General features: G+C 40.0%; 2 protein-coding genes across 2 annotated transcripts; both read left to right on the forward strand.

Moving 5' to 3' along the window:
* The first annotated feature begins 7,968 nt into the window (after positions 1-7,968).
* On the forward strand, positions 7,969-35,331 carry LOC131974828 (protein mono-ADP-ribosyltransferase PARP14-like). The gene is made up of 24 exons (XM_059337310.1): positions 7,969-8,149; positions 9,251-9,504; positions 11,173-11,255; positions 14,026-14,053; positions 14,266-14,340; positions 14,436-14,603; positions 15,241-15,366; positions 15,454-15,555; positions 16,073-18,263; positions 19,017-19,205; positions 19,954-20,029; positions 20,908-21,144; positions 21,726-21,947; positions 22,098-22,224; positions 23,299-23,448; positions 23,791-23,853; positions 25,073-25,258; positions 26,282-26,485; positions 26,587-26,705; positions 27,985-28,220; positions 30,974-31,248; positions 32,060-32,199; positions 32,387-32,561; positions 34,760-35,331. Exons 2-24 carry the CDS (start codon positions 9,312-9,314, stop codon positions 35,038-35,040), a joined length of 5,646 nt encoding a protein of 1,881 aa, XP_059193293.1. The 5' UTR covers positions 7,969-8,149; positions 9,251-9,311; the 3' UTR covers positions 35,041-35,331.
* An 11,483-nt stretch (positions 35,332-46,814) lies between these two features.
* Positions 46,815-121,359, forward strand: LOC131974831 (protein mono-ADP-ribosyltransferase PARP14-like). Its single transcript, XM_059337314.1, has 22 exons — positions 46,815-47,205; positions 53,099-53,181; positions 81,123-81,150; positions 81,385-81,462; positions 81,558-81,725; positions 82,331-82,456; positions 82,544-82,645; positions 83,152-83,876; positions 93,571-94,511; positions 107,723-107,887; positions 108,478-108,553; positions 109,501-109,615; positions 110,986-111,135; positions 111,406-111,468; positions 112,379-112,564; positions 113,575-113,778; positions 113,880-113,998; positions 114,980-115,215; positions 116,746-117,020; positions 117,823-117,962; positions 118,150-118,324; positions 120,762-121,359. Exons 1-22 carry the CDS (start codon positions 47,013-47,015, stop codon positions 121,040-121,042), a joined length of 4,629 nt encoding a protein of 1,542 aa, XP_059193297.1. The 5' UTR covers positions 46,815-47,012; the 3' UTR covers positions 121,043-121,359.
* Positions 121,360-122,562: the final 1,203 nt, after the last annotated feature.

Raw genomic sequence — 122,562 nt, forward strand, 5'->3', positions numbered from 1 at the left:
GGTCTCAAAAGCGTGAATTGCAGTTCTAATCCTGTGGTTCGTCCTGAAATCTTTTAAAGTCGACGAAGAAGCTGTGGCCATTGGCAGATATTAGCATTTTTCCTAAAGATCAAAGAAATATGTTGATATAAGTTATTTCTGCCATTCAGCGTACAACATTTGCAGCTTCAAGCTTCTAGTCCACATTATTTTTCCACTAAAGTTTAAGGAAGATTCATATTTTAATCCTGCCTACAAAACTCTGATGGCGTGGTTGTTTTACATCTAGTTTCATGCTATTGGTCCGATGAACCCCTCTCCAACCATACCAAGTGTTTCTGTGCCTAAACTAAACCATTCCTTAAGCACAGCATTGTCACAGAACTATTTTTTAAGAAGCTCATCAACAGTCAGTGGACTTTTGCTGCAGGAATAAGCAATCCTCTTTAGCATACAGGCCTCAGTCACCGCATCACAGGATCTTTTTACATTTCTGAAAAATGTAAAGATGTTGGAATCACTAAAACCAGGCCTCTGTGGGAGCTTCAGATCGTTAAAAGTCAGCCAGGATTTTAGGAATAGTTGAGTGTTTTGCACGGTAGAAATATCCATGAGTTGTTTTTTTTAAGCTGTCACAAAGATTAAAGATCCCGGTACACACCTTGTACGTGTCCTGCAGTATAAACACAGCTGTAGGGTCTTCAAAACATGCACATTTAGTAAATTTGAGCCTGTTAGCTGGCACAGTTTCCACCCCTGAATAACAGATCCAGATGTGTTTCTTTTAAGCTTTGAGCTTCCTAATGAGAAACACGGAGGAGAATGAGGTGCAGCTGGGATGTAAAGTGTTAAAGGTCCTGAAACCTGTGGATTTTATGGATCTCTCTCCTGCAGCTCCGCAGGGTTTTACATGTTCATCACATCTGGGTCAGGAGGCCCTGCATGCCTGCAGCGCCGGGACAGGCGTCTGCATGTCTGCTGTCAGGACGCACGCATAAATACCTGGACGTCCTTTCACCATCAGACTGTCTGCAGGTGGAGGACAGAGAGGAGGCTGACAGACGCCAACATGGTCCCACTGAGGCTGGTCGCCTTCGGCTGTGAGTCTCTCTGCTTTAGTCAAACATGCTGCGATGCATGATCCTGTTTCTGTTTGATTCTAGTCATGGCATTTATAATGTATACTTTGTCGTGGAAATGTTTTTCTTCAGTGCAAAGTTTAAGGTGTTTTATCTGTGTTTTCTGCTGGCAAAATAGTTTATTTATAGTAAAATACAAGTTCTCTGGGCACATTTGTCCCACGATGCAACGCATGAACGGTAATTTTATGGGAAAATATAATACATTTGGACAAATTTCAAGTCACAGCAAATCTAGAGAAAGTACAGAAAATAAATATTTCTTCTAAGCAATCACTTATTACCTCATAGACTTATTAAATGATTCAAGTGTCTCAGAAGAGTCTAAATTTTCAACTACATTTTTGTTTCTTTTGCTGACTTTATTTCTATGTTCAGCATTTTTCCTGCCATTGTTTTGCAGTTTCTACATGCATGTTGCAGGGGTGCAACAATTTCACTTCTACATCTAAACATTCAGCAAAATTAGCTTTTTAGTTTCAGCAATGACAATCAAAGCAGAACTGGTGAAGGAGAACATTTGAATGTGAGCCAGCAGCTATCTGACACTTTTTAAAAGAAGAATTTTTTTAAAATGTGAATAATAACTGTTTCTGCTGATCTTTACCAATCAGGACTTGATAATGTAGGAATGCCACAGCTGTCAGTGCTGAGAAACAAATGTTAAATAAAACAATTTTATTGAAGTTTCACCGTTAGGTCAAAGTCTAATCATATAATAAATACAAATATTATAAATATATATAATAAATATTGAGGAGATGAAGGTGATTTTTACTTGTGGAGGTCACATTCAGATCTTCACAACAACTTTAAATCCTCCTGATTAAATACTCTGTTGTTTAATGCTCCCTAATTGGAAAGCAGAAATCCTCATATCATTATGTTTCTTAAATAAATATGTCTTTATTTCAGAAATGTTGTTCAGAAATGTTTTGCAAAAATGTTGTTGCTTTTTTTCAGAACTTATTCAGCCATAAAAATGTCACAAACACCAGAATGTTTATCCATGATAAACTGATTCTTAGTGATTCCTGTTTGTGAACGTTAAGTGTTGAACCAATTAAAAAGTTTTTTATTTTTATTTATTTATTTTTTGCAGTGCTGGCTGCTGCTTGGTACTTCACTCGCGCTGCTGGTAAGTTTATAGTTTATCCTCCCGTTATTATTCCTGTTATTATTCCTTAAAAAATGTTCTTCAAGTTTGTTGTAGGTTATGTCTAAACTTTTTATATACTTATTCATAAATTAATGTTTTTGTACAGTTAAAAGCACTAATAATAATAAATAATAATAAATAACTAATATACAAAATGCCTCTTAATAATATTCATAACTCATTTAAGGCCACTTAAATGCTTTTTTTTTCAAATATCAGTGTAATGTTGTATTATAATCTTTTTATGATGCATTATAATGTGATTTTATCATTAGGTAGATATCCTTTAATGCATTGTAAGTATGTTATTAGTACATTATAGACAGTGGGTGATCAGCAGTTATTAAATATTCTCTTCTGATATTTGCCTTATGAATCATTTCAAAAAAAATTTTAATGTTACCATCATTGTTTGAAAGCATTATCAACATTTGTGCAATCTTATAGATATAATTTCACATCACTATACGCTGATTATAATGCATCATAGGTATATTAAGAATGTATTGAAGGTGTAAATGTTTTTCTACACAGATTCATAACTCAAAAATCCAAATAATAGAATGTTTCTGATCTTTTTCACTGGAGATTTTTGGAGAGAAGCAGTGAGGATGAGTGTGTGATGAAGTAAATAATGTAACAGATAAAAATGTTGTTTTATTATAAAATTAAAAACTGCACTTAAACAGTAAAATGCAGTTAACAGTAAAACAGATAGAAAAAAATAATAATAATAACATTAATGCATTTTTTATTATTATTATTATTATTATTATTATTAATAATAATAATAATAATAATAATAATAATAATAATAAACCAAAAACAACTACAAATGGAAAAAAATAATAATTATATGTTTTATTCAAATTATTGTTATTATACCAAATTAATAAATACACTAAAAGATTAAAATACTGCAAATAAAAAGTTAAAACTCTGTTAAAAGCAAGACTCAAACAGATATTATAATAACTGTCAGAGTGATTCATAAACTCATCTGAGCTCCTCACGTGGTTTAACTCTCTGCCCTGTGTGTGTGTGTGTGTGTGTGTGTGTGTGTGTGTGTGTGTTCACAGAGGGAGAGGTGATCTACGCCTGCCATAATGAAACAGCAGAGCTGTCCTGTGGTGAGAACACAACAAACACTGTCTGTCTCTGCCTCTTTGTTAATCAGTGAGGGTTTGGAGGAGTTGATCAGTTGATTTTGAAGACGATGTTTTCCTTCTTTCAGAATAAACCGTGGTCTTAATATTGTGACTCCTCCTCTTCCTCTTGCAGATGTGGGTGCGAAGATAAAGCTGGATCACATCCTGTACAAGGTTGGCGTGGGGACGAGGTGTGGCGAGGGGAAACCCTTCCCTGACGACGGACCAGACAACTACTGCTCCTTCCCCTGGGCGGAGATGGTGGTGGAGGATCTGTAAGGAAATCTCTCCTCATCTCTGCATGAAACACAACCTGTTATGTAGAGTCCACTCTGTCCACTAGAGGGCAGCAGAGCTCCACAGCAGAAAGAAAAAGTCTACCACCTCTGTTCTCACAATCTGAGAGAACGATTCATTAACATGATACAAATACAACATGCATCCTGAACGTCTGTGCTCTCACTCAGGTGAAAAACAGCTCCAGGAAATGCAAAGACTAGATAATATTTAGAAAAAGTATCTGATTGAAACATATAAATTAGTGACAACATGAATTAAACTAGAAAATGTCTAAAGAAATTTTGAGTGTGCTTGACTCTGGCCCGTGACTCCCATACATACACCATATTAGATAATGATTTGAACTGTTTTTAAAATGGAAAAGAGGAGGAAGTCATGTAAGAAAATAAAGCAAGTGTTGGTGTGTTGGTTGTGTGCGTGTGTGTGTGTGTGTGTGTGTGTGTGTGCGTGTGTGTGTGTGTGTGTGTGTGTGTGTGTGTCTGTCTGTCTGTCTGTCTGTCTGTCTGAAAGTCGTGTGAAACTCGTCAGGTAGTGTGTAAAACTGATCAGTTAGTGTAAACTGAGCAAAGCATCCTGAGTTCTTCCTGAACGTCTACATATACGTTTTGTGAAGAAAGATGAAGAAATTGTTTTTTTAGAGCGATCAGAAGAAACTGGTTCCTCTGCTTTCCTCCAGAAATGTTCCCTCCTTTTTACCATGGCGGTCTATGAGGCTGTGGGTGCGTGTTGGTGGATCATCTGTGCATCCTACCTCCAAACTATACTCTATATACTATACTCTGACAGCTTTAGCAGACCAATGTGAGGGAGAAGATAAAACTTTCCTACATTTCTATGTATAAATTATTTCAGTAGAGTGGCATCTGCGGCCTCGAGCGCAGTTTCCAAATTTATTTTTTGACAAATTTTTCTCTCCCTCTGCACTCTAGGGATGATGTCATCCACTCTAGCCTCTCTATAGGGTAACATTGGGGTGATTTTTTGGCGTGTTTTTGCTGAATAATTTACCAAAACCCTTTAAAAAGTCATAGCACACTTGTCATGACCGAGCTGGTCAATTTGATAACTTTTTAGTGTATGTGCGACCAAAACTCTGGGAGGAGTAGTCGGCCGAAAAAAAACACGTAAGAAACCGAAGAATAAAATCTAGGAATAAGCCTGGTGAATAGTATAAAACGTGTGCAATGTAAACAAATAAATAACTATGTCTCTCTCTCTCTCTGCCTGTCTGCCTGCCTGTCTGCCTGTCTGTCTGTCTGTCTGTCTGTCTGTCTGTCTGTCTGTCTGCAGCTGTACTAACAAGCGGTCCTGTAAGGTCCCGGTCACTGAGCTGGTGTTTGGTGAATATGTGTGTAAGGAGCAGACCAGGTACCTGGAGGTGTCCTACACCTGTGCCACGCCTCCTCCTCCTCCTCCTCCCCCTCCTCCTCCTCCAGCTCCAACCAAACCTGACTGTACGTACTCACCAGAAGACTGAGCTTTATGACAACAAAAGTCCTATCTGATCTGCTGTGTGATTGAATCCATCATCACTGTTCTCACTTTGTTGTTTCTGTGTGTGGTCTTTGATCGTCTGATCTTTACAGAAGCAGAGTTCACTTCTTTGGTTCTTTAGAGCAAAAACCAAACGGACTATCAGACAAAGTCTCTTTCTGACAGGAACTTCACAGCCACCAGACTCCATTCACAAAAACATCATTTTACCTCACAGAACACAGGAGTTACAGCTCTTCAGCTGACTCAGTCTGTTCATTAAGTCGTGTTATTGTGTGACTTTGGTGTTTTAAAAAGTATGTTCAGATTCACCAGAATCACAAAATAACTTAAACAAACTAACAGGAGGAGGTAGCAGCTCCTGTGTTCTGCAAGGAAAAATTACTGTTTTTGTCAATGGAGTCTGGTGGTTTTAAAGAGAGCATGGAAATGGCTGTTTGACAGCAAAATAAAGAGGTTGAAACATTACAAAGAACCAAGCACACTTGACTGATATTGATTATTTGGGTGTCTTTAATACATTCATCGATCAGTTGCAGTGTGATAAAGTTGAATTTCACCTCTCAGAGACTGACTGTTCCCTTTAGTTTAAACTAAACCTGGAGAAGCAGCATTCAGTGTTTATGCTCCACATATCTACAACAAACTCAGAGGAAACTTTTTTTTAAAAGTGAGCTGCTGTGACGACTAAATTTCCCCACTGCAGATAAATAAACTCTGATCTCTACTCTACTGAAGTACAATTTTGAGGTACTTGTACTTTACTTGGGTATTTCCATGTTATATAACTTTATATTTCTACTCTGCTACATTTTAAGGGCAAATATTGGATTTTTTCCTAACATGATTCATTTATATAAAGTAGTTAAAATTAGGAATCTGAATACTTATTTTCACTTCTTTTCTTTAATTAAATTAAATCCTCTTTACTGTCAAGTGGTGGAAGAAGTACTCAGATGACTGTAGTAAAAGTACTAACACCATACTGTGAAAGTACTCCACTACAAGGTAAAGTCCTGCATTCAAAACTTACTGAAGTAAAAGTACGAAAGTGAACTTTTATATAAGCAGCGTTTTACTGTTATCATTTTAATTCCTGAATAGTCTGTTAATGTGCTTTAATTCATAATAATCACTTTAAATGAATCATGTTTTATGTTAAATCTGACCTGAAAAGTAACTTTAAGTGAATGAAAAGTAGAAATAAATAACTAAGTAAATATATAAAAAGTGAATAAATGTATAAATCTGTAAAAAGTGAATAAATGTATAAATATATAAAAAGTGAATAAATGTATAAATATATAAATAAGTAAATACATAAAAAGTGAATAAATGTAGAAATATAAAAATAAGTAAAGACATAAAAAGTGAATAAATGTAGAAATATATTAATAAGTAAAGACATAAAAAGTGAATAAATGTAGAATTAAATAAATGCATTTTAAAATTAATACATGTGGAAATGTAAGAAACTAAAATGAAAATATAGAAATAAATGAATACATAAATAATGTATAACAAATAAAAATATAGAATGTATTTTTAACTTTTGCATTTATTTATTTATTTATTTATTTATACATTTATTTATTTATACATTTATTTATTTATTTATCTGAACCAAACAAATATTTTTTCCAGCACCCCTCACTTTTAAAAAAAACAACAGAATTTTTGCATTTTATTCTGCCTTTCCTTCCTCTTTCCAGCCCAGGAGGGTAAGAAGAGGAGAAGACACAGCCCTAGGACTTCTCCTCTTCTCACCCTCCTTGTCTCCAATACATTTCTAAGACTCAGCGCCTCCTGGTGGCAGAGTTCACACACAACACAGATCACTTACATGTGACTCTCCTCTCTGGTTCTGTTTTCTGTGCAGGTGTAGACAAATCAGCGGATGAAGCGTGATTCCTTTAAAACAAAGCGTCTGAAGACTCGTCATCTACAAACCAGAAACAATCAGACATTTTCCATCTTCAAGCGCGAGTCTGTTACCGTTTCTGAGCGGAGGAGCAAGTTTTTTTTATACTTTCATCTAAATGTGTAAAACCATAATCTGAGTTTATTGACTCGAGAAGGATTTAATGTCAATAAAATCAAAGTTTTCCTCCGACATAAAGTTTTCTTCTGTTTATTATTATCTCACAAAAAAAGGTTAGAAACTGTTGTTGTGTTTATATCACCACACGTCACATTTCTGGAATAAATGTAGCTAGTAAGTAAAATATAAATACTCACACAAAGTACGTACATTTTGAGGTACTTTGTGTGTCTTTATTTACTTTTTATTCCATGCATACATTATCTGACAGCTTTTACAGTTTTGCATATTAATAAAACTAAATATAATCAACAAATTGTGATTTTATTTATTTAAGCTAAAACTAAATTAAAATGAGCTCCACTTTCACCAGCTGCAACATTAAAAGTGATGCACAAATTAATTATTATTATTATTATTATTATTATTATTATTATTATTATTATTATTAATAATAATAATAATACAATTAATAAATCAGATTTATATGGATTTTAAAGGTACTCAAACTTGCCTTATTGTGCAAAAATAAAACATAACAGTTAATCATAACATACAGTGACATAATAAATATATTGTGGCCGCAGGATTTGGAGAAATATCTAATTGACAGTTTGTTAAGTCCCGCCCCCTGGACGCAGACCGGCCAATCATCGTGCAGCTCTGCAGACTCAGACAGGTTGGTTCAGATAGTCTTCATTTTCTAGAATGTTTTTTTGGTTTCGTCGTGGTTAAACCTTTGTGCCTGGAGCGTGAAACTCATCAGCTGCAGAGACTGAAGGAGATTTACTCTAGAGGGGAAACTTTGACTGTCAGTTCGTCCTCTAAACGTGCTGGTTTTGGCCTCTTATAGTCTCAGATTGTCATTATAAGAGTCTGACAACATCAGGTAAAGGATCCTACCGAGAAAGATCGTTTTATTAAAGAGTAAAATCATGTTTGTTTCATGAAAAACAACAGCAATGTTGCTCTCAATAATCACACCAGACTCCATTAACAAAAACAGTCATCTACCCTTTTATAAAACACTGTATTCAAAGTCGACAGAAACGAGCAAAACTCACAAAACTGTAAATAAAACAAATAACCACCGACTGTGGTTTGATCAGAATAAACCCTGAACCCTCCTCCTTGATTTTTAGTTATGTCCACTTTGATTGAGGATTTTTTTATGACTCGGTAAAATTACTGTTTTTGTCATTGGAGTCTGGCATGACAAAGCTGCTGTTTCCAAAAAGAGGAGCATGTTCCTGATCTGTATTAGCTAATGATTCACGGTATTTTAGAGAATGATCGTTTTTGCATAATAATTCATTTTTTTATGGCATCATGGTGTGTTTCTTGTACATAAAAAGTGAATAAAGGTAGAAATAAATAAAGTAAATACATAAAACGTGAATAAATGTAGAATTAAATAAATACATTTATAAATAAATACATACATGTGGAAATGTAAAAATAAATAAGTAAATACATGAAGGGAATAAACGTAGAAATAAATAAACAAGTAAATACATAAAAAAGTGAATAAATGTCGAAATAAATGAAGTAAATACATAAAAAGGTGAATAAATGTAGAAATTAATAAATACATTTATAAATAAATTAATGTGGAAATAAATGAAAATGTAGAAATAAATACAGAAATTACTAATTAATAAATGATAATGTAGAAATAAAGACATACAGAAATAACTTAATAAATAAATGAAAATGTAGATATAAAGAAATAGCTAAATGAATAATGTATTACATGTAAAAATGTAGGCTACGTGTATATTTTGCATTTGTTTCTACATTTTTTCACTTTTTAATGTATTTATGTCTTTTCTACTTCTGTGAGAAGTAGTAGTTCGTCCCTCCTAACTCTGCTCTACTTTACCTGTATTAAAAGCTCTCAGCTTAATGTAAATAAATAGTAATAAAACTATAAGTCCAGTATCAGCTGAGTTATGTCTCCCTAGTTTCTTTTCTCCGTCTCTTGGAGCAGAATCGAAAGTGAAAGCGTCTCCGGGGCTCAGTGTGTCGGTGAGCTCAGACCGGACGGCAGCATGGAGGGACCCGACGGGACCGAGTGTCCGCCCGTGACCGTGGAGGGGGCCTGGAGTCCGGATCAGACCAAGACCGTGAGGAACAAACTGCTGCTGTACTTCCAGAGCAAGAAGAAGTCCAGCGGGGGGGACTGCCGGGTGGAGGCCGAGGACGGAGCTCCGACGGCCGCCGTGTTCTTCCGATCCGAGCAGGGTCAGTCTGCTACACACACACACACACACACACACACACACAGGCACCGTCAGAAACAGCTTTTAATCAGCTAAAAATTCGGACCAAAGTCGGTTTAATCACTTTCTGAGACTCATCCTGATGAGATCAATCAGACGCGAAAGAGACAAGAGACAAACTTCCGCTCCGGATCCGGATCGATCCAATAACTCTGAATTATTTAACAAAAACACTCTAATATTTACTTTATTGATTTCACCCTGAATTAACGTGTGTGGTTCCAAACTTTCAGCCGGTGACGTCATGTAAAGCCTCAGATCTTCTTAATAAACACATTTCCCAGCATGCACCGCTGCTGTTGAATCCTATTTATATACAGTCTATGGTTGAATCACATGTCAATGAGGCGTTTTACCTTTTTATTAATAACACACAACACATAACAACACACAACAATACACAACAACACACAAAATAAAAAGGTGAATGTGTGAATGTGAGATGGATGAAGTTTTTCTCGTCTTCTTGTTCAAACAATATATTTATTTACAATCGTCAACACAGATTCACCTGTCAGTCAATTTCACATTATATAATTTTTCCTCCAAGTATGTCTGATACAGTTTATTAAACTGATTATGTATGTTGTTGTATGGGATTAAAACACTGACATAAATCACGAACTCATAATGAGACCCGTGTGCACGCATTTTGTTTTTTTGAGCGCTTTCAAATCACTCGCGATCTATTTTGCATCCTGCATCTTTGCTCCCAAGAGCAATATTGTAGCCTGCGAGGAGGAAAACACGATTTGCGTGCGCAGAGTCGTTCACAAAACTTTCTTGTTTGTGTGTTTTTTTATTGGCCATTTTTTTTTTTCAATGAGGGGGCGGGCCTGGGGGCATGCCAATCACCATTGAACATTTCACATCACACCGAATCACAATACACATGTTATTAAGGCATTCAGGGCTGATTTGCGTGCTCATTACGAGTGAACGATTTATGTCAGTGTTCTGATCCCACAGTGTTCTCTGTTTGTCCAAAATGTTCCATAAATTCATTCCACAAACTGAAATAAATTGGAAACCAGCGGTGGAATGTAAATAAGTACATTTACTGTACTTTTAAATAAGTATTTCCAATTTATGTAAGTTTCTTCTTTAAGCTTCTCTACATTTATCTGACATTTTTAGTTTAGTTTCAGGTTAGATTTAACACAAAAAAAATTGAATTAAAGCACATAACAGGATATAAATATAGAGTTAAAATGAGTCAAACTTGTGAAATATTAAAACGCTGTTTACATAAATGCATCAATAATAATAATCTAATAATATATTTAGACTATATAAAACAATCGTCATAACGAGAACTTTTACTTTTTATACTTTAAGATCATTTTGATGCTTTTATACTTCAGTGAGTTTTGAATGCAGGACTTTTACTGTAATTTCATAGTTGGTATCAGTACTTTTACTGCAGTAAAGTAATCTGATTACTTCTTCCACCTCTGTTAGAAACATTTGATGTATTTGTCTGTTTACCTGTAATGATGAGACTGAAGTTAAGAGAAACTTCTGCTGTTTGTGTCACTTTGATCTTGTGACTGTTGACTGTCTGAATGTTTGATGTTACTGATGTTTGGGGATAAATTAAGTCATTTTGATTTTGTTTGCTGTGTTCCAGTGAGGCAGCGAGTCCTCGCCCGGCAGAACCATCAGATCGTCGTGGGGAACCAAACCATCCAGCTACGACTCACTTCTGCTGCAGTAAGTAAACACCAAGTCACTTTAACCTTTATTATATATATAAATATAGATTAATATATCAGGATAATGGATGGTAACAATGGAGCGCTTCACAATTCTATCAAGGCCTGATTACATCTTCTATTTTAAGGTCACAATAATAAAATAATTAAGTTCTAAATATTTTATTTATTTTTGTTTAGGAAAAAGAAACTACAATAAACAAATAGTAGTAAAATAGTATTCCTCATTTTTATGATTTTATTTTATCTCAATCTCTTTTTTTCTGTGATTTATCTATTTCTATCTTTATTTTTTTATATATTTCTATCATTTTTATTAGTATTTGGAGTTGTTTATTAGCAGTTATGTATTTTCTATTCTTTTTATTTATAATTTAGCATTTATTTATCTTAATGTTTATTTATTTGTATCTTTCTATTATTTGTTCATTTTTGTTTTGGTTTTTATTATTTATATATCAAAGGTTATTCAATAGAATTGTTTTTATTTATTTTTATATTATTTATTTTTATATTATATATTTATTTCTGTTTTTGTATTTATTTCTTTTTATCTAAATTGTTTATTTCTATTTTCTATTTTGTATTTATTTATTTTTACATTATTTATTTATTTCTATTTTGTATTTTTTTATTATTTATTTATTTATATTTTTGTTTTTATATATGTATTTATTATTAATTTCTGTTTTTGTATTTGTTTTTCTTTTAATTTTCTTTTTCTTCTATTAAATCTATCTTTCTATTAAAATCTCTCATAATCTCATAAAATCTCTCTTTTAGTGCACAGTAAGTGTGGCATTGAGAATGTTTTTTTTTTCATATTCTTTTCGTTTTACAGACTAAAAGATTGATTGAAAAAAAAGCTGATAGATGAATATAAACAAAAGATGATCCAGAGAGAGTTCTGTTCGTGTCGTCGGCTGTAAAAGTGATTCAGCAGATTTTCTTTAAGCTCTCCAGTGTTTCTCATCGTTGTGTGTCGTCTGAAAATAAAGCTCTGAGTCATGTATTGAGTGTAAAATGACACTCGGAGCAGCTCAGACTGAAACATCATCAGGGAGGCAGAGAACACTTTATATACATTACATTATATTTATGATATTATATTATATTTATGAGATATATGTTGGGAAATTCTCTGAATCAGGTGGTTCACTTCCTCTAAACATTTTTAATCAATCCATCAATCAGACATCATTTAAATAAAATATAACACAACACAACACAACAACAACAACAACAACAACACCTACACACACACACACAACACACACACACCCCCACACACACACACACAACATACACCCACACACACACAAACACACACACACACACACACACACAACATACACCCACACACACACACACACACAACATACACCCACACACACACACACACACACACACACACACACACACACAAACCAAGCGTTCAATAATCATTTAAAACAAGAACTGAGGAACCAGCAGCAGCCTGGACCAACAGATTCAATCTATGTAACAGATAAAAATGTTGTTTTATTATAAAATTAAAAACTGCGCTTAAACAGTACAATGAAGTTAACAGTAAAACAGATAGAAAAAAAATAATAATAATAATAATTAATACATTTATTATTGTTATTATTATTATTTTTATTAATTATTTTATTAATTATTATTATTAATGATAATAATAATGAACAAAAACAGCTACAAATGAAAAAAATAATAATAATTATATGTTTTATTCGAATTAATAAATACACAAAAAGATTAAAATACTGTAAATAAAAAGTTAAAACTCTGTTAAAAGCGAGACTCAAACAGATATTATAATAACTGTCAGAGTGATTCATAAACTCATCTGAGCTCCTCACATGGTTTAACTCTCTGCCGTGTGTGTGTGTGTGTGTGTGTTGCTGCTGTTTGGACTCTGGCTGGGCGTGTTCACAGCTTTTCATTGTTTTATTATTAGCAGCTTGAAAAAACAATAAAAAACGTGTAAGAAACATCATGAAGAGGCAGCTCTGATTTAAATTTTATTCTGTGTTTATACGTTTTAGCTTCTTCTGTAATTAATAGTTTAATTAACTTTTCTCATATAAAATGTATTGATTTTAAAAATGTATATATAAAATTTATATTATTTATATAGTTTTATTTTTTTTAATCTAGAAGTGTTTATAATGTTATTAATTATACATTATACATTTTTATATATATAATTTATTTATCTTATTTTTATATTTTTATACTTTTTATTATATAAGTGGTAATTCTTTAGCTGCACCGACTGAACAACATGTTTCTGTAGTTGTACGTTGACGATGAAGGTCAAAGGTCAAACATGATTTGAGTTTTATAGAAGAGAAGTTAAACATTTACAGGCTGAGCAGCTGTACAACTTTTATATTTCACACAGTCACTAAAAAACATCCTGGAACATCTGACGTTCTGAATGAATTATTTGGGGAGTAAAATCATTCAATCATAAAATTGGATTATTTCATGTTTGTTTTATGCCCTTTTATGTTTTTCAAAACAAGGAAATGTTCTTTTTACTTCTACTTTTGCTGGAATTTTTGGATTGTTTCTTGAAAATGAGAAAAACTTCAATAAATGTGGAAAAAAACATAATGCAGTTTAGCTTCTAATCAGCAGAGAAATAAACAGAAAGAACATTAATATCTAGAATAAATATATCAAGTAGAAACTATAAAGAACGTGTTAAATGTCAGTTTAAAGTCTGAATGTAAACTAAAGAAATGTTTTTTACTTCTCAGAGTCCAACTAACAGCGACGACGTTTCAGGTAAATCTGCCTCCAACTTTTCTTCTTCTCTGGTTTTAATGCTCAAAGTGTCAAAGACATTGAAATATAATTAATAGGCTCTGTCTTTGGTCACTCTGATCTTTATTATTTAATGTTTGGCTTCTTCAAACTGTCTGGACTATGTCTGCTGTATTTCATTGAGTTTGTGTGTTCAGATCATTTTATTCTGAATCAACTGTTTTGATTTTCAGATTCAGCGAAAGATTCAAAGACTCAGAAGTCGGAAGCCGAACCTGAAAATGGAGCTTCTGCAGAGAACAAAGAGGGTAAAAACTAAGAATTCCTGATATTTTTCTGGGCAGTAAACTTGACTCTACAAACCTTCAAGCTCAGTTTTTTCTATTTCCTCGTCTGTCCTCAGAGTCTGTTCAGAGCGCCGCGGTGGTGTTGGACAACGTTGGAGACAACATGTCCACAGACCTGCTGTCCATGCTGGTGGAGAACGTGTCGGGTTTGGACGAGAGCCGCTACAGTCTGGAGATCATCTGGGAGGCCAACAGAGCCGTGGTGACCTTCAGCAAACCGGCAGGTAGGAAACGACACGAGACGCCACTAAGAGAACACGTTTAAACCCAGCTGTCGATCTCTGCAAAGAGTTCTTTCTTTGGTCATTTTACATATTTTTGTTGTAATTTTGTGTCTATTTTGTTCATTTTGTGTCTTTTTTTGGTCACGTATGCCTCCTCTTTTGGTCATTTTATGTCTTTTGGTCATTTTATTACTTTTTTTGGTCATTTTGTGTCATGTTTTGGTCATGTATGCCAGTTTTTGATAATTTCATGTTTTGTTTTGTTTCTTGTCTTTTGGGTGTTTTCTGGACATTTTACATATTTTTTGTGATTTTGCACCTTTTTGGTGATATTTACGTCTTTTTTTTTTTTGTCCGTCTCCTGGTGGAAGTCCTGGTTTGTTTGACCTTTCCACGTCCCCTCCCTCCCACCCTACCTGACTCTTTATACTGTCATTCACAAGTCCTACTGCCACTAGAGGGCGCCACTAACTCCAAACGGAGACATGGGGAAGGACTGGTGGTCACATTTATAGGTTTGATTTTGGCGCCTGCATTGCACGTAACTTGAAAGTCCTGCTATTTGGACGCAGATTAGTGAGAACGGGTGGGATTAACCGGTTTCACTATTAAAGTAATAATCTGGAGTGTTTTGCAGATGCAGAGAGGTTCCTCACTGTGAGTCAGTCCAGTCAGAAGCTGCAGAAACGCGGACTGACCGCCCAGCCACTGGAGGCAGCAGAGAGCGTGCGAGTGGAGAGTCTGCCTCCACAGGTGGTCAAAGGTACAAAAACTGTAAAATCGCTGTTTTTCTGTCTACAGCGTTTATTTTACTGTGGTGACGAGCTCTTTGTTTCTGATTCCTTGCCAGACATGTTGGAGATGTATTTTGAGAAGAGCTGGGCGCTGCCAGACGATATCACCATGATCCCCAATGAACAGGCTGCCATCGCAAAGTTCAACAACCCCAAAGGTTAATTATACTTTTTATTTAGCTTTACTTCTCATCTTTAACTCACTGTGATTCAGTGAGAATCACCAGATGTACACTATTTGGTCAAAACTATGTGGACACAAAAAATTGAGGGTTTAACATGTGATTTTATTATTCTGTTGCTTTAAAAGTCTCCAGATTTACTCCCTTCTAATACGATAAACCAAGAAGTCTGACTTTGATTGAGCTTGTCCTTCATACATCTGGTCAACTGTTTTTCCGTTCCACTTCACTCTAGGCGAGTGTAACGCTTCAGACACAAGGAAATGCTTTTCTGAATTTGGTGCAGTTTGACCAGATGGTGGTGCTATGTAAACGAACCTTAGGTTTTTGTTTGTAAAGACTTGCTGATGTCCACATATCTTTGGCCGTATTGTGTATGTTATGACCAGAAAAAAGTTCAAAAAAAGTTCAGTGTTATTGAAATGCCTTGTCGGTACAAAGACAACGCCCATTCACCTAAGCTTTCTTGTTTTTATTTCCTGGATCACCGCAGTTGTGGAAAGCATTTGTATGAACCGAGATCATCTGATGCGGTCCATCCCTGTCGGGGTGTATCCGTACTACGAGTCCCTGGGGACGGCTTTGTACGGTGAAGAACGCCCAACATGGAAGATGCCCGAGCCCTTCACAGAGAGCGTTCACCACGTTGTCTGGAAGTTCCTGCAGATGAAGAAACTGTCTGATAGCATCAACGATCAGATGCGTCCGTATTTCTGCAGTGTGGACTTGGAGACCCCTGAGGTGAAACTCAGCCCTCTCCCGAGCTTCTTGAGGCAGAAAGGCCTGACGGCCGAACGCGTCGCTGATTGGCAGAAAGCCGCCCAAGTGGCCTTTCGTGAGCAAATGTCTGAGTACACGGCCTTCGACTGTCAAGTGAACGCACATGCATGGAAAGCTGCAGAGAAAGAAGTCCGCTTGGTTGTCCAGGAAGACGCCTGCCTGGTGTTGGATGCGTCCAGGGGGATTGTGGCCGCGGCTGGTCGAGCCGACGATATCAAACGAATCAGGGCTCCTGTGGAGAACATCGTCCTCAAAGCCATGAGGCAGGTGAAGCGGCAGACAGACAGTGTCTCTGAGCTCATGGACATGTCCCCTTCAATGTTCTACATCCTGCAGCAGGAGGGCCTCCAGAAAGCTTCCCAGGACATTTCCCCTGACATGAACCTAGACTTTGACCAAGGTGCCCAGAAGTTAACCATCAAAGGACTCCCTGCAGAGGTTTTCCAGACCAAGTCGTGGATCTTGGAGAAGAATGTGGGGATGAGTAAAAAGCAGCTGAATGTCCCGCCACATCTTCTGGACTTTCTCAAGACTGTGGATCCGATGGAAATGTCCCAGGATCTGTTCACATCCCATGGCATCAGTGCCATCTACAGCATTGAGAATAAAGGGGTTTTCCTAATGGGGAGTTCTGAGATCGTCCTCACCGCCGCAGAGAATAAGATGAAGACGGTTTTGGCCGTTCAGACTCTCGATGTCGAAGATCCAGAAGTCCTGAAGCTTGTCAACTGGGCGGGCCTTAACCAACAGCTGTTGGACACCTTCAACTCCTCAAAGAAGAAAACGGTGGCCATTCAGATCCACCCAGAGAGAAGAGACAAGATAACGGTGGCTGGCTTCCAGAGTCCAGTGAAAGAGGTCAGCCACAGTCTGACAGAATTCATTGCAAACTACTCACGAGTTCAGGAAGCCATTCGGGTCGAGTCCTGTGCTGTTGTTCAGTTCATTGACAAGAAGAAAACAGAAGACTGGACAAGTATAGCCAAAGCTAACGATGTGGTAGTCCGTTTTGATCCACAGAGGCCAAAAATCACCTTTGCTGGTGCTCGCCTTCACGTCCAGAAAGCCAAAGTCTGCTTTCAGGAACTGGCTAACGCTCTCTCCACTGACAACTTCTCCGTGGACAAGCCTGGAGCCAAGAAGTACTTCCAGACTCAAGGAAGCTTGTTCCTGTCCACAATCATGTCAGAGTTCAGCTGTGTGGTCCTGCTTCGTCCAGAGAACCAAGAGGAAGAGGAGGAGGAGGAGGAGGAGGACTATGAGAAGGTAAATGGCCTTTGTTATTGCAAAGTGAAGACCGCGAGTGGCGTTCTGGTTTCAGTCAGCAGGGCAGACATCTGTAGCTTCGCCGTGGACGCGGTGGTCAATGCAGCTAACGAGGACTTACAGCACATTGGCGGTCTGGCTTTAGCGCTGCTCAAGGCTGCAGGACCACAGCTGCAGAAAATCAGCAACGACCACGTGGCCAAAAATGGAAAACTGCGCCCGGGTGACGCCATCGTAACGGGTGCATGCAACCTGCCATGCAAGTGCGTCGTACACGCAGTCGGTCCGCGATTCTCTGAATCTGACAGGAAGACGTCGGTGTCTCGTCTGAGGTTCGCTGTTAAAAACAGTCTGACACAAGCGGAGAGAGCCAAGTGCTCCAGCATCGCGCTGCCAGCGATCAGCTCCGGTGTGTTTGGGTTTCCTGTCGAACTCTGTGCAGAGACCATCACTCAGGCGGTGCGGGAGTACTGCGACAGTCCGGGAGGTCCAGGATCGCTGATGGAGATTCACCTGGTGGACAACAGTGACAACACCGTGAGACTCCTGGCCTCGGCCGTCAACAGAGAGTTCAACGACCTCGGGCCTACGATGACCGTCCCACAGCCGGCAGGAAGAGGCAGCACCGGAGCTTCAGGGTAAATCAAAGAAACATTTTTTAGGTGACCATGAACATGAACAGGATGGACAATCCAGCCTGAACGCTCCATTACCTGTCCTTGTTGCTATACATTTTTTTTAGTAGAGATCAAAATATAAACATTTAAAAAACACTCAAACTGAAATTGCGAAATAATAAATCCCATATTTTAGAGGTGGATTCAAAATGGTTCAGATACATGGTTCAAGTTTTACCCTCTGCAGGACAATATATATATATATATATATACATATATATATATATATATATATATATTATATATATATACATATATATATATATATGTATGTATGTATATATATATATATATATATATATATATATATATATATATATATATAAACGCTTTGTGTCACATGTAGAATAAAGAGATTCTGACACAAATATCAACATTTTAACACTAGTTTTGGTCACTTTTTCTAACTTCGTCACTCATGATCCGTTCATGGACCGTCAGAAACAGTTTTTACAATTTCTTTCTACAATAAACGCTGGATTTTTCTCAAACTTTTCAAACCTGCTGGCAGGTTCGGGGGTCAGAGGGTTAAATTTCAATATAAAGTATTCAGCGGCTGTTAAAATTCAAATACTGATCTCTTATTCGCCTCCATAAAACACCAACTGCTGCAACATTTTCACTTCTACACCTGTTGAAAAAACAATGAGCATCGTGTGAATCAGACTTGTTGGAAGGTGGATATTTATGTCTTATTGCTCGCTCACTTCCCAGCGGTCATCAGTGGGGTCGAAGTCAAAGCGAGTCGCCCAGCGGCCGGCGGTTTGGTGGAGGACAAGGAGCTGGAGCTGGAGCTGGAGCTGGAGCTGGAGCTGGAGCTGGAGCTGGAGCTGGAGCTGGAGCTGGATTCCGGGAGAGTCGTAAGGGAGGTCAGAGCCCTAAAGGACACGCCTGGCATGGAGGGTAATCTTTCTGCTCTCCTTCCTGTTTTATTCCTCTTCTGTCATCTTTGTTTTTTGCTTTTGCTCTACAAAAACATATTTACGACCACATTGAAAAAGCCAAAATTGGACTCATTCCAAGTCAACGTGCGAAACAAACCAGATCTTTGACCCACATCTCAATTTTAAGGCTCATGTTTGTCACCATCTGCTTTTTTTCACCAATTGCTCCTCAAGTGCAAACATGCTTTTATATGGATCATACTGGACTACCAGAAAAAAAAGTAACAGCTCATAACGAGCTCATTCAGAAATATTATCATTGATTTATATGATTTTGTCTTTTTAGCTTTGATCTTCTCGTCCTGAGTCTAGTATATATTTTATTTATTTATAAGGATAATTATTAATGATTCCTTTTTTTATTGATGTGTTTATGTAGCTTTTGAATCTATTTTTTTCTATTTATCAAATTAACTTTTTTTTTTTTTTTAATCTGTTTTCTCTTTATTCTGATTTCTAATTTTATTATCAGCTTGTCTGTTATCAACTTAACCACAAATAAAGTTTGATTAATTGATTGATTGATTATATGAGATATTTTTTAATACTTCAACACTTTAACAATGCAAGACTGATGCATATTTTATGAAAGGAAAGTGTGAAAGTGCAAAATGTGAAAATAAGAAACAGAGAGAGCCCAGGGAGTCTGTACGATGACATTTAATGGTGACCATACCACATATATCTTGTCCTCTGATTGGTTGTAGGTCGGGCAGGGTGGAGCAGACCACAGCTGAGGGTCTGAAGATTATTCTGCAGATTGGGAACATTGAGGACCAGACTGTGAGTACTTAAAAAGCAGAGTTTTCAATAAACTGCACTAACTCATGATGATGTGTGTCTCATGGAGATGTGATGGTTTGTATAAAAATATCCACCAGATGGCTGAAGTGGTTTCTGTTGATGCAACAAACTCTTCAGTGATAATTTCGGTTGTTAAACTTTAATCCAAACAGACAGTTTCTCCATATTTTCTAAGGCAACACAACTCTTTTACATTTTTTATTTTACATTTTTATTAGAAGTATTTCAGTATAAAGGCTCCATGTCAATCAAATTTGAAGAAAATTCCTTCAAGATGTTCTTGAGTTATTGTGTTCACCATCTTGCAGTGATCTTGACCTTTGACCTCCAACATGTACTCTCTACTTCATCCTTGAGTCCAAGTGAACATTTGTGGCAAGTTTGAAGTAATACCCTCAAGGTGTTTTTGAGAATTTGTGATCACAAAGTCACAGTGACCTTGATCTTTGATCTTCAAAACCACCAAAATCTAATCAGTTCATCCTTGAGTCCAAGTGCATGTTTTCGACAAATTTGAAGAAATTCCCTCCAGGTGTTTCTAAATTATCACCTTCACTAGGGTCACAGTGCACATAACTATTGATCTTCAACCACCAAAGTCTAATCAGTTCATCCTTGAGTCCAAGTGGACATTTGTTACCCCACATATTCCAAACTTGTTTGTCTGACTGAAACTTCGGGTTTTCCATCCAGGTAGAATCTCAGAGACGTAAATATCAATTACATACAACATAAGTGTGCATCCAAGTGCCAGACATGTTCAGAAGGCATGTTGTTCACTTTAGTCTCTTTTTACTTGAGGAATGATTCTAAAGAATAATCAGCTAGTAACTGATCCTTTTGGTTTTGTTCCGCAGACTGACGTCATCGTCAACACCATCTCTGAGGACATGAACCTGAGCCAGGGAGCTGTTTCCAAAGCCATCCTGCAGGCAGCCGGGCCTCGCCTGCAGTCAGCTGTTCGGTCTACAGCCAGATCAGTCACGCTGCCGTACGGAGACGTCGTCATGACCGACGGCTGCAACCTCAAGTGCCAGAAAGTCTTTCATGCTGTGTGCCCGTTCTGGAACAACGGAAACGGCCAGGCAGAGGAGGTGAGGGACGTTTAAACACTACCCATACCACCACAGGCTTTAGTACATCCCAATATGTAGTATTTCAAATGCAGTATGCCAAAAAAATACCAGGATGTACTACTGAAGCCAGTTCCAGTTTGCAGCCTGTGAGTAGCAAGCTTTTCTGGATACACAATCCTCTGCATATATGAGTCAAAGGGTCAAAGTTTAAGTTGTAATATCAAGAAGTAGTGCATGCAAGAGTACATACTAAGAGTCCAGGTAAGTACACAACTACGATAAACCTCAGGGAACAATCCACTTAAAAATTCAGTTTGTAGCATCAAATCCAGTTTTTTACACAACACGAGCAAAAACACAAAATGTAGCCACATGACATCAATGCCAATAGCACACACAAAAAAATGTTTTAGTCCTCCAGGTTGTTGGTAAGTTTTACATGATGTGTCTTCTATTTTGGAAAGTTTTCTTGATAATATAATGGACATGTATGTATTTAAAATCCTTGGGATCAACGAGGTATCAGTTCTGCAGAATATGTTTTTATTGGTCTTTGTGGTCCAGTCTCAGTTGGTCTGTGTGTCGTCTTTTTGTCTCAGGAGTTGATATCCATCATCAGATATTGTCTGGAGGAGGCAGAGAAAGGTCGGATGAGTTCGCTGTCCTTCCCGGCCATCGGCACGGGAAACCTGAGCTTCCCCAGTGACGTGGTGTCCAGAATCCTGCTGCAGGAGATCCAGGCGTTCAGCCGCAGACGGACTCCTCGCCATCTGAGGGAGGTGGCCGTCGTCGTTCACCCGGGTAACAGCCAAACTGTGGATGTGAGTTTTTCCTTCATTCGTCGTTTTCTGACTGTGACAACTATTACTTTAAAGAAAAGACGACAAGTTTGAAAATGGAAAAGTTCGTATTGTGTGTAAAGTTGGCAAAACCAGCTGCTTAACGTCACGTGCCAACGTCTCGTTTGTCAGTGTTTCACCAGGCAGTTCAAAGGTCAGACAATCCAGAGAAGTGTCCGACATGGAGCTCAGGAAATTAGATCGTCGCCAGTCAGCCAATCAGTCAGCCAATCAGTCAGCCAATCACAGCAGTCCACAGGTAAGAAGCCTCCTCCTTAAAACTTTCAGCTTCATGTTGAATTTCATGAACAACAAAACTGCTGAGAGAATACAAAACGAATCGAACAGACATTATCTGTAAAAACAGATCATCCTTGAGTCCAAGGTGATGTTTGTTTCAAATTTGAAGACATTTCTTTAAGGTTTTCTTGAGTTGTGCATTGGGTTACGGAACACCAAAATCTAGACATTTGTGCCAAATTTGATGACCTTCCCTCCAGATGTTCCTGAAACATGACATCTTGATATATTGTATTCACAAGAAAGGGATGGACGTGAGGTCGCAGGGACCATAATTATTGACCTTCAACCACCAAAGTCTAATCACTTCATCAATCATCCTTGAGTCCAAGGGAATGTTCGTTTCAAATTTTGAAGACATTTCTTTAAGGTTTTCTTGAGTTGCTGCGTTCATTGTTACAGAAACCTTGACTTTTGATCTTTGACCACCAAAATCTGATCAGTTCATCTTTGAGTCCAAGTGGATGTTTTTGCGAAATTTGAAGGAATGCTCTAAATGTGTTCTTGATATATTGCATTCACAAGAAAGGGATGGATGTAAGGTCACAGTGGTCGTACGTATTGACCTTCAAACACTGAAATCCAATATTTTCATCCTTGAGTCCAAGTTGACATTTGTGACAAATTTTAAGAAATTCTCTCCAGGCATTCCTGAAATATCACCTTAATCAGGGTTACAGTGACCAAAGCTATTGACCCTCAACCACCAAAGTCTAATCAATTCATCCTTGAGTCCAAGTTGACATTTGTGACAAATTTGAAGAAGTTCCCTCCAGGCATTCCTGAAAAATCACCTTCATTAGGATCACAGTGACCTTGACTTTGACCACCAAAATGTGATCAGTTCATCTATGAGTCCAAGTGGATGTTTTTGCCAAATTAGAAGGAATAGGAAAGGTGTTCTTGAGATAATTCACAAGAAAGGGGCAGACGTGAGGTCACTATCGGTATCAGTATAGATAATAAAGCTAAAATGAACTGTGTGTGTGTGTGTGTGTGTGTGTGTGTGTGTGTGTGTGTGTGTGTGTGACAGCCTCCTTCGGCCCGGTGTCGTCCCCCTCCCTCGGTGTGTATCAGATGCAGATGGGTCAGCTCACCCTCGAGGTGTCATCGGGAGACATCACCAAGGAGGCCTGTGACGTCATCATCAACTCCTCCAATCAGGACTTTACCCTCAAATTAGGTGACTATCTCCTCTTTGGTCTCCTCGTTTGTGCTGACTGAACAATCTTTTTATATAATATATTTCTGTCTGTGACTTCTAGTTTCACTTAATTTCAAAGGAAATTTAAGTGAAAGAGTCTCACTTTAAATTATCACACAGCAATAACAGATAAAACACCAATTTGTTGATTTGCAGAGTTATCAACGAGAATGAAAAGTGCGCAGGCTTTGGATTTAATGGGATAAATTACATCTTACATTTGTAATTTGATATAATACACTTGTGTTTCCTTCATATGTCCTTAATGACTCACAGCAGCAGCATTTATTGGTTCCTGTTTCTCTCTTTATTATTCCCCAGGAGTGTCCAAGGCGATCTTAGACAGCGCTGGATTAACCGTTCAGCTGGAGTGCTCAAAGATTGGTACGTAGCTGGAATTAAAACCTTTTTTCTTTATCTACACACAGTTTGCCCTATTCCCAAGCTTTTGTTAGCATCTTTTCCTCTCCTTAACAATCCAATGGAATATATGAAACTAGAAGAACTAATCCATTGGTACCATGTTGTCATTTCTGGGCTGGAAGGACTTTAAATATTAGTTAGGCTAAAGTTTTGCAAAGGAAAACTGACATGCCCACTTCATGATAATCTCATGCATTCTTGGGCAGAAATCATGCAGTAAAATGTGTTATTGTGTCCTCTTTTGTGTGAATCTTCGTGCCTCCTGGGGTCCCTAAACAGTCTGTGAGCTGCATAAATCGGGTCTGACTGGAAAGCTCTTGTGAATTAAATGAGTCCAAATGTCCATTTTCAATGGGGTCCCTTGACCTCTGACCTCCAGATATCCAAATAAATTGGGTTCTATGTGTCCCCATGAGTCTCCTCTTTACAGACATGCCCACTTCATGCTGATTACATGCAGTTTAAGGCAGAAACCTGCAGTTTTCTAATGCAAAGGTGATATTTTTGCACTATTTTGCCTACTGCATGTGAATCTTTGTGCATCCTGGGGTCCCTAAGCAGTCTGTGAGCAGCAAAAATTGGGTCTGACTGGAGAGCTGAGACTCTTGTGGATTCAATGAGCCCAATGTTCTTCATGTGTGATGATGTTAGTCAGTGAAACTTGACCTCAGTGTATAAAATGAGCTGCTGTGACCTCTAGGATAATCACAGCCTCATGAAACTTTACAGCCACAAACTAGAGACCTAGAGCATTCAGAGGATGGATGGCTTAGACACTAGATTCACAATAAGCAGCAACACAACACAAGAGCTGACACACAATCACACAAAATACACAAATCCAGTAAATGTTTGAAACCAGATCACAGCATGGATTTCTTTCTGCTGGTATAAAGGTCTTGGTGTCTGAATGAGGGATTCTGGAGGAAATTCAAACATTTTTATCCATTCTCAAGTGGACAAAAATGAAGAAAATTTAGCACCAAATGTGTTAAAATTGCTGCAACAACTTTTTCTATGACTAAGAGACATTATTGAGCATGAGAACGGACTTCAAATATCGTAATAAAAGTATTTTATTACTCTCACCGAGCTAACTATATCCTTCCATCTCTGCTATGAAGGAACGCTCCCGTTTCCTGTCAGGTCTGTGTTCTGAGTGCTGTGTTCCTCTCTGCAGTGAGCTCTCCAGGTTACCAGCCTCGCCCGTTCATCTTGACCTCGGCCGGCCTGCTGCCCAGCAGGTTCATCATCCACGTGGTCGGCGTCAACAACCCTGCAGATATTAAGGACCTGGTCTACGGGGTGCTGAAGTACTGCGAGGAGAACAAGTTAAGCTCGGTCTCCTTCCCGGCGCTGGGAACAGGTCGGTGCAAACAAAGCCCTGCTTCAATATTTACTCCTCTCTTGAAGCGACTGAAATTAAATTCTAATACCTGTAAATCATCTTTTTCTCCCTGTGTTTCATGTTTATTTCTTCATTTCTATAATTTTATTGATTCCCTGTGCAGTTGTGTTGTTTAGATATTTCTTTACTTCTTCAGTAATAGTTTATTATAACTTCTATTTTGTATACGGTGACTTCTTAATTTTATTGTTGGGACACCATATATACTGAATTTTAATGAGGTCTTTATGACTTAGGATAGTAAGAATACATTTTTTACTTTTTATAACATAATGTACTGAGTTTTTTTACTTTTTGACTATACAATGACTTTTTTTTAGGAAATTTTTCATTTAATTTCAAAAGTCATAGAATACCATGACATCAAATAAGTTGAAAAAAGTTATGGTATAGTATGGCATCAAAAAAGTTATTAAAAAAACCAAGGGACATATTACACCATGACGTCAAACCAATAAGAAAAATCAACATAGACTTTTTTTGAGGGGGTCATTTTTGGATATCCCATAATATGGTGTTTTTCTGTCATTTCTGGCCATATTATACTACCATGTGTATAAACAGAGTATAATTGACACATTTTCAGCATTTTTAGGCATTTTAAAATTTGACCATTTTTGACTAAAATCGACATGCTATACTATGACTTTTTTTGAAAGGGGTCATTTTTGGTCATCCCATAATATGGGGTTAATTATTATTCATTTAGATTACTTTTTTTTTTACAACAATCAATATGCTATAGCGTGACTTTTTGTCCTCTGTTTTTGGACATCTCAAAATCTGGTGATTTTCTGTCATTTTTTAACAGATTATACTAATTTATGTATCAAAAGACACATATTTTTTAAAAGAGTTGGGTCGCTGTGAAAAACAAACAGAACGAAGTAAAAAACATTTTTAGGTCTTCAGTTAAATACAGCAGAAAGAAAATATATTTTTTGCTGAAAGACTTCCATCACATCACCTGTCTTCCATCAGGTCAGGGCGGAGCCAACCCGGCGGCGGTGGCGGACGCCATGGTGGACGCCATGGTGGACTTTGTCAGGAAGAAGAACCGGAGGTTCGTCCGCAGCGTGAAGATCCTGATCTTCCAGACCGCCATGATGGCCGAGTTTCACAAGAGCATGAAGAGGAGAGAGGGAGAGGAGGTGGAGGAGAAGAGCGTCTTCACCAAGATCAAAAGTATTTCAGAAACTCTGCTTATCATAAATACGTCTAAATATCTGTGAGCCTGTTGATGGTGAGAACAGAATCCTGATAAATGACTTGTTTCTGTGTCTCAGACTCGGTCACTTCGTTCTTCATGGGCCTGGGGGAGGAGCGACCCAACCCAGAAGTCCTGGTTCTGGAGCGAGAGGAGTTTGAGCCCACAGTGTTCCAGCTGTGTGCTGACAACAGCACGGTGAAGATAATTAATCACTGTTCAGTTCTGCTGCAGCTCTCACACTGAAGCCACATTCAGTCTTCAACATTTTTGACGTCATACTGTATGCCTTCTTTTTCTCAAAATCTGTTGTTTTTAAGCATTTTTAGGCATTTTCAAATTTGACCTTTTTTGACAAAAATCGACATGCTATAGTATGACTTTTATATGAAATTTGGACGACACACAATACTGATTTTATTTAATGACATTTTGGACGTCTTTTATACTTTTCTGACATCATGTTTTTTTTCAACATTTTTTGGACAATTTTGATTAAATACAATATGAACTTTTTAAAATATTTTTACACTATGGGATTTTTTATTTAATTTTTTTTACCTTTTTGACTTTTTTTATACATTTTTAATGACATAATGTGACTTTTTTTCTTTCACTTCTTAGACGTTATACTATATCTTAACTTTTTTTTAAATTATGTCATACTATACTTTGACTCTTTTTTTACTTTTTGGGACATTTATGATGTCATACTATATAATTACTTTATATTTTATCTTTTCAATGTTTTGGGGAGATATTTGATGGCATACTATGACACTTTGTTTTTAGTTTTTCTACACTTTTTTTAAAACTTTTTTTTCACGACACACTGTGCTGTGACATTTCATGACTGTTTTGATGACACTCGTTGGTTTGTGGACATGTTTTTTAAGCCTCAAGTGTAACCTCTGGGCTGTTACCATCTGCTTCTTGTTTTTTAACACCAGTGCATGTGTAGAACAGTTTCAGATCCATTTTTTAGCTAACTCTAGCTAACTCTTGGTTTAATTAAACAGACTTAAAGTGTTTTTTTCATTCAAAACAGAACACTAAATTTATTTTAGGTGACCAAAAAATATAGTTCAGTTAAGGACGTTCATACTGGTTTGATATAAAGCCGGACCAGACCAGTATATCTAATTTTACCACTGGGCATATATTTGACTCATCATTTACTAAATGAACATCATGCTGTATTGACAAAGACTTGAAACTACGATTGAGACCATAAACTCATTAAGAGAATGTTTACTGAGGTCACAAATCAAATAAGAAGTTGGATCATTATCTTATTGACTGTTAAACGTCTTGGTTAATGTTCAGTCGTACTAGAAGACACTCCAGAGGACTTCTGGTTTCAAAAGATGGCAACAGCCAAAAGGCCAAACTCAGGACTTTAACATGGTCGTCCACAAACTATTGTTGAGGAATCAATATGAAAATGTTAATGTGTGAACACGCCTCTCCCCTGCAGGCTGTGAGGCAGGCTAAGAGAAGGATCGAGGAGCTGATCGTGGCCGAGCAGGCGGAGAGAACCATCACAGACAAGTACATCAGCAACCTGACGCAGGCCGACCTGGACCAGCTGAAGGCCCTGCAGAGGAAGCTGACAGTCAGCATCCGTCTGGACCAGGGGCAGGAGGACCAGGAGCCCAAAATCCTGCTGGAGGGTCTGACCAGAGACGTCTACACTGCCGAGTCTGAAGTCAGGTACACAAACCCTGAGGAGCAGGAGGATTATTATTCAGGACTGTGGTCATGTATCACTACTTTATCAACCCTGAATGGACGTTTTTTGCTCTTTCTACATTCTCCTCTCTGTGTCCTTGTGTTTCTATATGAATCTATAAGTCCTGCAGCTCTGTGGACATCCCATAATATGGTGCTTTTTTCACTATTTGTGGACAAACTAAACTACTATATTTTTGGAGGGGGTCATTTTAATACATATAGTTATACATATATACAGTTGAAACCAGAAGTTTACATACACTATATAAAAAGACACATATGCTTTTTTTCTCACTGTCTGACATGAAATCAGAGAATAACTTTTCCTGTTTTAGGTCCGTTAGGATTACCAAAATTATTTCTATTTACTAAATGCCAGAATAATGAGAGATGGATTTTTTAAGACAATTTTTTATTACTTTCTTCAAAGTCAGAAGTTTACATACACTAACATTATTATGCCTTGAAACAATTTGGGAAAGCCCAGATGATGCTGTCATGTCTTTGGAAGCTTCTGATAGGTTCATTGACAACATTTGAGTTAATTAAAGACACACCTGTGGATGTATTTTAAGGCACACCTGAAACACACTGCTTCTTTGTGTAACATCATGGGAAAGTCAAAAGAAATCAACCAAAATATCAGGAAGAGAATTGTGGACTTGCACAAGTCTGGTTCATCCTTGGGTGCAATTTCCAGATGCCTGAAGGTGCCACATTCATCTGTTCAAATAATTATAGCCAAGTATAAACACCATGGGAATGTCCAGCCATCATACCGCTCAGGAAGGAGACGGGCTCTGTGCCCCAGAGATGAACAGAGAGATGCTTTGGTCCAAAAATGTGCATATCAACCCAAGAACAAAAGCGAAAGACCTTGTGAAGATGCTGGCTGAAGCTGGTAAGAGTGTGTCATTATCCACAGTGAAACGAGTGCTGTACCAACATGGGCTGAATGGCCACTCTGCCAGGAAGAAGCCATTACTCCAAAAGAAACGTAGAACAGCCAGATTACAGTTTGCAAATGCACAAAGGGACAAAGACCTTAATTTTTGGTCTGACAAAACTGTAATTCTCCACAATTCTCTTCCTGATATCTTGGCTGATTTCTTTTGACTTTCCCATGATGTTACACAAAGAAGCAGTGTGTTTCAGGTGTGCCTTAAAATACATCCACAGGTGTGTCTTTAATCAACTCAAATGTTGTCAATAAACCAACAATCAGAAGCGTCCAAAGACATGACAGCATCATCTGGGCTTTCCCAAATTGTTTCAAGGCATAATAATGTTAGTGTATGTAAACTTCTGACTTTGAAGAAAGTAATAAAAAATTGTCTAAAAAAATCCTTCTCTCATTATTTTGGCATTTAGCAAATAGAAATAATTTTGGTAATCCTAACGGACCTAAAACAGGAAAAGTGATTGTCTGATTTCATGTCAGACAGTGAGAAAAAAAGCATATGTGTCTTTTTATATAGTGTATGTAAACTTCTGGTTTCAACTGTACATTTTTTTCAGTTTTTTGGGCAAACCATAATATGGGTTTTTCTGTCATTTTTTAACAGATTATACTATAATATCTACCAACAGACTATAATTGGTCCATTTTAAGCATTTTGGGCAGTTTAAAATTTGATCATTTTTGACAAGAAATCGACATGCTATAGTATGACTTTTTTTGGGAGAGCGTCATTTTTGGACATCCCATAATATGGTGTTTTTCTGTCATTTGTTGGGAGATTATGCTCTGATATGTATCAACGGACCATATTTTGACGCATTCTAAGCATTTATAAAATCTTTATAAATCTATAAGTCCTGCAGCTCTATGGGATCAGCACATTCATGGACCAACTCAAACATGTCTTTGTGCAGAATAACACAGTTTGAATGACAGAAATAAAAAAACAGGAAAACACAAGTTGAGAAGTTTCTCAGACATTTTGACAGAAATATCCAAATTTGAACCACTTGATGACCATTGTTGCCAACTAAGCGACTTTTCAGACCCCTCTAGCGACTCTTTGCCAGAAAAGCGACTAGCGACAAATCTAGCGACTTTTGTAGACTCGTTCTTACTCTTCTTAACGATCAGGTCCTGCTGTGGGCCCTCCCTTGTCCCAAAGCACTCACATGCGGCCCAGTCCTCCTGCAGGAGTCTTTCCCAGCTGCAGTCAGAGCAGGAGATGTTAACCCCTTAGTGTCCAGTCTGCAATTAAATCGCACATGCACAAAGTTGCCACCAACTGTCTCACAGTCAGAGTGTCTCTTTTGGGTCACTTCAGCTGGTCCCGAGGCCAAATAAAGGAGGAGGGTTGGAAATGTGACAGAAGACGGTGCATTTGCAGTTCTAAACATATTTAGGGTGTTTTTTTACTCACTTTTTTGTCTTTCCCACAACGTTATTCCTCTCTCCTACACCGTCCATTACAAGTATATGCACATGGTCAATTATGCAAATTAGGCGATGATGTCATTTAGCGACTTCTGCTTTGACTTTAGGACAGCCAATAGCTACTTTCCTTACTAAGGAGTTGGCAAAATTGCTGATGACTCATTCAAAGACTGTAAAAAAAGTGAACAGTCCAACAATAATGCCCGTTTCTTTCTATGATTAACAGTGTATTTCTGGCGTTTTTGAAAGCAAGAAAACATACATTTCAGAGGGTTAAATTAAAGCATATAGCATATATCAAATGTTAACAGATTCCTTTAAATATTATCACCATCAGGGACATCATCCGGAAGGTGGAGAGGTCGGAGAACCTGAAGACCAAGGCCTTGATGCTGAGGGGCCTGGTGGAGTGGCAGTTTGAGGACCGCAGCGGAGTGATGGTGCCCTTTGACATTTACACCAACCTGAGCCTGGAGGAGGCGCTGGAGAAGAGACAGCAGAGCGTTCCCATCAAGATCAACAACGACAAGTACAACGCTCAAGTACTGATGAAGAAAGCGGTGTCAGCCAACAAGCGTAGAGAGGTGGAGCTCCTCAGGAAAGAGCTGAAAGGTCAGTGACTGTTTCTGTTGTCCTCATTCAACATGTTCCTACCACAGACCATTTATGAATAAAGGACGTAGTCACGGTGACGCCCCCCGTTGGTTTGTGGATGTTTGAAGCATTGGGTTCGGCGTTAAGTCTGTCTCCATCTTTGTTTGTTGAAACCGGGAGAGACCAGATCTGGACTGTGGAGGAGCGAGGACAGGCGTATCTAAAAAAATAAACTGTTAACGCTGAAACTAAATGTTTGTTACTTGGTCATTTTTATGTCTTTTGTTGCTCTTTTGTGTCTTTCTTTGGTAATTTTGTATTGTTTTTTCGTACTGTTTACATCCTTTTTGGTCATTTTTGGTCTTTTTTTATTATGATTTTGTCATTTTTACATCTTTTACTGAAGAAACTTAACAGCGACTCATTGGGGTCAACAAGACATTTTTAGATGAACAAAAAGTTGAAATAAACTATGATGAAGGGAAAACATGGTGAAAGAGTCAAAGTTGAGTTAAGATGTCCACATTACTATGGATACGCATTGAAACTCATTCATCATCTGTTTTCTTCTGAATGGGACCGTTATTTACACAGTAACATCAGATTGTCTTGAAGAAGACTCGAAACTAGAGATTGAGACCATAGAGAAGTTTTTCTGAGGTAATAAATGAGGTGAGAAGTCGTCTCTGTTTGTATTGTGATAGATAGGACCGGACGGTGGCGCCCCCTGCAGGATGTTTGACAGACTGCAGGCTGCAGGGACAACATGTTCCTGTTCTAAACTGTCTCTCTCGCCCTGAAACAAACACTCCCATCACTCTGTTTGCAGATGACGCCGCTCTGCCGTCACACTGGGACGACATGAAGGGCGACCTGCACAAACTGTTTCCTCTGAGCCCCGGATCCAAAGAACACAACGACGTGGTGGCAAAACTCACAAAGACCGGCCTCACTGTCAACATCCTCAGAGTACGTTCAGTCTGAGTTATTATTAACTGTATTATTTAAGAGTCATTTTTATATATTACATAACATGTTTAGGTTTATATACAGACAGAATGAGAAGGAGTCAGAAACTACAAAGAGTTAATGTTGTTTTGGATAATAACAGGAGGGATGTTACCATGTAAGTGTTGTTTTGTACCTGTTTTGGTAGATTGAACGAGTCCAGAATGCAACGCTGTGGCAGAGCTACCAGCTGATGAAGAAACAGATGGAGGTGAAGAATAAACACACAAACAACGAGAGGATACTCTACCATGGCACCGGAGCCAGCTCCATCGATCTCATTAACGATCGGGGCTTCAACCGCAGCTACGCAGGAATTCACGGTAATCAATCAATTGATAAATCAATCAATCAATCAATCAATCAGTCAGTCAATCTATGAAGTCCTGCAGCTCCATGGAATCAGAACAATCTTGGCTAAAAGTGAGAACAATGGGCCTCATTCACGAACCGTTCTTAAGAACAAATTTGTTCTTAAGTCCTACTTACGAAGATTTTACGAAGATTGTGGCATTCATGAATTTTGTTCTTATCCAGGATTTTTCTTAGGTAAGAACAAATCCTACGAACACTCAGGAGTACTCTTAAGTGTTGTGTTCTTTTGTGTTGTCTTCTTTTGTTAAGTTAAATAAAATACATTACAGTGAAATTTCCGTCATATTTATGTATTTATTTATTCATTTCATTTTTTTTTCATTTTTCATTTTAATTAAATTAAATGTGTCAAAGCTTTAACATGAATCAAGTAAATTGGAAATCATGCCGTCCGTTAATGATACCACCCTATTTATAGGTGGCATTTCACCACGACCAACAAAACAATGGCAGATATATTGCTGCTGCAGGAGGGCTCTGTCCGTTCTGGTTCTGTTGCAAGTTGGCTCTGCGGGACTTCATCTGTGATAAAAAATAAATAAAATCAAGCCAAGGTTGCAACCCCTCAGTCCACAACCTCTGGACACAAACTTGCCACGGGCCCCTGCCTAGTGCCTACAGACGCAAAGTGTGCGCGCAAAGGCGCTCTTCCCATTACATACATAACAACACCGGCCAACACGCAACCACACAAAATAACTGTCATTTTAGGTCTGTTTTGTTTGGCGCCTGTCACGTACAGGACAATATACACATAGACGGATTATCATGACCACCTAAAAAAAACTATCAACCAGCGCATCCAGAGTGTCCCATTAATACTCTCTCTCTCCTTCGCGCTGGCCGGCGCACACAGACGCACTTACACACACAAATACAGGCACATGCCATGGAGGAGTCATGTTGTAATGGTAATAAACAAATGCACTAAATCGCGCTAATGTGTTCAGACTGACCGTCCGACCGGGGGGTCGACACGGCACTCGGATGCCGAGTACTCAGATACCGGCTACAGTCCTAGAAACTACTCACCTAAACCACCAGCTTTTTACTGGCCTTTTCAAAGAAAAGTCCTTGATAAAGTAATCACAGTCCAACTCTCTGACCCGTTTGGCCTCTACGGCCAGTTACATATTGTGGTTTCAAGGTATTATTCCAGAAAATATAATGTTTGTGTTGTTGCAACCTGCACTAAGGCTGCTAATTTTATTTATTTACGTATTTATTTATTTTCCTGTGCTCCAACGGATTTACGCTTTGCTTTAGGCATTCTGTTGCTGTTTCCTCTGTGTGGCGTCTACACACGGCCCTGCAGTCCTTTTTATGGGCATTAATGGGTGGTTACCTATGCTAATCCTATGTTATTAGACTCACCTGGCACGCGCGCTGAACGTACGAGGAGATGGCATTCATCAATTTAAGAACACGGCTGCGAACAATTCAGCGGCTTAAGAACACGTTGATGAATCTGACGTAGGGTCTTCTTAGAAATCTTCTTAAGAAGGATTTAAGAAAGAATCTAAGAAGATTCTTCAGAAGATATTGGTGAATGAGGCCCAATGTGTATATATATGTGTGTGTGTATATATACACACACACACACACATATATATATATATATTTATATATATATATATATATATATATATTTATATAGATATATATATATATGTGTGTGTGTGTCCACTCCTCTCTGCTCTGTGTAAGCATATTTTCAGTAATATTTGTCATGTGACCGTTGGTCTCAGCAGAATCAATCATGTCTTCACAGTGTCTCTGAGGAGCAGAATTTAATGTTTTTAACAGGATCTGGTTACTGCAAACGCTTTATTTTAAATGACACATGGAGAATAAAGAGATTCTGACACAAATATCAACATTTTAAGATAAGTTCTGGTCACTTTTCATAACGGAAATGTTTGTGACGACATGGTGCGTTCAAGGACCGTTGTAAAGTTTAAACTCTGACGATGATGCCTGTTTATGATAAACGGTGTATTTTTGGCAATCTTTCGAAGAAAACATACTTTTAAAGCCGGTGTGTTGGTGGTGTTCAGAGTGTTAATGTTTCAGTCTTCCTACTGAACAAACAAACATTGTTTTGATATATTAACTTTGTGATGAACTTCCTCTGTTTGTTCTGCAGGTGCGATGTACGGCAACGGCTCGTACTTTGCGGTGGACCCGACCTACTCGGCTCAACGCTACGCCAAACCAGATGCTATCGGCCACATGCGCATGTACCAGGCTCGGGTCCTGGTCGGAGACTTCACCCAGGGAAGAAGTGGCATGATCACTCCGCCCTCCAAGACCTCGAATGCTGCAGATCTGTACGACAGCGTTGGAGATGACAATCGCAACCCGACCATGTTTGTAGTCTTCAATGACATGCAGGCGTACCCAGAGTACCTGATCACATTCACATGAGTCAGCCTACCATTACACTTCACCTCTGATTAATATGTACCTCTATTATTTGTCTTGTACTTTAAATCAGTAGTCTACAAAACCATTTATAAAATCTATAATAATCGATAACATTGCGTATTTCCTGCAGGTGCAGTTTTTCTTGTTTTCTGTATTTGTTTTCTAAACACTAGCTAGATGAAAACAAAAGCATGTATGTCAACATTTCTCTTCATTTGAAATCGCTCACATTGTTATTTCTGTTATGAAATCTAGTCTGAAAAACTGATTAATAAAGGACTTCTGCCACAATTTGGCATTTTCTCTTGTCAGGTAATTATTCATAAAGTCAGATTAGGTTTTAGATTTCTTTGGAAATGTAGAAAATGTTTTAACTGACATCACTGGTGATTTTATATGACGGGCAGGGGTAGCGAGATCAAGAGACATTTTTGCCAAATAAAGTAAGAAAAAATGTTTCTCTGGAGCCGCAAAATAAATTTGGGCCTCATTAATTCAGCAGATAAGTTCTAAAGTACCACTAATATTAGTAATATGTCTGAGTATCATTGAACCCTGAAGAAACATCTCACCTAGCTCAGGAAACTCAACACTTGACGATCGATTTATGTCGAATGTGAAAAGAAAGAAAATAGTAAAAAAGTCTGGCAGCAAAAGTTAACATCATTTATTTCATCTTTAAACTGTCTTTTAGAGCAAAACCAATAACTGTTTGGCCCTAACCTTAGAGAAGTGCTGACGGAGCACAAATTCAACCAAACCAAAGATCATTTTAAGTTAATGTATACTGACGTGTGTAGAAACCCTCCTGTGGTCCTGACAGAAGAGCTTTTCTCTACTATTTACAATTCAAATGAGGAGCGTACAATAACTTTCTAATGTGCAGTATTTGTATAGAGACTGATAACTTTATCAGGTGTAGAAGCAGAGCACACAATGTACAAAGGCTCTTTACTACACGTTACTTTGTGTGTGTGTGTGTGTGTGTGTGTGTCTGCCTGTCTGTCTGTCTGTCTCATAATGTAAATGTCATAAAACGACCAAAAAAGACACTAAATGATCTAAAAGACACAAAACAACCAAAACAGACACAAAATGATCTAAAAGACACATAATGACCAAAAAAAGATACAATATGATCTAAAAGACACAAAATGACCCCCAAAAAAAGACACAAAATGACCAAAACACTCCTCGTAGCTACTTCACTTCCACCATTTACATCATTTGTGGGCATTCTTCTCAAGTAAAAAAAAGGGTAAAATTAGGCACCAAATGTGTGTAACAAATGGTATCAACCCTCAAATTGCTGTAACAACGTATGGGACGTAACTGAGAATGAGACTGGACTTCAGATCCTGCTAACAGAATGTTCTCAACGCTTTAAACTCTTAAATCTGCACCAAACCAAACGATTTATGAGCAGAACATGTTGATTCACAGTGCTGAGCCACTTCTGTGTGACATCTACTGTTGACCTGCTGTCTCCACCTAAAAACCTGCTGTCCCCCTAAAAAAGCCAAAAATAGGGAATAGGCAGGGGTCAGGTGGAGTGGAAGATGTTTTTTTACCTTTATCTATGGGAGTGCACAAATGATAGAGTTTTAGGGATTAATAATTTATTCTTCAGGTCACATACTGAGCTCAGTAAGTGTGTTAAAATGTCAGAATGCTCTATACCATCTACAATCTAACAGTCATTAAAATATACGGCCGTGAGTGTATTGAAGGATTGTTCCAGAGGGGAGAAAATGTATATTATTTTATGTGCCTGCTCGACAGTTTGGATGTTATCATGTAGGAACATGACCATCTTTGTAGTCTTCAATGACGTGCAGGCGTACCCAGAGTACCTGATCACATTCACATGAGTCAGCCTACCATTACACTTCACTTCTGATTAATATGTACCTCTATTATTTGTCTTATACTTTAAATCAGCAGTCTACAAAACCAGGTTCCTTAACAGGTTACCGTCAGGTCTCAACCTATGTGTATTAAGTGTCATAGAGGGGTTGGAACATATCACCTCTACTTCCGGCAATGTAAATTGATAAAAAAAGATAAATGAGTGGCATTTTCCATTGCTACTACTGGCCAGAAAATGTATTTTAATTAACTGGATCAATGACAAACCACCTACTGTCACCTTATGATATAGGGAAATATTCAGGATCCTCCCCCATGAAAAACTTTCTCCATGGTCTGCTTGGCTCCAGACCTTAACTGCAATCTGGCAAACCCTGACACATCCAGAGAAATCCGGCCTGGCCCAAATGAGGGTCTCTCTGCGTTTTGGAGAACCGGCTGCTTGGTGTTCGAAAATATGTTATTAAACTCAGTCTGTGACACAGCAGTAACATCCGCTCCAGTGTCGAGTTTAAATGTGATATTTTTGTCCATTACATCAATCACAGCAGTCCATTTATCATCATCAGATGTCACAGTACCGAGAAAGACACTTTCCTCCTCTTTCCCTATGCTCTGTACAGCTTTGCCTGCACGGCACACACGCTGGTAGTGACCTTTTTCCACAGGAATGGCACTTGGCTTCATTGGCTGGACATTCATGCCTAGGGTGAGGTGTTCCACCACATTTGTTGCACTGGAAGCTTTTGTTGTTGTTTTTTTTGTTCTTGTTTTGTGGTTTTTCTCCATAACTTTTAGGTTTGGTGAATTTAGGCTTTCCCTTTTGGTGTCTGCCTTTGAACACTCTGTCCACAGAGTTACCACCCACACGCAGTACTCCACTTGCATCACTTCTCAGCATGGTTTGCTGCTTTTTTATCTCTTCTGATTGTCTTGCCATATTTATGGCCTTGTCCAGGTCCAAATCTTTCTCCATTTGCATGCGTTCTGAGAGCCATGTGTCAGCCAGGCCAACCACTATCCTGTCCCGGATCAGTTCATCATGTAAAGTCCCATAGTTACAATGCTCTGCTAGTGCAAACAAAGCAGTTACGAATGCGACCACAGTCTTGTTTGCTTCCTGTTTACGCATGTTAAATCCATAGACTGTATATAAATAATGGACGTATTCACCGTGACGTCCCCCATTGGTTTGTGGCTCGTTGGAAGCCTCAAGTTCAGCGTTACACTCGTCGCCATCTTGCGTCGCAATCTTGTTTCCGATATGGGGAGCAGACCATATTTGGACTGTGGAGGATCGAGAGGGATCTGATCACTGACTACACACCTCTCTACACCTCAACCTGACTTAGAGAAGCCTGTTTTATGATAAGTCTGTTAGTCCAACCAAATGCTGAACAAGACATTTTTACTGAACAAAACAATATGTCATTAAGTGAACATACAGTGTGAAAGGGTCAAAGTTATGAGACCAAATCGGTAAACGTCCTCTTTTCTATCTATATAACGTTATATATAACTTTATTGACACGTTGCTGTGGATACGCATTGCTCTGCTTAAATAAATAAATTGACTTTTGGTGAAATATAAACCATCTCATATTTATACATCGGTTACATAACGTTTTATATAACTTTATTGACACAGTGCCGTGGATATGTATTGTTCTGCTTCTCTCCTGATGACGGCTCGCCTTGTTAGTGACCTGTCAATCAAAGCTAGCCACGCCCCAAATCATAAGATTCTTTATCTTCTATTTTCTTCTAAATGGGGCCATTATTAGAACTATTGACATCAAATTGTCTTGAAGATGATTTTTTACTAGCGATTGAGACCATAGTGTTGTCCTGAAAACATTTTCTGATGTAATAAATCAAGTGAGAAGTTTTCAAATTTTGCACTGAAATGAATGGGCAGCCCCTGCTGGAATTTTCGGTGGATTGCAGGTTTAAGGCACTTCCTGATTGGCCTCCATGCTCAGACACGAGATGCTACCTCACCATCGCTGAGCTCTTCCAATGAACAACGCCTGGCTCTGCCCCCCGTTGGTCCAAGGCAATCCAAACTCTTTGCATTTCTTGTTTCCCGTTGGTGGAACCACTACAAGTTCCTACCAGAGAAGGGGCGTCCCTCTCTACCTTTAAAAACCTCCTGAAGACCCAGCTCTTCAGAGAGCATCTTCTTTCCTAGCACCACACGATAATTCTACTCCTTAAAGAATTGTCACTAGCACTTATTGCTGCACTAATGGCTCTTATTGCACGATACATAGATTGTTCCCCTTTTTTCCCTGTAAATCGCTTTGGATAAAAGCGTATGCTGAATGACTAAATGTAAATGTAAATATATTCACTTTTTTATGTATTTACTTTTTTATTTATTTCTACATTTATTCCCTTTTTATGTACAAAAAACACACCATGATGCCATAAAAAACAGAATAATTATGCAAAAATGATCATTCTCTAAAATACCGTGAATCATTTGCTCATACAGATCAGGAACATGCTCCTCTTTTTGGAAACAGCAGCTTTGTCATGCCAGACTCCATTGACAAAAACAGTAATTTTACCGAGTCATAAAAAAAATCCTCAATCAAAGTCGACATAACTAAAAATCAAATCCCTGAAGGAGGAGGGTTCAGAGAGATCAAACCACAGTGTGTGGTGTTATTGTATGTGTTTTATAATGTCTATTAAATGGCTGTGGGCGGTCTAGCATAGTGGGGACACACGGGGGCGCTGTGGACCAAACAAGTGTGCGTTATGATATACGAGAGCAGAAGGAGAGTTGAATAAAGTTTTCCTACATTCAGTACGTGGTCTCGCGCTACATCAATACAGTTAACACGACATGGTGTCAGTTGTGGCGCGATACTGAATCGTAGCGGAAAAGGTCCACCTGCAACAGGAGAGAGAAAGATGGGTGAGCAAGCAAAATGACTGACGGTAATGGCGAACAGAGGGTGTTAGCACAGCGGCTAACAAACCTGGCGCCACATTCAGCATTCAGCCACCGAAACCCTTTGATTTTTCCAAGCTGTATGAGTGGATAAAATGGATTCGGTGATTTGAGAGATTCCGCCAAGCAAGCAACTTATCTGCCAGCTCCGAAGACAATCAGTTGAATACACTGATTTATTGTATGGAAGGCGAAGCTGATGATGTTTTGAGAGGCCTAAAACTTAATGATGTAGACCAGCACCAATATGATAAAGTAAAGGATACATTCCACTCATTCTTTGTGGTGAAAAAGAAAATTGTTTATGAATGTGCACGATTTAACCAGGCAGCAATCTCCGTGTCTGAGCATGGAGGCAAACCATGAAGTGCCTTCAGCTGCATTCTACCGAAAATTCCAGTAGGGGGTGCTAAGTTTGGCTGCAAAAAAATCTGTCCATTCATTTCAGTGCAAAATGAGAACTTCTCACTTAATTTATTTTCTCAGAATTTTTTTTAGGACAACACTATATTCTCAATCGCTAGTAAAAAGTCTTCAAGACAATTTGATGTTAATAATTCAAATAATGGAGTTTTTATCTTCTTATTGTGTGACCTTTGACATTTCGGCGATGTCACTTCCTGTTGTTTCGCGGTTTTATTATTCCTCACTCGGCTTTTAGCCCTGCAGAGGAAAGGTAAGACCGCACAAGTGCTCTTGCTAATAGTGTATTAAAATGTAAAAAAAAAAAAAAAGCTAAATATAGATGCAAATTGGACTTTGTATAGGTCACATATGTTGTATTTTATTAGCATAATATATGCTCTATTGTGTATATCTATTTTTTTGTCATGTACAGCACTTCAGAGTAGCGAGTTAGCTCGCTGTTTTTAAGTTATGCTACTAGAGCATGGGGTACATGCCAAAGCTCTTAGTTCGCATCCCTGCTTCCCTCACTTGCGCCGTTCACTTGCGTCTTAGTCCCGCCCACCGGGGATGCATGGAGAGACGCAAGTGAGGGAAGCGGGGAGAGGGGAAACGATTTAAGACAAATGGGACGTCCTTCCCTCCGAAGCGTCACGTAAATCGACGTCCGTTTCTAACGACGGCGGCAGCAGATCACAGCTGGATCAGCTGTCAGTCGCTTTAACAGCTGGAGACATGCACTAATAATAATAATAATAATAATAATAATAAGTGTTTTCTCTGTTTAACAAACACCTGCACATGAATAACAACCTCCATTGTGTATTTATACTGTGAACTGTGTCCAGCTCAGGGTCACAGGAATGCCTTTATATTATTTATTTATTATTATTTGCTTCTGTATTAGGACGACGTATTAGGGCCAAGTATGAAAAAAAATACGGACCCGGGGGAGGGGGGTAATACTGGTCCATGCCTCACTGGGACCGTCCGGTGCCACAAATGCAAGCACACACACACACACACACACACAGACACTTCAAAGATGAATAAAGATTCCATAAACCAGCCACCATGGCAGCGTAAAGACGCATCACATGAGAATGCCCGTGAGGAATGAAGGCTGGGAACAATAAACCTGCTGCTGTGAAATAAGTTTAGACGAACGTTACACACTGTAACTGTCAAAAAGGAGCAGAGGAGGTCTGAAAGAGATCGCTCCGTGTGAACGCGAGGAGGAGGAGAGCGTCAGTCGGATCACTCATAAACAATCACTCTGATAAAACACCCAAAACAGAGCGAATGATGGAGAAGCGGAGACATCCAGCAGGTAGAAAGGAATGAAATGTGGTGATGTAGTACCATCACCTCATGTTATGTATTTTTAAGCATGCCATGGTGGCTTGGCTCTTCTCCCCTGGGTCCCTATTTATTTATTTTTTCATACATGGCCCTAATACGCCGTCGTAGTAGACGATCCTGGTGATAAATTAATTATTTAATATCCCAGAACATGATTGTGTCCGCTGAACACCGGCCAATATTTTATTAGGTTAGATGATAAAGGTAAAATGGAAATTATGTCACTCAGTAATGATCAGCCTGACGTGCGACTGATTAAAATGACAAACAATGTAAAAGTGTTTTGTGGGAGTTGGGACACTCAGCATTGCCTGAGACTTAAAATTATGACCTGAACTGGGCCATACACTGACAGGACTGGTCATTTACGGTTAGGAGAGTTCAGAGTTCAGGAAAGGTATGCATGGGGGAGCAGAGGATAGGATGTGGAGCTTCAGCAGACAACAACACACACACATAAAGTTTGATCAGTGAGATGTTCAATCCCCAGATGCTTGGTTAATGGGTGGTAACCAGTGCATATCATTTCCAAATTGACCAATTGCGTTAAAGAGCCCACCCATTGTACGGGATTTCACCAAAATCCAAGAAGCTATATGTAAAATCAGAGTTGCTTGTAAGCACTTTGTCCTGTGATGCCGTTGGGGTCACTTGGCAGAGTCCAGCGCTGAGCATTGCATTTGGCTATGATTCTTTCAATAAATGGTTGACTTTATTCATTCGTCCTGAGTGTTTTGTAAACCAAGTTTAGGAAAAAGAACCCGGGTGAGAGGTAGAAGCTGTAAAAGCTTTACGCTCTAACAGTTTCTTGCTGACGGACAGACTCTCATACTCTCTACTTTTTTTATTTTTAACTTTAATAATATCCATAATAAATCTGTATGGTGGAAAAAACAGATCACGAAAAGGAAAAAAAACTTCTAGAGCGATCTTTCTCTTAATTTATTATAAATGTAGAAATATGTTTGTGGTCTTTTTGTTGTTCAGAGCCACAATAAAACAGATTTTACCTACATGGTGAATCATATAAATAAAATATAAAACTTGTGGTGACACACTTTAGTTTAATCTGTGATCTGTCTTCACTCCGGTATGAAACTACAGCGATGTTGCGATGTATAACATCAGTCCGATCAGCTGCTGTGTCTATTCAATAAGTCAGGGGGCGGGGCCACCGCTAAAAGACTTCCGCATAGGTTGCTCTCGTGTATCCTCGCTTGTGCCTCCTCCGATATGCCTCCTCTATCCTCTATCCTCTATCCTCCGAGCACAAATAAGAGCTTTGGGACGGTCGTAAAGATGGCACCCGCGAAAGAACTTCCGGTAAGCGAGGATAGAGGAGGTGAAAATTAAGAGCTTTGACATGTACCCATGGAGACCGTTTCTGATGCAGTTTGTTGGTATACTTTCCTTTTAAAGGTGTGCTTTTGGAGACTGGTCATGAGATGTTGCTGTACTGATTTTTATGTGTTTTACACAGGTATGTGAGTTCCCCTATTTGTTATTTTGTCATGTTGTTAATTTATAAAATATACTAAAATAGACTGCTGCTGTTGGGTGGAAAAATATTTCTGTGATTGCACAATTGAATAGGATGTATTTTGTTTTATTGATTTCATTTAATGTAATTGAACATAGTAAATGCTATTTAACCCTGCAGAAGGGGTGTGCTTTTGGAGACTGGTCATTAGATGTTGCTGTACTGATTTTTATGTGTTTTACATAGAATAAATACGCCCCAGCCAAGCAGACCAGCAGTTGTCAGCATCTCCTTCCGAAGTTTTAGGCCAGACCGGCTACAGTTATATAGATATAAAAAAGGACGTTAAGTGGTTTGGTCTTATAACTTTGACCCTTTCACTGTATTTTCACTTAATGACAGTTTATTTGAACGTTTTGTTCAGTAAAAATGTCTTAACTGCGTTTGGTTGGACTAACAGACACTCCAAGGAGTCGCTGCTCAGTTTTCTGAGGTAAGAAAGATACATTTTGTTTTTGTTTTGCTAGCCAAAACTAACATCCCAGTTAATGCTTCAATTAATGCAAACATGGATTAGCAGCAGCCATAGGCGGCGCCAAGGAGGGGCTTGCCGGTGCTACAGCTCCCCCTAGTGGTGGCATAGCACCCCTGCAGCACATGAAATCCAATTAAAATTCATTAAATAAAATATTTTTTAATTTTATCGCATGCGCTTTGTGTGTAATTTCTGTCAGTGTATTTCTTGATATTAACATGAGGTCAAAGGTGAAATGTCAGGTGTCACGTATTTGCGTCGGCTACGTTATTATTGTTTGAATGTCTATGGTCAGCTGAAAAATGAAGCGTTTCCTCACCTCGACATCACCATCGGATGGCCCCCCTACTTCTCGTTGTCCTCCTCGCTTGGAGAAAGATACCGTTATGGACAACAGTACCTCAGAGTCAGATGGGGAGTCGGAGTCTACCGCGACCGCCTCAACCGTTGGTCCCCGATCTGCACCCGGGGAGATAACGGCCGGGGACGCCGGGGCAGAGGGGCCGCATGATCTCAGCCAAGTCTAGATGAAGAACCGCGACAACCTGTACGCAGGTTCCCTAAACAGACATTCGGTACTCAGCGAAGGAGTTTTAACCGTGCTTGGTATGAACAATATGGATGGATGGAGTTTTCAGTTACCAAGGACTCAGCCTTCTGCTTTTCTTGCCGGCACTTCATCCCGCGGCTAGTGTGTTTCGTTCCGAGCCTACTTTTACTGCGTCTGGTTTCCAGATTTGGCTTAAAGCACACAAATGTTTAAAAGTCCATAATGTCAGTGCAGATCATAAATAGTCACTGGCAATGACTGTGCAGTTATTTTAAAAAAAACATTACAAGACAACATTAATCTGACTAAAAAGGAAACTGAAAAAACACACTGATATACTCTAAACTAAGTATACACACTTAACAACAGAAAACAAAGAACATTCAGCAATTCAATTAAAAAGGCATAGTGCCAGAGTGACCGTACTGTGCAAAGTGATGAAAAAAATGTTTTTCTATGAGCACCCCCAGTCAATGCTGGAGCACACTCATAGCACCTGCAATCAAATTTATCTGGTGCCACCCATGGCAGCAGCTTCTCTCAGTCAGGTTGAGGTGTAGACAGGCTGTAGTCAGTGATCAGATCCCTCTCCTCCTCCACAGTCCAAATATGGTCTGCTCCGCATATCGGAAACAAGATGGCGACGCAAGATGGCGGCGAGTGTAACGCTGAACTCGAGGCTTCCAACGAGCAGTCCACAAACCAACGGGTGACGTCACGGTGACTACGTCCATTATTTATATACAGTCTATGGGTGGCATATGCTAGGGTGACCAAGCGTCCTCTTTTGCCCGGACATGTCCACTTTTTACGTCCTGTCCGGGGCGTCCGGCCGGGTTTTATAAATTCACGAAAATGTCCGGTGTTCACTGTTTTTCATAGGACCAGTACACGTGCACGTAAATTGACCGGCGCTTTGCACACAATTTTGCGAGACGTAATTACCAAGACGCTGCCTTGTGGGCGGGTCAGCGCCGCGCACACACACACACAGAGAGAGACAGAGAGCAGAGCAGACAGAGGGCAGATCGAACAGCGGAGCAACATTTCACGGGAAATGCCGAAGCGTAAGTGCAGCTTCACAGATGAACTGCAAAAAAAAATTCCGACGTACCGTCCCGGACGGGACAGGTGGGAGGCGGAGTGCACCGTGTGCAATGCTGGCACATACTGTATGTCTCAGTGTCTAATAAAGGTGCTGGAGATCTCAAAGCTCAAAGCTCAAAGACAACTAAAGATGAAAAGTATAGATCCTTTTTGTTTGTTAAGTTAGTATCTTTGTGAGACTCTTCTATTATTTATCTTATTGCAGTTATTAAGAGATATATTGTTGAAGCTAGATTTTCTAACAGAAGAGTTCATATTTAGAACATTATTTCATATTATTTATTCATTTATTTGAAAAGAGTCTACGAGAGCTATTATGTTGTTACAAGTTTTTACAGATTTCATTTTATTTTATTACAGAAGTTAATTTTGCACCATTGAAGCGTAATAAAGCATGTTCATCAACCTCCGAGAAGCCTGTCTGAATTTGTGTCTTGAGGCCGTGCCGATTGTCCTCTTTTTTGGAAATCAAAATATGGTCACCCTAGCATATGCCTGAATCAGGGCGTTCAGGTAGGTGGGGGCAGTACCGGAGACAGCTTTGTAGGCCAGCATTAGAGATTTGAATTTGACATGGGCTGCAACAGGTAGCGGATGAGGGACGAAAAATGACATAAGTAGAAATAAGTAAATACATTTTTAAAAAGTGAATAAATGTAGAAATAAATAAATGCATTTAAAAATAAATAAATACATGTGGAAATGTAAAAATAAATGTAGAAATAAATCAATAAGTAAATAAAAAATTTAATAAAGAAAGAAATAAATAAGTAAATACATAAAAAAGTTAATAAATGTAGAAATAAATCAATAAGTAAATACATAAAAAAATGTAGAAATAAAAAAATGCATTTAAAAAATAAATACATGTGGAAATGTAAAAATAAATAAATACACATGGAAATGTAAAAAAAAAATGCAGAAATAAGTAAATACATAAAAAAGTGAAGAAATGTAGAAATGAATAAATACATTTATAAATAAATAAATAAATACATGTGGAAGTGTAAAAAATAAATGTAGAAATAAATAAGTGAATACATGGTGTGTTTATTGTAGCCTACATAAAAAGTGAATTCATGTAGAAATGAAAAAATTCATTTAAAAAAATACATGTGGAAATGTAAAAATAAATGTATAAATAAATAAGTAAATACGAAGAAAAACATTTGAATACATTAATAAATAAATACATTTATAAATAAATAAATATACGTGGAAATGTAAAAAAAAATGTAGAAATAAGTTAATACATAAAAAAGTGAAGAAATGTAGAAATTAATAAATGCATTTATAAATAAATAAATACATGTGGAAATGTAACAAATAAATGTATAAATAAATACAGAAATAAATCAATGAAAATGTAGAAATACAGAAATAGCTAAATGAATAATGTTTTACATGTAAAAATGTACGTGTATATTTTGCATTTGTTTCTACATTTTTTCACTTTTTTATGTAGGCTATTTATGTCTTCATTTGTTTCTACTTCTGTCATTGTTCGTCCCTCCTAACTCTGCTCTACTTTACCTGTATTAAAAGCTCTCAGCTTAATGTAAATAAATAGTAATAAAACTATAAGTCCAGTATCAGCTGAGTTATGTCTCCCTAGTTTCTTTTCTCCGTCTCTTGGAGCAGAATCGAAAGTGAAAGCGTCTCCGGGGCTCAGTGTGTCGGTGAGCTCAGACCGGACGGCAGCATGGAGGGACCCGACGGGACCGAGTGTCCGCCCGTGACCGTGGAGGGGGCCTGGAGTCCGGATCAGACCAAGACCGTGAGGAACAAACTGCTGCTGTACTTCCAGAGCAAGAAGAAGTCCAGCGGGGGGGACTGCCGGGTGGAGGCCGGGGACGGAGCTCCGACGGCCGCCGTGTTCTTCCGATCCGAGCAGGGTCAGTCTGCTACACACACACACACACACACACACACACACAGGCACCGTCAGAAACAGCTTTTAATCAGCTAAAAATTCGGATCTAAGTCGGTTTAATCACTTTCTGAGACTCATCCTGATGAGATCAATCAGACACGGAGACAAACTTCCGCTCCGGATCCGGATCGATCCAATAACTAAATTATTTAACAAAAACACTCTAATATTTACTTTATTCATTTCACCCTGAATTAACGTGTGAGGTTCCGAACTTTCAACCGATGACGTCATTTAAAGCCTCAGATCTGCTTAATAAACACATTTCCTAACCGATATTTGATAACCAATAAAGTGAGAGAAATTTCATTTAACCCATAAGGACCCACGGTGACACGGGTGTCACAAACATTTTAAATGTCCTAGAATCTCCCATATTCAGCTTTATGCTTGACCTAAACTCATTAAGTCCCTAAGTGACACATACTCAACACTCGGTCATTTGACTGTTTGACAAGCAGTGACTTCTCCAAATGTGGGTGTGACAGGAAACAGAAATGTGAAAAAGTAGCTTATTTCAAAAAGCTTATTTTTTGTTACTTGGCTAAGTTAAAACCCATTTAACAATTCTAATCCGTTAAAAAGGTGTCCTTTATTGCATTTAACCTATTCTGACCAAATGTCCTGAACAAATTAATATAAAACAAGTAACAAAAATATCGATGTGACGTATACGTCACATCGGACTTTTAACCTAAAAATTGTCATGAAAACCTGATGTGACATATTTGTCACAATAACAAAAATGGTAATAGGCCACTCAATTTTTTTCACCTTTTAAATTATTTTTGAATTAATATATGCTCTGCTGCTCAATTTAAAGTACATTTGACTAAATATAAAGAAAAAATAATCCTATATATTAGCCTGATCTCCTCCTGTGCAGTTGAGCCTCAGGACAATCAGACAAGGCATTAGTGGAGGTCAACAGGCCACACATTTTAAAGAAGTACAACACTTTCATGGGTGGGGTAGACCTCCTTGATGCATGTGTTACAAAATCCAAGAACCACATGAGGTCACGGAGGCGGTACCTCTACCTATTCTGGCAAACCATCATGTTAGGCCTTCTTAATGCATGGTTGATCTACCACCATGACTGTAAATTACCTAGTGTTGTTGTGATGACTGGCTGTATTTGTATTTAATTGTAATGATAACTGTGTTTAAATGTTGTAAATTGTCTCTTTCTATGTTGCTTTTCTTGGCCAGGTCTCTCTTGGAAAATCAATTTTTATTTTTATTTTTTTTTAAATCTCAACAAGACTTTTACCTGGTTAAATAAAAAAGGATATATATAGTGTCCCAAAGCCAATGAAACAAAGGAGCTTCCAGAGGTTGCACTAGCCTCATTCTCTGGCAGGCACAAAGAGGCCACCCATCACTTGACGCCTCAGCTCCTCCAATACTGCCCCAGAGAGTTTGTGTCGGAGTTTCAGATGTAGTTCACACCGACCAGGTTGCACACTGGCCGGTAAAATTTCATAAGTGTGACCACTGCAAATTCTGTAAAATGAATGCAACCAACACCCTTTGCTTCACTGAGGAAAAAAAGTATTTTCAAATCTTTCAAAACGTTTTGGCCGGGGCTAAACTGCCGAAGATGCTTAATAGATGTAAGAACTGAGAAACATTGTTCAAACATGGTGCTGATCATACAAAAGTTTTGTTTCCCTTCAGCATGTTTTGTTTTTTTAGCACCATGTATGTTTTCTCTAATACATAAGAGTGTTTTTCAGTGTTCTACAGCTACAGTAGCTTGTTGAGAAGCCGCCAAATGAGGCAGTGTTATTAATATCGATTTTATTATTGATTTATTATTATTTTGTTATTTAAAAACAAATCTGAAATGGAATTTTTGTCTAACAGCACTATTAAAGTCACAATTATGATATATGTTATTGAGATGAAAACAAAAAAGCAAATGGTTATTTATTTTAATTTATTATTCATTTATAATTATTTTGTTACGTAAAAACAAATCTGAAAAATAATTTGTTGTTAAACAGCACTATTAATGTCACAATTTGTATATATGTTGTGGAGATTTAGGCAAATTTGTGTTTCTGTAATCAGAAAATGTGTCTAGTTTATTCATTTAAAAATAGGAAATATCATAAAAATAAATGCCATAAACGCCCAATATGACATATATGTCACATTACAGATCATTGACACTTAGGGGTAGTATTTTTTTTAAAAACATCAGAAATGTGTTCTATGTGCTCCACTTGGTCTGTGGTATATACCCCATAGTTTTCCTTCAAGGATTTCTGGGTCTGGGTTCTTATGGGTTAAAATAATTCATAAATTTTATCCATCCAATCAACATATTGTTAGAAGATTCAAAAAAGACATTGATGTGAAATGCACTTTCTGTTCTGAACATATTGAAACTGTTACTCATTTATTTTGGTACTGCCCCTTTGTCCAAGGTCTCTGGATTAATATGTGTAACTTTATTGCAAGCAATGTTGATAAAGATTTTAAGTTGTTTTGGAGGCATGAAGTATTTGGGCTCTTTGACTTTAACAAAAGTAAAGAAAAACTCAACGAAATATTTGTTATAAACCTCATCATACTGATGGCGAAATTTCATATTTCTAAATGTAAATTTTCTCGAAGAAAACCATCTTTTGTTGCCTTTCACAGTGAGCTCAAGCAGTACATCGCTTCTGTTAAATTCTCCAACAACCAAAAAGCAATTAAAACAGTTGATATTTGTGAACTATTAAATATATTACTGTAAGCTCATATATTCAACAGACCCATTGTTCTTCATCACCGGGTCTGCTCTTTTCAACATGAGGCATATGCTCACCTACATTTTGATAAACTTTTGCTTGATACAGTTCAACGGGTTTCTTATTGGTCACTGCTGCCATGTTTTTGGGGGCAGCATAGTTCATCTAAGCTCAGGTTCCTTGCTATCACTAAGCTTTCTAGTACTAGTACTAGTAGGTTTATGATTCTTGTTTTTTTGTTGTTGTTTTTGTCTGTCCCATCTTTTGTTTACTTCTTCTGTAAGGTCATGCAGAATTTTGAGTTCAACTCACTTAATATTGTCTCCTTAAATGTGAGAGGTCTAAGAGACTTAACAAAGAGAAAAGCGCTTTTTGTATGTAAACACACTGAAGCAGATTTAATTTTTCTACAAGAGACTCACTCTGGTGAATCTGATTGCAAATTTTGAAAGTCACAATGGGGAAATTCTGTTTTTTTTTTACCATGGCACTAACCACTCTGCTGGTGTTATGATTTTACTCCACAAGTTTATAGGTGACATTATTGAATCGGCTACTTCCAGTGAAGGAAGGTGGTTGATACTGATAGTTAATGTTGATAATGCCTGCTTTCTTCAATGTTATATATATGGTTATAATTCTCACATCTCCAATAGGATCTTCTTCTCTGATCTTAGCAAGGTATTTGAGTTACAAAATAAGTATTCAAATGCTCAAATTATTTTATCAGGTGACTTTAACGAGACCCCCGACAGCCTCATAGACCGATTCCCTCCTAGTATATCCCAGGGCTCTAAAACAAATTACATAATCTCTTCCTTATGTAGCCAATTATCTGTAGTTGATGCTCGGCATGACAACATGCAGGACTTTACTCGATGCAATGGCTCTAAGACCCTTAGATCTAAAATAGACTTTTTTCTTGTCTCACACCCTCTTCTGCAGCATGGTAATGGTCCTGTACTTATATAGCACTTTTCTAGTCGCTTTGCGACCACTCAAAGTGCTTTACACTACAGACTGCACTCATTAGAGGTTACCCTAAAAGGTGCCACCTGCCACCATTGGGAATTCATTCTCACAACAATGAAAGCAGCATCTGGAGCAATTTGTGGTTCAGTATCTTGCTCAAGGATACTTCGACATGTAGGCTGCCATGGTCAGGGATCAAACTACCAACCCCCTGATCAGTAGGTGACCGCTCTACCAACTGGGCCACAGCCGTCTGTTATCTTCATACTCCTCTAACCGACCATAAATTGATATCTCTTAAGTTGTTGACCTCTGATTCATCTAATGGATGCTGCGGTTACTGGAAATGTAACACTTCACTTTTAGATGATTCGACTTTTAATTCCTCTGTCATAGAATGCCTGTCTGAGTGTTTTGATCCTGATGCAGAATCATCATATTGGAGCAAATGGGAACTATTCAAGTTTAAGGTTAAGAGGGCTTGCTATCAAACGTAGCAAGCAGCTGGGAAAAAAATAGACTTCTGGGATGAGTTAATTGATGATATTGACGGGAAGAAAGCATGGTTACTGCCTTTATAAATTTTGCATCTCTAATAAGATTAAAGAAATACACTAACATTTTATACAAAATATACACTTGCAATGCAATGCTATCTAAGTTTATGGATATGGACAGTAAATGTGTCTTCTGTGATGTGGAGGAATCTATTGCGCATGCATTTTTTGAATGTAATGTTGTGCAGGATTTTTGGATGGACTTGAGACCAAAAAAGATGTCTTTGTTATTTTACTCATTGTAACAGATCTGTTGAATTTGTAACCAATTTCTTAATTCTCTCTTGTAAGTTCTTTAAACACAAACACAGATTTCTCAGAGCGAAGCCAAAGTTTAAGGTGTTTCTACTTGACTTCAACTATCTTCTTAAGTCTCTCACAATTGTAAAAGACAAAAAAAAATGAACTATTTCTTCAATATTATGACAGCCTGGTGAATGTAAAACTTTAATTTCTATATCATAACTATATGATTTGTTTTTATCATTATCAGTGAATGCACAGACTTTATGTACTTCGTACTCTCTGCGTGACCAATGAATGTACCTCTTTTTCTTTTTCTTCTTTTTTTTCTTCTTAGTTCTTTGTTTCATGACATTTGTTTCTTGTAATCCCTTTTTGTCTGACCTCATGATTGTAATGTTCCTTAATTGTCAATAAAGACAAAAATAAATGAATAAACACATTTCCTAGCATGCACCGCTGCTGGTGGATCAATAATGATGCGTTTTACCTTTTTATAACACACAACAACACACAACAATACACAAAATAAAAAGGTGAATGTGAGATGGATGAAGTTTTTCTCGTCTTCTTGTTCAAACAATATGTTAGGTTACAATCATCAACACAGATTCACCTGTCAGTCAATTTCACATTATATATAAGTATGTCTTATACAGTTTATTAAACCGATTTATAGTTGTTATATGTTTGATCTCATCGTCCAAAATGTTCCATAAATTTACTCCACAAACTGAAATAAATTGGAAACCTGCGGTGGAATGTAACTAAGTACATTTACTGTATTTTTAAATAAGTATTTCCATTTTATGTTTATACTTCTACTCCTCTACATTTATCTGACATTTTTAGTTTAGTTTCAGGTTAGATTTAACATTAAAAAAAAAAAATTTAAAGCATTTAACAGGATATAAAAATAGAGTTAAAATGAGTCAAACTTTACATAAATGCATCAATAATAATAATCTAATAATATATTTAGAGTATAAAAAACAAACAACTAAAACAAATCTGCATAACGAGAATTTTTACTTTTTATACTTTGAGATCATTTTGATGCTTTTATACTTCAGTGAGTTTTGAATGCAGGACTTTTACTGTAATTTCATAGTTGGTATCAGTACTTTTACTGCAGTAAAGTAATCTGATTACTTCTTCTACCTCTGTTAGAAACATTTGATGTATTTGTCTGTTTACCTGTAATGATGAGACTGAAGTTAAGAGAAACTTCTGCTGTTTGTGTCACTTTGATCTTGTGACTGTTGACTGTCTGAATGTTTGATGTTACTGATGTTTGGGGATAAATTAAGTCATTTTGATTTTGTTTGCTGTGTTCCAGTGAGGCAGCGAGTCCTCGCCCGGCAGAACCATCAGATCGTCGTGGGGAACCAAACCATCCAGCTACGACTCACTTCTGCTGCAGTAAGTAAACACCAAGTCACTTTAACCTTTATTATATAGATTAATATAGATTAATATCTCAGGATAATGGATGGTAACAATGGAGCGCTTCACAATTCTATCAAGGCCTGATTACATCTTTTATTTTAAGGTCACAATAATAAAATAATTAAGTTCTAAATATTTTATTCATTTTTGTTTAGGAATAAGAAACTACAACTAAAGATGAAAACAAAATAAAGTTTATGAGATTTTATTAAGCACCAGGTCAGAAAAAACTGAAGTAGTGACTGTGTGAAATATAAAAGTTGTACAGCTGCTCAGCCTGTAAATGTTTAACTTCTCTTCTATAAAACTCAAATCATGTTTGACCTTTGACCTTCATCGTCACAGTACAACTACAGAAACAGAATACAGAATATAACATTGAAATCAGAGCTGCCTCTTCACGATGTTTCTTGGACATTTTTTATTGTTTTTTCAAGCTGCTAATAATAAAACAATGAAAAGCTGTGAACACGCCCAGCCAGAGTCCAAACAGCAGCAGAGTCAGTCAGTCTCTTGTGTAGAGTCCAACGTTCGAGAGAGTGTGTGTGTGTGTGTGTGTGTGTGTGTGTGTGTGTGTGTGTGTGTTTGATGGATTAACAAAAAATGTTTAGAGGAAGTAAACCACCTGATTCAGAGAATTTAGTAGTAAAATGAAGTATTCTTCATTTTTATAATTTTATTTTTTCTCAATCTCTTTTTTTCTGTGATTTATCTATTTATTTATTATTTATTTTTTAAAATATTTTTCTATCATTTGTATAAGTATTTGCAGTTGTTATTTATTTTCTATTATTTTTATTTAGAATTTTGCATTTATTTATTTTAAAATTTATTTATTTGTATCTTTCTATTATTTGTTCATTTTTATTTTAGTTTTTTATTTCTATTGTTGTATTTATTTATTTTTATATTATTTATTTATTTAATTTTGTATTTATTTATTTTTACATTATTAATTTAATTCTATTTTGTATTTTTTCAATTTTTTTTATTTATATTTTTGTATTTATATATTAATTTATTATTTATTTATAGTTTTGTATTTATTTTTTCTTTTAATTTTCTTTTTCTTCTATTAAATCTATCTTTCTATTAAAATCTCTCATACTCTCATAAAATCTCTTTTTTAGTGCACAGTAAGTGTGGCATTGAGAATGTTTTCTTTTCATATTTTTTTCGTTTTACAGACTAAAAGATTGATTGAAAAAGAAGCTGATAGATGAATATAAACTAAAGATGACCCAGAGAGAGTTCTGTTCGTGTCGTCGGCTGTAAAATTGATTCAGCAGATTTTCTTTAAGCTCTCCAGTGTTTCTCATCGTTGTGTGTCATCTGAAAATAAAACTCTCAGTCATGTATTGAGTGTAAAATGACACTCGGAGCAGCTCAAACTGAAACATCATCAGGGAGGCAGAGAACACTTTATATACATTATTAGGGCCACGGGGCAATCGCACTGAGCACTGGTCCCTACAGCTATTGCTGTTACCTTGCTGTTGCTATTGCCCGAGCACTACTGTTATACTGTTGATTTTTTCTTCTTCCTCTTCCGGACACAATTTCGTCCCACTACTAGTCCTGCAACTCGAAGAGGAAATTATATAACAAAACATGCGGTTTGATCGGGATCGGTGTGTTATTACTTCTCCCTACGGAATATGAATTTTTCATGACGTAAGTCACGAAAAACTGCCCAAAATTTTGCACTGAGGTGAATGGGACGGCCGGGGAAAAAATGAGCGAAAAAGAACAATAATTGGAGATTTTCAAACGTCTACTTCTCCGGCATAATTTCACCTAGAGACTCCATTTAAACTTTAAACAGTAGACACAAGTCTTGTGTATGGGTGTATTAATCCACGTTTCAATAGGTCATATAGTTTTTTATCAATCCCTGTTCAATGACCATGATCATTTTTGGAGAAATTCTGAGATTATAATGGGTGTGTATTGCATGGAATGTTCGTGTCGCAGTGTGTGACATCATCGCTGCAGTGTAGAGGGAGAGAAAAAATTGTCAAAAAATAATTGTGACTGCGCTCCAGGCCGCAAATTCCACTCTACAGAAATAATTTATACATAGAAACGTAGGAAAATTAGTCTTCTCACTCATAATCCTCTGGTAAAGCTGTCAGAGTTATAGTTTGGGCATAGGACGCACAGATGCGCCACCAACATGCACCAACAGCCTCATTGGCTCCCATATTAAAAACGCAGGAAGATTTCTGTAGAAAAACATATTTAACAGTTTTTCAGATCGCTCTTACAAAGCTATTTCTTCATTTTTCTTTACAAAAAACATATGTAGCAGGAAGAACTCAGGACGCTCAAAGTGAAGTTGGATCAATGATAGGTATTATGGTTTTGCCAAAAATGTTTTCTGTTCGAGGCCAGAAATTCCAATCTGTCCACCTTTGGCTGCTGTCACTGTTCCGGGACATTGGCAGTTGGTGGCAATTCATTCTGTTGATTTCTCTGCTCTGATCAAAGCCTTTGATCTTTGCTCTGATTGCCTTTGATCCTTTGATGTGATTACAGTTACAGATACACGCGCACACACATGCGCGCATAAGTGCGCAAACTCCTCCAGATACACTATGAGGGGTATTTTATGCCAGCGCACTATACTAAAACGCGTGTACAGCGACTATGCGATGACATCAAACCTCTAACGTGCGCGTGTAAACTGCATACGCGTTGTTGTCTACACTGTTTAACCCAATTTGGCACCTATGCACAGTCCCATTATGTGTTACAGGCATTTGTAGTTAACCAATAAGGTAAAACATTATGTTTATGCTGCATTTTGCTGACTTTCACTTCCCTTTGTATCGTGCGTCAGGCACTTCCCTCAAAACAGCCTCTCTCAGTCTCTTTCTTCATCTATAAGTTATGCTTTCTTATTAACAATCCCGTATGAAGCTGAGACTATGTGTCAGTAGCAAAGGCAGAAATAATAAAACACTGCCTATAACACAAGCGACTCTATCACACGGCACAATAAATAATTTTATTGCACAAAGTGCTGACTACAGATGAATCCAAACAGTAGATAAGGTGTTAACGCACAGCATAACATCAGACAGAATTCTCACATTAATGGCGATTGTTGTTTCAGTACCACGGACAGCTCACGCATAACAGAAACTCCCCCTTTAATCTTTCTGTTGTCTCACGCCAGTGTTTACTTGTACTGTTTACTTGTACTGTTTAAGGTTGAGCTGCCAGCCGTTGTGAGAAATAAAGCATGATGCGGTCCGAGCCGCAAATATAACGACCACCCGTGTTCGACTGGTCCCTCCTCCGCCCTACATCATCATAAACAACACAATGTAGAGTTCCAGGTTGAGGAGAGGCTCATCCCACACGGGCCGGGTTATAAATACAATTATACATTTATTTCCTTTCTTACATATATGTTTTTATCAAACTTGGCTGGGTGGGCCAGTGAGTAAAATGGGCGGGCCAGTGCCGCTTAGGCCCATTACTGACTACGTGTCTGCTATATGTAACAGCTGATCTGTGTAGATATGCTGCAGAACATAGAAAATGAATAACTGTCAGGCCCTGATGATCCAGTGGACCTTGTGTGTAAATGCGCACAGCCTCTTCCTCAGTTTGGCGTCTGAGCAATGGTCCAGTCCTGATATACTGTTATAGGCGTACAGGCATTATAGGCGTTAACGCGTGTGTGTTATTGTCCTAAAGCCAACGCTTTAGCCGCTTAACGTGTGCATGTGTAGACTTGAAATAGCTTAACTGTCTCATCGGTCTCTCTTGGTGATACATGGATTGCTTTAGTTGTGAAGCGAAGCAGCTGTTAAACTCAAAATTTGTCATCATAAAGTAAATAATTATTTGTACATTGAGACGAGTGTGTGCACAGGCGTTCGCTACGTTCACACGTGGCATGACACTTTTCACGCGTCACCCCTTCATTATCTGGTGTACTTGCAATACGCGTGCCTGTACGCACGCCTATTCATCAGTCTTTATGCTGGCACAGGCGACGCAGCTTTTCTAAGGCGTTTTAGTATAGTGTGCTGGCATAAAATACCCCTCATAGATACACATGCTTCACACACACAAACACACACACACACAGGTAACTTTATGCGATTTTCGTGACACACACACACACACACAAAGGCGCGCGTAAGCGCGCACACTCCTCCAGATACACATGTTTCACACACACACACACACACACACACACACACACACATTTTGAGGTTAAAGGGCATAGGTTGCTGTATAAACTAGAAAATTTCCTCTGGGGGAAATTTTGAAAGGGCCACGGGGGCTACTGCCGGTGTGTGTACACTATGATGAGATTCTTCAGAGATTTCAAACAATTAACACTAGTAATCTTATGATACTATTCCTCTTCAAGTATTTATTTATACAGCAACCTATGCCCTTTAACCTCAAAATGTGTGTGTGTGAAACATTTGTATCTGGAGGAGTGTGCGCGCTTACGCGCGCATATGTGTGTGTGTGTGTGCGTGCGTGTATCTTTAACTGTTATTACATTAAATGACCAGTGTGTGTGTGCGTGCGTGTATCTTTAACTGTTATTACATTAAATGACCAGTGTGTGTGTGCGTGCGTGTATCTTTAACTGTTATTACATTAAATGACCAGTGTGTGTGTGTGTGTGTGCGTGTATCTTTAACTGATATTACATTAAATGACCATTGTGTGTGTGCGTGCGTGTATCTTTAACTGTTATTACATTAAATGACCAGTGTGTGTGTGTGTGTATCTTTAACTGATATTACATTAAATGACCATTGTGTGTGTGCGTGCGTGTATCTTTAACTGTTATTACATTAAATGACCAGTGTGTGTGTGCGTGCGTGTATCTTTAACTGTTATTACATTAAATGACCAGTGTGTGTGTGTGCGTGCGTGTATCTTTAACTGATATTACATTAAATGACCATTGTGTGTGTGCGTGCGTGTATCTTTAACTGTTATTACATTAAATGACCAGTGTGTGTGTGTGTGCGTGCGTGTATCTTTAACTGTAATAACATCAAAACATCAAAGCGTGGGGTCGACCAATCAGAGCAGAGCAATCAAAGAAACTAGAAAATTTCTAAAGAAATTTTGATTGTGTGCTTGCCTCTGGACCATCATTCTCGTGGCTCAAATCAACAGTCAAACAGTGACTCTGTCCTGAGTTCACAGACACCTCATACAAGTCTGTAGGACAAACGGTTCACAAGTTAGTAAAAGGGGGCGTGGTCACTCAAAGGGGGCGTGGCTTGAATCAGCAGTTAAACAGGGACTCTGTCCTGAGTTCACAGACACCTCATACAAGTCTCTAGGACAAACGGTTCATTAGTTATGAAAGGGGGCGTGGCTAATCAAAAGGGGCGGAGTTATCAATCACCAGTTAAACAGGGACTTCATGCCGAGTAATCAGACACCTTATACAAGTTTCTAGGACAAACGGTTTATTAGTTATGAAAGGGGGCGTGGCTAATCAAAAAGGGCGGGAATTTATGAAACATTATTATGTATAAGTGGTCAGTGATGAACCATCATCATGCTTGGCAAGTTTGAGGAAGATTGGACAATGTATGGTCAAGTTATTAGGTCTGTTCACTTAGAGTAAACTGACAGTTATCAGTTAGAATGTCTGTGTTGGAGGAGGGAGGGGGGAGGGGGGAGGCTTTTGTAGCTAAGCAACCAGGTGGCCAGGTGGAGTCGACCAATAAGAGCAGAGCAGTCAACTGAAATTAACTGACAATTCCATCACAGTGAGCAGACAGAGGACGACAAACTGAAAATTCTGGCCTCGAACAGAAAGCATTTTTGGCAAAACCATAATAGCTATCATTGATCCGACTTCACTTTGAGCGTCCTGAGTTCTTCCTGAACGTCTACATATATTTTTTTTAAAGAAAGATGATAAAATAGCTTTGTTAGAGCGATTTTAAAAAACTGTAAAAAAATTTTTGAGGAGAAATCTTCCTGCATTTTTAATATGGGAGCCAATGAGGCAGTTGATGTGTTTTGTTTGTGCATCTGTGCGTCCTGCACCCAAACTATAACTCTGACAGCTTTACCAGAGGATTGTGAGTGAGAGGACAAATTTTCCTACGTTTCTATGTATAAATTATTTCTGTAGAGTGAAATTTGCGGCCTGGAGCGCAGTTTTCAAATTTATTTTTTGACAATTCTTTCTCTCCCTCTACACTCTGTTTGATGACTTCCCCACTCTAGACTCTCCATAGGGTTACATTGGGGGGATTTTTTGCCGTGTTTTTGCCCAATAATTTGAAAACCGTATGTCGAAACCCTTAGAAAAGTCATAGCACACTTGTCATGGACGAGCCGGTCGATTTGATACCTTTTTTGTGTATGTGCGGCCAAAACTCTGGGAGGAGTAGTCGACCGAAAAATGACACGGAAACCAAGTTTGAGGCAGATTGGACAATGTATGGTCAAGTTATAAGGTCTCGTGTTTTATGAAGAAAGCCATGTCTGTTTACTTAGAGTAAACTGACAGTTATCAGTTAGAATGTCTGTGTTGGAGGAGGGGGGGGGGGGGGCTTTGGTAGCTAAGCAACCACGTGGCCAGGTGGAGTTGACCAATCAGAGCAGAGCAATCAACTGAAATTAACTGACGATGGAGAACGTTCCGTCAAAGTGAGCAGACAGAGGTCGACAAACTTGAAATTCTGGCCTCGAACAGAAAGCATTTTCGGCAAAACCATAATACCTATCATTGATCCGACTTCACTTTGAGCGTCCTGAGTTCTTCCTGAACATCTCCATATGTTTTTTTTTAAGAAAAATGAAAAAATAGCTTTGTTAGAGCGATTTTAAAAAACTGTTAAAATTTTTTTTGGAGAAATCTTCCTTCATTTTTAATATGGGAGCCGATGCGGCAGTTGGTGCATTTTGTTTGAGCATCTGTGCGTCCTGCGCCCAAACTATAACTCTGACAGCTTTACCAGAGGATTGTGAGTGAGAGGACAAATTTTCCTACGTTTCTATGTATAAATTATTTCTGTAGAGTGAAATTTGCGGCCTGGAGCGCAGTTTTCAAATTTATTTTTTGACAATTCTTTCTCTCCCTCTACACTCTGTTTGATGACTTCCCCACTCTAGACTCTCCATAGGGTTACATTGGGGGGATTTTTTGACGTGTTTTTGCCCAATAATTTGAAAACCGTATGTCGAAACCCTTATAAAAGTCATAGCACACTTGTCATGGGCGAGCCGGTCGGTTTGATACCTTTTTTGTGTATGTGCGGCCAAAACTCTGGGAGGAGATGTCGACCGAAAAATGACACGGAAGAAACGTAAGAATAAGAATAAGCCCACGGAATAACAATTAGTGTGCTTTTGCAAGAAAAGCACACAAAATAACTAGAAACAAAATTCCAGGGAAATTTTGGAGTGCCACGGGACTACTGCCGGATGATTCTCGTGGTTTAAATCAGCAGTTAAACAGGGACTCTGTCCTGAGTTCACAGACACCTCATACAAGTCTGTAGGACAAACGGTTCACTAGTTAGTAAAAAGGGGCGTGGCTACTCAAAGGGGGCGTGGCTTCAATGACCAGTCAAACAGGGACTCTGTCCTGAGTTCACAGACACCTCATACAAGTCTGTAGGACAAACGGTTCACTAGTTAGTAAAAGGGGCGTGGCCTATCAAAAGGGGCGGGGTTATCAATCACCAGTTAAACAGGGACGCCATGCTGAGTAATCTGACACCTCATACAAATTTCTAGGACAAACGGTTCATTAGTTAAGAAAGGGGGCGTGGCTAATCAAAAAGGGCGGGAATTTATGAAATATTGTTATGTAGACAATCAGTGATGAGCCATCATCATGTATGACAAGTTTGAGGCAGATTGGACAATGTATGGTCAAGTTAAAAGAGTTAACTGTTTTCAGTTAAAATGTCTGTGTTGGAGGAGGGGAGAGGGAGGGGGAGGGGGCTTTGGTAGCTAAGCAACCACGTGGCCAGGTGGAGTCGACCAATCAGAGCAGAGCAATCAACAGAAACTAACTGTCACTGACAATGCTTTGCTAAAGTGAGCAGCCAGAGGTGGCCAAACTGAAAATTCTGGCCTCGAACAGAAAGCATTTTTGGCAAAACCATAACACCTATCACTAATCTGACTTCACTTTGAGCGTCCTGAGTTCTTCCTGAACGTCTACATATATTTTTTTTTAAGAAAAATGAAAAAATAGCTTTGTTAGAGCGATTTAAAAAAACTCTTACATCTGATTTTTTCAAAAATCCTCACGTGTTTTTAATATGGGACTCAATGGGGCAGTTGATGCGTTTTGGTGGCACTTCTCTGTGTCCTGCGCCCAAACTATAACTCTGACAGCTTTACCAGAGGATTGTGAGAGAGAAGACAAATTTTCCTCCGTTTCTATGTATAAATTATTTCTGTAGAGTGGAATTTGCGGCCTGGAGCGCAGTTTTCAAATTTATTTTTTGACAATTCCTTCTCTCCCTCTCCACTCTGCTTGATGACATCATCACTCTGGACTCTGAACATTCCGCGCAATACACACACATGGGAAAATCGCCCTCCCCATTAGTTTGGAAAAAATGAAATGTTTTCGCACTTCGTGCGAAAACTATACGTGCAATCGCTTTGAAATTTCACAGGACTAGAGTTAAATTCAGGCCCTACAACTTTCTAAATCGGTTCGGAATTTTACGAGCAACGGTTTGCGAATGGTGAGGCCCCAAAGTTTGCGCAATGCGTTCCGGATGGGCCGAAAAGTGCACGTTTGTGCACGTTGTGCGAAAACGTGCGCGCCGATCGCTAATAAAAGTCATTCCACACGATTCCCGATGAGGGCGCAACTTTTGACGTTTTTACTTTTCGCGATTTCTCAAAGCTGTGAGACTAGTTACGCGCCAAAGTTTTTACGGAAGAATAATCTATAATAAAGAATAATAATAAACATGAGCAATAATAAGAGATGCCTCGTGCTTCGCACGAGGCACTCATCCTCACTGCTTGCAGTGAAGATGAGTGCCTCGCTGCTCAGCCGTGGCACTAATAAATAAATAAACTAGAAACAAAATTCCAGGGAAATTTTGGAGTGCCACGGGGCTACTGCCGGATGATTCTCGTGGTTTAAATCAGCAGTTAAACAGGGACTCTGTCCTGAGTTCACAGACACCTCATACAAGTTTGTAGGACAAACGGTTCAGTAGTTAGTAAAAAGGGGCGTGGCTACTCAAAGGGGGCGTGGCTTCAATCACCAGTCAAACAGGGACTCTGTCCTGAGTTCACAGACACCTCATACAAGTCTGTAGGACAAACGGTTCACTAGTTAGTAAAAGGGGCGTGGCTTATCAAAAGGGGCGGGGTTATCAATCAACAGTTAGACAGGGACGCCATGCTGAGTAATCTGACACCTCATACAAATTTCTAGGACAAACGGTTCATTAGTTAAGAAAGGGGGCGTGGCTAATCAAAAAGGGCGGGAATTTATGAAATATTGTTATGTAGACAATCAGTGATGAGCCATCATCATGTATGACAAGTTTGAGGCAGATTGGACAATGTATGGTCAAGTTAAAAGAGTTAACTGTTTTCAGTTAAAATGTCGGTGTTGGAGGAGGGGAGAGGGAGGGGGGGGGAGCTTTGGTAGCTAAGCAACCACGTGGCCAGGTGGAGTCGACCAATCAGAGCAGAGCAATCAACAGAAACTAACTGTCACTGACAATGCTTTGCTAATATGAGCAGCCAGAGTTGGACAAACTGAAAATTCTGGCCTCGAACAGAAAGCATTTTCGGCAAAACCATAATACCTATCACTTATCCGACTTCACTTTGAGCGTCCTGAGTTCTTCCTGAACGTCTACATATATTTTTTTTTTAAGAAAAATGAAAAAATAGCTTTGTTAGAGCGATCTAAAAAAACGGTAAAATCTGATTATTTCAAAAATCCTCGTGTGTTTTTAATATGGGACTCAATGGGGCAGTTGTTGCGTTTTGGTGGCACTTCTCTGTGTCCTGCGCCCAAACTAAAACTCTGACAGCTTTGCCAGAGGATTGTGAGTGAGACTACAAATTTTCCTACGTTTCTATGTACAAATTATTACTGTAGAGTGAAATTTGCGGCCTGGAGCGCAGTTTTCAAATTTGTTTTTTGACAACTCCTTCTCTCCCTCTACACTCTGCTTGATGACATCACCAGTCTAGAGTCTGAACATTCCGCGCAATACACACACATGGGAAAATCGCCCTCCCCATTAGTTTGGGAAAATGGAAATGTTTTCGCACTTCGTGCGAAAACTATACGTGCAATCTCTCTGAAATTTCAGAGGACTAGAGTTAAATTCAGGCCCTACAACTTTCTAAATCGGTTCGGGATTTTACGAGCAACGGTTTGCGAATGGCGAGGCCCCAAAGTTGGCGCAATGCGTTCCGGATGGGCCAAAAAGTGCACGTTTGTGCACGTTGTGCGAAAACGTGCGCGCCGATCGCTAATAAAAGTCATTCCACACGATTCCCGATTAGGGCGCAACTTTTGACGTTTTTACTTTTCGCGATTTCTCAAAGCTGTGAGACTAGTTACGCGCCAAAGTTTTTACGGAAGAATAATCTATAATAATAAACATGAGCAATAATAAGAGATGCCTCGAGCTTCGCTCGAGGCACTCATCCTCACTGCTTGCAGTGAAGATGAGTGCCTCGCTGCTCAGCCGTGGCACTAATAATAATAACTAGAAACAAAATTCCAGGGAAATTTTGGAGTGCCACGGGACTACTGCCGGATGATTCTCGTGGTTTAAATCAGCAGTTAAACAGGGACTCTGTCCTGAGTTCACAGACACCTCATACAAGTCTGTAGGACAAACGGTTCACTAGTTAGTAAAAAGGGGCGTGGCTACTCAAAGGGGGCGTGGCTTCAATCACCAGTCAAACAGGGACTCTGTCCTGAGTTCACAGACACCTCATACAAGTCTCTAGGACAAACGGTTCACTAGTTAGTAAAAGGGGCGTGGCTACTCAAAAGGGGCGGGGTTATCAATCAACAGTTAGACAGGGACGCCATGCTGAGTAATCTGACACCTCATACAAATTTCTAGGACAAACGGTTCATTAGTTAAGAAAGGGGGCGTGGCTAATCAAAAAGGGCGGGAATTTATGAAATATTGTTATGTAGGCAATCAGTGATGAGCCATCATCATGTATGACAAGTTTGAGGCAGATTGGACAATGTATGGTCAAGTTAAAAGAGTTAACTGTTTTCAGTTAAAATGTCTGTGTTGGAGGAGGGGAGAGGGAGGGGGGGAGCTTTGGTAGCTAAGCAACCACGTGGCCAGGTGGAGTCGACCAATCAGAGCAGAGCAATCAACAGAAACTAACTGTCACTGACAATGCTTTGCTAAAGTGAGCAGCCAGAGTTGGACAAACTGAAAATTCTGGCCTCGAACAGAAAGCATTTTTGGCAAAACCATAATACCTATCATTGATCCGACTTCACTTTGAACGTCCTGAGTTCTTCCTGAACGTCTACATATATTTTTTTTTAAGAAAAATGAAAAAATAGCTTTGTTAGAGCGATCTAAAAAAACGGTCAAATCTGATTATTTCAAAAATCCTGTTTTTAATATGGGACTCAATGGGGCAGTTGATGCGTTTTGGTGGCACTTCTCTGTGTCCTGCGCCCAAACTATAACTCTGACAGCTTGACCAGAGGATTGTGAGTGAGACCACAAATTTTCCTACATTTCTATGTACAAATTATTACTGTAGAGTGAAATTTGCGGCCTGGAGCGCAGTTTTCAAATTTATTTTTTGACAATTCCTTCTCTCCCTCTCCACTCTGCTTGATGACATCACCAGTCTAGAGTCTGAACATTCCGCGCAATACACACACATGGGGAAATCGCCCTCCCCATTAGTTTGGAAAAATGGAAATGTTTTCGCACTTCGTGCGAAAACTATACGTGCAATCGCTTTGAAATTTCACAGGACTAGAGTTAAATTCAGGCCCTACAACTTTCTAAATCGGTTCGGAATTTTACGAGCAACGGTTTGCGAATGGTGAGGCCCCAAAGTTTGCGCAATGCGTTCCGGATGGGCCGAAAAGTGCACGTTTGTGCACGTTGTGCGAAAACGTGCGCGCCGATCGCTAATAAAAGTCATTCCACACGATTCCCGATTAGGGCACAACTTTTGACGTTTTTACTTTTTGTGATTTCTCAAAGCTGTGAGACTAGTTACGCGCCAAAGTTTTTACGGAAGAATAATCTATAATAAATAAATATATAATAATAAACATGAGCAATAATGAGAGATGCCTCGAGCTTCGCTCGAGGCACTCATCCTCACTGCTTGCAGTGAAGATGAGTGCCTCGCTGCTCAGCCGTGGCACTAACTAGAAACAAAATTCCAGGGAAATTTTGGAGTGCCACGGGACTACTGCCGGATGATTCTCGTGGTTTAAATCAGCAGTTAAACAGGGACTCTGTCCTGAGTTCACAGACACTGAGTTCACAGACACAAGTCTGTAGGACAAACGGTTCACTAGTTAGTAAAAAGGGGCGTGGCTACTCAAAGGGGGCGTGGCTTCAATCACCAGTCAAACAGGGCCTCTGTCCTGAGTCCACAGACACCTCATACAAGTCTGTAGGACAAACGGTTCACTAGTTAGTAAAAGGGGGCGTGGCTAGTAAAAGGGGCGTGGCTACTCAAAAGGGGCGGGGAAATAAACCACCAGTTAAACAGGGATTCTGTCCTGAGTTCACAAACACCTTATACAAGTCTGTAGGACAAACGGTTCACAAGTTAGTAAAAGGGGGCGTGGCTACTCAATGGGGGCGTGGCTTCAATCAGCAATTAAACAGGGACTCTGTCCTGAGTTCACAGACACCTCATACAAGTCTGTAGGACAAACGGTTCATTAGTTAGTAAAGGGGGCGTGGCTAATCAAAAGGGGCGGGAATTTATGAAATATTGTTATGTAGACAATCAGTGATGAGCCATCATCATGTATGACAAGTTTGAGGCAGATTGGACAATGTATGGTCAAGTTAAAAGAGTTAACTGTTTTCAGTTAAAATGTCTGTGTTGGAGGAGGGGAGAGGGAGGGGAGGGGGGGGGGGGCTTTGGTAGCTAAGCAACCACGTGGCCAGGTGGAGTCGACCAATCAGAGCAGAGCAATCAACAGAAACTAACTGTCACTGACAATGCTTTGCTAAAGTGAGCAGCCAGAGTTGGACAAACTGAAAATTCTGGCCTCGAACAGAAAGCATTTTTGGCAAAACCATAATACCTATCACTTATCCGACTTCACTTTGAGCGTCCTGAGTTCTTCCTGAACATCTACATATATTTTTTTTTAAGAAAAATGAAAAAATAGCTTCGTTAGAGCGATCTAAAAAAACTGTTAAATCAGATTTTTTTTAAATTCCTCGTGTGTTTTTAATATGGGACTCAATGGGGCAGTTGATGCGTTTTGGTGGGGCTTCTCTGTGTCCTGCGCCCAAACTATAACTCTGACAGCTTTACCAGAGGATTGTGAGTGAGACCACAAATTTTCCTCCGTTTCTATGTATAAATTATTTCTATAGAGTGAAATTTGCGGCCTGGAGCGCAGTTTTCAAATTTATTTTTTGACAATTCCTTCTCTCCCTCTCCACTCTGCTTGATGACATCACCAGTCTAGAGTCTGAACATTCCGCGCAATACACACACATGGGAAAATCGCCCTCCCCATTAGTTTGGAAAAATGGAAATGTTTTCGCACTTCGTGCGAAAACTATACGTGCTATCGCTTTGAAATTTCACAGGACTAGAGTTAAATTCAGGCCCTACAACTTTCTAAATCGGTTCGGAATTTTACGAGCAACGGTTTGCGAATGGTGAGGCCCCAAAGTTGGCGCAATGCGTTCCGGATGGGCCGAAAAGTGCACGTTTGTGCACGTTGTGCGAAAACGTGCGCGCCGATCGCTAATAAAAGTCATTCCACACGATTCCCGATTAGGGCGCAACTTTTGGCGTTTTTACTTTTCGCGATTTCTCAAAGCTGCGGGACTAGTTACGCGCCAAAGTTTTTACGGAAGAATAATCTATAATAAATAAATAACTAGAAACAAAATTCCAGGGAAATTTTGGAGTGCCACGGGACTACTGCCGGATGATTCTCGTGGTTTAAATCAGCAGTTAAACAGGGACTCTGTCCTGAGTTCACAAACACCTCATACAAGTCTGTAGGACAAACGGTTCACTAGTTAGTAAAAAGGGGCGTGGCTACTAAAAGGGGCGTGGCTACTCAAAAGGGGCAGGGTAATAAACCACCAGTTAAACAGGGACTCTGTCCTGAGTACACAGATACCTCATACAAGTCTGTAGGACAAACGGTTCACTAGTTAGTAAAAAGGGGCGTGGCTACTAAAAGGGGCGTGGCTACTCAAAAGGGGCAGGGTAATAAACCACCAGTTAAACAGGGACTCTGTCCTGAGTACACAGACACCTCATACAAGTCTGTAGGACAAACGGTTTAGTAGTTATTAAAAAGGGGCGTGGCTATTAAAAGGGGCGTGGCTACCCAAAAGGGGCGGGGTAATCAACCACCAGTTAAACAGGGAGTCTGTCCTGAGTACATAGACACCTCATACAAGTCTGTAGGACAAACGGTTCACTAGTTAGTAAAAAGGGGCGTGGCTACTCAAAGAGGGCGTGGCTTCAATCACCAGTCAAACAGGTACTCTGTCCTGAGTTCACAGACACCTCATACAAGTCTCTAGGACAAACGGTTCATTAGTTAGTAAAAGGGGGCGTGGCTAGTCAAAAAGGCTCTAGAGTCTGAACATTCCGCGCAATACACACACATGGGAAAATCTCCCTCCCCATTAGTTTGGAAAAATGGAAATGTTTTCGCACTTTGTGCGAAAACTATACGTGCAATCGCTTTGAAATTTCACAGGACTAGAGTTAAATTCAGGCCCTACAACTTTCTAAATCGGTTCGGAATTTTACGAGCAACGGTTTGCGAATGGTGAGGCCCCAAAGTTTGCGCAATGCGTTCCGGATGGGCCAAAAAGTGCACGTTTGTGCACGTTGTGCGAAAACGTGCACGCCGATCGCTTAAAAAAGTCATTCCACACGATTCCCGATTAGGGCGCAACTTTTGGCGTTTTTACTTTTCGCGATTTCTCAAAGCTGCGGGACTAGTTACGCGCCAAAGTTTTTACGGAAGAATAATCTATAATAAATAAATAAATAATAAACATGAGCAATAATAAGAGATGCCTCGTGCTTCGCACGAGGCACTCATCCTCACTGCTTGCAGTGAAGATGAGTGCCTCGCTGCTCAGCCGTGGCACTAATAATAATAACTAGAAACAAAATTCCAGGGAAATTTTGGAGTGCCACGGGACTACTGCCGGATGATTCTCGTGGTTTAAATCAGCAGTTAAACAGGGACTCTGTCCTGAGTTCACAGACACCTCATACAAGTCTGTAGGACAAACGGTTCACTAGTTAGTAAAAAGGGGCGTGGCTACTCAAAGGGGGCGTGGCTTCAATCACCAGTCAAACAGGGACTCTGTCCTGAGTTCACAGACACCTCATACAAGTCTCTAGGACAAACGGTTCACTAGTTAGTAAAAGGGGCGTGGCTACTCAAAAGGGGCGGGGTTATCAATCAACAGTTAGACAGGGACGCCATGCTGAGTAATCTGACACCTCATACAAATTTCTAGGACAAACGGTTCATTAGTTAAGAAAGGGGGCGTGGCTAATCAAAAAGGGCGGGAATTTATGAAATATTGTTATGTAGGCAATCAGTGATGAGCCATCATCATGTATGACAAGTTTGAGGCAGATTGGACAATGTATGGTCAAGTTAAAAGAGTTAACTGTTTTCAGTTAAAATGTCTGTGTTGGAGGAGGGGAGAGGGAGGGGGGGAGCTTTGGTAGCTAAGCAACCACGTGGCCAGGTGGAGTCGACCAATCAGAGCAGAGCAATCAACAGAAACTAACTGTCACTGACAATGCTTTGCTAAAGTGAGCAGCCAGAGTTGGACAAACTGAAAATTCTGGCCTCGAACAGAAAGCATTTTTGGCAAAACCATAATACCTATCATTGATCCGACTTCACTTTGAACGTCCTGAGTTCTTCCTGAACGTCTACATATATTTTTTTTTAAGAAAAATGAAAAAATAGCTTTGTTAGAGCGATCTAAAAAAACGGTCAAATCTGATTATTTCAAAAATCCTGTTTTTAATATGGGACTCAATGGGGCAGTTGATGCGTTTTGGTGGCACTTCTCTGTGTCCTGCGCCCAAACTATAACTCTGACAGCTTGACCAGAGGATTGTGAGTGAGACCACAAATTTTCCTACATTTCTATGTACAAATTATTACTGTAGAGTGAAATTTGCGGCCTGGAGCGCAGTTTTCAAATTTATTTTTTGACAATTCCTTCTCTCCCTCTCCACTCTGCTTGATGACATCACCAGTCTAGAGTCTGAACATTCCGCGCAATACACACACATGGGGAAATCGCCCTCCCCATTAGTTTGGAAAAATGGAAATGTTTTCGCACTTCGTGCGAAAACTATACGTGCAATCGCTTTGAAATTTCACAGGACTAGAGTTAAATTCAGGCCCTACAACTTTCTAAATCGGTTCGGAATTTTACGAGCAACGGTTTGCGAATGGTGAGGCCCCAAAGTTTGCGCAATGCGTTCCGGATGGGCCGAAAAGTGCACGTTTGTGCACGTTGTGCGAAAACGTGCGCGCCGATCGCTAATAAAAGTCATTCCACACGATTCCCGATTAGGGCACAACTTTTGACGTTTTTACTTTTTGTGATTTCTCAAAGCTGTGAGACTAGTTACGCGCCAAAGTTTTTACGGAAGAATAATCTATAATAAATAAATATATAATAATAAACATGAGCAATAATGAGAGATGCCTCGAGCTTCGCTCGAGGCACTCATCCTCACTGCTTGCAGTGAAGATGAGTGCCTCGCTGCTCAGCCGTGGCACTAACTAGAAACAAAATTCCAGGGAAATTTTGGAGTGCCACGGGACTACTGCCGGATGATTCTCGTGGTTTAAATCAGCAGTTAAACAGGGACTCTGTCCTGAGTTCACAGACACTGAGTTCACAGACACAAGTCTGTAGGACAAACGGTTCACTAGTTAGTAAAAAGGGGCGTGGCTACTCAAAGGGGGCGTGGCTTCAATCACCAGTCAAACAGGGCCTCTGTCCTGAGTCCACAGACACCTCATACAAGTCTGTAGGACAAACGGTTCACTAGTTAGTAAAAGGGGGCGTGGCTAGTAAAAGGGGCGTGGCTACTCAAAAGGGGCGGGGAAATAAACCACCAGTTAAACAGGGATTCTGTCCTGAGTTCACAAACACCTTATACAAGTCTGTAGGACAAACGGTTCACAAGTTAGTAAAAGGGGGCGTGGCTACTCAATGGGGGCGTGGCTTCAATCAGCAATTAAACAGGGACTCTGTCCTGAGTTCACAGACACCTCATACAAGTCTGTAGGACAAACGGTTCATTAGTTAGTAAAGGGGGCGTGGCTAATCAAAAGGGGCGGGAATTTATGAAATATTGTTATGTAGACAATCAGTGATGAGCCATCATCATGTATGACAAGTTTGAGGCAGATTGGACAATGTATGGTCAAGTTAAAAGAGTTAACTGTTTTCAGTTAAAATGTCTGTGTTGGAGGAGGGGAGAGGGAGGGGAGGGGGGGGGGGCTTTGGTAGCTAAGCAACCACGTGGCCAGGTGGAGTCGACCAATCAGAGCAGAGCAATCAACAGAAACTAACTGTCACTGACAATGCTTTGCTAAAGTGAGCAGCCAGAGTTGGACAAACTGAAAATTCTGGCCTCGAACAGAAAGCATTTTTGGCAAAACCATAATACCTATCACTTATCCGACTTCACTTTGAGCGTCCTGAGTTCTTCCTGAACATCTACATATATTTTTTTTTAAGAAAAATGAAAAAATAGCTTCGTTAGAGCGATCTAAAAAAACTGTTAAATCAGATTTTTTTTAAATTCCTCGTGTGTTTTTAATATGGGACTCAATGGGGCAGTTGATGCGTTTTGGTGGGGCTTCTCTGTGTCCTGCGCCCAAACTATAACTCTGACAGCTTTACCAGAGGATTGTGAGTGAGACCACAAATTTTCCTCCGTTTCTATGTATAAATTATTTCTATAGAGTGAAATTTGCGGCCTGGAGCGCAGTTTTCAAATTTATTTTTTGACAATTCCTTCTCTCCCTCTCCACTCTGCTTGATGACATCACCAGTCTAGAGTCTGAACATTCCGCGCAATACACACACATGGGAAAATCGCCCTCCCCATTAGTTTGGAAAAATGGAAATGTTTTCGCACTTCGTGCGAAAACTATACGTGCTATCGCTTTGAAATTTCACAGGACTAGAGTTAAATTCAGGCCCTACAACTTTCTAAATCGGTTCGGAATTTTACGAGCAACGGTTTGCGAATGGTGAGGCCCCAAAGTTGGCGCAATGCGTTCCGGATGGGCCGAAAAGTGCACGTTTGTGCACGTTGTGCGAAAACGTGCGCGCCGATCGCTAATAAAAGTCATTCCACACGATTCCCGATTAGGGCGCAACTTTTGGCGTTTTTACTTTTCGCGATTTCTCAAAGCTGCGGGACTAGTTACGCGCCAAAGTTTTTACGGAAGAATAATCTATAATAAATAAATAACTAGAAAAAAAATTCCAGGGAAATTTTGGAGTGCCACGGGACTACTGCCGGATGATTCTCGTGGCTTAAATCAGCAGTTAAACAGGGACTGTGTCCTGAGTTCACAGACACCTCATAAAAGTCTGTAGGACAAACGGTTCACTAGTTAGTAAAAGGGGGCGTGGCTACTAAAAGGGGCGTGGCTACTCAAAAGGGGCGGGGAAATAAACCACCAGTTAAACAGGAATTCTGTCCTGAGTTCACAAACACTTCATACAAGTCTGTAGGACAAACGGTTCACAAGTTAGTAAAATGGGGCGTGGCTTCTCAATGGGGGCGTGGCTTCAATCAGCAATTAAACAGGGACTCTGTCCTGAGTTCACAGACACCTCATACAAGTCTGTAGGACAAACGGTTCATTAGTTAGTAAAAGGGGGCGTGGCTAATCAAAAGGGGCGGGAATTTATGAAATATTGTTATGTAGCCAATCAGTGATGAGCTATCATCATGTATGACAAGTTTGAGGCAGATTGGACAATGTATGGTCAAGTTAAAAGAGTTAACTGTTTTCAGTTAAAATGTCTGTGTTGGAGGGGGGGGGGGGGGGGCTTTGGTAGCTTAGCAACCACGTGGCCAGGTGGAGTCGACCAATCAGAGCAGAGCAATCAACAGAAACTAACTGTCACTGACAATGCTTTGCTAAAGTGAGCAGCCAGAGTTGGACAAACTGAAAATTCTGGCCTCGAACAGAAAGCATTTTTGGCAAAACCATAATGCCTATCACTTATCCGACTTCACTTTGAGCGTCCTGAGTTCTTCCTGAACATCTACATATATTTTTTTTTAAGAAAAATGAAAAAATAGCTTTGTTAGAGCGATCTAAAAAAACTGTTAAATCAGATTTTTTTTTAATTCCTCGTGTGTTTTTAATATGGGACTCAATGGGGCAGTTGATGCGTTTTGGTGGCACTTCTCTGTGTCCTGCGCCCAAACTATAACTCTGACAGCTTTACCAGAGGATTGTGAGGGAGAAGAAAAATTTTCCTCCGTTTCTATGTATAAATTATTTCTATAGAGTGAAATTTGCGGCCTGGAGCGCAGTTTTCAAATTTATTTTTTGACAATTCCTTCTCTCCCTCTCCACTCTGCTTGATGACATCACCAGTCTAGACTCTGAACATTCCGCGCAATACACACACATGGGAAAATCGCCCTGCCCATTAGTTTGGAAAAATGGAAATGTTTTCGCACTTCGTGCGAAAACTATACGTGCAATCGCTTTGAAATTTCACAGGACTAGAGTTAAATTCAGGCCCTACAACTTTCTAAATCGGTTCGGAATTTTACGAGCAACGGTTTGCGAATGGTGAGGCCCCAAAGTTTGCGCAATGCGTTCCGGATGAGCCAAAAAGTGCACGTTTGTGCACGCTGTGCGAAAACGTGCGCGCCGATCGCTAAAAAAAGTCATTCCACACGATTCCCGATTAGGCCGCAACTTTTGACGTTTTTACTTTTCGCGATTTCTCAAAGCTGCGGGACTAGTTACGCGCCAAAGTTTTTACGGAAGAATAATCTATAAATAATAAACATGAGCAATAATAAGAGATGCCTCGTGCTTCGCACGAGGCACTCATCCTCACTGCTTGCAGTGAAGATGAGTGCCTCGCTGCTCAGCCGTGGCACTAATAAACATGAGCAATAATAAGAGATGCCTCGCTGCTCAGCCGTGGCACTAACTAGAAACAAAATTCCAGGGAAATTTTGGAGTGCCACGGGGCTACTGCCGGATGATTCTCGTGGTTTAAATCAGCAGTTAAACAGGGACTCTGTCCTGAGTTCACAGACACCTCATACAAGTTTGTAGGACAAACGGTTCAGTAGTTAGTAAAAAGGGGCGTGGCTACTCAAAGGGGGCGTGGCTTTAATCACCATTCACACAGGGACTCTGTCCTGAGTTCACAGACACCTCATACGAGTCTGTACGACAAACGGTTCACAAGTTAGTAAAAAGGGGCGTGGCTACTCAAGGGGGCGTGCCTTCAATCACCAGTAAAACAGGGGCTCCATCCTGAGTTCACAGACACCTCATACAAGTCTGTAGCACAAACGGTTCACTAGTTAGTAAAAAGGGGCGTGGCTACTAAAAAGGGGCGTGGCTTCAATCACCAGTAAAACAGGGGCTCTGTCCTGAGTTCACAGACATCTCATACAAGTCTGTAGGACAAACGGTTCACAAGTTAGTAAAAGGGGGCGTGGTTACTCAATGGGGGCGTGGCTTCAATCAGCAATTAAACAGGGACTCTGTCCTGAGTTCACAGACACTTCATACAAGTCTGTAGGACAAACGGTTCATTAGTTAGTAAAAGGGGGCGTGGCTAATCAAAAGGGGCGGGAATTTATGAAATATTGTTATGAAGACAATCAGTGATGAGCCATCATCATGTATGACAAGTTTGAGGCAGATTGGACAATGTATAGTCAAGTTAAAAGAGTTAACTGTTTTCAGTTAAAATGTCTGTGTTGGAGGAGGAGAGAGGGAGGGGGGGAAGCTTTGGTAGCTAAGCAACCACGTGGCCAGGTGGAGTCGACCAATCAGAGCAGAGCAATCAACAGAAACTAACTGTCACTGACAATGCTTTGCTAAAGTGAGCAGCCAGAGGTGGACAAACTGAAAATTCTGGCCTCGAACAGAAAGCATTTTCGGCAAAACCATAATACCTATCACTGATCCGACTTCACTTTGAGCGTCCTGAGTTCTTCCTGAACATCTACATATATTTTTTTTTAAGAAAAATGAAAAAATAGCTTTGTTAGAGCGATCTAAAAAAACTCTTAAATCTGATTATTTCAAAAATCCGCCTGTGTTTTTAATATGGGACTCAATGGGGCAGTTGTTGCGTTTTGGTGGCACTTCTCTGTGTCCTGCGCCCAAACTAAAACTCTGACAGCTTTACCAGAGGATTGTGAGTGAGACCACAAATTTTCCTACGTTTCTATGTATAAATTATTTCTGTAGAGTGAAATTTGCGGCCTGGAGCGCAGTTTTCAAATTTATTTTGTGACAACTCCTTCTCTGCCTCTACACTCTGCTTGATGACATCACCAGTCTAGATTCTGAACATTCCGCGCAATACACACACATGGGAAAATCGCCGTCCCCATTAGTTTGGAAAAATGGAAATGTTTTCGCACTTCGTGCGAAAACTATACGTGCAATTGCTCTGAAATTTCACAGGACTAGAGTTGAATTCAGGCCCTACAACTTTCTAAATCGGTTCGGAATTTTACGAGCAACGGTTTGCGAATGGTGAGGCCCCAAAATTTGCGCAATGCGTTCCGGATGGGCCGAAAAGTGCACGTTTGTGCACGTTGTGCGAAAACGTGCACGCCGATCGCTAATAAAAGTCATTCCACACGATTCCCGATTAGGGCGCAACTTTTGACGTTTTTACTTTTTGCGATTTCTCAAAGCTGTGGGACTAGTTACGCGCCAAAGTTTTTACGGAAGAATAATCTATAATAAATAATAAACATGAGCAATAATAAGAGATGCCTCGTGCTTCGCACGAGGCACTCATCCTCACTGCTTGCAGTGAAGATGAGTGCCTCGCTGCTCAGCCGTGGCACTAACTAGAAACAAAATTCCAGGGAAATTTTGGAGTGCCACGGGACTACTGCCGGATGATTCTCGTGGCTTAAATCAGCAGTTAAACAGGGACTGTGTCCTGAGTTCACAGACACCTCATAAAAGTCTGTAGGACAAACGGTTCACTAGTTAGTAAAAGGGGGCGTGGCTACTAAAAGGGGCGTGGCTACTCAAAAGGGGCGGGGAAATAAACCACCAGTTAAACAGGAATTCTGTCCTGAGTTCACAAACACTTCATACAAGTCTGTAGGACAAACGGTTCACAAGTTAGTAAAATGGGGCGTGGCTTCTCAATGGGGGCGTGGCTTCAATCAGCAATTAAACAGGGACTCTGTCCTGAGTTCACAGACACCTCATACAAGTCTGTAGGACAAACGGTTCATTAGTTAGTAAAAGGGGGCGTGGCTAATCAAAAGGGGCGGGAATTTATGAAATATTGTTATGTAGCCAATCAGTGATGAGCTATCATCATGTATGACAAGTTTGAGGCAGATTGGACAATGTATGGTCAAGTTAAAAGAGTTAACTGTTTTCAGTTAAAATGTCTGTGTTGGAGGGGGGGGGGGGGGGGCTTTGGTAGCTTAGCAACCACGTGGCCAGGTGGAGTCGACCAATCAGAGCAGAGCAATCAACAGAAACTAACTGTCACTGACAATGCTTTGCTAAAGTGAGCAGCCAGAGTTGGACAAACTGAAAATTCTGGCCTCGAACAGAAAGCATTTTTGGCAAAACCATAATGCCTATCACTTATCCGACTTCACTTTGAGCGTCCTGAGTTCTTCCTGAACATCTACATATATTTTTTTTTAAGAAAAATGAAAAAATAGCTTTGTTAGAGCGATCTAAAAAAACTGTTAAATCAGATTTTTTTTTAATTCCTCGTGTGTTTTTAATATGGGACTCAATGGGGCAGTTGATGCGTTTTGGTGGCACTTCTCTGTGTCCTGCGCCCAAACTATAACTCTGACAGCTTTACCAGAGGATTGTGAGGGAGAAGAAAAATTTTCCTCCGTTTCTATGTATAAATTATTTCTATAGAGTGAAATTTGCGGCCTGGAGCGCAGTTTTCAAATTTATTTTTTGACAATTCCTTCTCTCCCTCTCCACTCTGCTTGATGACATCACCAGTCTAGACTCTGAACATTCCGCGCAATACACACACATGGGAAAATCGCCCTGCCCATTAGTTTGGAAAAATGGAAATGTTTTCGCACTTCGTGCGAAAACTATACGTGCAATCGCTTTGAAATTTCACAGGACTAGAGTTAAATTCAGGCCCTACAACTTTCTAAATCGGTTCGGAATTTTACGAGCAACGGTTTGCGAATGGTGAGGCCCCAAAGTTTGCGCAATGCGTTCCGGATGAGCCAAAAAGTGCACGTTTGTGCACGCTGTGCGAAAACGTGCGCGCCGATCGCTAAAAAAAGTCATTCCACACGATTCCCGATTAGGCCGCAACTTTTGACGTTTTTACTTTTCGCGATTTCTCAAAGCTGCGGGACTAGTTACGCGCCAAAGTTTTTACGGAAGAATAATCTATAAATAATAAACATGAGCAATAATAAGAGATGCCTCGTGCTTCGCACGAGGCACTCATCCTCACTGCTTGCAGTGAAGATGAGTGCCTCGCTGCTCAGCCGTGGCACTAATAAACATGAGCAATAATAAGAGATGCCTCGCTGCTCAGCCGTGGCACTAACTAGAAACAAAATTCCAGGGAAATTTTGGAGTGCCACGGGGCTACTGCCGGATGATTCTCGTGGTTTAAATCAGCAGTTAAACAGGGACTCTGTCCTGAGTTCACAGACACCTCATACAAGTTTGTAGGACAAACGGTTCAGTAGTTAGTAAAAAGGGGCGTGGCTACTCAAAGGGGGCGTGGCTTTAATCACCATTCACACAGGGACTCTGTCCTGAGTTCACAGACACCTCATACGAGTCTGTACGACAAACGGTTCACAAGTTAGTAAAAAGGGGCGTGGCTACTCAAGGGGGCGTGCCTTCAATCACCAGTAAAACAGGGGCTCCATCCTGAGTTCACAGACACCTCATACAAGTCTGTAGCACAAACGGTTCACTAGTTAGTAAAAAGGGGCGTGGCTACTAAAAAGGGGCGTGGCTTCAATCACCAGTAAAACAGGGGCTCTGTCCTGAGTTCACAGACATCTCATACAAGTCTGTAGGACAAACGGTTCACAAGTTAGTAAAAGGGGGCGTGGTTACTCAATGGGGGCGTGGCTTCAATCAGCAATTAAACAGGGACTCTGTCCTGAGTTCACAGACACTTCATACAAGTCTGTAGGACAAACGGTTCATTAGTTAGTAAAAGGGGGCGTGGCTAATCAAAAGGGGCGGGAATTTATGAAATATTGTTATGAAGACAATCAGTGATGAGCCATCATCATGTATGACAAGTTTGAGGCAGATTGGACAATGTATAGTCAAGTTAAAAGAGTTAACTGTTTTCAGTTAAAATGTCTGTGTTGGAGGAGGAGAGAGGGAGGGGGGGAAGCTTTGGTAGCTAAGCAACCACGTGGCCAGGTGGAGTCGACCAATCAGAGCAGAGCAATCAACAGAAACTAACTGTCACTGACAATGCTTTGCTAAAGTGAGCAGCCAGAGGTGGACAAACTGAAAATTCTGGCCTCGAACAGAAAGCATTTTCGGCAAAACCATAATACCTATCACTGATCCGACTTCACTTTGAGCGTCCTGAGTTCTTCCTGAACATCTACATATATTTTTTTTTAAGAAAAATGAAAAAATAGCTTTGTTAGAGCGATCTAAAAAAACTCTTAAATCTGATTATTTCAAAAATCCGCCTGTGTTTTTAATATGGGACTCAATGGGGCAGTTGTTGCGTTTTGGTGGCACTTCTCTGTGTCCTGCGCCCAAACTAAAACTCTGACAGCTTTACCAGAGGATTGTGAGTGAGACCACAAATTTTCCTACGTTTCTATGTATAAATTATTTCTGTAGAGTGAAATTTGCGGCCTGGAGCGCAGTTTTCAAATTTATTTTGTGACAACTCCTTCTCTGCCTCTACACTCTGCTTGATGACATCACCAGTCTAGATTCTGAACATTCCGCGCAATACACACACATGGGAAAATCGCCGTCCCCATTAGTTTGGAAAAATGGAAATGTTTTCGCACTTCGTGCGAAAACTATACGTGCAATTGCTCTGAAATTTCACAGGACTAGAGTTGAATTCAGGCCCTACAACTTTCTAAATCGGTTCGGAATTTTACGAGCAACGGTTTGCGAATGGTGAGGCCCCAAAATTTGCGCAATGCGTTCCGGATGGGCCGAAAAGTGCACGTTTGTGCACGTTGTGCGAAAACGTGCACGCCGATCGCTAATAAAAGTCATTCCACACGATTCCCGATTAGGGCGCAACTTTTGACGTTTTTACTTTTTGCGATTTCTCAAAGCTGTGGGACTAGTTACGCGCCAAAGTTTTTACGGAAGAATAATCTATAATAAATAATAAACATGAGCAATAATAAGAGATGCCTCGTGCTTCGCACGAGGCACTCATCCTCACTGCTTGCAGTGAAGATGAGTGCCTCGCTGCTCAGCCGTGGCACTAATAAAAATAGTCCCGGTGAATAGTAGTTAGTGTGCTTTTGCAAGCAAGCACACAAAATTAACAGCTGTGGAATCTTCTGGCAGAGTGAAAGCAGCCAGAGGTGGGCAGAGTGAAATTTCTGGCCTCGAACAGAAAGCATTTTTGGCAAAACCATAATACCTATCATTGATCCGACTTCACTTTGAGCGTCCTGAGTTCTTCCTGAACCTCTACATATGTTTTTTTTTAAGAAAAATGAAAAAATAGCTTTGTTAGAGCGATCTAAAAAAACAGTTAAATCTCACTTTTTCCGAAATCTTCCTGCGTTTTTAATATGGGACCCAATGAGGCTGTTGGTGGTTTTGGTGGCGCATCTTTGCGTCGTACGCCCAAATTATAACTCTGACAGCTTTGCCAGAGGATTGTGAGTGACAAGACAAATTTTCCTACATTTCTATGTATAAATTATTTCTGTAGAGTGGAATTTGCGGCCTGGAGTGCAGTTTTCAAATTTATTTTTTGACAGTTTTACCTCTCCCTCTACACTCTGAGCGATGACATCACACACTCTGACACGAACATTCCATGCAATACACACCCATTATAATCTCAGAATTTCTCCAAAAATGATCATGGTCATTGAACAGGGATTGATAAAAAACTATATGACCTATCGAAACGCAAAGTAATACACCAATACACAAGACTTGTGTCTACTGTTTAAAGTTTAAATGGAGTCTCTAGGTGAAATTATGCCGGAGAAGTAGACGTCTGAAAATCTTCAATTAATGTTCTTTTTTGCTCATTTTCTTTCGGCCGTCCCATTCATTTCAATGCAAAATTTTGGGCAGTTTTTCGCGACTTACGTCGCGAAAAATTCATATTCCGTAGAGAAAAGTAATAGCACACCGATCCCGATCAAACCGCACGTTTTGATATATAATTTGTAGCGGGACGAAATTGCGTCCGGAAGAGGAATAAGAAGAAATCCACAGTATAACAGTAGTGCTCGGGGCTTCGCTGTATGGGACCAGTGCTCGGTGCGATTGCCCCGAGGCCCTAATAAATACTTCAGAAAGGAATGTTTGTTGTAGGTGTGCTCCTTGTATATAATATAGTATCATAACATTACTAGTATTAATTGTTTGAAATCTAGTGAAGAATCTCATCATAGTGTACACACACCGGTAGTAGCCCCCGTAGCCCTTTCAGCATCTCCCCAGAGGAAATTTTCTAGTTATATTTATTAGATATATGTCGGGAAATTCTCTGAATCAGGTGGTTTACTTCCTCTAAACATTTTTGGCAATCCATCAAACAGACAGACAGACAGACAGACACACACACACACACACACACACACTCTAACGTTGGACTCTACACAAGAGACTGACTGACTCAGTGTGTTACTGCTGTTTGGACTCTGGCTGGGCGTGTTCACAGCTTTTCATTGTTTTATTATTAGCAGCTTGAAAAAACAATAAAAAATGTCTAAGAAACATCGTGAAGAGGCAGCTCTGATTTAAATTTTATATTCTGTATTCTGTTTCTGTAGTTGTACTGTGACGATGAAGGTCAAAGGTTAAACATGATTTGAGTTTTATAGAAGAGAAGTTAAACATTTACAGGCTGAGCAGCTGTACAACTTTTATATTTCACACAGTCACTAAAATCATCCTGGAACATCTGACGTTCTGAATGAATTATTTGGGGAGTAAAATCATTTAAAAATTGAATTATTTTTTTATGTCATGTTTTTTTTTATGCCCTTTTATGTTTTTCAAAACAAGGAAAATTAATAATATTAATAAAGTTTATTTATATATTGGTTAAAAGTGAAGCTTTATTTTTAAGTGAGAAAAACAAAAAAGAAAAAATTAAAAATAATTTCTGAATATTCTGTGTGTGTGTATATATATATATATATAATATATATAGAACGTATTAAATGTCAGTTTAAAGTCTGAATGTAAACTAAAGAAATGTTTTTTTACTTCTCAGAGTCCAACTAACAGCGACGACGTTTCAGGTAAATCTGTCTCCAACTTTTCTTCTTCTCTGGTTTTAATGCTCAAAGTGTCAAAGACATTGAAATATAGTTAATAGGCTCTGTCTTTGGTTTGGAATCAGATGTTTTACAGTCACTCTGATCTTTATTATTTCATGTTTTGCTTCTTCAAACTGTCTGGACTATGTCTGCTGTATTTCATTGAGTTTGTGTGTTCAGATCATTTTATTCTGAATCAACTGTTTTGATTTTCAGATTCAGCGAAAGATTCAAAGACCCAGAAGTCGGAAGCCGAACCTGAAGAATATGGAGCTTCTGCAGAGAACAAAGAGGGTAAAAACTAAGAATTCCTGATATTTTTCTGGGCAGTAAACTTGACTCTACAAACCTTCAAGCTCAGTTTTTTCTATTTCCTCGTCTGTCCTCAGAGTCTGTTCAGAGCGCCGCGGTGGTGTTGGAAAACGTTGGAGACAACATGTCCACAGACCTGCTGTTCATGCTGGTGGAGATCGTGTCGGGTTTGGACGAGAGCCGCTACAGTCTGGAGATCATCTGGGAGGCCAACAGAGCCGTGGTGACCTTCAACAAACCGGCAGGTAGGAAACGACACGAGACGCCACTAAGAGAACACGTTTAAACCCAGCTGTCGATCTCTGCAAAGAGTTCTTTCTTTGGTCATTTTACATATTTTTGTTGTAATTTTGTGTCTTTTTTGGTCATTTATGTCTTTTTGAGGGGTAATTTTGTGTCTTTTCTTGGTCATTTTGTTTCTTTTTTGTTGGTATTTGTGTCTTGTTTTGCTCATGTTAGCCTCTTTTGGTCATTTTGTGAGGTTTTTTTTGTCCTTTTACATCCTTTGTTGTAATTTTGTGTCTTTTTTTGTGATTTTGCATCTTTTTGGTGATTTCTTTAGTCTTTTTTTGCTGATTCTGTCTTTTTTTTTGTCCGTCTCCCGGTGGAAGTCCTGGTGGACTCTTTATTCTTTGTACTGTCATTCACAATTCCTACTGCCACTAGAGGGCGCCACTAACTCCAAACAGAGACATGGGGAAGAACTGGTGGTCACATTTATAGGTTTGATTTTGGCGCCTGCATTGCACCTAACTTGAAAGTAAAGTTGTGTTATTTGAACCCAGATTGGTGAGAACGAGCCGGATTAACCGGTTTCACTATTAAAGTAATAATCTGGAGTGTTTTGCAGATGCGGAGAGGTTCCTCACTGTGAGTCAGTCCAGTCAGAAGCTGCAGAAACACGGACTGACCGCCCAGCCACTGGAGGCAGCAGAGAGCGTCCGAGTGGAGAGTCTGCCTCCACAGGTGGTCAAAGGTACAAAAACTGTAAAATCGCTGTTTTTCTGTCTACAGCGTTTATTTTACTGTGGTGACGAGCTCTTTGTTTCTGATTCCTTGCCAGACATGTTGGAGATGTATTTTGAGAAGAGCTGGGCGCTGCCAGACGATATCACCATGATCCCCAATGAACAGGCTGCCATCGCAAAGTTCAACAACCCCAAAGGTTAATTATACTTTTTATTTAGCTTTACTTCTCGTCTTTAACTCACTGTGATTCAGTGAGAATCACCAGATGTACACTATTTGGTCAAAACTATGTGGACACAAAAATTGAGGGTTTAACATGTGATTTTATTATTCTGTTGCTTTAAAAGTCTCCAGATTTACTCCCTTCTAATACGATAAAGCAAGAAGTCTGACTTTGATTGAGCTTGTCCTTCATACATCTGGTCAACTGTTTTTCCGTTCCACTTCACTCTAGGCGAGTGTAACGCTTCAGACACAAGGAAATGCTTTTCTGAATTTGGTGCAGTTTGGCCAGATGGTGGTGCTATGAAAACGAACCTTAGGTTTTTGTTTGTAAAGACTTGCTGATGTCCACATATCTTTGGCCGTATCGTGTATGTTATGACCTGGAAAAAAGTTCAGTGTTATTGAAATGCCTTGTCGGTACAAAGACTACAACCATTCACCTAAGCTTTCTTGTTTTTATTTCCTGGATCACCGCAGTTGTGGAAAGCATTTGTATGAACCGAGATCATCTGATGCGGTCCATCCCTGTCGGGGTGTATCCGTACTACGAGTCCCTGGGGACCGCTTTGTACGGCGAAGAACGCCCAACATGGAAGATGCCCGAGCCCTTCACAGAGAGCGTTCACCACGTTGTCTGGAAGTTCCTGCAGATGAAGAAACTGTCTGATAGCATCAACGATCAGATGCGTCCGTATTTCTGCAGCGTGGACTTGGAGACCCCTGAGGTGAAACTCAGCCCTCTCCCGAGCTTCTTGAGGCAGAAAGGCCTGACGGCCGAACGCGTTGCTGATTGGCAGAAAGCCGCCCAGGTGGCCTTTCGTGAGCAAATGTCTGAGTACACGGCCTTCGACTGTCAAGTGAACGCACATGCATGGAAAGCTGCAGAGAAAGAAGTCCGCTCGGTTGTCCAGGAAGACGCTTTCCTGTTGCTGGATGCATCCAGGGGGATTGTGGCCGCGGCTGGTCGAGCCGACGATATCAAACGAATCAGGGCTCCTGTGGAGAACATCGTCCTCAAAGCCATGAGGCAGGTGAATCGGCAGACAGACAGTGTCTCTGAGCTCATGGACATGTCCCCTTCAATATTCTACATTCTGCAGCAGGAGGGCCTCCAGAAAGCTTCCCAGGACATTTCCCCTGACATGAACCTTGACTTTGACCGAGGTGCCCAGAAGTTAACCATCACAGGACTCCCTGCAGAGGTTTTCCAGACCAAGTCGTGGATCTTGGAGAAGAATGTGGGGATGAGTAAAAAGCTGCTGAATGTCCCGCCACATCTTCTGGACTTTCTCAAGACTGTGGATCCGATGGAAATGTCCCAGGATCTGTTCACATCCCATGGCATCACTGCCATCTACAGCATTGAGAATAAAGGGGTTTTCCTAATGGGGAGTTCTGACATCGTCCTCACCGCCGCAGAGAATAAGATGAAGACAGTTTTGGCCGTTCAGACTCTCGATGTCGAAGATCCGGAGGTCCTGAAGCTTGTCAACTGGGCGGGCCTGAACCAACAGCTGTTGGACACCTACAACTCCTCAAAGAAGAAAACGGTGGCCATTCAGATCCACCCAGAGAGAAGAGACAAGATAATGGTGGCTGGCTTCCAGAGTCCAGTGAAAGAGGTCAGCCACAGTCTGACAGAATTCATTGCAAACTACTCACGAGTTCAGGAAGCCATTCGGGTCGAGTCCTGTGCTGTTGTTCAGTTCATTGACAAGAAGAAAACAGAAGACTGGACAAGTATCGCCAAAGTAAAATCTCTCATACTCTCATAAAATCTCTCTTTAAGTGCACAGTAAGTGTGGCATTGAGAATGATTTCTTTTCATTTTTTTTCGTTTTACAGACTAAAAGATTGATTGAAAAAGAAGCTGATAGATGAATATAAACTAAAGATGATCCAGAGAGAGTTCTGTTCATGTCGTCGGCTGTAAAAGTGATTCAGCAGATTTTCTTTAAGCTCTCCAGTGTTTCTCATCGTTGTGTGTCGTCTGGAAATAAAACTCTCAGTCATGTATTGAGTGTAAAATGACACTCGGAGCAGCTCAGACTGAAACATCATCAGAGAGGCAGAGAGCACTTTATATACATTATACTATATTTATTATATTATATTATATTGTAATATATATTATATTATATTATATTATATTATATTATATTAGATATATATCGGGAAATTATCTGAATCAGGTGGTTCACTTCCTCTAAACATTTTTAATTAATCCATCAATCAGACATCATAGAAATAAAATAGAACACAACACAACAACAACAACAACACACACACACACACACAAACCAAGCGTTCAATAATCATTTAAAACAAGAACTGAGGAACCAGCAGCAGCCTGGACCAACAGATTCAATCTTATAAATAACATGAAACAACAAGAAACCATAATTACACAGATGATAATAAGATTCATGATTTATATATAAATAAAATATAAAATATTTATGTATAAATATATATATATATATATATATATATATAATAATATTAGTTAATGATAATAATAATAATAATAATAATAATAATAATAATATGAAAGTTTATTTCTATATTAGTTGGAAGTGAAGCTTTATTTTTAAGTGAGAAAATCAAATTGCAAATAATTTCTGAATATTATGTGTATATTAGTGACTGTAAACACTTAATTGTATGGTTCTATATATTGTAAATTATTATTATTATTATTTTGCGTGGGATTCTTTCTTGAAAATGAGAAAAACTTCAATAAATGTGGAAGAAACCCAAAATGCAGTTTAGCTTCTAATCAGCAGAGAAATAAACAGAAAGAACATTAATATCTAGAATAAATATATCAAGTAGAAAATATAAAGAACGTGTAAAATGTCACTATAAAGTCTGAATGTAAACTAAAGAAATGTTTTTTATTTGTCAGAGTCCAACGAACAGCGACGACGTTTCAGGTAATTCTGCCTCCAACTTTTTTTCTTCTCTGGTTTTTATGCTCAAAGTGTCAAAGACATTGAAATATAATTAATAGGCTCTGTCTTTGGTTTGGAATCAGATGTTTCACAGTCACTCTGATCTTTATTATTTCATGTTTGGCTTCTTCAAACTGTCTGGACTATGTCTGCTGTATTTCATTGAGTTTGTGTGTTCAGATCATTTTATTCTGAATCAACTGTTTTGATTTTCAGATTCAGCGAAAGATTCAAAGACTCAGAAGTCGGAAGCCGAACCTGAAGAATATGGAGCTTCTGCAGAGAACAAAGAGGGTAAAAACTAAGAATTCCTGATATTTTTCTGGGCAGTAAACTTGACTCTACAAACCTTCAAGCTCAGTTTTTTCTATTTCCTCGTCTGTCCTCAGAGTCTGTTCAGAGCGCTGCGGTGGTGTTGGAAAACGTTGGAGACAACATGTCCACAGACCTGCTGTTCATGCTGGTGGAGATCGTGTCGGGTTTGGACGAGAGCCGCTACAGTCTGGAGATCATCTGGGAGGCCAACAGAGCCGTGGTGACCTTCAACAAACCGGCAGGTAGGAAACGACACGAGACGCCACTAAGAGAACACGTTTAAACCCAGCTGTCGATCTCTGCAAAGAGTTCTTTCTTTGGTCATTTTACATATTTTTTTTTTTTTTTGACATTTATTTTTATTGAGCGCTGATAGTACAGAACATGTACAAAAATACAACATTCACAAAAGAAAACTTGGACCAATGCTCACATAATTTTTTGTTTTTTGTACTGCACTGGATCCCAAACAGAAAAGAATTTATCCCTAGATCCCCTGAGAGTGTATTTTATTTTCTCTAACTGTATGAACTGCATTAAGTCATTAAACCACATAGACACACTAGGTGGATTTTTAGATTTCCAGTGTAATAAAATTCTTCTGCGTGCAAGCAGTGTTGTAAAAGCAATGATGTTTTTATATCTTTTCCTTATTGTAGAATATCTTCTGTCTGTTGTTCCAAATATGGCCATTACTGCGTTGGGTTGTAGGTCAATATTAAGAGCTTCTGATAGCGTTTTAAAAATTACAGACCAATAGGATGCTAGGGCTGAGCAAGACCAAAACATATGGGTTAGATCAGCAGGAGTGTTTAGACATCTGTCGCAGTTTGCATCTGTCTTAGGGAATATTTTAGCAAGTCTGGCTTTGGAGTAGTGAATGCGATGTAAGCTAACTGTAGCTAAACTGTATTATGCTTAATTTGGCACATGAGGTGCTGTCATTCACTCTCAGTAGAGCGCTTTCCCAAATGTCTTCTTCCAAGTCTTCTCCCAGGTCATCCACCCAGTCTGCCCTGATCTTTACAAGAGTTGTATTTTTAAAAGAAGATATACAGTTATTGATTCTTGAAATAAGTCCTTTAAAGCTGAAAGTGATTTCTAACAAAGCATCTAAACCCGAAGGTGATGATATGTATGGAAAGTTTGGTTCATGATGCTGAAGAAAGTGGCGGACTTGGAAATATCGAAACAGGCTCGACCGAGGAAGGCCAAATTTATGTGATAAGTTATCAAAGCTAGCAAAAATATTGTTTATATACATGTCTTTAAATGTATAAATGCCTTGTCTTTGCCAGAGAGTGAATTCGGAGTCTGATCTAGCTGGGAGGAAAAGGTGATTATTCTGTATGGGACTTAGATGGAGAAGATTATTAAACCCAAAGTTACGTCTAAGTTGAAACCATATTTTGAGGGTATTTATACCCACTGGATTGTTGGTGTATTGAGAAATAGAGATGGGAAGGCTGGAGGTGACCAGGGCTCTAAGCGACGTTGAAATGCAAGAAGCAGCTTCAAAATGGCACCAGTCTGTATCAGGAGAGTGGAGCCAATACATGATTTTTTGAACATTTGAGGCCCAATAATAATAACAGAGATTTGGAAGAGCTAGGCCACCCTGCATTTTAGGCCTCTGTAACAGTTCTAACCGTATTCTAGGTTTCTTACAGTCCCATATAAATGAAATAAGGACCTGATCAATAGATTTGAAGAAAGATTTAGGGAGATAAAGTGGAATACACTGAAACAAATAAAGAAACTTGGGAAGCACATTCATTTTTATACAATTCACTTTTCCTGCTAAGGATAGGTGAAGCGTCTTCCACTGCTTCAGGTCTAATTTGACTTTCTCAAATAGCAGACAGAAATTTTCCTGGTAAAGCTTCTGCATGTCCCTTGTAACATTGATGCCCAAATATTTAAAGCCATTCCTAGACATTTGGAATGGTAGAACATTGTCTTGTATTTGAAGAGCCAGGTCATTAACAGGATAACATTCACTTTTGCTAAAATTCAGTTTGTACCCAGAGAAAGCACCAAATCTCCTCAACGCATGGATTATATGGGGGGCGCTTGAAACAGGGTCCGATACATACATTAATAAATTATCTGCGTACAGAGATACTTTATGCTCTTCACCCCTCCTTTTGATTCCACTTAACAAGGGTAATGATTTGAGTGTAATGGATAAGGGCTCTATGGCCAGGGCAAATAGCAATGGGCTGATAGGGCAGCCCTTACGGGTGCCTCTTGACAGCTGAAAATACTGAGAGCGCTTACCATTCGTAGTTACTGAGGCTTTGGGTGAGGTATATGAGAATTTAATCCATGAGATGAAATTAGGACCATAACCAAATTTTTCCAAACATGTAAATAAATAACCCCATTCTACCCTATCAAAGGCTTTCTCTGCATCAAGCGAGATAACCACCTCGGGGACCACACTGGACGCAGGAGAGTAAATAATGTTTAATAACTGACGAATATTTGTAAATGAATGACGCCCCAGAATAAAACCAGTCTGGTCAACAGAAATCACGTCATGCATTGTGGTTTCCAAGCGTAAGGCAAGAGCCTTGGCCAAGATCTTCACATCACAGTTTAGGAGGGAGATGGGTCGATATGAACCGCATGCTGTGTTGTCTTTGACTGGCTTAAGCAAAAGGGTAATTGATGCTTCAGTCAGTGTCCGTGGAAGGGATCCATGGGACAGAGAATCATTAAACATATCGAGTAAAATTGTAGATAATTTACTAGAAAACTTTTTATAGAACTCTATGGGGTACCCGTCAGGGCCAGGTGTCTTGCCATTCTGCATTTCCTTAATTGCATTAATCATTTCAATGGATTTCAATGGGAGCTCAGTCTCAGTTCTATGTCTTGTAATTATAGAAGGGGCTTGGATATTGTTGAAAAAAAGTTCCATGTCAGAACCATCATTTGTTGTCTCTGTCGTATACAAATTTGAATAAAATGAGGCGAATGTTTCGTTAATTTCATCTGGGTCAATAATTAGTTCACCATCATCATCATCACCATCACGTATTTGTGGAATCTGTTGAGACACGGAACGGTGTTTAAGTTGGTGTGCTAATAGCCGTCCAGCTTTGTCGCCATGTTCATAGACATAACCCCGTGATTTTAATAGGAGACGTTCTGTCTTTTCAGTTGATGACAAATGATATTGTGTTTGGAGGTCCAGCTTCTTTTTATATAATTCAGGTGAGGGAGAGGTAGAGTACTCAGCATCTACCATAGCTAATGCTTTAATGAGCTCATCTTGTTTTATTCTTTTAATCTTATTTGTTCTAGCAGAATACAAAATTATCTCACCCCTGATTACCACTTTTAATGTCTCCCATAGAAGGGAAGGGGAAATGTCATCTTGTTTGTTCAAATCTATAAAGTCATCTATTTTTTGGGAGATCATTTCACAGAAAGTCTCATCAGCCAGAAGATTTCTATCCAATTTCCAAGAGGGGCGTTCTAATTTGTAAGAAGGAAATGCGAGGTCTAATATTACAGGGGCATGATCTGATTCAGCTATAGTTGAGTATTCAGCGTTTGTGACAAAGGGGAGAAGAGTCTGGTCAATAAAAAAATAATCTATCCTACTATATGAGTGATGTACAGAGGAAAAAAAAGAAAAGGACTTGCTTTGTGGAAATAAAGAACGCCAGGGGTCAACACCTCCAATCTGGTCCATAAAGGTTGATAACAACTTTGCCTTTTTAGACAGGTTTGTAGGTCTAGAATTGGAACGGTCTAATACTGGATTTATTACACAGTTTAAATCACAACCAAATATCAATTGTTGTGAATTCAAATCTGGAATTAATGAAATCATTTCCCCATAAATTTATCATCATCCCAATTTGGGGCGTAGATATTAACCAAAATCACGGGCTTATGGTAGAGAAGCCCAGAAACCATTACAAATCGTCCTTGTGGATCCGAGGTGACAGTTGACGCACTAAACTGGATTCTTTTATGAATCAATATGGCTGTTCCACAAGTTTTAGAATTAAGATTGGAATCGAACACATTCCCCACCCATCCTTTTTTTAGTCTAACTTGATCCTTAACCAGTAGGTGGGTTTCCTGCAGGAATGCAACATCACATTTTAAGTATTTTAGATGATTAAATATTCTGGCTCTTTTAACAGGCCCATTTAAACCTTTTACATTCCAGCTAATGAATCGTATAGCAGCCCTCTTTGCATCAACACCATTTCTCATGTTTTAACTATAGAAAATAAAAATGAAAAGAGTAGTAAGTAAAGATAAGTAAGAGCAATGATTGTGATAAAGTACACAATAATGTTCATATATTAAGTGAACGAAGGTGAGCTTTTGTTGCAAAAATGTAGTGGTGTCCTTTCCCCTAACCCTATCCCATGCCCATAACAAAAACAGAACTAGAACTAGGCCTTTACTTGTCCTTCTCACTGAGGCAAGCTGCAGGCTAAACACTATTTCCAAAAACTTCTGGTGATACATTCTCTTTACATTTCTGCCCAGGAAGGCTCCCAGTGATTATGAGATGTTAGAATAAAATAAGACGTTTGAACAGTCTAATAGCTGTATAACAAACGAGCATATATGAAAACTTGGATAACATAATAATTGAAAGGCACCATAAGTGGTCTATGCAATAGAAGGGTTACAGAAATTAACTTGTATACATCATAACACCGATTAGTCCAGCGATAACGTCAGTGAGTGTTCATACCTCGGGTCTTAAGACCGCTGGTTGACGTAATAGGTTGAAGAGGTGATCTTACGTTTTCGAAGTCAGGTAATTAACAATTTCCAGGCTGCATAGACCAAACCGCGACATATATAGTCTCACTCCTTACCGAACTTTTGATCGAAAAACTTCTGAGCTTCATCAGGTGATTCGAAGGCAAACACGTCTTCCTCGCACAACACGCGCAGCCGGGCCGGGTATAGCGGGTGGAATCTGATGTTCCTCCGGTACAAAGCTTGTTTAACGCCGTTAAACGCAGCTCTCTTTTTAGCGAGCGCTGTGCTGACATCTTGATAAGCTCTTATAATGGTACCTTGGTATTTGAGCTCATGATTCCTGGCCCAGCGCAGCGCAGCTTCTTTCTGTTGGAATCTGGAGAAACAGACCAGGAACGTGCGGGGAGATGATCTCCGACCGGACCTGTAGGTCGGTGTCCGGTGGGCTCTCTCCAGCTCAGGAGGCACAGGAAAAACATCGGGGCCCATCGCTTGCATCAATACCCCAGACATGAACTTCACAGGATCTTTGCCATCCTCGCTGCCTTCAGGGATGTTTAATATACGGAGGTTTGCTCTCCGCGAGCGATTCTCGAGGTCGTCAATCCGATCCAGAAGTGACTGGTTATGGTTCTGGAGCGTTTTAATGGCTGACTCTGCTACCATTAACCTCTCAAAGTTGTCACCTGCCACAGACTCAACTGACGTGAGACGGCCCTGGAAAGACTCCATTGTTGACTGTAATGAGTCCATTGCAGACTGTAGCGGCTTAACAGCCTCTTGCATCAGGGAGGAAACATCTTCCTTTAGTGAGGTTCTCTGTTTGGCAAACTCTGCAGACAGTTGGTCCATATCAACCACAGCGGGTGCCTCGGGAGCAGCAGGTGTTTTTGTCGATGTTGGAGAGTTGTTAGCTGCAAAGGATGCTAGCTTGCCCGCAGCACAAGTAGCAGCACGCGTGGCCGGAGTTTCCACGTTGTTGGCTGATTTAGTGTTTCTAGGTTTGCTCATCTTATACGGAGTTGACTAAACTATGTCGAACAGTGTTTGTTATATCGATATGCTCACAGAAAGACTCTTTAAAAAGGAAAATAACCAAAAGCAAACCGGGAGCCTTCGCACGCGCGTCCTCTCTCTACATGTTGCAACCGGAAGCCTTTACATATTTTTGTTGCAATTTTGTGCTTTTTTGGTCATTTGTCCTTTTTTTGGTAATTTTGTGTCTTTTTTGTCAGTTTGCAAATTTTTTGGTAATTTTGTGTCTTTTTTTCGTCCGTCTCCTGGCGCCACTAACTCCAAACAGAGACATGGGGAAGAACTGGTGTTCACATTTATAGGTTTGATTTTGGCGCCTGCATTGCACGTAACTTGAAAGTAAAGTTGTGTTATTTGGACCCAGATTGGTGAGAACAAGCCGGATTAACCGGTTTCACTATTAAAGTAATAATCTGGAGTGTTTTGCAGATGCGGAGAGGTTCCTCACTGTGAGTCAGTCCAGTCAGAAGCTGCAGAAACGCGGACTGACCGCCCGGCCACTGGAGGCAGCAGAGAGCGTCCGAGTGGAGAGTCTGCCTCCACAGGTGGTCAAAGGTACAAAAACTGTAAAATCGCTGTTTTTCTGTCTACAGCGTTTATTTTACTGTGGTGACGAGCTCTTTGTTTCTGATTCCTTGCCAGACATGTTGGAGATCTATTTTGAGAAGAGCTGGGCGCTGCCGGACGATATCACCATGATCCCCAATGAACAGGCTGCCATCGCAAAGTTCAACAACCCCAAAGGTTAATTATACTTTTTATTTAGCTTTACTTCTCATCTTTAACTCGCTGTGATTCAGTGAGAATCACCAGATGTACACTGTTTGGTCAAAAGTATGTGGACACAAAAATTGAGGGTTTAACATGTGATTTTATTATTCTGTTGCTTTAAAAGTCTCCAGATTTACTCCCTTCTAATACGATAGAGCAAGAAATCTGACTTTGATTGAGCTTGTCCTTCATACATCTTGAATACTGTTTTTCCGTTCCACTTCACTCTAGGCGAGTGTAACGCTTCAGACACAAGGAAATGCTTTTCTGAATTTGGTGCAGTTTGACCAGATGGTGGTGCTATGAAAACGAACCTTAGGTTTTTGTTTGTAAAGACTTGCTGATGTCCACATATCTTTGGCCGTATCGTGTATGTTATGACCTGGAAAACAGTTCAGTGTTATTGAAATGCCTTGTCGGTACAAAGACTACAACCATTCACCTAAGCTTTCTTGTTTTTATTTCCTGGATCACCGCAGTTGTGGAAAGCATTTGTATGAACCGAGATCATCTGATGCGGTCCATCCCTGTCGGGGTGTATCCGTACTACGAGTCCCTGGGGACCGCTTTGTACGGCGAAGAACGCCCAACATGGAAGATGCCCGAGCCCTTCACAGAGAGCGTTCACCACGTTGTCTGGAAGTTCCTGCAGATGAAGAAACTGTCTGATAGCATCAACGATCAGATGCGTCCGTATTTCTGCAGTGTGGACTTGGAGACCCCTGAGGTGAAACTCAGCCCTCTCCCGAGCTTCTTGAGGCAGAAAGGCCTGACGGCCGAACGCGTTGCTGATTGGCAGAAAGCCGCCCAGGTGGCCTTTCGTGAGCAAATGTCTGAGTACACGGCCTTCGACTGTCAAGTGAACGCACATGCATGGAAAGCTGCAGAGAAAGAAGTCCGCTCGATTGTCCAGGAAGACGCCTGCCTGGTGCTGGATGCGTCCAGGGGGATTGTGGCCGCGGCTGGTCGAGCCGACGATATCAAACGAATCAGGGCTTCTGTGGAGGACATCGTCCTCAAAGCCATGAGGCAGGTGAAGCGGCAGACAGACATTGTCAAAGGACTCCCTGCGGAGGTTTTCCAGACCAAGTCGTGGATCTTGGAGAAGAATGTGGGGATGAGTAAAAAACAGCTGAATGTCCCGCCACATCTTCTGGACTTTCTCAAGACTGTGGATCCGATGGAAATGTCCCAGGATCTGTTCACATCCCAAGGCATCAGTGCCATCTACAGCATTGAGAATAAAGGGGTTTTCCTAATGGGGAGTTCTGAGATCGTCCTCACCGCCGCTGAGAATACGATGAAGGCGGTTTTGGCTGTTCAGACTCTTGATGTCGAAGATCCAGAAGTCCTGAAGCTTGTCAACTGGGCGGGCCTGAACCAACAGCTGTTGGACACCTACAACTCCTCAAAGAAGAAAACGGTGGCCATTCAGATCCACCCAGAGAGAAGAGACAAGATAATGGTGGCTGGCTTCCAGAGTCCAGTGAAAGAGGTCAGCCACAGTCTGACAGAATTCATTGCAAACTACTCACGAGTTCAGGAAGCCATTCGGGTCGAGTCCTGTGCTGTTGTTCAGTTCATTGACAAGAAGAAAACAGAAGACTGGACAAGTATCGCCAAAGCTAACGATGTGGTAGTCCGTTTTGATCCACAGAGGCCAAAAATCACCTTTGCTGGTGCTCGCCTTCACGTCCAGAAAGCAAAATTCTGCTTTCAGGAACTGGCTAACGCTCTCTCCACTGACAACTTCTCCGTGGACAAGCCTGGAGCCAAGAAGTACTTCCAGACTCAAGGAAGCTTGTTCCTGTCCACAATCATGTCAGAGTTCAGCTGTGTGGTGGTGCTTTGTCCAGAGAACCAAGAGAAGGAGGAGGACTATGAGAAGGTAAAAAACAACAACAGTGACAACACCGTGAGACTCCTGGCCTCAGCCGTTAACAGAGAGTTCAACGACCTCGGACCTACGATGACCGTCCCACAGCCAGCAGGAAGAGGCAGCATCGGAGCTTCAGGGTAAATCAAAGAAACATTTCTAGGTGACCTATAAACATTTAAAAAACACTCAAACTGAAATTGCGAAACAATAAATCCGATATTTTAGAGTTGGATTCAAAACAAAATGGTTCAGATACATGGTTCAAGTTTTACCCTCTGAACCCCAACAAGCTGTTTCAGGGCCTCTTTTAATCTTTTTTACGTTCTCCTCTCTGTTTCCTTGTATTTCCCTGCAACATATAAAATCTATATAAATCTGTAAGCTGCAGCTCTATAGAATCAGCACAATCAGAACACTTCAAACGTGTCTTTGTGCAGAATAACACAGTTTGAATGTCAGAAATCTGACAAAAGTTGAATTTCTCTGATAACAGAAACAGCCTCTCCTGTCCTCTCCTCTCTGTTCTGTGTAAACAGATTTTCAGTCGATATTTGTCATGTGACCGTTGGTCTCAGCAGAATCAATCATGTCTTCACAGTGTCCCTGAGGAGTGTTGAGAAATACATCAAGGGAACCTTAAAAATTAAATTATCTGACTCCAACACAAAATCCTCACCTATTTCTCTGCGCCGATCGGGGAAGGATGAGTAGGAGACGTCCAAGTTCTCAGTTTAACTTCACTTTATTACAATACGTCAAGAAATGTGCAGTTACAGAGTCTCTGGGTTCAAACTACACATCCCTGACATGACATGACATGGCCAGTTCATGAAGTCTGGACCAAATCTACTTTCCCTGAACCCTTTTTTATAACCTAACAGAGGTGTACTAAAAAATGTAGGTTGATCTCTTCCAGAAGTCGCCTCCTTTCAATCCGTTGATTTGTCAGTTCATTCAATATGTGGACACGTCATGTCACCAAGCAGAGATGTCAGATATCTCTCTGCTTAGCATAGCATGTCTGTGACCTGACCTGTAACAAACTTTCAAATCACCAACTCCTGCCTTGATATGACCTGCAGAGATATTACTGAAGACACAGATTTTGCAACAAACAATAAAATATAAAATAAATCTTTTTGTGATTATAGAGTCTTACTCTAAGTAGGGCAGAGAAAGTTTAAGCAGATGGAGTAAATGTATTTAGAGTACATGTATTTAGTTTAATCATAGTTTAAAAACAATATTAGCACATGAGCATTGCAGCAAAGCAGCTTGCATGATTAATCTATAAATGCACAGAGAGGGCACATACACAGATAGTGAATTACACACGCATGGATAGTGACCCACGTCCACAGAGACAGACAACAGAGACAGAATAACAGATTATTCTAACAGGAGCAGAGTTTAATGTTTTGGTTTTTTTAAATAATATTTTTTATTGGAAATTAGCATTCATAAGCATCAGTACAAGACATCCGCTAAGTTATTCCACAGCTGTTTTCCACATTTTTGTTTTTTAAACGGTACATTAGAAAGAAGAACCACAAAAAAGACAACCCCCAAAACAAAAAGAGAAATAAATACAATACAATAAAATACATAGTATTATAATAATATAAAGGGAGGCAAAAGAGCAGAGAAACAGAAACATTAACAATTATACTCACAATAGCAATACATAAATAAACACACAATGCCGAGTGTGCTCATTAAAAAAAAACCTTAATAAAATAAATGAAAATTGGATGCATCAAATCGCCTCAGTTGGGGTCCAGAGAGGTGGTGAGAGGTGGTTGCCATCTTTTATTAAAAAAATTGGCTGCTGAGCCTCTCAAGGAATATTACATTTTTTACAAAGACAGAAAAGACATTGAATCACTCATCCATGAAGAGGCAGGGGGAGCGTTTGGGTTTTTCCAATGTAATAGAATACGTCTGCGGGCTATGAGTGAGGCAAAAGCAATAATATCAGAATTTTCCTTAGTGAGACTAGTCGGAACCAGAGTTACCCCAAATATGGATATCAATGGGCAGGGTTCTAATCTTGTATTAATTACTTTGCTAAACAATTCATAAAAACATGACCAGAAATTGGCTAGTTTGGGACACAAAAAAAACATGAACATGGTCCGCTGGAGATAGATCACATCGGTCACAAATATCATTTTTGCCTGGAAATAGCCAACTCAGTCTACTTTTAGTTAAATGAATTTTGTGGAGAACCTTAAATTGCAATAAGCTAAGACGAGCACAAGAAAATGTAGAATTGACCCTGATCAGTGCCTCCCTCCACCACTCATCCCCCAGATCAAAGCCAAGCTCCTTTTCCCAACTCTCCCTAACCCTCAAAAGGGATGACTTATTTGAAGATGAAATAAGATCATATAATACTGAAATCTTACAATGAGCTATTGGAGTGATAAGAGATCCCGCTGGGGTAGATTATATTTAACACGGAGATCATTAAATGTAGCAAATAAGCCCTCTGAATATAGATCTGGAAAACGAACCAGACCTCTCTCTCTCCACAAAGTGAAAGCAGCATCTGCCCTGGAGGGGGGAAAGAGATGATTTTTGCAAACAGGGCTTAATGGGATGGGTGTTGAAAGTTGAAAGTGTTGGGTAACGAGAAACTAGAGGGGCACAAACCAGAGCCACTAGAGATGAGGGACAGCAAGAGGCATCTTCCATTATGCACCAGTCCAAGTTGGGAGAATTACACCAGGTATGGATTTTCTGAGGATTGGCAGCCCAATAGTAAAATAATTTAATAAAAGTTAGGCAGTGCAAGATCTCCATCCAATTTGTCTCTTTGGAGAGTTGTTTGACACACTCTTGGGCTTTTACCAGCCCAGATAAATTTTGAGATCATTTTATCTAACATTTGTATAACAGATTTAGACAGAAAACCTATCAAAGAGAGAGGGAGAGTGTCCCAGCGCACCAAATCAGTCTTTATTTCCATAACCAACTTTGTAAAATTGTTTTTATACAGTAAGGGCAGGGAGTGAGAAATATTAATCCCTAAATAGCGAAAGCTGTTAAGAGCTAATCGAAATGGTAGTGCATCTGATGGGATCTGCTTAGCTGCTATATTTACAGGAAAGCACTCGCTTTTAGTGATGTTTAATCTATAACCTGAGAATGATCTAAAATTTGTCATGATTTCTAAAATATTGTCTACACAGACAATTGGGTTTGTGACATATAGCAACAGATCATCAGCATATAGAGAAACTCGATGTTCCAGTCCAGCTCTAAAAATACCAGTGAAACATGAAGAAGATTTTGAGAGCAATGGAAAGAGGCTCTATTGCTATAGCGAAAAGCAAGGGAGACATTGGGCACCCTTGGCGCGTCCCTCTTGATAGAGGGAAATATTCAGACCATTTTAAGTTGGTCATCACACAAGCAGAAGGGGCAGAGTATAAAAGTTGTATCCAAGAAATTAATTTAGACCCAATGCCAAATTTTCCCAAAAGAGAAAACAGGTAATCCCATTCAACCCGATCAAAGGCTTTCTTAGCATCTAAAGATATAACCATTTCAGAAGTTTGGGATGTGTTAGGAGATTCAGTGAATCATTAAACATGTCTAATAACAAAGGAGCAAGCCGGTGGGAAAACTTTTTATAAAATTCAACCGGAAATCCATCCGGCCCTGGAGCTTAGTTGTTTTGCATTTAAGACAATTAATTTAAGACAAGAAATTAATTCTTCCAACAGTATAGGTTTTTCCAACTCACAATTTGAGGATCTATGGTAGGTATATCTATGTTATCCAGGAAATTATCAATTGTCTTCTTATCTGCAGGAGGTATGGACTTAGAGAATATTAAAATAATAGGAAGCAAAGGTGGAATTTTTTTCAGCTGGGTTGGTAGTTAAGGAGTCTCATCAGTGCCTTCACTGATGAGCAAGATGGCGCCAGTCTGTTCGGCGATTCGTCTTCCACGGGCGCTCTGCCTATTGTTTGTTACAGCCCTGTTTCTAAGTGTCTATCTGGATGTTTCTGCCATTCTGTGCTACGATCGTCAAGCCCTGCTTAACATCCGCGACCTAAAATTCCCTGTGGCTCGGGCAGCCAGACCTGATCAAGGAGATTGGACCAGTTCTCCCCCTCCCGTGCTGTCAGGTATCCCAGCTTACCTGCGCCGCCAGCCTGTGGCCCCTTCTCGCAAAAAGCGTTCCAGGAGACGAGGAAGGAGGGGAGGTTTGCTGGTGAAGATCAAGATCCAGCTGCCCACACATCGAGCTGCCGCCCGGCGTCTGGCGCGATGCCTACGTCCTGTCTCCAGCCCCTCCAGCCGTCCCGACAGCGCCGACCGGACCGCGACATACTCAAATCTCCACTCCTGGCTCGGCTCGCTGGCGATCCCTCCGTAGGTGCAGTCGTGGTGTTGACCACTCTAGCCTACGCCTGTTGAGGCGCACCGGACCAGCGGCTAGCGACGAGCTAACCCTCCGGTTGGCGTTGATTGACGTGCGGTCCCTAGCGAGCAAAATGTTCATACTGAATGACTTCTTTATCTCTAGGGAGTTAGACTTTCTATTTCTGTGTGAGACCTGGCTGTCTACCGGTGATAACACGCCGTTCTCTGAACTTCTCCCACAGGACTGTAACTTCCTGAATTCTCCCCGTGCGACTGGGAGAGGCGGAGGCATTGCTTCTGTTTACAAGTCGTTTTTTCACTGTCGGCAGATTCCACACGCTGGTTTTGCTAGCTTTGAACTACAGCTCTTTGAATTAATTATGTCTTCCCCCATATTGTGTGCAGTGGTGTATCGCCCTCCTAAATTCAACAAAGATTTCATCAATGACTTTGTAGATTTTTTGTCTGGGCTATTGGTGAAGTATGACCACTTAATAATTTGTGGTGACTTCAATGTCCATGTTTGCTGCGAGTCTCAACCTCTGACCCGGGACTTTCTGAACCTTCTCGATTCATTTAGTTTAAAGCAAGCTGTCACCGGCCCAACACACGAAAAGGGTCACACACTTGATGTCTCACTGTCTTATGGAGTTTCTGCCTCTGTAACTGAAATCTGTGCCATGTCTTTCTCTGACCATTCCCCAATTCTGTTCACTGTATCAATCCCACACCCAGGTAGTACCCCTAGTGTCTCCAAACGGATCTCACGCACAATTAACCCATCCACTGCTGGGCAGTTTTCGGCCGCTTTCAACAACTCACCCCTGCATGGGCCGCCACTGGACATTATCTCTGAGCTTGCACTGACATTCTGGACTCTGTTGCCCCTCTCAAACCTAAACGCGCGAAAGCCCAGTTAACACCATGGCTCAATGATGCAACGCGTGTCCTCAGATGCTCCTGTAGGCAGGCTGAGCGCAAGTGGCAGAAGGACCGTCTCCACGTGTCCCTCCAAATCCTCCGAAGTCGCCTAGTGGACTACCAACGAGCCGTTAAAACAGCCAAATCACAGTACATTTCCACCCTGGTCTCCAGAAACAGTCACAAACCTCAGTTTCTCTTCAATACTCTAAATTCTCTCATAAATCCCCGTAATGAATCCCCTGTTGTGCCCTCACCCGCCCTCTGTGAAAGCTTTCAAAAATTCTTCATTGACAAGATCGCATCACTCAGGCCCTCTGATATCTCTCCCAGCCCCCTTCCCCCGCCTCCCCCCCATCCCCAGCCGACTGTCTTCGAGCAGTTTGAGCCCATTACCCTATCCTCCCTCTCCGATGCAGTCAGACACCTGCAGCCTTCCAACTGCCACTCTGACTGTCTACCCTCCCGTCTACTTAAGGATGCTACAGTGTTCAACACAGTTGCCCCCTTCCTTCTACTGTTGATGAATTCCATCCACTCCACTGGTTGTGTCCCGGCTGCCTTCAAGTTCGCCGTAGTGCAGCCACTACTAAAAAAAACCAACCTCGACCCCTCCATTCTCTCTAACTACAGACCTATTTCCAAACTACCCTTCCTGTCTAAAGTCCTCGAGCGAGAAGTCTATGTCCAACTGAAAGCCTTTCTGACCAACAAAAACATCTATGAAAAATTCCAGTCTGGCTTCAGAACAGCCCACAGCACAGAGACTGCACTCCTGAGAGTGCTAAACGACCTGCTCCTAGTCGTTGACTCAGGGAGCCCTGTGATCCTAGTGCTCCTAGATCTCACAGCAGCCTTTGACACGGTGGATCACAGGATCCTGCTGTCTCGGCTTGAGCACCAAGTTGGCATCAAAGGCACCGCCCTGAAGTTCTTTCAGTCCTACCTGGCTGACAGGAGCTTCTCTGTCCTGCTTGGGGATTTCTTCTCCTCTGTTGCCCCCCTCACCTGTGGGGTCCCTCAGGGCTCAATTCTAGGTCCCATCCTCTTCCTGTTATATATTTTACCCCTAGGGGACATCCTGGCCAAACATAACATCTCCTTCCACTGCTTCGCCGATGACGTCCAGCTATATCTGCCTCTTAAGGTTGATGGGCACTCCAGCCACTGCTTGATTGCCTGGCTGACATCAGATCATGGATGAGTGCAAACTTCCTCAACCTTAATGAGAGCAAGATGGAGATCATTATTTATTTTCTCCGGCCTTCTCCACTGATGCCCTAGGCCCTCTCGCCTCCAACATCCGACCTTCTGTCAGAAATCTTGGCGTGATTTTTGACAGTGCCTTTAAGTTTGAGCAGCAGGTTAGTGCAGTGGTGAGGAGAAGCTTTTTCCACCTGAGAACACTAGCCAAGACAAAAGCTTACCTGCCTCAGAGTGACCTGGAGAAAACTATTCATGCCTTCATCACATCACAACTGGACTACTGTAACGCCCTCTACACCGGCATGGATCAATTGCAGCTTCGCCGCCTGCAGTTGGTCCAAAACTCAGCCGCCAGACTCCTCACCTGCACTAAAAAACACGATCACATCATCCCGGTCCTCGCATCGCTCCACTGGCTCCCCATCCGTCACCGCATTGACTATAAACTTCTTCTAACAAATCCCTCCATGGTCTGGCCCCTACATACCTGTCTGACCTCCTGCACCACCACACCCCCTCCAGAGCTCTACGGTCAGCTGACCAGCTGCTGTTGGAGGTGCCCAGGTCCAGACTAAAAACAAGAGGTGACAGGGCCTTCTCAGTAGCAGCCCCCAGACTCTGGAACTGCCTCCCCCTCCACATCCGTGCAGCGCAGTCACTAAATGTTTTTAAATCCCACTTAAAAACCCACCTCTTTTCTCTTGTCTTCTATTAAAGTTTTTTTTTTCCTCCGGCAAGTGCTAGGGAATAGTGTCCCCTAGTAATCCCACAGTGCTTTTAAAAAATATCCCATCTTCTTTTAATTTATTTTAAATTAAATTTTGTTTTGTTTTTTGTTTTCTTTGTCCCCTTTTCAATTCTGTATTTTATTGCACTTTCTTGCACTTTTATGTGAAGCACTTTGGTGCGGCTCAGCCGTCTGTAAATGCGCTATATAAATAAATCTGATTTGACTTGACTTGACTTGAGTCATAAATTTGTGATATGAAATTTGAGACTGACTGACGTTTAAGTTGAAGGGCGAGGAGACGGCTGACTTTATCACCATATTCATAGTATGTCCCTTTGGTCCGCCTTAAAAAGTACTCTGCTTTATCTGTAGAGAGAAGGTCATAATCACATTGTAATTTGATCCTTTTAGCATACAAATCTGGACTAGGAGAGCTCGAATATTCTCTATCTATGGTGAGAATTGCATCAATAAGCTCTTGCTGTTTGTGTTTATTTTTCCTAGCCTGATGAGGAGATATTATCTCAGTGCTGTATGAGATAATATCTCCCCTAATTACTGCTTTTAATGTTTCCCATAACAGAGAGGGTGATATGGACTCAGTTTTATTATTCTCAAGGAAAATTCAAATATTAAAAAAAATATATTCACAGAACTCATCTTTAGCTAGCAGCCCTGTATTAAATTTCCATTGTTTTGCAGTATAAGGTGTGAGTGCTAGATCTAAGATGTGAACAGCGTGGTCAGAAATAACAATTGAAGAATATTCAGTGGATTTCACAGTAGGTAGAAGAGCCCTGTCTATGAAAAAAAATAGTCCATACGAGAATAAGCATGATGTATTTTGGAAAAATAAGAAAATTCTTTTGAGAATGGGTGGAGCAAGCGCCAAGCATCTTTACAGCCCAACTGACTCATAATAGACGATGACGTCTTCGACATGGCGGAGGGTATAAGTAGTGGAATCTGTCAAGTTTGAGGTCTATTAATAGGTTCAGGTCACCCCCTAGAATGAGACGATGAGTGTCCAAATTGGAAATTTTTGAAAAAAGAGAAGTCATAAAATTTGGGTCGTCCCAATTAGGGGCATAAACAATAACCAATGTGACTGAAGTCTGATATAATGTGCCACTCACTATAATATAGCGCCCGTTGGGGTCAGAGATAATCTGATCACGGGAGAACAGAATACGTTTGTTAATAAGAATAGCAGCTCCTATGGATTTATTATTAAAAGCTGAGTGGAATATTTGCCCAACCCATGGCCTGCGCATTCTGTAATGATCATTTATACGTAGATGGGTCTCCTGAAGAAAAGCAATGTCAGTGCCAAGACCCTTGAGGTGGGAAAACACTTTGGATCGTATAGAAGAGGTCTAGGGCCTCAACAGATGCGCTGGATATAGCAGGCGAACACTATGGTACTGTGACTTCGGTTAAGAAATCATGTGGCAGAGCTTCAAGTTTAAGTGGCTTTAATTGAAGAAAGTGTGGTTCTGAAACACAATATAACAGTACAATATACATTATTTACAGAATGAGAACATACATGAAGCAAAGGTTGCATGCAAGACATATGAATGAAAACACACACATTAAACTAATGTGACATGAAGGGCAGACAACTAAAAAATGCTTTCCAATTAAGTAAGTAACTCCTTTACATCATAACCCAGATTATTAACAAGGAGAAATATAAACCGCACAAACAATGCCAAATGTGGATCAAGTCTAGCCTAGCTAGTACATGCTAGCTTGACTGACTGATCAGACTCTACAGTCCGGACACCTCTTAAAGGGCCAGTAACAGCACACACCCAATACATTAACACCTCTGAACTAGGGCTTTCCTACACAGCCGCCCCCAAAAGTCTACCTAGACCTTTTGAATGTAGACAGGAAAGCCAGCCTATTAGGGTTCATCCATATCAGGGAGATTCGGGAGCTGCACGAGTCGGGCACAGGGCGCAAGTAGGTCTTATCCTTCACCTGCACAACCACGGTGCGGCTACGCCCGTCAGCTCCAGGGTATGTCTGCCTGACCTTCCCCACAGGCCATAGTGCCCAAGGAAGTTGTGGGTCAACAATGAGGACCACCTGGTCAACTGACAAGTTCTTCCCATCCTTCCTCCACTTCTGCCTCTCTTGTAGACCTGGCAAGTACGCTTGCCAAGGAGGCCACTTGCGTCATAGACGGCTTGTGGTAGGGACGAATTCCGGCGTCCCATGATGAGGATGTTTGGAGTGATGGGATCTGGGTCCGCAACATCCGAAGAGAGGTAGCCCAATGACTTTGCATTCATGATGCCCTCAACCTCGATGAGGACCGTGAGGAGGACAGTCTCGGATACGGTCTAATCCTTCAGGATAACACGAAGGGCAGTCTTCACAGACTTGATCTCCCTCTCCCAAGTTCCACTGAAATGAGGCGCGCTTGGTGGGTTAAAGCAGAATTTGAATCTGCTTGGCCAGCTGGTCCTTCAGACTCAGTGCCATCTCAGTGAAGGAGTCCTGCAGCTCATTATCTCGTCCAACAAAATTGGTGCCATTATCACAAAGAAGCTCAAATGGTGTACCACAATGTGAGATGAAGCGTCTCAAAGACATGAGGAAGGCGTCAGAGTCTAAACTCTCCAAAAGGTCCAGGTGAATGCAGCGTGTAGTCATGCACTTGTATAGAATCCCCCATCTCTTCTCATTCCGACGCCCTACCTTAATGTGGAATGAGCCGAAGCATTCTACTCCTGTAGAATAGAATGGAGGCTTGTACAGGCGTAAGCGTGAGGGTGGAAGGTCAGCCATCTTGGGCACGTCAGGCTTTGCTGGCCACAGCTGACATTCTCGACAGGAGTGCAGATCCGGATCGCTTCCCTTGCACGCAGAACCCAGTATTTCCATCTGAGCTCAGCAAGCACATGCTCTGGCCCAGGGTGGAGAAGAGCCTGATCATAATCTTGGATTTTTTTTTAAAGAAAAATCAAGAAATAGCTTTGTTAGAGTGATCAAAAGAAACTGTTACATCTACTTTTCTACAGAAATCTTCCTGCGTTTTTAATATGGGAGACAATGGGACTGTTGGTGCGTGTTGGTGGCACATCTGTGCGTCCTACGCCCAAACTATAACTCTGGCAGTTTTACCACAGGATTGTGAGTGAGAAGACAAATTTTCCTACGTTTCTATGTATAAATTATTTCTGTAGAGTGGAATTTGCGGCCTGGAGCGCAGTTTTCAAATTTATATTTTGACAATTTTTTCTCTTCCTCTACACTCTGAGCGATGATGTCATACACTCTGACACGAACACTCCATGCAATACACACCCATTATAATCTCAGAATTTCTCCAAAAATGATCATGGTCATTGAACAAGGATTGATAAAAAACTATATGACCTATCGAAACGTGGATTAATACACCAATACACAAGACTTGTGTCTACTGTTTAAAGTTTAAATGGAGTCTCTAGGTGAAATTATGCCAGAGAAGTAGAAGTTTGAAAATCTCCAATTATTGTTCTTTTTTGCTCATTTTTTTTCAGCCGTCCCATTCACTTCAATGCAAAATTTTGGGCAGTTTCATATTCATATTCCGTAGAGAAAAGTAATAGCACACCGATCCCGATCAAACCACACGTTTTGATATATAATTTTCTCTTTGAGTTGCAGGACTAGTAGCGGGACGAAATTGTGTCCGGAAGAGAAAGAAGAAAAAATCCACAGTATAACAATAGTGCTCGATGTGATTGCCCCGTGGCCCTAATAAGTAGTTACAGGCCATAAACTGGTGACTTCAAGGTATATGAAAAGTAAAGAGTGGTGAATTTCAAAACCCATATGACAGGAAATTAGAGTGTGTTTCCTTGAAAAGATAAGAAATTATACATACATAAATACATACACACACGCGCACACACACACACACGCAAGCGCACACACACACACAGAAACACAGAAAAGCCATATGTGGAGTAAAGAAAAACAAATCACAGCTGGCACTGTAACTTAGACACTGTCCACATTTAACTGGAGATTCAATTGAGTCATAGTATATTGCTTGTAGTTAGTGATCCATTTCAAAAAAGTCCAGCAAAAAAAAAGAAAAAGGTCAGATAAAGATAATGGTCCCATAATAATCGGTAAGTCTCACACATCAGTGATCGTTCAGCTTGCTCCCTCTTTCAAGCGTCACGAATGCGAACCTCGTAAAACCACTCCGCTTGCTCCGGGGAGTCAAAAATGTGGGTCACACCGTTGAAGGGAAGATCATGCCGAACCGTATCTCTTTCTTAAACAGCAATGATTTTACCTGGTTAAAAGCTGCTCTCCTCTTTGCTACTGCAGCACTGAAGACCTCATAAAACTTGATGTTATGGCCCCGAAAAGTCATGTTGCGGTATTCCTTTGCCCACAGCAAAACTCTCTCTTTATCAATGTAGCGGTGAAATCGCACTATCACAGGGCGAGATCCTTGACGGGGTTTGGGTCTGAGACTACGATGGGCCTGATCTAGTTCAGGTGTTGAGTTTGATAGAGCCTCTGCTGCCACTTCCTTGATTAAATTTGTCATGAATTGTCTCGGGTTGTTGCCTTCAATGTCTTCAGGAAGCCCAATCACTCTTAGATTCTGGCACTTTAAGTGCAACACCAAGTTCTCCACAGCAGCCTGGAGAGTACCGTGATCCTCTGTCATCAAAGTTAGCTTAGAGCGTAGCTCCGCGACATCTCGCTCCAAGCTGGTGATGTTATTCGAATGGGTCGAAAGGGCCGTTTCCATCTCAGAAAATTGTGTTAAGCCACGGTGGAGGTAATGGACTCAAGAGTCGCGCTTTTCCTCGATTTCTCCAGTTCAATAATTAGCATTTCCAAGTTTGTTTGTTCCGAGTTTGTTTACTCATTCTTATGAAGGTCTGGCGCGACGTTATTTAAAAGAAATCGTTACGCAGAAAAAACAAGCTTGGAAGGATAGCGTATTTAACAAAATTTCCGAAATTACACGGAGGTATACTCCACACGTCCGTCCTCTACATCGTCAAACCGGAAGCCGAATTTAATCATATATATATATATATATATATATATATATACATATATATATATAATTGTTATGACACATGTAGAATTAAGACATTCTGACACAAATATCAACATTAAACAGAAGTTTTGGTCACTTTTTATAACAGAAATTTTGTCACTAATGATCCGTTCATGGACCGTCAGAAACTGTTTTTTTTTTTTTTTAAACTTTATTTTTTCCAGTCAATAAAAACACATACAGAAACATACAAAAACACAAGGGGGGTAAACACTACTTTGTCACATAGAGATGCCATTTTGTCCATCTTACAACATATAGCTCTGTTTTGATTCTAAGACTGTGGGTCATTTGTTCCATTGATCGAATTTCTTCTACAATGTCCAGCCAGTGGTTCAGTCCAGGAGGGTCAGTTCTCAGCCAACTTCTTGTAATGGCTTTCTTAGCTGCAAGTGATAGGATCTTGAACAGGTATATGTCTTCTTTACCTATTACATTATCTGGTATCAGTCCTAGATATATACACCGTGGATCATTAGGGATATTATACCCAAAAATTTCACCCATAGCTCTTAAAACCCCTTCCCAAAACAATTGTATTTTCTCACATGACCAAAATATATGAGAATGGTTGGCATTCAGTTGCCCACAATTTCTCCAACAATATTGTTGTTGGCCTAATTGTTTATTTTTGATTTTGGGTGTGATAAAAAAACGTGTTAAATTTTTCCAACCAAACTCCCTCCATTTTTTAGAACTTGTTGAAGTATGTTGAGTCTGAAATATCTTCTGCCAATCGCTCCCAGACCAGAAACTGTTTTTACAATTTGTTTTTATGATAAACGCTGGATTTTTTCAAACTTTTCAAAGTGGCAGGTTTGGGGGTCAGAGGGTTAAATTTCAATATAAAGTATTCAGTGGCTGTTAAAATTCAAATACTGATGTCTCTTATTTGCTTCCATAAAACACCAACCGCTGCAACATTTTCACTTCTACACCTGTTGAAAAAACAATGAGCATCGTGTGAATCAGACTTGTTGGAAGGTGGATGTTTATGTCTTATTGCTCGCTCACTTCCCAGCGGTCATCAGTGGGGTCGAAGTCAAAGCGAGTCGCCCAGCGGCCGGCGGTTTGGTGGACGAGCTGGAGCTGGAGCTGGAGCTGGAGCTGGAGCTGGAGCTGGAGCTGGATTCTGGGAGAGTCGTAAGGGAGGTCAGAGCCCTAAAGGACATGTCTGGCATGGAGGGTAAGCTTTCTGCTCTCCTTTCTGTTTTATTCCTCTTCTGTCATCTTTGTTTTTGCTTTTGCTGTACATATTTATGACCACATTGAAAAAGCCAAAATTGGACTCATTCCAAGTCAACGTGCAAAACAAACCAGATCTTTGACTCACATCTCAATTTTCAGGCTCATGTTTGTCACCAAATCTGCTTTTTATCACCAATTACTTCCTCAAGTGCAAACATGTTTTTATATGGATCAAATCAAATCATTTAAATGATTTTGTCTTTTTAGCTTTTATCTTCTCGTCCTCAGTGTGGTATATTCTTTATTTATTGATATAATAATAATTATTATTATTGTTTTCTCTTTTTCAGATTTTTTTAATTTTATTTTATTATAAGCTTGTGAGTCAACTCATCCACAAATATAATTTGATGAATTGATTGGTTGATTATTTGAGATATTTTTAACACTTGGTCTGGTAAATGATCAGTGATCAGAAAGAAAAGCACCAAAATGTGAAAATAAGAAACAGAGAGAGCCCAGGGAGCCTGTACGATGACATTTAACTGTGACCACACCACATATATCCTGTCCTCTGATTGGTTGTAGGTCGGGCAGGGTGGAGCAGACCACAGCTGAGCGTCTGAAGATTAATCTGCAGATTGGGAACATTGAGGACCAGACTGTGAGTACTTAAAAAGCAGAGTTTTCAATAAACTGCACTAACTCATGATGATGTGTGTCTCATGGAGATGTGATGGTTTATATAAAAATATCCACCAGATGGCGGAAATGGTTCCTGTTGATGCAACAAACTCTTCAGTGATAATTCCGGTTGTTAAACTTTAATCCAAACAGACAGTTTCTCCATATTTTCTAAGGCAACAAAACTCCTTTTTATTTTACATTTTTATTAGAAGTGTTTCAGTATAAAGGCTCTATGTCAATCAAATTTGAAGAAAATTCCTTCAAGATGTTCTTGAGATATTGTGTTCACCATCTCACAGTGATCTTGACCTTTGACCTCCAACATGTACTCTCTACTTCATCCTTGAGTCCAAATGAACGTTTGTAGCAAGTTTGAAGTAATACCCTCAAGGTGTTTTTGAGAATTTGTGATCACAAAGTCACAGTGACCTTGATCTTTGATCTTCAAACCCGCCAAAATCTAATCAGTTCATCCTTGAGTCCAAGTGCATGTTTTTGACAAATTTGAAAAAATTCCCTCCAGGTGTTTCTAAATTATCACCTTCACTAGGGTCACAGTGCACATAACTATTGATCTTCAACCACCAAACTCTAAATAGTTCATCCTTGAGTTCAAGTGAACATTTGTGGCTCCACGTATTGTCTGACTGAAACCTCTGTGTTGTGTGTGACAGGTAGAATCTCAGAGACATTAATATAAATAAGATACAACATAAGTGTGCATCCACGTGCCAGACATGTTCAGATAGCATGATGTTCAGCCAAACTGTGGACGTGAGTTTTTCCTTCATTCGTCGTGTTCTGACTGTGACAACTATTACTTTAAAGAAAAGACGACAAATTTGAAAATGGAAAAGTTCGTGTTGTGTGTAAAGTTGGCAAAACCAGCTGCTTAACGTCACGTGCCAACGTCTCGTTTGTCAGTGTTTCACCAGGCAGTTCAAAGGTCAGACAATCCAGAGAAGTGTCCGACATGGAGCTCGGGAAATTAGATCGTTGCCAGTCAGCCAATCAGTCAGACAATCACAGCAGTCCACAGGTAAGAAGCCTCCTCCTTAAAACTTTTAGCTTCATGTTGAATTTCATGAACAACAAAACTGCTGAGAGAATACAAAACGACTCGAACAGACATTATCTGTAAATACACATTCGTGAAGGTGAAGGGTTAAATTTATTGACAATCTTGGATATGTAATCAGTTCACCCTTGAGTACTTGAGAAGGAATGCCCTCAAGATAATGTAGTCGTGAGATGGGATGGATGAAAGGTCACAGTGACCTTAACCACCAAAGTCTAATCAGTTCATCCTTGAGTCCAATGTGATGTTTGTTTCAAATTTGAAGAAATTTCTTTAAGGTTTTCTTGAGTTGCTGTGTTCATTGTTACAGAGACCTTGACTTTTGATCTTTGACCACCAAAATCTGATCAGTTCATCTTTGAGTCCTATTGAATGTTCTTGCAAAATTTGAAGGAATGCTCTAAATGTATTCTTGATATATTGCATTCACAAGAAAAGGATGGATGTAAGGTCACAGTGACCTTAACCGTTGAACACCAAAATCTAGACATTTGTGCCAAATTTGATGACTGCAGATGTTGACCTTGGCTTTTGACCACCAAAATCAGTCAGTTTATCCTTGAGTCGAAGTGGATGTTTTTGCCAAATTTGAAGAAATTTTCTAAATGTATTCTTGATATATTGCATTCACAAGAAAGGGATAGATGTAAGGTCACAGTGGTTGTACATATTGACCTTCAAACACTGAAATCCAATCTTTTCATCCTTGAGTCCAAGTTGACATTTGTGACAAATTTGAAGAAGTTCCCTCCAGGCGTTCCTGAAATATCACCTTCATTAGGATCACAGTGACCTTGGCTGCTGACTACCAAAATTAAATCAGTTTTCACCATCTCACAGTGACCTTGACTTTTGACCACCAAAATGTGATCAGTTCATCTATGAGTCCAAGTTGACATTTGTGACAAATTTGAAGAAATTCTCTCCAGGCGTTCCTGAAAAATCACCGTAATCATGGTTACAATGACCATAACTATTGAGCCTCAACCACCAAAGTCTAATCAGTTCATCCTTGAGTCCAAGTTGACATTTGTGACAAATTTGAAGAAGTTCCCTCCAGGCATTCCTGGAAAATCACCTTCATTAGGATCACAGTGACCTTGACTTTCGACCACCAAAATGTGATCAGTTCATCTATGAGTCCAAGTGGATGTTTTTGCCAAATTTGAAGGAATACCTTTTAAGGTGTTCTTGAGATAATTCACAAGAGAGGGGCAGACGTGAGGTCACTATCGGTATCAGTATAGATAATAAAGCTAAAATGAGCTCTCTCTGTGTGTGTGTGTGTGTGTGTGTGTGTGTGTGTGTGTGTGTGTGTGTGTGTGTGACAGCCTCCTTCGGCCCGGTGTCGTCCCCCTCCCTCGGTGTGTATCAGATGCAGATGGGTCAGCTCACCCTCGAGGTGTCATCGGGAGACATCACCAAGGAGGCCTGTGACGTCATCATCAACTCCTCCAATCAGGACTTTACCCTCAAATTAGGTGACTATCTCCTCCTTGGTCTCCTCGTCTTCTTCCTCTGTTTGTCCCGACTGAACAATCTTTATATACATATATATATATATATATATATATATATATATATATATATATTCAATGAGAATGAAAAGTGCGCAGGATTTGGATTTAATAGGATAAAAAACATCTTACATTTGTAATTTGATATAATACACTTGTGTTTCCTTCATATGTCCTTAATGACTCACAGCAGCAGCATTTATTGGGCCTGTTTCTCTCTTTATTATTCCCCAGGAGTGTCCAAGGCGATCTTAGACAGCGCTGGATTAACCGTTCAGCTGGAGTGCTCAAAGATTGGTATGTAGCTGGAATTAAAACCTTTTTTCTTTATCCACAGTTTGCCCTATTCCCAAGCTTTTGTTAGCATATTTTTCTCTCCTTAACAATCCGATGGGATATATGAAACTATAAGAACTAATCCATTGGTACCATGTTGTAATTGCTCGGCTGGAAGGACTTTAAATATTAGTTAGGCTAAAGTTTTGCAAAGGAAAACTGACATGCCCACTTCATGATAATCTCATGCAGTCTGGGGCAGAAACCATGCAGTAAAATGTGTTATTGTGTCCTCTTTTGTGTGAATCTTTGTGCATCCTGGGGTCCCTAAACAGTCTGTGAGCTGCATAAATCGGGTCTGACTGGAGAGCTGAGACTCTTGTGGATTCAATGAGCCCAATGTTCTTCATGTGTGATGATGTTAGAGAGTGAAACTTGAGCTCAGTGTATAAAATGAGCTGCTGTGACCTCTAGGATAATCACAGCCTCATGAAACTTTACAGCCACAAACTAGAGACCTAGAGCATTCAGAGGATGGATGGCTGACACACTAGATTCACAATAAGCAACACAACACAAGTGCTGACATACAATCACACGAAATACACAAATCTAGTAAATGTTTGAAACCAGATCACAGCATGGATTTCTTTCTGCTGGTATAAAGGTCTTGGTGTCTGAATGAGGGATTCGGGAGGAAATTCAAGTGGACAAAAATGGAGAAAATGTAGCACCAAATGTGTTAAAATTGCTGCAACAACTTATTCTATAACTAAGAGACATTATTGAGCATGAGAACAGACTTCAAATATCGTAATAAAAGTATTTTATTACTCTCTCCGAGCTAACTATATCCTTCCATCTCTGCTATGAAGGAACGCTCCTGTTTCCTGTCAGGTCTGTGTTCTGAGTGCTGTGTTCCTCTCTGCAGTGAGCTCTCCAGGTTACCAGCCTCGCCCGTTCATCCTGACCTCGGCCGGCCTGCTGCCCAGCAGGTTCATCATCCACGTGGTCGGTGTCAACAACCCTGCAGATATTAAGGACCTGGTCTACGGGGTGCTGAAGTACTGCGAGGAGAACAAGTTCAGCTCGGTCTCCTTCCCGGCGCTGGGAACAGGTCGGTGCAAACAAAGCCCTGCTTCAATATTTACTCCCCTCTTGAAGCGACTGAAATTAAATTCTAATACCTGTAAATCATCTTTTTCTCCCTGTGTTTCATGTTTATTTCTTCATTTCTATCATTTTATTGATTCCCTGTGCAGTTGTGTTGTTTAGATATTTCTTTACTTCTTCAGTAATAGTTTATTATAACTTCTATTTTGTATACGGTGACTTCTTAATTTTATTGTTGGGACACCATATATACTGAATTTTAATGAGGTCTTTATGACTTAGGATAGTAAGAATACATTTTTAACTTTTTATAACATAATTTACTGAGTTTTTTTACTTTTTGACTATACAATGACTTTTTTTAGGAATTTTTTCATTTAATTTCAAAAGTCATAGTATACCATGACATCAAATAAGTTGAAAAAAGTTATGGTATAATATGGCATCAAAAAAGTTATTTAAAAAACAGCCATATTATACCATGACGTCAAACCAATAAGAAAAATCAACAGACTTTTTTTGAGGGGGTAATTTTTGGATATCCTATAATATGGTGTTTTTCTGTAATTTCTGGCCATATTATACTCCCACATGTATCAACAGACTATAATTGACCAATTTCTAGCACTTTTAAGGCATTTTAAAATTTGACCATTTTTGACTAAAATCGACATGCTATACTATGACTTTTTTTGGAGGGGGTCATTTTTGGTCATCCCATAATATGGTGTTAACTATTTAGATTACTTTTTTTTTTACAACAATCAATATGCTATAGCGTGACTTGTTGTCCTCTGTTTTTGGACATCTCAAAATCTGGTGATTTTCTGTCATTTTTTAACAGATTATACTAATTTATGTATCAAAAGACACATATTTTTTAAAAGAGTTGGGTCGCTGTGAAAAACAAACAGAACGAAGTAAAAAACATTTTTAGGTCTTCAGTTAAATACAGCAGAAAGAAAATATATTTTTTGCTTAAAGACTTCCATCACATCACCTGTCTGCCATCAGGTCAGGGCGGAGCCAACCCGGCGGCAGTGGCAGACGCCATGGTGGACGCCATGGTGGACTTTGTGAGGAAGAAGAACCGGAGGTTCGTCCGCAGCGTGAAGATCCTGATCTTCCAGACCGCCATGATGGCCGAGTTTCACAAGAGCATGAAGAGGAGAGAGGGAGAGGAGGTGGAGGAGAAGAGCGTCTTCACCGAGTTCAAAAGTATTTCAGAAACTCTGCTTATCATAAATACGTCTAAATATCTGTGAGCCTGTTGACGGTGAGAACAGAATCCTGATAAATGACTTGTTTCTGTGTCTCAGACTCGGTCACTTCGTTCTTCATGGGCCTGGGGGAGGAGCGACCCAACCCAGAAGTCCTGGTTCTGGAGCGAGAGGAGTTTGAGCCCACAGTGTTCCAGCTGTGTGCCGACAACAGCACGGTGAACATAATTAATCACTGTTCAGCTCTGCTGCAGCTCCCACACTGAAGCCACATTCAGTCTTCAACATTTTTGACGTCATACTGTATGCCTTCTTTTTCAACATTTTTGACGTCTCAAAATCTGTTGGTTTCATATCATTTTTGAACGGATTACATTATAATATATATCATCAGACTATAATTGATGCATTTTTTTCATTTTTTTTTTAGCATTTTTAGGCATTTTAAAATTTGACCATTTTTGATGATGGGATTTTTTCATTTTTTTTTTCATTTTTTTGACATTTTTATACATTTTTGATGACATAATATACTATGACTTTTTTTCTTTTACTTCTTAGACGTTATACTATATTTTAACTTTTTTTTAATTATATGATGTCATACTATACTTTGACTCTTTTTTTACTTTTTATGCTATGGGATTTTTTTACTTTTTTGAAATTTTCAAGACATTAATGATGTCATACTATATAATTACTTTATATTTTTATCTTTTCAATGTTTTGGGGAGATATTTGATGGCATACTATGTCACTTTGTTTTTAGTTTTTTTACACTTTTTTTAAAACTTTTTTTTCACGGCACACTGTGCTGTGACATTTCATGACTGTTGAGACAGTTGAGACAGACCAGTATACCTAATTTCACCACTAGGGGTATATTTGACTCATCATTTACTAAATGAACATCATGCTGTATTGACAAAGACTTGAAACTACGATTGAGGCCATAAACTCATTAAGAGAATGTTTACTGAGGTCACAAATCAAATAAGAAGTTGGATCATTATCTTATTGACTGTTAAACGTCTTGGTTAATGTTCAGTCGTACTAGAAGACACTCCAGAGGACTTCTGGTTTCAAAAGATGGCAACAGCCAAAAGGCCAAACTCAGGACTTTAACATGGTCGTCCACAAACTATTGTTGAGGAATCAATATGAAAATGTTAATGTGTGAACACGCCTCTCCCCTGCAGGCTGTGAGGCAGGCTAAGAGAAGGATCGAGGAGCTGATCGTGGCCGAGCAGGCGGAGAGAACCATCACAGACAAGTACATCAGCCACCTGACGCAGGCCGACCTGGACCAGCTGAAGGCCCTGCAGAGGAAGCTGACAGTCAGCATCCGTCTGGACCAGGGGCAGGAGGACCAGGAGCCCAAAATCCTGCTGGAGGGTCTGACCAGAGACGTCTACACCGCCGAGGCTGAAGTCAGGTACACAAACCCTGAGGAGCAGGAGGATTATTATTCAGGACTGTGGTCATGTATCACTACTTTATCAACCCTGAATGGAGGTTTTTTGCTCTTTCTACATTCTCCTCTCTGTGTCCTTGAGTTTCTATATAAATCTATAAGTCCTGCAGCTCTATGGACATCCCATAATATGGTGCTTTTTTCACTATTTTTCACTATTTAACTAAACTACTAAATTTTTGGAGGGGGTCATTTTTGGACATCCCATAATACATATAATATGACTTTTTTTCAGTTTTTTGGGCAAACCATATTATGGGTTTTTCTGTCATTTTTTAACAGATTATACTATAATATCTATCAACAGACTATAATTGGTCCATTTTAAGCATTTTAGGCAGTTTAAAATTTGACCATTTTTGACAAGAAATCGACATGCTATAGTATGACTTTTTTTGGGAGAGCATAATTTTTGGACATCCCATAATATGGTGTTTTTCTGTCATTTATTGGGAGATTATGCTCTGATATGTATCAACAGACCATAATTGACGCATTTTAAGCATTTATAAAATCTCTATAAATCTATAAGTCCTGCAGCTCTATGGAATCAGCACATTCATAGACCAACTCAAACATGTCTTTGTGCAGAATAACACAGTTTGAATGACAGAAATCAAAAAACAGGAAAACACAAGTTGAGAAGTTTCTCAGACATTTTCACAGAAATATCCAAATTTGAACCACTTTTTCTTATGGAAACGTTTGTACCTGATGACCATTGTTGCCAACTAAGCGACTTTTCAGACCCCTCTCGTGACTCTTTGCCAGAAAAGCGATTAGCGACAAATCTAGCGACTTTTTCTGGTGTTATTGAAGACTTTTGTAGACTCGTTCTTACTCTTCTTAACGATCAGGTGCTGCTGTGGGCCCTCCCTCGTCCCAAAGCACTCACATGCGGCCCAGTCCTCCTGCTGCAGTCTTTCCCAGCTGCAGTCAGAGCAGGAGATGTTAACCCCTTAGTGTCCAGTCTGCAAATAAATCCCACATGCACAAAGTCGCCACCAACTGTCTCACAGTCAGAGTGTCTCTTTTGGGTCACTTCAGCTGGTCCAGATAAAGGAGGAGGGTTGGAAATGTGACAGAAGACGGTGCATTTGCAGTTCTAAACATATTTAGGGTGTTTTTTACTTTTTTGTCTTTCCCACAACATTATTCCTCTCTCCTACAGCGTCCATTACAAGAACAGGCACATGGTCAATTATGCAAATTAGCCGATGATGTCATTTAGCGACTTCTGCTTTGACTTTAGGACAGCCAATAGCTACTTTCTGATGACTGATGACTGATGACTCATTCAAAGACTGTAAAAAAGTGAACAGTCCAACAACAATGCCCGTTTCTTTCTATGAAGAGTGTATATGATTTCTATGAACAGTGTATTTCTGGCGTTTTTGAAAGCAAGAAAACATACATTTCAGAGGGTTAAATTCAAGCATATAGCATATATCTCAAATGTTAACAGATTCCTTTAAATATTCTCACCATCAGGGACATCATCCGGAAGGTGGAGAGGTCGGAGAACCTGAAGACCAAGGCCTTGATGCTGAGCGGCCCGGTGGAGTGGCAGTTTGAGGACCGCAGCGGCGTGATGGTGCCCTTTGACATTTACACCAACCTGAGCCTGGAGGAGGCGCTGGAGAAGAGAGAGCAGAGCGTTCCTATCAAGATCAACAACGACAAGTACAACGCTCAAGTACTGATGAAGAAAGCGGTGTCAGCCAACAAGCGTAGAGAGGTGGAGCTCCTCAGGAAAGAGCTGAAAGGTCAGTGACTGTTTCTGTTGTTCTCATTCAACATGTTCCTACCACAGACCATTTATGAATAAAGGACGTAGTCACGGTGACGCCCCCCGTTGGTTTGTGGATGTTTGAAGCATTGGGTTCGGCGTTAAGTCTGTCTCCATCGTTGTTTGTTGAAACCGGGAGAGACCAGATCTGGACTGTGGAGGAGCGAGGACAGGCGTATCTAAAAAAATAAACTGTTAACGCTGAAACTAAATGTTTGTTACTTGGTCATTTTTATGTCTTTTGTTGCTCTTTTGTGTCTTTCATTAGTCATTTTGTGTTGTTTTTGGTACTATTTACATCCTTTTTGGTAATTTTTGGTCTTTCTTTTTGTCATTTTTACATCTTTTACTGAAGAAACTTAACAGCGACTTGTTGGGGTCAACAAGACATTTTTAAATGAAGAAATGTTGAAATAAACTATGATGAAGGGAAAACGTGGTGAAAGGGTCAAAGTTGTGTTTAGATGTCCACATTACCATGGATACGCATTGACACTCTGCTTTATCATCGGTTTTCTTCTGAATGGGACCGTTATTTACACAGTAACATCAGATTGTCTTGAAGAAGACTCGAAACTAGAGATTGAGACCATAGAGAAGTTTTTCTGAGGTAATAAATGAGGTGAGAAGTCGTCTCAGTTTGTATTGTGATAGATAGGACCGGACGGTGGCGCCCCCTGCAGGATGTTTGACAGACTGCAGGCTGCAGGGACAACATGTTCCTGTTCTAAACTGTCTCTCTCGCCCTGAAATAAACACTCCCATCACTCTGTTTGCAGATGACGCCGCTCTGCCGTCACACTGGGACGACATGAAGGGCGACCTGCTCAAACTGTTCTCTCTGAGCCCCGGATCCAAAGAATACAACGACGTGGTGGCAGAACTCACAAAGACCGGCCTCACTGTCAACATCCTCAGCGTACGTTCAGTCTGAGTTATTATTAACTGTATTATTTAAGAGTCATTTTTATATATTACATAACATGTTTAGGTTTATAAACAGACAGAATGAGAAGGAGTCAGAAACTACAAAGAGTTAATGTTGTTTTGGATAATAACAGGAGGGATGTTACCATGTAAGTGTTGTTTTGTACCTGTTTTGGTAGATTGAACGAGTCCAGAATGCGACGCTGTGGCAGAGCTACCAGCTGATGAAGAAACAGATGGAGGTGAAGAATAAACACACAAACAACGAGAGGATACTCTACCATGGCACCGGTGCCAACTCCATCGATCTCATCAACAAGCGGGGCTTCAACCGCAGCTACGCAGGAATTCACGGTAATCAATCAATTGATAAATCAATCAAACAATCAATCAGTCAGTCAATCTATCAAGTCCTGCAGCTCTATGGAATCAGAACAATCTTGGCTAAAAGTGAGAACAATGGGCCTCATTCACGAACCGTTCTTAAGAACAAATTTGTTCTTAAGTCCTACTTACGAAGATTTTACGAAGATTGTGGCATTCATGAATTTTGTTCTTATCCAGGATTTTTCTTAGGTAAGAACAAATCCTACGAACACTCAGGAGTACTCTTAAGCACATTTCAGTGCTGACATGTTGGCATGGTTGTGTTGTCTTCTTTTGTTAAGTTAAATAAAATACATTACAGTGAAATTTCCGTCATATTTATGTATTTATTTATTCATTTCATTTTTTTTTTCATTTTTCATTTTAATTAAATTAAATGTGTCAAAGCTTTAACATGAATCAAGTAAATTGGAAATCATGCCGTCCGTTAATGATACCACCCTATTTATAGGTGGCATTTCTCCACGACCTACAAAACAATGGCATATATATTACTGCTGCAGGAGGGCTCTGTCCGTTCTGGTTCTGTTGCAAGTTGGCTCTGCGGGACTTCATCTGTGATAAAAAATAAATAAAATCAAGCCAAGGTTGCAACCCCTCAGTCCACAACCTCTGGACACAAACTTGCCACGGGCCCCTGCCTAGTGCCTACAAACGCAAAGTGTGCACGCAAAGGCGCTCTTCCCGTTACGTACATAACAACACCGGCCAACACACAACCACACAAAATAACTGTCATTTTAGGTCTGTTTTGTTTGGCGCCTGTCATGTACAGGACGATATATACATAGACGGATTATCATGACCACAAGCCCCTGTCTACACACGCATTATGTGCACGTGCAACGGCGCTCTTTCCACTACGCACATAACAACCCCGGCGCACACAACCACACAACATTACTGTCAGTTTAGGTCTGTTTTGTTTGGCACCTGCCATGTACAGGACGATACATATATTATGGGAGAGACAGAACGCTCAAATAGCCAGCCCTTGTAGTATTAATTAAAATATAGGTAACCACCTAAAAAAACTATCAACCAGCGCATCCAGAGTGTCCCATTAATACTCTCTCTCTCCTTCGCGCTGGCCGGCGCACACAGACGCACTTACACACACAAATACAGGCACATGCCATGGAGGAGTCATGTTGTAATGGTAATAAAAAAATGCACTAAATCACGCTAATGTGTTAAGACCGACCGTCCGACCGGGGTGTCGACGCGGCACTCGGATGCCGAGTACTCAGATACCGGCTACAGTCCTAGAAACTACTCACCTAAACCTCTGGCTTTTTACTGGCCTTCTTCGAGGAAAAGTCCTTGATAAAGTAATCACAGTCCAACTCTCTGACCAGTTTGGCCTGTACGGCCAGTTACATATTGTGGTTTCAAGGTATTATTCCAGAAAATAAAATGTTTGTGTTGTTGCAACCTGCACTAAGGCTGCTAATTTTATTTATTTACGTATTTATTTATTTTCCTGTGCTCCAACGGATTTACGCTTTGCTTTAGGCATTCTGTTGCTGTTTCCTCTGTGTGGCGTCTACACACAGCCCTGCAGTCCTTTTTATGGGCATTAATGGGTGGTTACCTATGCTAATCCTATGTTAATTAGACTCACCTGGCACGCGCGCTGAACGTACGAGGAGATGGCATTCATCAATTTAAGAACACGGCTGCGAACAATTCAGCGGCTTAAGAACACGTTGATGAATCTGACGTAGGGTCTTTTTAGAAATCTTCTTAAGAAGGATTTAAGAAAGAATCTAAGAAGATTCTTCAGAAGATATTGGTGAATGAGGCCCAACGTGTATATATATGTGTGTGTGTATATACACACACACACACACACATATATATATATTTATATAGATATATATATATATGTGTGTGTGTCCACTCCTCTCTGCTTTGTGTAAACAACCTCTCCTGTCCTCTCCTCTCTGCTCTGTGTAAGCATATTTTCAGTGAATATTTGTCACGTGACCGTTGGTCTCAGCAGAATCAATCATGTTTTCACAGTGTCTCTGAGGAGCAGAAATTAATGTTTTTAACAGGATCTGGTTAGTGCAAACGCTTTATTTTAAATGACACATGGAGAATAAAGAGATTCTGACACAAATATCAACATTTTAAGATAAGTTCTGGTCACTTTTCATAACGGAAATGTTTGTGACGACATGGTGCGTTCAAGAACCGTCGTAAAGTTTAAACTCTGACGATGATGCCTGTTTATGATAAACGGTGTATTTTTGGCAATCTTTCGAAGAAAACATACTTTTAAAGCCGGTGTGTTGGTGGTGTTCAGAGTGTTAATGTTTCAGTCTTCCTACTGAACAAACAAACAAACATTGTTTTGATATATTAACTTTGTGATAAACTTCCTCTGTTTGTTCTGCAGGTGCGATGTACGGCAATGGCTCGTACTTTGCGGTGAACCCGACCTACTCGGCTCAAGGCTACGCCCAACCAGATGCTAGCGGCTACAAGCGCATGTACCAGGCTCGGGTCCTGGTCGGAGACTTCACCCAGGGAAGAAGTGGCATGATTACTCCGCCCTCCAAGACCTCGAATCCTGCAGATCTGTACGACAGCGTTGCAAATCAAAATGGGAACCCGACCATCTTTGTAGTCTTCAATGACGTGCAGGCGTACCCAGAGTACCTGATCACATTCACATGAGTCAGCCTACCATTACACTTCACTTCTGATTAATATTTACCTCTATTATTTGTCTTGTACCTTAAATCAGCAGTCTACAAAACCATTTATAAAATCTATAATAATCGATAACATTGCGTATTTCCTGCAGGTGCAGTTTTTCTTGTTTTCTGTATTTGTTTTCTAAACACTAGCTAGATTTAAAAAAAATAATATTCAAGATGAAAACAAAAGCATGTATGTCAACATTTCTCTTCATTTGAAATCGCTCACGTTGTTATTTCTGTTATGAAATCTGGTCTGAAAAACTGATTAATAAAGGACTTCTGCCACAATTTGGCATTTTCTCCTGTCAGGTAATTATTCATAAAGTCAGATTAGGTTTTAGATTTCTTTGGAAATGTAGAAAATGTTTTTATTAACTGACATCTATGGTGATTTTATATGACGGGCAGGGGTAGCGAGATCAAGAGACATTTTTTGCCAAATAAAGTAAGAAAAAATGTTTCTCTGGAGCCGCAAAATAAATTTGGGCCTCATTAATTCAGCAGATAAGTTCCAAAGCACCACTAATATTAGTAATATGTCTGATTATCATTGAACCCTGAAGAAACATCTCACCTAGCTCAGGAAACTCAACACTTGATGATCAATTTATGTTGACTGTGAAAAGAAAGAAAATAGTAAAAAAGTCTGGCAGCAAAAGTTAACATCATATATTTCCTCTTTAAACTGTCTTTTAAGGCCGAATCAGGAATTGTTTGACCCTAACCTTAGAGAAGTGCTGACGGAGCACAAATTCAACCAAACCAAAGCTTATTTTAAGTTAATGTATACTGATGTGTGTAAAAACCCTCCTGTGGTCCTGACAGAAGAGCTTTTCTCTACTATTTACAATTCAAATGAGGAGCGTACAATAACTTTCTAATGTGCAGTATTTGTACAGGGACTGATAACTTTATCAGGTGTAGAAGCAGAGCACACAATGTACAAAGGCTCTTTACTACACGTTACTTTGTGTGTGTGTGTGTGTGTGTGTGTGTCTGCCTGTCTGTCTGTCTGTCTCATAATGTAAATGTCATAAAACAACCAAAAAAGACACTAAATGATCTAAAAGACACAAAACAACCAAAATAGACATAAAATGATCTAAAAGACACAAAATGACCAACAAAAGACACAATATGATCTAAAAGACACGTAATGACCAAAAAAATTCTTCTATTCTTCAGGTCACATACTGAGTTCAGTAAGTGTGTTAAAATGTCTCTATACAATCTACAATCTAACAGTCATTAAAATACACGGCCGTGAGTGTATTGAAGGATTGTTCCAGAGGGGAAAAAATGTAAATTATTTTATGTGCCTGCTCGACAGTTTGGATGTTATCATGTAGGAACATGGGAAGACTGTGTAAATGTTGCTGTGCATGAGGCGTGTCGTGAACATGACCAGCGCCAATAAAGAAGACGTCCAGTAACCTCAGACACTCGTCTTCTTTCTGAGGGACAACCAGCTGCTGTGTGAGGTAAGTCCCAACA

Source organism: Centropristis striata, chromosome 7 (assembly GCF_030273125.1).
Source record: "Centropristis striata isolate RG_2023a ecotype Rhode Island chromosome 7, C.striata_1.0, whole genome shotgun sequence".
In the NCBI taxonomy this organism is placed as follows: Eukaryota; Metazoa; Chordata; class Actinopteri; order Perciformes; family Serranidae; genus Centropristis; species Centropristis striata.

Coding starts and splice junctions, on each gene's coding strand:
- LOC131974828 (XM_059337310.1), top strand. CDS start 9,312: ATGGAGGGACCCGACGGGACCGAGTGTCCGCCCGTGACCGTGGAGGGG. Junction 25,259..26,281: donor CTTCCCGGCGCTGGGAACAG/GTCGGTGCAAAC, acceptor GTCTTCCATCAG/GTCAGGGCGGAGCCAACCCG. Junction 26,486..26,586: donor CGTCTTCACCAAGATCAAAA/GTATTTCAGAAA, acceptor TCTGTGTCTCAG/ACTCGGTCACTTCGTTCTTC.
- LOC131974831 (XM_059337314.1), top strand. CDS start 47,013: ATGGAGGGACCCGACGGGACCGAGTGTCCGCCCGTGACCGTGGAGGGG. Junction 53,182..81,122: donor TACGACTCACTTCTGCTGCA/GTAAGTAAACAC, acceptor TTTACTTCTCAG/AGTCCAACTAACAGCGACGA. Junction 117,021..117,822: donor CCTCAGGAAAGAGCTGAAAG/GTCAGTGACTGT, acceptor CTCTGTTTGCAG/ATGACGCCGCTCTGCCGTCA.